General features: G+C 35.5%; 1 protein-coding gene across 2 annotated transcripts; it reads left to right on the top strand.

Annotated features, from left to right (window-relative positions):
• Positions 1 to 766: 766 nt before the first annotated feature.
• Positions 767 to 99,504, top strand: LOC132941146 (zinc finger protein 235-like). Of its 2 annotated transcripts, none has more exons than XM_061009073.1 (8): positions 767 to 1,572; positions 35,206 to 35,347; positions 35,642 to 35,797; positions 45,183 to 45,494; positions 46,920 to 47,089; positions 62,235 to 62,400; positions 93,073 to 93,156; positions 97,884 to 99,504. In XM_061009073.1, exons 1-8 carry the CDS (start codon positions 1,360 to 1,362, stop codon positions 98,132 to 98,134), a joined length of 1,494 nt encoding a protein of 497 aa, XP_060865056.1. In that variant the 5' UTR covers positions 767 to 1,359; the 3' UTR covers positions 98,135 to 99,504. The 2 variants fall into 2 exon arrangements, with proteins under 2 accessions (XP_060865056.1, XP_060865057.1); XM_061009074.1 differs by having other exon boundaries at positions 62,235 to 62,404; positions 97,884 to 98,025.
• The last annotated feature ends 22,392 nt before the right edge of the window (positions 99,505 to 121,896 follow it).

Genomic DNA, 121,896 nt, shown 5'->3' with positions numbered 1-121,896 from the left:
GGTTCTGCTAAACATACATTTGCCATGTCAATAAATCAATTTGTTGTTCAGCATAAAAATAAAAATATATACACAGGACTGACCAGCTTGGGCCAAAGCCCGAGTGTTACCTGGTCCGTAGTTACGTACCTATACCTATATGATGTGGAGTGCGGACATGCGAACATGTTAACTATATGTATATTATATTATATATAACTATGATAAAGACTAAAATACGTGTATCGCCCGCAGTTGAAGATTTTTTTGTCGGTAATGTTATATATATATATTGCCCACTGCTTATTGTACCTACGCTTACAATATAAACGGCCGCGAAAGACCGGAAGCGATCGCATCCGCCCAAAATCGTTTCGAGATAATGCTCACATGCACGCATATAAGGTACCTTATAATAACTTTTTATCACACTGCAGGCTGCAGTTAATTCATATATTATAATATTATTAATATACCTAAAACCTCCTACCTCCTGGCTCCTATAATATAATATAATAATATTATTATTATAATAATTTCGTTTTTGTATAATATTATATTATTGTATGAGTATCATTATACCTTCTTCGGGCGGCGGGAGACAACTCGACCGCGGCGCGCGATTGGCCGAGACGCCGGCAACCGGTCGGGGGCCGTCGATTGGCCCGCCGGTGTCCGCGCCCACAACTCCGGCGTCTTGCCCTCCGGGGGAGGGGGAGAGGGTAATGCCCACGTGCTCGCTGCTCGCCGGACGCCGCCGCGGCCTTGCACTTCTTCAGTAGTCCGATAGCCGGTCGACTGACGTCTCGCGCGCGCGTTACCTCTTCCTGCAACCGCCGCCGTTCTCGTGCAGTATTATAGTAGCCGCCGCTGTTGTTGTTGTTGTTGTTGTTGTAGTAGTTGTAGCGGTGCTGTGCGTGTGTGTGTGTGCGTGCGTGTGTATATGTGCGTGCGTTCGCCAGTAGTCGTTGCCGCCGCCGCTTCAGTATAGTACCACCGCAGACGGTCGTGTCGTATACTATAGTTTTCGTGTTCGTTCGTTCGGTTTTTCGGTTAATTCGTTTTTTTTATTTCATTTGCTCGCATTATAATATTACATACAATCATAACACTTTACGCTGTGGCCGACCGCAAAGTATATTATTAATATTATATGGACAAATATTAAACAAATATTGTTTCGCAGCGACGTATTCGCTATAACGAGACGCTAAACATGGGACAAATGTTCGATTGATCCCGCCGTGCACAACGCGCGTTAACCGGTTAATTAACCACGCCCGCCGTATATAGTGCGATTTTTGCGACTCACGCCAACCGTGCAGGGACACGCGTACCGGTAAACGTTTCGGTTTTCGGATCACGCAACGACAAAATATAATGGAAACGTGCGTGCTCATACCGAAAGAACTGTCCTTGCAGGCGGCGCCCGTGGCCAACGTGCAGCGGTCCAACAACAACAGGCACCACGCGGAGCCCGAGATCACTGTCATGACCAACGTCAACGTGCCCAGAGGCACGCTCATCTACCCGTTCCAGGGCACGGTGCGCATGGACAAGTTGGACGTTTTCTCGTTCTTGGACGACACAGACGTGAGTGCCTAACTACAACGAGATCCTATATACCAATGATATACCAATGATATACCAATAATATACCAATAATATGAATATATGTGATTATAATATTATTATCATCGCGTGTACACTGTTGCTGCGATTTAAAATATATGTACCGAGATAACGCGCGTGATAGGTACGAGCGGACGCTATATAGGAAGACATTTTGGGAGGCAAACTTATATCCGACTATACAGCTGCAGGTTGCACACTTATTGCACCACATAGGTACCCCAACACATATAGGTAGATACAGGTTACCTATACCTATATAAGTTAAACAAAATAATATTTTTAACAATTCCAAAATATTTGTATAGGTAACCTGCAGGCTGCAGTATTATTACATTAATTTATTTTCAATTATAAAAACATTTTGTCAAATAAATAAAAATGACTAAGTCGTATACCCGCAGCTAATACCTAGGTAAATAGGTATATTTATATATTTTTTAGGAAATAATAATCAATAATTTAATTTAATTCAGAAAATTTTCTTTCACAAATAATCTAACATTTTATTTTTTTTATTCAAACACCAATCAGTGTTTAATGGAGTTTTCAAAATAAAAACTAAATAATGAAAACCAGGTTATTGGTATAATTATTTTTTTATAAATATTATAATATTGTATTCATGATAGGATGGAAAAGTGATACTTCTCTTATATTATACATTCCTATAGATGCCTAATATTATGATACATCAAAAAAAATGTTCGCTTAATTTAATTTAATTATCGAGTCGTGTCAATATATAGATTAATATTGGTATATTAATTATAAATATTCATTACATCGCATATAATATATTAGTCGATACTTGTAACTAAACCAGTATAGGTATGCGTGGTATGAAATTTTATGATAGCATAAAAAAAAGTATATCTACAGTTATTGATGTTTTTTAGATTTCGAACTGTTGGTACATTATTTTAATATCGAGAAAATATTATAATATTTCTTAGATACGGATTTATCTGTTGGGCCAACCGTCAATTGAATCGGTCGAGCACGCGCATTTGCGGTGTCATCGCCGCGCGGTCCAGTGCGTTTCGCTGCAGTTTATCCTAATGTAAAAATTATCACCCCACACTTAATACAATAGGTACTACAGCTATTAAGTGTAATACGTATATATCGTGTTTATCGTTCCCCTATTTGGGTACGCGGTCATGGCGCCGTACACACGCGGATACCCCGTGATTAATTGGCCGTGGGATGTGCGATGTTGATTCTGACGATGGGTGGAACAATGAAATTAATTTTTCGAATTTAACATGCAACAGGTACATATGATAATAATATTATGTACACATTCATATACTATGTTTGTAATGATTTTTAAATGAGTTTTCCTTGTGGGGCTGGCTGCATACTGTTGTTAAAAATATTTTTTGCGATACATAACATTATTATATATAGAGGTATTATATATTTTCATACATTTTATCTTACTACATATGTAGGTATTTCTGTATTATATCATACTCGTATTATATTTTATCATCGCATATGGGTGCAACTTTATACTGACGAGAGACGACCGAGGAAATTTCCTTGATGAATCTTTGTCGGAATTTATTGTCATTATGGACATGGCGTGACGCAATGTTATCTCATTGTGCTATCCGCTTACCTACGGTTTTCTCATCTATTAAAAGAAATATGAAAAAATAAACATGTGCTATTTAACCATATTATATTATATATATATATTTCTATCCATTGATTGATTCATGAGGAAACAACCGCGCAATGGTATTGTTGTGGTTAGAGGCGCTCCCATTTAAAGCGGAAAACACGTTATTACCCGTTCGCCGGAGACTTAAACGGTGGCGCACTATCATTACTAACGAGTCTTCAAATAATATCATAATATAATGATGTAAAATACAATTTATTACTATATTATTCCGATAGTGAATATCTCGTGTATCTGTAATAATTACACAAAATTTAATTAAAATAATCCAGTTTTTTTCTAGAATTGAGATACTCTCATTAAGATTGCTTCTTATAATTTAACATATAAATAAACAGTTTACGAAGTATTAGCGGGTTATTATAGTATAGTTTATACCTACATCACAAATTATTATAAATTTTAGAGTAGTTATTAGTTATTATTACTTATTTATAACTACTATATTTTTTTGTAAGGAATATTATATTATAACAAGTACCTATTATAGTGATGTATGAATAAAACTAGTTTTATATTTTAAATACTAATGAAATATAAACCATCATTTATTATTTTTAATATTTATACTCAATTAAATTTTATACTTGAGAGTAAAAATTGAAAACAGTTCACATTAATTTAAAATACCTAACTATTTGTAATATGGTTATTGTTATTTACGATCATTTTGATCACCTAATAAAAAAATAAGCTACATTCTTAATAATATAAGTTTGCAGATTTAACGAGCTGTACAAATATTTTTTCATATATTCTCATACTCATAGCTGGTATAATAGGTTGTGTTGTCCCATTATAAGGTATAATTCTATATTATTGTTTAAACAGATTTCATAAATTTACATAGAAATTAGTGACTGAATATTAGTAGTGTACTGACTTGATTAATGCGTATATAGTTTTGCGTAAGTTTACTGATTTTAATTAGGGTTTAATTGAGCCATTGTTCTTTTAGTAAAAAGAGAAATTTATAAGTCTATATATGACTTATCGCATGTATATTTTTATGTCATCTCATAGGTGTTGATAATATATAGAATTATCTAACTTGGCCCACCGCGGTGAAAAAAAAAACAAAATCGTTTATAAAAAAGTTTTCTCACTAAAACATTCTTCTGTCTTATAAATATTATTATTATATTAAAACAATAGTCGCGGTTTTGTGCGCGTATCAGACGTCATATTTATCCGTTAAAAAGTGCACGATGTGCAATTTGAATAAAGCACACACGCCCATCATATATACCTAAATATTATAATTGACGTCAAATTAAAAACTGGCGAGGAATGAAAGCCAAAATTATAATTTTTCCGAAAACAATATATAGCAATCAGCTAGATGCTCGTGTTATGTGTGTGTGTGCGTTGTTATATATTGTATATTATAATATAGTTAACCAGCGAAATCTTACTAGTTTCTCATAATTCTCACACGTGATTACTGTTTTCACGTGTGTACACACACCGGTGAAACCGCGGCCGGTCATTGTAAACCTGGTCAGTACCGCGCCAGCTGTGTATTTTTTCCACCAGAAATACACGTAATTATTATACTCGGCTTACACGTTTTGTGTCTTATGTGTCCATGTGTGTGTGTGTATTGTGTTGTGTTGTGTTTCGCTCGAGTTCACGCTGTACATAATAATATATATACATAACAAGAGTAGGTATATACCCACAGTGTGTATAGGTATGCGCACATTAGGGGAAGATCATTACTGAAAGTGTTTAATTCTTTTATCTGGTTTTCACACACACACACACACAAGTTGCATAGATATTATTATTAATTGCTCCCCGCGAGGTTTATATTATATGAGACTGCACTGTGAATTATTATTATCTATATAGATATAATATTATGTGTGCGGCTTTCGAGACTCATGTGTGGCCCCGTCGCTGTTGCAGCCGCGTCGTTATTATACTTCCCGTACATTACGTTCCCACGGCGGAATGTTGTATTTTTGTCTTCTTCATTGTAATCGCAATGTGTGTGTGTGTGTGTGTATGTGGGTGGGTGTGTGCGTGTGTGTGTATCATATTATGAATCATAAAATAATTACAATTACACGGCCGCGTGTGTTGTTAATTTGCCCGGGTTGTCGGACATTGTTTTGCGTATACAACATAATAATAATATAATATCATAAAGGCAGTATATATGTATAGGCTCCTGAAACTACACTGTTACTGCTGCGCGTAGTGTAGGTTTATGCTAGAAATTTTTTTTTGGCAGATCGTTAACCTTATATTATAAATTTATAACCATATACCTATTATAATTTTGATCTTACACGCGCACCGTATTTTCGTACATACGAGCGAGTGGCGCCGGTTGTCAGGGCGGAATTTACATAAAGACTTAACGGCTATTCAGCACCTTTTTCAATTGTCAACATATATATTATAGATAAAGACTACATCGAGATTTTACATATGTCTTGCGTTATGAGATCTCCAATGTTTGATACACTTGTACATACAACCATAACGTGCTAAAGTTATATGAATTACGTTGATTCTTGGAATTTTTTCGGGATACGTGCTGGATCAAAAAATCACAAGGAGTGTTTCAGTTTTGTTTCCTCTGCAGCCATGTTACCTCCAAATAACACCCATAATATTATAATATTGAGCTCGATATTTATTGTCGGATCAAAAAGCGCGTTTCTTATCGCGACCATCGCACAAATCGTATAAATATTATATTATTATACGTTATGCGGAGCAGTGCGGTGGAGGTGCAGTCCGTGGCGATTGTCGTCGGTTCCGGCAGCCATTAAAATACATCTCATAGATCGAAAATGGTCCAATTACCTCGGTATGGCACATTATATTATATGTCCATGGCTATAAAACATATCGGATTTTTTTTCATCATTATTATTATTCTTTTTTTGTCGATGATCCTCGTGTTCTAAATACAGTGTGTCTTCTCTGCGCGCGCGGACAATGATAAAATACAAAACACAAAAAAAAAAAAGCCGCATTGACTCGTGTGTGCGTGTGTGTGTATGAGATAGGTTCGATTTTTCACGGTCGGTTCGTGTACACTGTTGGCACGTACCGACACGCCACGTTTACTCGCGCGACGATCTCCCAATATACCTACCTACGATATTGATAAGGACGCGACTGACCAGAGAATGGAACATAACAACAACAACAACAACTATACACTAATAAAAAAAAATAAAATAAAATAACACAGTACGAGAAAAAATGCTTTACCGTTTCCATAATGGTTTTGATTTTCTTCGTTGAAAATAATAATATACGAGATGAAAAAAAAAAAATGAGTAAAAATGTCTGTATTTTCCGAAACGTTTAACTTTTTTTGCCCGATATCGATGCGTTTTAAATATTTCTATGTATTATATAATAATATCGTGCACACGTAGGTACCACACTCGGACAGAAAACTATACGAGTGAGATTTCGTCAGTGATAGCCGAAGAGATGATAAAATAATATATTCTTCTTACTGCCATTACATTATAATATGTATATAGTAACGTATTGTGTTTAATACATACAACATTTGAGAGAAAAATTAATCGACGAGCTGTATATAAATGAATAATATGTAAATTAAGATTCTGATGAACAAGTTGTGACTTGACATTTTTTTTTAGGTACCTACTGCTGTTAATCTCGTAGTATAATCGTTTAATATACATACGCCTATCTATATGACTTAATGACTTATAAGGTACCTACATTGGAAAATTAGCAATTAAGTAATTTTGTATTCACGTTTGTAAAATGTACAAGTCGTATGTATTATTTGGACACGAACAATTTTTACAAACATATATAATATGTATTTAATATAAATATGACCGTTTTCATTTATAATAACTACCTATGATTTCAAATAATTTAGGTATTCAGCTTGTGCTAAATAAGTTGCTATACAATAATATACATAGCAAAGATACGTAGTGTAGTGAAAACATTTGATGTATTATCTTTTTCCTTTATTTTAATCTACAAGACGGAAAAAGGATTTAATAATATATCTCAAACATAGCCTCTAGACACGCAGAGTACAAAATTAAATAAAAAAGTACTTTTAGATATCTATACGTATTACATTTATAGTAGATATATGGTAGAGGGACACCCAGTATATCATTTGTCAGTGTTGCTTATTCTGTGGACGCGTAACAAGGAGAAAACCTGATGATCTCGATTCGGATCTCTAGGAACACACATGTGATTCGTTCTCATTAAAAAAAACCAGTCCGACGATTTGTTTATTGGATTAAATGACTGATTGTCATTAATCATTGGATTTCTCTTTGAATAGGTAAAAATAAAAAAAAACTGATTATTCCGATGATTTACTTGAAAATGAACTATTCTGAAGGAGGAACCCTTTGATAAAAAAAAATTAAATCGAATTAGTTGTGAATTAGTATAACTAGTTATTGTATTCATCCATTTATGAGGATTTATTTTGAAAACTGTTGATACCTAACAACAACGCATTTAAAGTCAATATAAAAAGTATTAAAAAAAAGTCTGATGAGTGATCTTGTATAATATAAGTAATGTTTGTATTTATATATTTATTTAAAAGTATTGTACAGAGATATATATGATTTTTTTTTTTTTTGTTTAACTATTAAGGTATTTTAAATACAATAAATTAAATAGGTATATTAAAATAGGAATATAATTAATAAATTTAAACACTAGCTAATAATCATATCAATGTAATTTTTTAAGTAACCACTATCAATAATTTATTACCTGAACAAAATATCTCCAAATTAGTAATACAGCGCGCTATTATGGCGTACAATCATTATAATATCAATAATACTTTAAAAAAAAAATTGAAATAGTCTCATATATATATTTTATGAGCATTATACAAGTTAACGTTTTCGTAATAAGAGGCCCCGAGCAAGCACAATTTAAAAAAAAAAAACATTTCAATAATAATTCTTTGAGGTTTGCCCAAATTAGTCTGCCAATAGTCATACTGTCTGCAGTTTATTATACAAAATATAATATCGGTTCAGACGACGAGACTACTGCAGAAGTGGTTTCCATATCGGGTGCACAGGTTGTTTCAGGTGATTGATGAGTGATATGTGTGTTTGCGAAGACCGAAAGTAAAAAAAAAATACAATTGTTTTTTCATAAATCTATGCACCCGCGGTTCGTATAGGTTTTTCATGTCTACGTATAGGTTATATACGTACATCATTCTATAAGGGACGCCAAACAACGAATATAAGAACAAGTAACAACTTCAGATGCAACTCGCACAAACACGATTATTAGTAAGCACGGATGAAACGAAAATAAATAAATACACCGCGTTACTCTCATACCGTACTGTTTTCATTGCACACACACACAAACAGACATACATAATATAAAGATATTTGTACGTATTTTTATATCATATAAACCGTTTCAATTTTTTACTCGGGTTTCATATGGTATTTTATATATTTTATTTTTTATACCGTCTAATTAAAACGGGCCAAATTGTTTGCTTTGTGATCGCGCGCCGGTGTGAGTTTTAAACGCTGAGCGGACACAAGTGAAAACAAAAAAAATCGCCGCCGCCGCCGCCGCGGAATGCGTTTTTTCGCCGCTTCCAAAAACACGCACCGATATTGTATATATATATATAAAGGTATATAAGGCGCATCTTATATATAACTATATGAGTATATAACTATCTACCCATGTACATACATATATGTATATATATATATATACATGCACCTACGTCCTACACCCTTCCGCGCCGCGCGCGGCGAACATGTTTTTGTCACACGGACATTCTTTGGCGGACGCGTCCGTGTGCGGAATTCAAAAAACGCTTCACCAGAGACCGAGCCGCGCTCAAGACGTATATCTCACGCGGGGTATGATATTATTATATATTTTATACATATAGGCATAATATTATGTTATGTGCGTTCTGCAGAGGGCGGCGGCGGCGGAGCATTTCGATAATTTTCGTATTTTTTTTTCTGTCGTCTTCATCTCCTCTTTTCGGCTCGCCGTATGGTGTTAATGGGTTCTTCAATATAACCACCACCACCACCACCGCCACCACCACCACAACCACCACCACCACCGCCACCGCCACCGCCCGAAATTCCACCGCGTTTGCGCCTTTTCCGCGGACGACGCGATTACGACCAGGCGAAGCTTGTGGAGTCTGTCTCGGACCGTTTATCATCTCCTCCGTCACATCCGTGTCGCAGTCTACGTGCAGCAGTACACAGTATGCATTCACCTCTGTGCGTAATGTGTACAATGTATTACCATTATAATATAATATTACGTGTAGGTACAACCAACAGCAGTGCAAAGCTTCGGTCGTCACGATGACGGTCGCCCGCGCCTATAGCCGCCGCACCGACTCGTGTGCGCGCACATTACAAACGTATATTATTATTATTATTATTATTGTATAGTCGCTGCGAAAACCCTCGGTGGACACTGCGGCAGCGGCGCCGGCAGAAGATAAATCATATGTATTATATATAGGAACAGTCGAGGAGACGATGACAACTCGCGTGCGTGTGTGTGTGCGATCGAGGGAGAACGGGCCAAGTGATGCATGGAGACACGGTGCGTTCATACACACAATGGCATGTGATAATATTATATTATACAAAGCGAGGCTCCGGCGTGTTATGAAGTACACGCACACACACGCAGATAATATATTATATTATATGGATCGAGAAACTGAGTCGGAGAAAGAGTGAGAGAGAGAGAGAGAGAGAGAGAGAGAGAGGAGACGTTATATAGAGTGGTGTGGTCCATTCGTGTATGCGATGCTATATGTATATACACGACGCGTGCGATGCTGCAGAAAACGGCCTGTGCACAGAACAAATCATAAATAGCCGCCTTACGTCGAGGACCACACCGAGAAGAGAGACATTCCTATGCGATCTTAGCGCGTGCGTGTGTGTCACATCGTACACGTCGCAGCCTCACTGCAACAGTTGTCTGCAGCTCACCTCCGTATTATAGTATCGTCCATTATATATATACAGGTGTACACCTAGTTATAGGTAGCTGGTATAGGCTGCAATGGACACGAGCGCGTATGATGTTGGCTCCGTTTCGGACCGCTAGAAAACACCGTTATAACATTTTTATATATTATATTTTATGATGATGAATATACATATACGCTCGCGTTTGCGGACGACGGCTGACTGGACCGAGCTGGACAGAACTGGGCGGAAGAGAGAGAGAGAGAGAGAGAGAGAGAGAGAATATTAATTATAATATACCTATGCTGCGTCCGGCGTAGGGCTGCTGTACAGCTAAACATTATAATATTATAATATTATGACGTACGATGCGACGACTTTGGCACGACGTACGTTTTTGTGAAACTATACCGCCGAGAAGAGTTGTAACTTGTGTGTATAATAAGTGTAGGCACGTAGACTTGTCAAAAACAATATATATTATATTATTATATACGTCGTGTTCGCAGTGTGCAAAAGACCGCCGTAGCGTCAAAATCGCAACATCGTATATAAATGTGTCTCGTTTGAAATGTCGCTCGCAAGACCAAAAATACCGATCTGTACATTTTTTTTTATCGGTCCTCGGTGGTATAATATACTATTAATTCGTACGCGCATGCGTATAATATTGTAAAAATGATATGACGTGGAAACACCGCCTATCCGCTTTTGATCTCAGTCTGCTGTGTAGCCGTTGCGCCGTTATTGCGGTAATATTAAATATATTATACTGCACTTGTCGTGCTGCTACCGCTGCATGTGAATTAAATGCATAATAAATGCAGGTGTATTAAACGTATACGATATGATATTCAATCGCGCCATGCAAAACATTTCGTTCATAATATTATTATAATATATTATACGATATACCACAAGGCACTATATTATAGGAATTGCAATCCATTTGCATTGCAATATCATCATACACCCGGTATCCTTTAAGTGTGCGACAAGTGTTGCAGCGACGACAGCATGGGCTTAGAAAAAAAAAATTGATGTAACTTATAAATTATTACGATTAGAATAGCGGTAGCTTATGAAATAGCATCGGGTGACCATTTTTAATTTATATTTCAGCACATTCTCGCGCGCGGTTACTACGTCATGGTAACGATTGAAATCGTGTAAACAGGTGTCATCCGAATGGTATAAATTTGAACTCTACAATAATTTCACCACCCTTAGAATGAAAACTCGACCGCAACTAGACGCTACTTATATTATCCCGTTTGGACGGTTAAAAGAAATTCACAAAAAGAAAAGAAAATCGAAAAACAATAAAATGATCTATACTCGACGTCAAAAGCAGCAGCAGTGGCGGCTAAGATACGCCCGACGAACAAGAACAAATAGAGCGTAGTGTATGATAATATATTATTACAATATTATAATAATATAATACCTACGCCGCCGTGTGCACCTATGGCGTTCGATTCATGAGAAGATTCGATTCAATGGCCGAGGGGAGTGGCGGGATTTTTTTTCCAAATGACCACGCGCGATCGCGTATTATACAGGCATATATAGGTATTAATGTATATATGTATGTATTATTGTAATGGGTAGTCCGAGATGAGCTGCCGCGCGTTATGTAAATTATCGGCAAAGAGAATGAAAACAAAATAAAATAACGGCTACCGGACAAAAGCCGACGCCGCCGCCGCCGCGCGTAGTACCCCCCGCGCACTCGCTCGCACATACGCATATTATTATATATGTTATAAAATATATAAATAAATAAAAGAACGTATTATTTTATACATATAAATACCGTTTAATGTACATGGTAAAAAATAAATGGAAAGCCGCAGACTGTCAACAGTGCACACGGCACATTATAATATATATAGTACCTACCCCCCCCCCCCCATTATAATCGATTCGTATCCGTGATCTTTTTTTTTTGTTTTTTGTTTTTTTTTTTATCTTATTTATAATATAAACTGCGCCATAATAAAATAACATAATATACCTATATAAACACAGACCGACCGTTGTTTTTGGTCGATTGGACCTCATTAAACGCCACCGCCACCGCTACCTGCAGTATGTATAGTATAGGTAGTCGATTTATTTTGTTCTGGTATAATTAAAACGCCGTGTCGTTTCCGCGAGACGGGCGCCCGCCCCCACCCCCGCACACGTCGTCGGCACCGCTCGACGAGAACGGTTTTTCCCTTCTTCCACTCCTTTTTTCGTTTTAATTAAATCGGATTTATTCGTATTCGGTCCGGTGGACATGAGCGCGGTTACCCTTGCCATATAATACATTGATATGGTTATAGCCGGTAACCCGACGGCCTGGGATATGCCTACCCATGCGCTGTGGTATATACCTATAGTATAATATCCTATATAGGATACCCATTATAATACATACCAGCTACCAGAGACATCTCGCACACCGGTCGATCGTGCTTATAGCGGAAAAACAGACTTCGAAATGTGTAACAATATAATTATAACGTTATGACTCCCTCGGTGGTGTTTTTTTTCCGTTGTCGCGCTCTCCGCCCGTCTGTATGACCTGCAGCAGCAGCAGCAGCAGCAGCAGCAGTATGTGACATAATTTGTATACCTTGGTAATGTCATAATATTACTTTTGTCATATTATTATTATAACGATTACGGAGAACTGCCACTGAATTCCGGTGCGGACGACGGGGATTATCTACGGCGTGCGATGCGCACCGTGCTTCATACCACGCGATCGATCGACGACACGTTTTTTATTCATCGCACTCTATCTTATTTAATATTATACAGTTGTACTCAGTTTCGTGGAAAAATAACACAACACAGTATACGATGTATACCTATAGTAATATTATTTTATACAGACACGTTTCCGACGAAAAAGGAATTCAATCGACGCACCGACACGTCGACGACGTGTAGGTATATACCAGCCACAGCCGAAAAAAGTAAGTTCTCACCGAGGTGTCAAATATTCATTGCGTAATGCCGTACAATATTATAATATCTAATCGGAAACACTGACAAGTTGTCCAATAATAATAATAATATACATAATGGGTACCGACCGAGGTGTATCATCGTGTGTTTCCTAACCAATACGCGTTTTCGGTATAATAAATTATGTCGCTTCTGAGACCACTTAAAAACAAACACGGACTCGAATATTATCGACAGGGGCTTAACGGCATACCTACAACAGCATATAGGTACAGCAATCGTATATAACATTATATTACATTAATAATAATAATATATTATATTATAAGCGTTGTGCGGCATTATTAAAGTATATAGATAGGTGCCAGCAATAATATAGGTCCTATCATAGCATATATTATAAGGTACGGATCACATCTCCGTCGGAGCGCACAAAACACTGAGACGAACTATTTATTATACGAAGAAAACATAAAAATATACAACATTTCCAGAGGGAAGGGACCAAAGCCTTTTAAATCCCCCCTCCCCGGGGTCCGAGTCTTTAGGCGTATATTAATATATAATATTATATTATATACATTTTAATAATAATAAAAAATATTATTGTAAGCCTTCGTGACCTGTAAGCCAAAAAAAATAAATAAATATTATAAAACCTTACGACGAGCCGATTTGCTCATTATCGGGATCGATCAATGCCATGTCATACGGCCTCGACGAGGAGAACCACCTGCAGCATCAGCCGATTCACGCGCGCGCGCACGTCCATAGTCAAAGGGGCTCCGTCGTCGGCCGCTGCCGCCGCCGCCAATGCCAATGCCAATGCCGCTCATCGATCATCGTCGAGTTCTCCTTTCGCACGCGTCTTATATACACTTTATTATATTGCAGCTACGTAGTGGTACGTCGTGGTCGAATATGCAAATATTTCTATAAACTGTACACACACACACACACACACACACACATATATATAATGGCTTGTAACGGCCAAGTTAATTGGTAGATATACGTCGCATATGCCTATGATAATAGTAAGTATACATACACGGTATAATATACACACGGCGGCGATCGCGTTCTTAATTATTTAACTGCGCAGACCCCATTAGTATCATAAATATATATATACACGAGTTATACATATTATTATTACTACTACCTAGGTACCTGTACTATATATAATAATATTATGCTCGTATGTCCGTGGTGCCGTTTGTATTTTATACTGTGTAGTACAACACAGCTTGTAACAGCGGACGGCGACCTCTGTATAAGTCGCAACAGCGGTCGCCAGCTACCTAATAATAATAATAATAATGAAAACGGCGGCGGTCGATTTTCTTTTCTCTTAGCCTCATCAATTACCGACGCCGCTGCCGCCACCAGATCGTTGCAATATAATATCCAATCGATATAATATTTAATAGTCTGATTCGTATCCGGTTTACCGCGCCCGTATATATTATGTCGCCGTGTCCACACTATCATGAGCTGATAGACCCTGCGGGAAATTCAATCGACGGCATTCGTAAATATTATATTATTTCAATGTCTGTTTTAACGCGTGTCGTCAAATCTTCCGGACGAGTTTCGAAATATTCGCGATCATCGCCTGCAAATTCGTGCAGATTTACAATAATTTTAGGAGTACCGCGGGATATATATTTTTAGTATTATTTTTATATTTTTATTTTTTAGTATTGTGTAAAGGCATACCGACGAATCAATATAATCGACATTAGCCGCAAAATATGCGCAGTAATATAATAGTCTATAATATTCAATAGAACTGCAGTTAAAGCCTGCAATCGAAACGTTTTTTTAAACGCGACGACTATTAGCCGAGATAAATAAAGAAAAGTAAAAACCTAATTGACCATTCCAGTAGAAATCGTAATCACGTCGTCGTATACGATATTATACACACGAGTTGTACCTACATAAATATGTGTATACATACCAGCTATAGTTGAAAAACTGGAGTATGGCACATTGTCCCGTTGACCTATTATTGCGGGGCGGGTGGAAGATGATGCTTACGGAAAGAAGATTGTAAGAAAAAAAAATCGTATAAAAACCAAGAGTATATAATAATATAATATAACACACATTATATATTATATATATATAAATACCTATAACTAGTTCTGCAGCAGCGACGTGAGTGGACTATATGTGTCCGAGCCGTAAAACACCGTGTTCCATCGCAGACATCGCAGCAGCATCATCGGTAGAGGTACATTATCGTCGTCGCCGTCGCTTATATTATATTATATACATCGCGGCTTTCTCTTGTCCGCCGTCGCCATCAGTGTGTGCGTATGCGTATATAGATGATTAGAACGTTTAACCGTGTATATAAATACTTACGTAGGTTATGGAAACTGGATCGAGTTGGCGGCCGGATATCGACTATCTGCAGCAGCAGCAGACTATACCGCGGGAGGAAGTTGTAGTCCATTGCTGTCTGCTCGTCTGGTGTATAATATGATGACCGAGGTATATAACGCACGGTAGTAGTGGTTATATATACATATAGGTATTAGGTTATACCTTCTTATACCCATTCCCGCGGTGGCGACCCGCGAGACATATCATAGCCGAGAAGAAGACGGCGCGAAGAATGTCGGAAGCGAAATCACTGCCTCGGCGCGTGCCCGAACCGAACCGTTTCTATATATAATATTAATAATATAATATAATATCGTGTCTGCACGCGTAGTACATATTATGCCCATCGATATAATATATAAAACGCATATGAGGTTTGTCCTATACTAGTTTTTTTTTTATAAATATATAAACATTTCCTTATACGGCCAACACGTCGTTTTCGGGTTGTAAGTACACGCATGCATATATACTCGTATAATATTCTGCAACCACCTGTCACCGCACTGATGAAACGGCTCCGATATTTACTTTTCAACAAACTACCCATGCAATATTTTTTTAAATACCATAATCCGGTGCATCCGTTTACCATTGCGTGACTTCCTATTTTCATGTATCAAATTTGATTAGGTTTCTTTGTAGATTAGGCATCTAAACTCTCGAAATGACAAACGATATACGTGTATAGGTAATATAGGTATGATCATAATATTTTAATCATCCGAACGGTGGCTATAATTATATTATATATTATAGTGTAAACCTTTTATACAACTTTTTATACATATTGCAGTTTTATTTTATTTTTTAGCATTATCGTCTGTTGTTATTATTATTATTATTATTATGCTAAAGTCCATTCAACATTACAGCGTCGTTCATTACGCAATATTTTTATACTTACGAGTAGGTACCTATGTGGTGAATATGTTAATGTTTTGTATCTTCCATTGTTCTGTTAGAAGAAAGGTCATCGAGAATGAAGTAACACAGATTTTTTATACCTCTGCACTTATTGATGATTTACGGCTTAATTGGTTTAACTTAAGAAATACGGGTAAATTGAACGACTTGTTTTGTAAACGATAATATGATAATTTTAAATGACGTTAAAAACAGCAGTTGATTGCTTACATTTTTTTATTTACAAAAATATCGCATCCGATCGTAATATTATCATTAAATCATAACTCGTTCACCGAGCGTTGCGCACCGATACAAAATACAATATAATAGTCAACGATATCTTCTATATATAGGTATTTTAATTCTTTATATTGAATAATAATTGAATAGTAGATTCTACACTTGTATATATTCAAGAGTAACTAATAAAGATGTACACATATTTTGTGTCATCTCGCCACGATGAAATCCATAAATTATTTGCGGTGATATCTTATTCATCACATGATTTCTCAACATTTCGTGGAATTTGCGACGTGTTACAGCGATAAACGCACATTACGCACTAACGGATACCTGTAGATCGTATGTATAATTTCATATAAGAAATCATATACATATCATTAACTCTACACAAATAACCTTGGCAATTTTTTTTTTGTGTTTCACTTGGCGTGAGGCATATTACGGATCGATTAAATCGAGAGCTATTAGTGGACGTACGCTTAAGTCTGAAATACTTATTATAATTATTAGATACTATTTTTTTTTCCATCTACCGTTCGTGGGTTAATAATAGTATGTATAATAATGTATATGGTATAATGGACTCGGCCGTTTTTAGCCACCAGAAAAGCGTGCCTGGTCGCATTACACATGATAGTATTATGTATAACCGGTGTGCATAGTTGGTCACGTGAAAAATGACCCCCGAGACGTACGACTAATTATACCGGGGGACCGAGGAATAGATTTCAACCGCTTACCCGGTAATTACCTACACTGCTGCCGCCACCGCCGTCGTCGTCGTCGTCGTCGTTGTCGAGAGAGCAGAGGAAAAAAAAAACTCGGAAAAGCGAAATTATACACTGGCCGCTGGTGGCTGTCGTGTACTCATCGTGTATATTTCTGTGTGTAATCCACTTTGCTGCCAGGTGCCTTATGCACATCAGGAATACATTAAAAATGGGAATAGGAGCGTATAATATTATTATATAGAAGACGCGCGTATGCAGGGAGAAGAGAAGAGAAAAAAAGGTATACGTTATTATTATTATTCAAGTAAAGTGGTCCGGCCAGGTCATTCATGACATGAAGATAGGTCCGTCGGTGTAGGTATATTATATGTATAACACGCCCCAGGCACGTCATACTGCATCGCTTGGCGTAGTACTGGTGTGGTAGCACTCCTATACTTCGTCTCCGTCCTCTCACCCGTAAGTCAACCGCCGCCGCCGCCGTCGTGTTATTAAGTGTTATTATTATTATTATTATTCTGCTAGGAGACCCCTTCGGCGGCGGGGCTGCGTGGCCACTGAACGTTATGGTTGGTAAAAAAAAATAAATAATAATGATAAAAATGTAAAACTACCTGCGAGCCCCTCGCCTGTCGCGGCGCAATAGTTAGTTGAAACTCCTCTCAGCGAATCTAGTTTTTATTTTTTTTATTATTATACATCCGTACCTATATATTATGCGCGTATACGATACGGTCTCGTAGATGTAAAATATGTATATATAATAAATCCGACGCGTCAAGTATAATAATATTATATAGGTATATCTGATAAGACACCCGCGGTGAATCGGTAGCGAAACTTATCAGTCGACGCTCTGTATACGGCGGCCGCTGCCACCGGTAATAACCGTAATTATTGTACCATACACCGCTGATTCAGCTACAGTGTCCGACCGCGGTCTTGTCTGTCTCGATCGTCAGCAACTACATATTATTTTATGTATATGTATATTATACGAAAACGGAACAGAAGTAGTAACAGCGGCAGCAGCAGCAGCAGCAGCAACATCGTCTAAACATATTATATTATATACCTGCGCCGGGAAGACGAAATCTGGAAAGTGGTCTACTAATTATCGGGTTAGAGAAGGAATAATATATATATGTATAAAGATAGAGAGAAAAAGAAAAAAAAAACATCAGGATTTATACACGTCTCAAACCGGTAGTACTCAGCTCAGGCTCGTATTAACATTTCGCCCGGAGGCTGTTGCTTTTAATAGCACGACAGACGCGCCCGTCCGAGTAAAAAAAAAAATATATTCCGTTCATTTTATATTCATTACTTTTTTTTTTTTTTTTTGTCTCATATACAAATTTCCTCCGACGGCTTCTGTGCGTGTGTGTGTGTGTGAACTTTGATTATCGATTTTTTCTCATTCCATTCAATATAATATTATATAAAAAAATATATAACTACCGCCGCCGCCGCACCATCATTGACGTTTCTGTGCATGAGTTTTGATTATACATACCGCGGCCGGCCACCTCTGGCGCTCCTCCTCACCGAACGTATAATCAGATAACAATAATAATCATTTTGCTATATTATATGTACGCGGGTATATTTAAAACCTTTATACATGGGTAATATTATAATAATATTACGCGGCGGAAACCAAATTGTCGGATGCGGCGGCCAGTCGTATAACGCGCCGAGCTTAATAATAAACGAATCGGCAGCGCAGGTAATATACGCGCTGCGTATGTATTATTGTCATTAATAAAAATATAAATTGTGTTTCCGATGTGAACACACAGACTTAAATACTACACGGAGAAACGTGCGCGTAGTTGGTAAAACACGTTTCACCTGTTCATTAATAATAATATCGTTGGTACCTATATAGAGACGCGATCGGTTTTTATAGTAGCCCGATATATTCCATCATCATATTATTATATGACTTCCAGCTATTATTTTCCACTTACCGCGTTCGGTTTATCTATGCATGAGGTACCTACGGCGTGTTGTATACCGCGCTCGTGCAAGTGGTTTAAACGCACAACACCGAAATAATGTTCTAATAAACATAAATCAAAACGCAGCCCCGTTGTGGTTGTTTTTCCAATCAAAATCATATTCGAACCGATGTGCGGTACGTCCTACTAATTATTATTAGTACCTATATGTCTGGTGTCGGGGATACAAATAATAAAATCATATTTTCCAATAGAATATTGATGCGCGTAATGCGGGAAAAGGGTTTCGGAATGGCCACGGCCCGGCGACGATCACCGTATATAAATCATTCCGTGTATAGGGCAGGGAAACAATATTATACTGCACCGACTACAATGTAGGAGGAGTGATGCTTATTTAACGAATATACCATAGAAAATAATTAATAATATAAATTCATAGGTGCTATTGTTTTATTTCGGTAAAGTATCGGAGTAAAAAAAATAAAAAATTACAAAGTACCTACCTAATAATATAATAATATTAAACTCGACAAGACAGAGTAACATAATTCGTTGTTTTTTTTTATTCTGCGATAAACCCCGTCGCCACTGCTGCAACAGTTTTTGGCGGTATTTGACACGTTTCGAGCTTCAGCAGCTGCCGTTTTTTTTTTGGAGTCCGAATATATGCGATATATTATATAGGTATACACTGCAGCGATCGAGACGATAAAGATCGTCGTGAAATGTTAATAATAATAATAATAATAATAATAACAATAAAAAACAAGCGATAATAAAATATATTATTATTATTATTATTATATTCTTCGCAGTGTTCTTATCCTGCGCGATCGTCGAACGCCGCCTGTATAATATAATATCTGCCGGGTCCATCTGCGCAAACACACACACACCGATGGTCAGATGCGTTATCCGACCGTTTACAAGACGCGCGGCCAAAGTTATTGCTTCGGCCGACGGATTATCAGTAGAGGACCCTCATCGGTTTATATTATATAAGTATACAATATATAGGTATTGGCGTTTGTGCATATGCGGTATGACTGTATGAGTATGAGTTTGAATGTGTGTGTGTGTGTAATAAACACCGATAGTCGTACTATATAGCTGCCGCCGCCGTGGGAGTCAACTCGGCGGCGGCGGCGGCCGGTACATTATAATATAGAGGGCGCACAAATAAAACGTGTAAATATTGTATATTATTGCGTTTATAAATTGTTTTAATAAAATACCGATTGGCTACCGCAGATAATGTTGGCTTTTTATATTATTATACTCATGACCGACCGGCCGACGAGGGCGGCGGTGTGGCGGCGGTGCAGGCTGACAAATAACGACCGCATAGGCCCCGGTGCAACTGCAGTTATTGCAGCTCACGCAAATGCACATTATAATAATATTATGCACCAACTGCAGTTCGGAAGGTCTCGTGCGTATCATGGTTTCGCGTTATTTTTCTCATCACTTTTCAAACCTTTTTTTACTAATTTTTTTATTTTTCGATCTAATCTGCTATATTCATTTTAAGTCTTAGTCGATCGATTGCGCGTTATTATTATATCATGTACTTATTACGATAATAATATATAGACCCCAACGCGCTATGCTAAAAGTATGGAAATCAAAAAAATAATAGACTTAACCGCGCCATCTATACCTATGTGTGGCTCGCGACCCATGCTCAGTGCGTTATATATTTACAATGGATAAAAATTTCTATCGTGAGTCGCACATACCTATATTAGTAGGTAATACCAAACATTCCGACACCGAGTTTTACGTACTTAACCGATGTAGTCTTATATGTTGCAACTGCTGATTTTTTTTTTTGCAATAGCTTTTGTACGAACGCGAGTTTTCAAACCGATTTCGCCGACAAAAATTTTTTGAGTCTACAACAGCTGTGCTGGTGTACCTACTTACATATTGTTTGTCGTGTATATATATTACATAACGCAAGAGTAAATGGCTCAGAGAGAAGTTATTCTAACACTTTATTTGCAATTAAGTTTTTTTCTTTCATATACGATTTTAGTATTTATTTTGGGCGGATGTAATAATAATATAATATAATTAATATGTTTCAAATTTCATATTTCAAATCATGACGTAAAGAGTAATAACTAATAATTGACCATATAATTTCATCGTTACAGTAAAACATATTTTCGAAAATACATGATTATAATATAATATCGGTATAGGCAATGAGGATAAACTATTAAATCAAACGAGGTACATATTAGATTTGGTGTTTGGTAATACTGCAGCTATCGCTATGCATACTAGAACAAGTTCAACTGTATAATAGCGACCTTGAAATTAATTTTACATAATAAAATGTTATTATGTTATTTTATTTATTCATAATTTCTTCGTTTAGTATATTGAAACGAAGTATAGACGAATTGTAGAAAAACAAAACCGTCTAGTTTTTTATTATTCATTTTAAATCTTTGCGGTAGTTTCATGTGAGAAAACTGTAACTCCAGTACCTAGTATTTTTTAAATAATAATAATGAATTATATTGCCAAGTATAAGAACTGAGAAGTGACACGTATGAAACCCACCAGTTTTCCGCATAGTATACTTATCCCACCGCATACGCGTCTATATAACTATACCGTATCATTATTATAATTATTACGAAATTAAAAAAAAAAAAAACAAATACAGACGTAATAATTTTTTTTTCACTATTGTAATTTTTATTTTTACAACAATATAATTTCGTTCGTACCTATATAATATAACGACGTATTTATCATGTCTCCCCGCGCTCGTATCTATAATAATAATAATAATTGCATGCACCAGCAGCAGCAGAAGACGTGCGAAAACTCGTTTTATATATATTATAATATGTATACCTAAATTCGCGTTCCGAAGTTTTTAATACAAACGGTTGCATTTGGGTTTATATATATTTTATATACATATTATATTATTATATATTTTGAACGAGATATATGCACGCGAGTTTGTATAATATTATAATATATGTTGTTGTTTTTTTTAACGCTAAGCTCTTGTCAGGTGCCGATTGTGCCGGCGGCCGCTGCTGCGTATAATAGTAATAATAATAATAATAATAATAATAATATAAAATGCAGTATAGGTACGACGTGTATGCGTGTTGTATGTATGTACATATGCTCCTTATATATACTGATAAGTCCCGATAAACGTGTTTGTCGAATCAGCAACAGCAGCAGCTAGCATCGGGTAGAGAACCGGACCGTCGTCGGATGTATCGCTCCCGGGTTACATTTTCAAACCCACGCCGCCGCTGATCGCGCGTACATAATAATATTATATTATATACACGACGACGAGTACGTTATGATAAATTGAATGTAGAAAAAAAAAAAATAATAATAAATATGAACGAAAAAATGTACCTATATACCTGTATAATATAGATACGCACGCCGAACAGTTTTTAACTGCCTGTTAAAATTCCGTTGCGTGGCCTATGCACACGACGCTTAATTAAATAGCCCGCGAGATCATTGGGCGTGACCTCAACTATATAATATATTATAAATTACTATCGCGTGTAATCCGCGCGTACGACGAATAGGTAGGTATAGGTACGATATAATATTATAAAAATGTATAATATAACCGCCGCCGTGAATAATATAATATAAAATATAATAATATATCGTGTGCCCGCGGCGTTGTATCGGTACTGAACTCTGCGGTCTTTGTAGTAGTGGAATACAATAATAATAATTAATAATAATAATAATAATAATATGTTATATCCGGTCGTTTGCGGCCGCGTGGTTAAAATACCATTATTATAAAGTAGGATCTGCATTAAAGATTAATTGTTGTTTATGTTTTCGAGAGATTTAGCGAGATCGTAACACTGATTAACTGAATATCAGTGCTGCTGTTTAATGGGCGTCTAACCTTTTGGCTGGACTTACCACAATCGTATACCCTCGGACTGTGAGACGCGTATTACCCGTCATTTATTTTGTCAAAACGTATAACGGGATATATTTTTAAGATAGATTCGCGACATCATCGCCACGCCTAACCCGGACCGAGCGATGATTGCACGTCCAACCTACGCATTATAATATTTTGTAAATTGTCGAATTTGCCACAGCTCTGTCCACGCGATCCATCGAACACATCGTTGGCGGCGGTGTGTATTAACGAATAACGCGAGTGGAATACGTATAATATAATATTATAATAATACACGAATATGTATAATAATGAAGATGACTTGTTATATGTTTCTGACCACCGAAATGAAGCGATTACGAAACACGGTATGCACATCGCGATATTATCGTCATAACGTGCTTTTAGAACATATTATATTGTGTTACGTGCGAGTCACATCTCGTCGGCGATCATTCCGATAAAAACTACGGATAACGATTGCGCGGGGAAAATTTTTAAATGATTGACGCGATCGCTCGCGATGGGTTTGCTTCTAATAGCTTTCGGCGGACGTTTTCGTAAACGCGGCGCGCGTGCATCTAACCACCGTGGTCCATCAATCATGGTATATAATATACCATATAATATAATATATATAGGTAGGTAGGCACGATCGCCAGCAGTCGTCGGATCGAATCCGAATGCTACAGAGCCACTGCGGGGGCTATCGATCCTCTAGATCGTGGCGGCGGCATGCACTCACAACAAAAAATTACCGTCGATACCCATGGCACATGCGTTATAGTAGAAGTTAACAATAATAAATAATAATTCAAAATTTTTTCGGTCTCATTAAAAATATCGAATTTGTCGTGTGACGTTCTAAAACAAACTTCGTATATTTCCTGCACATCCAGCACGAGCATAATTGAAGGTCCATCGCTCGTCTGGTTCATACGATATAATTTAGCCATATAGTAATATTCCGTAATACTAAATAATAATATAATGTATAAATAATAAATACGACGACGACAACTACGCCTCAACGGGTATAATATAAGTATATTGAAAAATATACATATACATATTATATAATGGTAATAATAATAAAATTGTCGTCGTATTATGTTCGCACGATGTGTAAAATGAGTAATGATGTATATATATTATTATTATTATATGCTGCGAAGGTTCATCCGTCGGTATAGGCAGGCTATAGTGGCTGCTGCACTACTAGGCGGCGGACGACGACTGACGTCGTCTGTTAATTATCAACTGCCGCCGCCGATAAATTGAAATCGCCTCCATCGTCTGGTCGCCGCTATTATTACCATTATAATACCCAGCAGCTACTATTGCGCGCCTGTATTTATATGTATATTATACATTTATACGCGAGCGAGCACACACACACACACACACACACACACACACACACACACACAAACAAATGCGCGTGAGAGAGCCGTTCATCCGCTGAACCCGTTTAAATTGCTCACAAATTGCCCTCCGGACAGAGAGCTGTGCGCAATTTCGAGCACCTCAATCGTCTCTCCGCCGCGTGCCCACTGTGTGCGCGGTGTATGTTATACTTAATATATATATATATATATTATATTATACATATATGTATAGAGGTGTATCGTGTGTATACATATATTATAATGCGTATATTTCAAGTATATTTTTCTTCTTCTTCCCCTCCCCTCCTCCTCCTCCTACCCATCCACCGTAATCCCGCCGCTCTTCATAATATAGTTCGACGCGTGTGATACATACACATTATAATAATATAATGGCACATCATAGCAGGTAATAATATCGTAATGTATATATACACGCGCGAGTATATAATTCCGTTCTCGTTCACCGCAACGCGCTCTCGTTGTGTCATGTCCCGACGATAACGAAAAGGTGGTTTTATGAAATTGGTTTTTTATATTTTTATTTCAAACCGAAGTCGGGAAATCGTCGGGAAAAAAATAAAACTCACTTAATTCCGTGCGTACGTGTGCAACGCGAGAGCCGGGAAACGAGCGTCACGTACGGAGCGTTGCACACACATCATCTCATCCGACCGCGGGTGAGTGTTCGCGGCCACGGCCAGCCCAATCTAACAGGTGGCGATGAGAGGGGTATTTCGATCGATAGCTACTGCTTATAATATTTACATACGATCATTACATAATATTTTCGACTTTAATTATTGCTTAAAAATATTATGTATTATACAAATACGTCATATTATTTTACAATAATGTGTTTATATGTATTATGCATATAGACGCCGACGCCGCCGATATCCACCTCTTTGTATATTATATTTTAATATAATCTTGCCATTACTCGTTATTCCATCGGACACCGTCAAAGAGCTGTTTTTTTTTTTTGCTAATTTTGCGTACCATGTGTATACCTAACCTAATATATACGTCCTACAACTGTCGTAGACATTTTTCACGGAGACTGTCTAATGCGGGATTTTACTCTAAGATTATAATGGACAATTCAATAATAAATTCAAGGTGGTGAATTCGTTAAAAAAATAGTATATATGACCGACTCTAAAAGTTTTGTTGGCTGTTTACAAGACTGTAACTAAATTAAAACGAAACATACAAATACAGTTCTAAATGCATATATATATATATATTTCGCTCCAAGCGCGTAAAACAAAAATAAAATAAAACACAAAATCGATTTATAATAAATATCAAATATTCGTGATATTGCGATTTGCGATTTGCACAGTCTGTTATACGTCAGTTGGTTTTGTTTTGTTTATTGCAAGTATCGAGAGAAATTGTAAAATGTAAAAACAATGTATGTGTTATAATAATGTCTATAATAATATACAATATTTTATAGTTATTCGTCGAGGTTGATGTTTATGTTAAAAATATAGGTACCTATAGATATAAGAGTATAATATTGTATTGATACATTGAAAAACAGATTTACGACGAACTTATGTGTCTGACCCGAAGGCGTTTGAAACGTTTTCGATATGCTAGTTAGGAGCATACTTAAAATAAAAATAATACGTATACGATGCATAATGTGTATATTATCGTATTCATTATATAGACTATTAAGATCGCAACTCAGTAATAATATTACACATGGACATTTATATACTCACTGATTAAATCGTCAACAGTTGTGCTTATTGTCGATGAACATATATAAATTAACTCTCTCTAAGGATTATAATATTGTGCCCGTAGCTGTGGAGTAGGTGAGTGAAATTTTTAAACGTATTTAAGTATACGTGGAGCGTGTTATTGAAATATAAAATACACACCGAACTAAATTTGATAACTAATTATCATGGCCTGTGGGCCTAGAGCAAAGGTAGACGCGTATATAACGATTTCTGAATAGGAAGTTTTCTATAATAGAGAGACTCAAAACCAAAATTAAGACCTAAAATTAATCCTGTGTAAATAATAATGCAGTGTAGAGATGGAATATAATGCAATAAATTCTTGGTTAAATAAATAATGTTAGACTGTTTTGAATAATTTTCGAATATAAATAAATTATTAGGCAAAGTTGTGTGTACAATATTTTATCGATTTGAATTGATTTGTTTATTTTAATTTGTTCTATGTTATTATACAAACCGAAGTCGCATGATTGTTTTCGATGAATAATAATCACATCATAACTATTTTTTCTTGTAAAACATGATTTTACAAAATTAATAAAAAAAAAACGTGAAATAATTTAAATTGTATAATATAAACCTTTATTAGCTGGCGTGTTTTCTATTTAAATTACACAGTGTTGTATTATTTAGATTCGATTAATATTTACGTACTGATTTAATCAAACCTCACATAAATTGAATTATTTTTACATTACGTCAAAGAATTGGCATTTATAAATAGGTATACTCATGTAAAATTTAAAAGCTCGTTTTGCGACACAATCAATATTTTTTAGTATTTTTGTTTTGGCATTTAATTATGTAATTTATAAATTCAATGCAAGTAATAAGAACCTAACATTAACAATTCACGTTTTTTTAATCGGATTTACATTTTACCGTGGCAATGTACATTTTTCTCCACGCAATTGCCAAATAAAATTATGACATCCGTAACATCGTCAACATAATAATATTAACAGTCAAAAACCATTTGCACTCATCAACAATAGTTCTAGTATTCAGGTTTTTTTACATTACGCACACCGCACACGACAATAATTCGTTTATTTCGAAATTCTATACAACTTCTAAATAATAGTCAATAGACGCCATTAAAATGTATTTAGCGAAACTCGATAGACGAACATAAATTACACGAGTACGTCACACTGCTATAGTGATGCACATTATATTACAAATTACGTGTTAATTATCATTCCTCGGATATTCAATAACATTTCCAGCTCTATATATTATTATAATCGTTTTCAAACTCAATGCCGACACGAATGAAAATATGAGCTTTTTTTAAACACAATGTCGTAAGACTATTGCAGTATACTATATTAAGTCGGTAAAAATAATCTAACTTTTTAAACGTACCTCTTATACCATTGATATCATTTTAGCAGGAGTACCTACTTATAATAATTTACTTACCCCTTATACACGTCAAGATAAAGATATCTCATATTATATTATTATCTCATATAGTAAAATGCTTAGTATATTATATACGGCGGCACACGCGACGGGCGCGGTAAATGTAAATAATCGTAAACGATTGTTGTTTGAATTGAGTTCTCCCGCGGAGTGCTCTTATTAGATATAATAATATTGTACAGTTACACAGCAGTTGATGTACGCGCGTGATGTTATTTTCACGGTGCGGAAATCACTAATGTGTCCGATTGATGCTGCCCGTGATGGCGTTGTTGTTGTATATAATATAATAATACAGTTGTAATGCATTTACGGTTGGCCGTCCCGAATGAATGCAGCAGGGTCTGAGAGGCGATCGCGATCAGATGAGATGGTTTTGTTGTATACTCAGTCATCCGGTGGGTCACGCGCGCCCATCAAATAGCGCGTAACCGTCCTACAGCGCGAGCGTCGTTCTTCTAACGAGAGCCGGTCCACGACGAGACAGTAGGTAGGTACGTGTGCGTTCAGAAAAAAAAGGAAATAATATATGCAAATTTTACCCGTGTGTACAAACAACGGAAATTGAGAAAAACCGCATAAAAAACAGAAAATAATAACAATATATATATATATAAACCGCGAATAAATAATAAAAGCGTTATGCTTGGAATCGCGAGCGATTTAATATTATAATAACGTATAGCCACGTATAATTCTGTGCAGGTATATATATATATATATATATATATATATATATATATATATATTGTATATACGTTTGGTACGAAAGGCGGGGTGCGAAATGAATGCCACGAAGGCGTATTATACATAATAATGATGGAAGAAGAATAAAAAAAAAACCGTCGTCAAATCGGAAATTGCGGGATGCACATTATAATTTATAATGCGTACCTATAATATACTTCGCAGAAGCGTTTAACCATTATTGTAGAGCAAACATCGGGGCGTGCGTGAAATCGCCAGAAATCTCCGGTGAAAAAAACGACGACGAATCGTGCTCGCGTATATTTAGGTAGTCAGATTATTTTTTGGGCGGTATTTATGTATATTTATTTAAACGATGGTTGTGCGCGACACCGCGACGGGTATAAAAAGTGCTTCATCTCACGCAGCAACGGTGGAGACTTCAACGACCGGAACTGCGCGGATATCGAAGCGTATTAGGTTTTTCTCAGTTTTCAAAATGGACGTGAACATTTATAAACGTTATTATATTATATATATATTATGTATTGTGTATATACGGGTGGAATGTGATTATTTCCACGGTTAAATATTATTTCAAGCTTGATTTGTTTTCTTTAAATTAGTACTTATAGGTAAAAAATTACTATTCGCTTAATTTGTGTCATTCAATACTGATTGACATCATTATATTAGTATATACATTTATTTACGCCCGTATTGTTGTTTCCGTCCGTGAAGAGTGTTAGTTTCAGAATTAATTAATTTCTTTTTTTCTCGCAAATCGAGTTAAAAAAAAACCAACACGCCCGAGTAGTTATGCAAGCTACTGCAACGATGAGTGTTATTGTTTATACATATATACATTATACTTGTTATTTATTTGTTGACTATAAGACAAACCATGTACCTTAGACTCGTGTTAGGTATAGAATCTATACTATATAGATGAGTCGTGTCGGAATTAAATGCCAATATATCATTCCAATATAGGCTACTCTGGAATCTAAATACCTAAATTAAAAGTAATAAAACCGTTCTCCATAAGTTTACATAATATTATCAATGGTATATAAGTACATATTTTAGCAAATTATTTTATTGATATATTCGTTATACCATTCTTAAATCTATATATTTTATATGTAGACGTCTGTATGCATTAAATAAGTATCAAACTGTTACTAAATTGAACCAAACGTTTATAACGTATAATGTTACAGCAGTATAAATCTATACGACGATAAACAATTATTTGTATTAAGCAAATATAAATTTGATTAGTATATTCACTTGAACCTGCAAATTTACGAGATTTTTTTCAGATTGTATATAATATATTATATGTTATAAAATAATCTCGCATCTTTTTTAATTTAAATGGTACTTCTGATATGGTGCCTATTTGTATAAGTATTTGAAATATTTTTATAATTTCAACAAACGCATAAGCTGAGATACCGGTTTATAAGATATAAATTATTATTGACCGTATCGTGAGTAGGTACCGACGTACAAAAAAAAAAGTCGAATTTACAGTAATTTGTCATATCGCCTGGTGTTTGAAATTGTAGAGACAGCCATATTCGAGTAAGTAATATTTACTGAAAAATATTATAATATTCTCTCGGTGTTATTCGTCTGAAATTCATTTGAATACCAGTTTTTATATTTCAACGCTTTGAACTACGCTTAAATACTATAATAATATTTATATACAATAAGAATACTACCTATAAAAATGTATGTTCGATAATTATTTTTATCATCAAACCAATTTTTCAGCAAATAGGATTTCCGATATCGCCGAACCGAACGATATTATTGATAAGATACATCAACTTGACAAAAATATTATCATGACATTGTTTATTAGTGCTGTGGTGAAATTATAATATTAAGCCGCAGTATTCGGTATCCCGAATTTTACGTTCAAGATGCAGTCCCCTGCGTCACTATAGCTTCTATCATGCAATCGGCAGGTAATATTAGGTATCATTGAGCCCAAAACTGGTAACACATATATGTACCATAAAATATGTTCTGAACCGCAATATATATAACAATCATATGGGTACACACTTAATATAATATAATAATGGTATATTTTAACAAGCCGACCGCGCAGTTGTTGGTAACGACGTTACAGCATCGACTCCGAAGTTTGGAACAATGTGGGTTTCTCACGACGATTAATGTGTATAGGTATAGGTACCTACGTCGTGTGAGCGTTTGCGTATGTGTTTTAATTTTTTTTTTTCTTATATATATTATTTTCTTTCTTTCGTCGCTGCATTGTTCTCAATAATTGGGACATCGTGTCTCCGTCGCCGCGCAGTATATTACACCGCAGCAGCAGCAGCAGCAGCAACAACAGCCTACTACAACAGTTGTAGACTGCTGCAGCTGTTATTATAATTTTTTTTATTATTATTATTTCGCAAATGCGCCGTTCTCGTTGCGTTCGATCAAAAAACAATATATTTTTATGTTCCGGCCAACACAAACGCGAACGATACGCGGAATAGCTAGCTATATATATATAGGAGGATTACGCCTAAACATAATAATATATAGCATATATATAATATATAAATACCAATAAGTAGGTACGAAGACGCGTTTTTCGCAATAGACGTGTGAAACAGGTGCTATATAGTGAATTATATCCGTGAAAATCTGTACTGAAGCGGTGAATGGCGGTGTCTTATTCGCGGGGTGATGATGACTTGTGCGATTTGCTCAGGTGGGTGCCCGATTACATGGTGCGTACGGGAAGTTTGTAATTAATTCGTCCGTATCGAGATAATCGACCGTACGAGAAATACAAATTTAACGTCATGCAAACGAGTATTACACAGTGTAATTTAAAAATGTATTATCATAACACAAAGGTACCTAGGTATGTAATAGTTGTATTCGCGCATGCATTTCGGCGTATCGGGGCGGGAAAAAAATTTAAATAAATACGTAAATATCAATTATGACAAACTTCTGCGAACACATACATATACGTACGAACACATGCATTATGCATGTATAAAAATATGTTACACTGGTCCAATTAACACAGAACACGCGAACGGTCCGGACACACAACAGGTTTAATGGGCAACAATCCGCATAGAATATATACTGCGTATAATAATATTAAATATACTTACGACAGAAATCTGAGAATTTTTTCTCGCAATTTTTGATTCGCCACTATCATTGTGACGCACACTGTAGCCGCGTCGATTCTGCGTCATTCGAGTCTCTGCAATAGCTATGAAAGTTTTTCGTTAGAATAAGTCGCTTAGCGCCTACCCACTATAACATAGTTGAGACGATCGCGACGTGGTCTGCAGAGCAACACCAACAGACGCCATATAATATAATAGTATAATATCAGGACGGCTCTATAGCCGTACTACACTGCACAATATATAATAATATTATTAACGGTGAAATGGTCAGCCGGCCGTGTAGGGTGGCCGGTGATAGGTCATAAGGCGAGCAAACATCAATATAACCGCCTGGAGCAGGTTCGTGAATATTTATCTCTCTATTGACCCGTCAAACTATTATTATATTATAGAGGTACCGGAGAAAGAGATTTGTGTGCACGCGTAAAGTCACCACCACCGCCGCCGACACTTGTTATATATTTTTATTTATATATATATTATATTTTGCGCTCACCTATAATATATACCTATATGGAAATCGAGCCCCCAGTCGCTGTGAATCGTGACGCGAAAAAACATCCCACTATACTAGTGATAAGGTTTTTCTGACGTAAATAATAACGATAATATCCCGAAGTGAATATACGCCTAATGTTTGGCATTCGTTTAAATCTTAACTCGTTGCGTCTTAACAATATGGATAACGAAGAAACGGAAATTGGACATATTATAATCATTATATCACTAAATCCAAATGAGACTCTGCAGTGATCGTAATTAAGGCTGGAATTAGTACATTTTCGCTCTGGGGCATGTATATTTTTTCCACCTTTAAAATATAAATGATAATTAATACCTATACGATAAACATACACATAAGTTCCTATATACATATACTGTAAAATTAGTGCACCTACGTGCTTGAAAAACTTGAACTCTCTGCCCCCTTTATCTTGCACTGGTAGGAATGACTGCCATCCGAGTTATCTAACCACTTTACGGTTACCATATTATATTGATAACTCGCCACAGATTCTTAAAATTAAATCATGAAAATGTATCTATAATGGGCTAAACGACTGAGATATTACTATATTATTATAATCTCATAATCTCTGATCAGATAACTGAACAATTTTTTAGGTACCAATTAATCGAAAAAGAATTTCATAGAAAAATATATGCTTTATACTATAGATATAGACACCGATGCAAAACACGATCCTTGAAAATAAAAACGTTTGAGAGAACCACCATTTTCATAAAAAAAACAGCTCTAGTAGGTACACCAGCCATTTTATGCTTCTTATACATCGATATTATATGAAACCGTTGGTCCACGAATTTTCCGAAAGGCGATTGTGAAACTAGGAAATGTATGAAATATATTCAATAATATTTGATTTCTGACTGTATCCCGGTTTCAACGTGGCAAAATTATCCGCAGCAGTGGTATGAAAAAAAACCACTTAGAATAATTTACTTGGATTTTTGCAATAATATTAATAACACTCATTATGGCAATAATATTATTCTGTTTCAAAATATATATAACAATCATCGTGTCTATTTCCCGAACATGGCTTGTCAGCTGCTGCTGATTGTTAGGCGTGTCGCGCCTTAATATTATTATCGGTTGCACGAGCCGAGTACATATTATTAATATTACATTATACATATGGTAATCTGATCGAATATTGTTCGGTTATTATGATATTTATATGCATTATCCAAAAGCCATGTGCTGCTACGTTACATAGAACGATGTCGTCGTCGTCGTTGTCGTGGCGTGTTTATGTGGTTTATTAAGTTTTTATTAGTTTTTATTTTTTGTTTTAATTACGATTTAACCGCGTGTTATATTTTTTTATGGTTTCTCCGTGTGCGTTCTCATAGTATTATTATAAGACTTCTTCGGCCACCATATTATATAGATATAGCTACTCGGTGGCACTCTCAGATATAATATTATTATGCTCAACGTGTACTTATCATATACTTGTACGCATGTACATATAACTTCGTGATTGGGTGTTATTCGCGTGCACCTAACTGCTGCCGAACCCGTCCTATATGCACACTCGCCGAGGAGCTATACAGCCGGATAATGGCGCAAGTTTAACTGCGTATCAGCCGCGTTCTGGGTCGTAATAAATTATCGGTTTATTATCAGCTCGCCCCGCTGAAGATAATGATCATCGCAAGCGGCATAATATATAATATACGTGTTAATTAATTGGCTATTAATTGTTAGCGCGCGCGCGCACACACACTTTGTCTGCCGCCGCAGAGTTGCTGCGCAAGCTTAAAATCGTTTTGTAATTACCGTTTGGACGGGGGAAAAAAACCAAACGTACACAACAACACTGACAAACAAGAAAAATATATTCAAGAAATCCTATAGTATAGGTTTTTTTATCTTCCCGTATACACATGCAACGCCCCGTCGCTTCGATAGTACACCGCACTGCATATTTGTCGCTAGTCCGTTATAATTGCACGCTCGCCACACACACGCACTGCACACGGGGTGAACTACACCGTCGGCAAACGTACCTCGATACATAGTTTCATCGAGTTTCATCGGTCGTTGTAAATTATTAGTCAGCCAATTATAAAAAAAAAAACACTAGGTTACCGCCGCCAATTCGAGCTGCGTCGAACGCGAATATTTCCTAAAAGAAATTAAATTCACGGTCGTCATCGTCGTACCGCGTTTTTACCTCGTACGTATATTATAATATTTTAATGGAAGATTTATCGAGAAATACAATTACGGCGGGACAAATGCAATATTAATTTCCACGCTCATAAGTGTAAATACAAATAATACCTTATGTACACTTATTGCAGGCGTACATAAACGGGGTCGACAAAGTTTTCGATAAGAGACAGTGTCTTATAAATAAACTATTGAAAATGCATTTGAAACTCGTTAACAAATCTCGCTTATTATGCGCATTTCCATTATACAAATGGCAACCTGTAGCAGAAACGATTGTGTATTATTATCATAATACTTTTTTGTCGTTTGCTACTGCAGCAACAGTATCGGTTTTTTGCTCTTTTATAATGTTTATTCATTTATAAATTAATGAATCCTTTAAAAGGTTTTCGTTTCCAACCGGCAACTCGATATAATATAATGTAAACGTGTATAATAGCTGCGGGTAGGTCTCGTCGAGTACGGCGCACATACTTAGTGTAGAAAATATATTATATACATGTATACGTAATCGTTATCCCAACGAATAAATTCGTTCGGACCAGCTTCTTATAATATGTATTTCGTTCACGAACCTAACCATATACGTGTGCGTTTCGATTGTTTCAGATAAGGCACAGATTCGGTTGCTACGACCAGGTGACCGAGGTGAACAGACTCCGAGTGCGTTATTGTAATTGGGTCCGGTTTTTGAAAATCACGCAGCACCATTCCGAACAACATGTCAACGTATTGGGAACCAAAATAAAAGGTACGCACACATCAACAACCGGTTCGATATATATATATATATATATATGTTTTTATTTCACCGAAATACGTTTTTATTATTATTATTTATTTTTATTCACGACGATTACGCGATTATATTCGGGTATCTTGCCGAACCTGTTCGGGATTTAACACCGTGTGTGGATTTATGGTCGGATCGCGAGCGGGCGTGCGTGTGTGTGAAACGAGACTGAAAACCGTAGTCGTACGCGTTTCATATTATTGCAGATGTTTTTTTTACGATCATTATTATTATTTTGTTTTTCCTGAACAGGCGAACCCATGTACGAAGTGATCAAAAACATACCCGCCAACACGGAGTTGATCGTGCACTACCTGCCCGAGCGGCCGGAAGAGATATTCTTCATGCCCGCCGTACACTACTTGAGAAACACGCTGTACAGACGCACGATGGACACAATTCTGGAAGGTAAGTCTCTCTATAGATTATAATTATCATACAGTCATTATCATTATACCATCGTCGTCGTCGAAGTCCCTGTCGAAGATTGAATTCTCGGCCATAGGCACCTATGTATATATAGATAGCACGATACGTCGTCGCGCGTGTCTCCTGGGTCAAGCGCATGCCGATGACCGTCGATAACGCCCTTGTATATATAATTGTTGGTTTCGCCGCGATCGCCGACTACAAGTCGATACCGATACGAGATAGACGTGGCGAAAACCGCGACGCGAATTCCTACCCCTCCGATAAGGCCTTCGACGGCGGTATTTGCGCGACGTTTAATCGATCGTGTAGTTTCCCGCGAGTTTTTTTCATACATTTTTGCATATGGACATTTTTCTTACTTACTTAGATAATAGGTACAAAGCGTTCAATTCTCCAATCAAACGTCTATATGGTATAGTAAATGAACAGGCTTGTTCACCTTATCAGTGGCGTATTTAGGAATTTGGTGCAGCATGAGGTGGGAGGGGCTGTCCACATGATTTTCCCAACACGAAGTTGTGCAGGATTACAATGTGTATAATCATTATTTATAATGTCGTAAAAACAATGAGAGGGTTCCGTAAATACGCCACTGTAGCACCTGATCGGTGAGCGTTTTGATGTCAGAAGACATCGTCATATCGCCATAATTCGCAATTTCCGTTCGTCGTCGTTATTCCACAAAAACAACGATCGTTCGCGGCTATTACCGTCTCCCCCTTCGTTTTTGCGTAGGACGTACCAGCTTCTATATATTATATTATACATACATTAAATCGATATGCTATAAAATAATATATGAAATTATCGATATTTCAATGACATCGATTACGCGCAGTAATACGACTGGTACAGCGATGTTATCACGTTTCTAGAATTTTTACGACCAGCAACGAGCAGCAGCTGCCGTGTCGGGGCGTCACGCGATCGAGTGCGCGACGGGTCGCTGTTCGATAATATAACGCGATATATATTATTTATATATTATTATATTATACATATACCTGAAATAATTATTATAACGTGCAGATAGGTCGGTATACGTAAAAATAAATAAAAACAGTGGTCCTCTGCACAGTGGGCAGGCGATCCCGAGCGCGCACGCGTGTGGAGATCCGATCGCACGATATCATCGCAACGGGTATATTCGATTTTCGGATTTGACGTCTTCCACGCACACGCATGCGCACTGGAAACGATCTCGGTCCGGCGTCAGACCGATCTAGATAAAAAAAAAAAAAAAATTAAAAAATTACGTCGGCTGAGTGCGAGAGTGGTGGTGCTCTTATGGCGGCGGCGGGAACTGGCGACTTGCGATTACCGCGGTAATTGAAGTCGGTATATAATATGCGTACCTACAATATACGTATAATAATAGTCATGTAATATATATGCAAATGGCCGACTAATTGAACCGCGGCGGTCCTTTGCCCGGTGGATCGCGCCCGTCGGTGGTTTTACGCGCGCGCGGACAAACAGAAGCCGGTCGGAAGTATTATTATGATAATATATTATATTATATTATATTATATGTATATGCGTGAACGGCGGCGGTGGCGGCGACCACTACGACTACGACAATAATTACATCGGGATCGCGATACACATATATAAATGCGTATTATAGTTGGGTACCTACCTATCTACTTATATAACAGAGATACGCATAGTTTTATATATATCATGTGCGCGCACATATAGACGAATAAACGAACACCGGCGGCGGCGGCGGAAAACAATGGGATCGTCGGCGCCTTTGAGACCCGAGGGGGCCCCCGCCGGAATGCCATATTTATCTCTGGCGGCCGCCACAATATATATAATATCGCCAAGGTGACGCGGCGGCGACGGGGCCGACAATTCGGTGCATTCCGTCCGGTGACACGACTCCGCCATTATAACCGGCCGGCAGCAGCCCCAGCGGAGCGGTCCGATTGATGCACGCGATGCATTTTTGCATTTTATTCGTACATTAAATGCAATTGTCTCGTCGTTGCTGCTCGTCGCTGCAGTCGTCCGCCACAATGGTCGTCGTCGTCGTCGTCGTCGTCCGCGCCATTACACCCCCACGTCCTGCACCTCCTCAGTCACCACCGTACCCACCACCCACCACCCGCAAACCGAGACCGGACGCCGTCGGGTACCTATATACCTATATGTACATTATACACGCCAGCGGGACGATCGTCGATCTATAGCGTGATTTATCGATACCTGAACCGATGTATGTATATAATAATATTATAATAGCCGGTCGGAGGCTTTGCGCTTACCGTGTTACGCGCGACCTGGTTACGATTTAATTTTTCCATCGAAAACTGCTGCGCTCGTCGTGTGACAGTGTGTATTCGTTCTTTCAGCGTATGTATAGACTCATCTCCGCACCGCACCACGTCCTATTATAGCAGTCGTTGCACGTAGACCGTGGCACGCTTCGTCATATTCGTATAATATTATTATTAATAATAATAATAATAATAATAGTATAATGACATACAAATCGTCGGCGGTGTAATTTATACGATTCCGATATAATATTATTTCGAGCTGTCGATAGTACACACAACACCACCTGCTGCGCGATTATCCGTCCGAGGTAGAAAGTCATGTAGACACCAATACATACATAAAATAATATTATATATGGTTAATAATATTATTTATTGTATATATATATACAACGCGCGTATTCTGTGGCTCCAGGATTCATGTATAATATGTAATATATATATACACCCATATATTATAACATATATATATAGCTATATATGTGTACGCGGTTGCGCGCGTCAAACGTGTCGGTCCAATTAAAATCTCAGAGCTCTTAAGAAATGACAGTTCTTCAAATAATCATTATAATATAGATTATTTTTTTTTCACCCGTTTCCAATATAGTAATTATCTTATAGAAACGTTTCACCTCGTATTATACCAGTGCTGCAGAATACTATATCCGGACGCCAACGATCTCCCAACAGTCGCATTTAGCAAAAATATTTTATCGTCGCCACCGAATAACCTAATAATAATGCAAAATATGTCTTGATGGAAAACAGCAGCGTAATCGTACAACATCCTTAAGAAAGTAATGAAATCGAAAACGAGTGCGTTGCTAATTATCAACATTATAATTTATAATATTATACAATAATGATAATTATTAAGTGTAATATTATTATTCGATATCACGGGACAAGCCACATAACGACCTCTTAGTTTCCGTTTTCGGGAAGTTGCGAGTCGAGTCAGTCCGATAATATAATATGATGTTAGGTCACTACATATTGTTATTCGAACGTGACAATTTAGTGATATGAGCGCGAAAGGAAAAATTAAGACTTTACATTCTGCAGCAGCAGCTTCCTGTGTCCCGATAGAGACCGGCCGACTGCCATTGTGACGGTCGTCGTGAATCGAGTACACACGTGAATACTGTACGCAACAATAATAATATTATTATTATTATTATTATACGCTCAGCATAATAATAATAATAATAATATAATATCGGCGGCGTGGTGGAGTGAAAAAAAACCGGAGAAACGCACGCGCGAGATCTATATGCTCGGACGTCCGCGACGTGTCGGTCCGACAGAGTGTTTTTTTTGTCCCGCTGAAAGGAATCGGGTTGGCCGTACAAAAGAAGAACAGTCCCGTCCGAAAAGTCACTGCTGCTGCAATGGGCAGGAGCCGAGGAGCTCTCCTCCTTTCAATAATTTCAAAACGTGACGTCTGCAATAATGACCCACAAACGCGCGGGGCACACTTCGTCGGCCCGGGCCATTGTCTCGGGATAACACCTCGTTTCGTCAATCTCTTTAAATCTCGACACGAAATCGGTGGCACCGCTCTCCTCGTGCCAGTCCCCGCCACCGCCGCAGCTAGATCCGCTCTCGCGATCGTTGGCCACCACTCGCGGGTTAATCTCCTGCTGCAGCCCATTCATTCTCCTCTATTCCTTCTCAGTCATTTCATCGGTCTCCGCTCGGTGCACTCTGTATAATGTAATATATTATAATAATATTATACTCATATATTACACACGTACACATATTATACAGTGCGACCGCCGTAGTATATCGACTATTGTAAACAACTACAGTGGTGTGTGCGCCTCGGACCGTGTGCGCTATACGTGTGCACCTATTTTTTTTTTCCCCATTTATCTCTCCTCTCGCGGGGCCGAATCTAACAAGCGTACTATGTACATTAGGCACGCACGAGCCGCGTCATCCGCATCAACAAAGCATTACGATTTCCCTCCCAACACCCACCCCCCACTCACCACGTCGACGTTGGCTCCCGAACAGTTCGACCGGCTAATTACGTTTGGAGATCGGTAGTGTGGAGGGGGGGAGGGGTTCATGCTCGTGTCCGCGAGACTGGCGGAAAAACGGCCGACATACTATATAATATTATAAAATTATAATAGCGGACTCGAGATGTGAGATGTTGTAAAATACTATATATAGGTAGGTATTATTATATAGATACGTCGACAAACACACGAAATAATGGTAATGTAATGTATTTTACAGCCGAGGCGAATCGCGTTTGGCAATCGCCGATATTATATTATATTATACGAAACCGTTTTTAGATCGCCTATACTATAATAATAATAATAATAATATATTATAATGTACCTGCTATAATATATATCACATTATTCGACGCGATGGACTATAATATTATAATAGATACGCGTTATAATAAACGTATATGCATACGCCTCCATATCTTATACCTAGATAGTACCTACGTGGCGATGATACGCGCTCACGACATTACGAAACGATTTCGTTAATTACGTGTACCCATATACTGCAGCTGATGATAATAATTAACAAACGTGCAGCATTTATTATTTTACTCGTTTCATTATACCCACGGTATTTTAAGCGATTTTTTTCTATCGAACGAAAATCGTATATGATGATGATTTAAAAGTTAAAACGAGCCTCAATAATAATTAACGTTTCGATCGACAAAATCATAATATTATATATTCCCCTGTTACTATATATTATTTACTATTATTGATTTCTTTACACACACGTCTTTCCAGAGCAGACATAACTGGAAATCGAATCAAGTCTATAATTATTTGGTTCTGTCCACTATAATAATAATATATATGTTATCTGTAATTGATTATTCTTTTTATTGTTTTTTTAATGGTTTTTCCTACTTAGGTTGCCTATCTATATATAGGTACTATTCTAACCTCTTTATTAATTTGATGTGCGCATTATATTATTGCTACTATTCCTCCGCTTTCTATTTTCCTATTTATATCGTCAACGTCTCAATGACATTAACATAATATATTATTATGATTGTAATCCACGTTCGAAAAAGGTTACATTGTTTCATTTTTTATAGAATATTTTAATTCGGTCGACGTACTCATTTTTGTAGTAGCCACATATCCCCGTTGTCATAACGTAAACTGCTGTTTTTTTTTAAATTATTTTATTTACATATTTGTTTGCTTAAATCCTTTGGAGGGATCATCATCATCCTATCGCCGCGAATACGTGCGCTCTGCATAATATTAAAAACGAACGCGGATGGCCCCGCCGAAGGTTTCACCCTCTATTTTCCATTTTCTATTTTGGTCGATCACTTCATATAATATTTTATTGAATAATCCCGGCGATTCCGCGTAATGAGATGAGACATTCATATTATTATATAACTATTGTTTCCAACGACCGAGGTCGCTGCTGGGGGACGTCTTCGAGGCGGCGCGGCGTGGGCCCAGCTGAGTAGATTGACGCGAAGTGACCTTGTCCCTAGCCTTATACGACGGTATACCATACAATATGTTATATTATAATATTACAATGATAGTCGTACGTCGTCCTGTTTACGGCTACTTGAATTAATACCGCGTAAAACGGCCTCGAGCGGCGTGTGAATAAAAAAAATGCGACACTGCTACGTTATTGCTGCAGCGTATATATAATAATGCGTTTACCGGCTCGATACATAATATTATATTATATTACCATTATTATAATATACCAATACTAATAATTATATATATTATATACTACACCGGATGGTGCTAACCGTAGGAATATACGCATAATATACCTACAAACGCGTCGGTTTTTCCGAATCATAATGTGTCGTACTTGTATACTTGTACAATGTATAGGCATACATACTAGCGGGTATTTAAAATCCGATAAGTATATATACATAAAACCATATAGACGGTATAAAAAATATGGTATACGCGACAATAACGACGAGCCGCAGCGTCGAATTTCAACTCGCCGCGCGAGTCCCATCTCGCAGCCACCGACGCCGCCGCCAATATTTAATTATTATATAATATTATTATTGTGACTCCGGCGCACGTAAGACCCTACGAGGGTGGGACGGAATGAAAAAATCAAAACGAAAAATGGAAATGAAAACGACGCGCGACGCCGGGAATCCCGCATGATGTACGCGTGTGCATCGTGAGAGCATATAATATAATAATATAATATATAAACCTAGTAGGAAAAAACGGAGACGGAATACGCTTTCGATACGAGCACACTGCATATACGCTCACACTCGAACACATAGGTACGCGTACACGTCCAAAGACCAATATCGTTGTATAATAATGCGTACGGTTTGTCCATTGTTCTGGTGGCTATTGGTGATTGTGCGGCGGCGACAATATATACGCGCGAGTATTATATTATTATTATTATTATATATACGTGCAGTAGACACTATTATACATACATACACACACACATATATATACCTATATATATATATATATATATATACACATTATACCTATATACGCGTACTTGCGTACCTACGTACCTATACCCCGTGGCCGAGGCGGTACTCACTTCCAAACGGTAGCGGCACGTCCTTCTATTGTTTGGCCGCCGCCGCCGCCGCCGCCACTGCCGCCTGTTCGTCGTCGGGCGCGGGTATTGTCCTCGGCTCTTCTCATCCCCCGGCCCGCGCGTTTCTGCGAGACGGTGACACGGACTTGATTTGCGTCCGTCTCTCCGATATGTACTTGTATACTTGTAATATGCACGTATATAATATATATTGGTACCTATATGTTTATAATATATAATATAATATATATGTATATGTGCGTATGTGTGTGCATGTAGGTATATGAACGCATATAGGTATATTATCGGTCGTCACGCGAGACCGAGACGGAGGAAAACCGCGTGTATCTACATATATATTAGATATACGTATATAGTAATAGTATATATTATATACGGGATGCATAGGCGTGCAACATTCTATCTCGGAAAATCGACGAATCACATATATAGGTATTACTATAATTGCCGCTACCGTTTAAAATCCTGAAAAATAAATTGATGATTTACGAAAATCGTTTTTTTCTAATCATATGCTTTGAGAAAACGAGATAATATTGTTATTTTTTTTTTCGTTAAAAGAAAAAAAAATGAAAAAATTGTGTTGGTAGTTGGGAGGTTTTGGTATAAGAGATTGCGTGGAAGGAATGCACCACCAGTCACCACCAACACTACTACCAACGAACCATGCAGTCTACGCACGCCTATGATGGGATCATAATATTAATATTATAGTATAGGTAGGTATATTATGTACCATAGAGGTATAATATAATCTACGTACTAGCCACTAGGTTGGTACGTAGATTATACCTAGCTGTATTTAGGAGCGTGAACGGGTTTTTTTCTTCGTTTTTTTACGGGTGCTCCGCTGGTATATTACGTGCGTTTTCCACGTGATTCGGAAAACGATATAATAACGCGAAAAAAGAAACATTATACAATAGTTAATAATAATATAACATTGTCGCTATTCGCTATATATTATAACAAATACTCACGGAAAGTACGATGCGTGTATAAATGGCTATGAGTGAGGGTCGTACGAAAATTATGACATTGCGTCGTTATTGTAATATAATAATATAATATACGTTTTATCGTCACGACGTCATATAGGTACCCATTTACTATTAAACATTGATAGGCTTCTATAATAACCCACGGCCGTCTGCGCCTTATATAACAATTTAATATGTAGAACCGAAATTAGTTGACACGTCTCTCGCCACCGCAAATGCATTGTTCGACGATGGGTCGTGAGTCTGTCTCATCTTGGACCACTGCTGCAGATCTATGGTGACTGACGGCCCCGGTGCGTACTGTGGGAAGTGGACTGGAAATGTCATTAATTCGACGGACACGTATCGCGACTAGTGATGGACACCGGACAGTTCCGTTATCGTAGCAGTATAAATACAGTTTTCGGAAGCAACAGACGATTTGATATAGACCGTGGATACCTCTTCTTTAAAATAATATATGTATTTGCACTACGATCGTCGACGAGAAGACGGTTGTCTCGCATCGTTCAATTTCCTATTCAAAACGGAAATAATCGGACAAATTGTCTTCCGAATCGCAGCTGGCCTGGTTTTGTCGCGGAGAACTTACATATACCCATCCGCCTAGATATCGGAAAAATATACTCCACCGGCCGACATATTATCGACGACGTGAAAGCGCGTATATCGAATAGCGTATCTATGCGTACGGGACGCGACACGAACCGTTTCCATCCAAATCCGAATATAAATTGACTCCCGTACTACGTACCTATACCTATATAATATAATATATGTATAGAGTATATAGACTGTAGAGTAATAATAATAAGCAGCAGCAGCAGCATAGACGATCGACTTGGCGAGATTATCGTTTTAATTGGAACTATAACGGCGGACGAGACCACGGTGGCTTTTTCTCGGGTCCGCACGGTATAATAATAGTAATAATAATAATATAATCGACCGCGGTATATAATAATATTCACGTCGACGTAATCACAGACAATGTAGGTATACCTTTACCTATAATGCTAGCTGATACCTCTATAAAAACAATATATATTTTAATAACGACGCGTGTCGAATCTAATCTAAACGTATTCAAGCACAAAGTCTCTTTTTACGGATAATCTTACAAAGGGAGAGAGAGCAAAACCCACATTTAAATGTGCGCGCTTTCTTATATTATGTACGTGGAAGTGTATTGCTCGGTCCTACGATTTAGCATTAAGCCTTGTGTTAAGCTACACAAAATATTCTATAGTTATGCGAAGACTACAATATATTATTATGCAGTTTTACGACTATAGGTAGTTTAAACAACCAAAAACTGAATTTTGAAAGTTAAAAAACCACATTATCATAGTACGTGGTGCCTCACGAATTACAATATTATAGTTTACCATGTCATATTTTAATATGTCAACGGATGATTAATAATTATCAATGTAAATAATAATATTATACCGTTTGATTTTTTTCCAGATTCACCGTTGGACCTGTCCATGTCGCTACTGTCCCGAGCGTTCGGCACGTCTTCCGCGTCGTCGGCGTCTTCCCCGCCCAGCGGACTGGACACGGACGAACGCAAGTCGTTGTCCGGCGAATCGTCTTCGGCCAACTCTTTGTCCGGCGACACAGCTTCGCTGGACCACAACGTCAACATGATCGTGTGCAACACGACTCCGGTGAAACCGAGACCGTTCCGCGGCGAGCGCACCCTGCTGCCGTGCGAGGTGTGCCGCAAAGCTTTCGACCGACCGTCGTTGCTCAAGAGACACATGCGCACCCACACAGGTACGTTTATGGTAGAAACCATATTAAAATAATATGTACCGCAGTGCGATAACCTAAACACGGCAACACTAATTTACTCGAAAAAATTTTTGCGATTTCGTAATATCTACTTTGTATACCTATAGGTATATCTGCACGGTTTTCGTTTTCGCGCGGCGCGGCGTTCCGGAATGACTGACGGTTGCGACTCAAAAATATAATATAATAATAAATAATAATATAAGGGGTCCTTGCAAGAACCAGACAGCTCCATTTTGATCAAAAATCAGTTTTTCATGGAATATTAATCATGGAAGAAATGTCTTTATTTTGGTATCTAAATCAGAAAAATCGATTTATTATTCCCAGAGAAATTACGAAACGAATTATTTCCCGCCAATGGTGGTAAACGAGACAAAGAAATTTCTCTTGCTCGTCCTGGACGATTGATAAAAATGGAGCTTTCGGGTTCTTTTTCACGGACTCCTTCTATTATCGTAATTACTAAACGTTCGTATAACATTAAACACGCACATAAACGTCATAATATTATGTTATAAATCGTGCTGGACACAGTTTTTTTCGTTCAGACTGACCTTTTTCCGTATAATATTCTTTAATAATAAAATCTTTTTGAACTGGCCGCAAAATTATTGTCTTCGTGACGTTTTAGAGGCGATTGACAAACACGCATCAGACAGTAGGTACATTTTACATACCTATATTATATATTATTATATAAGACTCACATAATACTGTACCGTTTGATTATATATTGTATATTTTACCGGTGCAGCGGGGAACCATGGCGTTCGTACTTTGCCGACGACAGTATAAACTTGTATAATATTATAACATTAACGTGTATACTGCACATAATAATATTATATTTCCATAAAATGCGGCGGTTTTATATGCATATATTACATTATTGATGTGCATTTAGTATAATAAAACTTACACAACGCGTACATATATAATAAAATGTAGATAACGTAGATAATTTCACGTTAGATTGAAATAATAATAATAATAATAATAATAAAAAAAGCTGCTGCAGAAAGCTCACCACAACAGCGACTTTGCGTCATACATAGGTTAGGTATATGTAGGAGACTGGTTCATAAACATAAGCGATTACGATAATATACGCTCGCACAGACTCTCCGCTAGGTCATCGTTTCCCGAGACCGGATGACGGTGATGTTTTTCTTCTCCATATTTTAATTTTTTTTTATTATTATTATTATATATCCATCATTATCGTCTCTCGTATTCGATTCCCACGGTCCGGATCAAAATCTACGGATCCTGTTGACCGACATCCGCGCGCCGATATAACACCCCGTATATATATTATAATAATATCATACCCACGTGAAAAATCGTTTCCTATAGCTATATAATATAATATTATAACACCATCGCATACGTTTTCTCTCGCAGGTGAAAAGCCGCACGTGTGCGCAGTGTGCAACAAGGGTTTCTCGACGTCGAGCTCGTTGAACACTCACCGGCGAATCCACAGCGGCGAAAAACCGCACCAGTGTGGCGTTTGCGGAAAACGGTTCACGGCCAGTTCTAATCTCTACTACCACCGAATGACTCACATCAAGGTAAGCCTATATTATAATAGTTATAGCGAATTAAGAAATATTTATTTTTTATATTCCATCCACATCATTATATTATATTATGTGGAATCCGCGGGAAAATATTATAGTAAAACAAATTGTCCGTCGAAATGCGACTTTTTTTTTTTCGACGTTCGCTTAATGATCTATAGGTACGCATGATATGCAATAGTATAGGTACCTAATATTATATGCATATTATAAGTATATATAGTCTGCAGTAGAGCATAAATTACCCAGTTCGGTCACTATTATAGAAGGCCAATAAAACCAGACCGTTGACCTCTTATTATAATGACGTCTTATATACGATCCAACACACGAAATTGTTCACGACAGATTTTTTTCTCCAAATATTACACACCTATTAAAATCGGTTATTATAGCATATTTTAGTCATTATATTTCCAGTGAATGTTTTATTTAAACTTGGCTTTTAACTGTGAACGATAACAATTTTCTCTCCCCCCACCACCAAATATGCATTTTCGATTAACAAATTGAACATTACACATTGAATAGGTACATATTATAATTATAAAAATCCAATGATAAACAAAAATCTCAATTTTGAAACACTCGATTTCGATATAATATCTTTAATACTCGTTTTAATCAAAAAATTGTATAATCAATATATATATTATTATATTTAGTCTTTATTTTACATTTTTAACACTATACCTATAATATTATAAAATATGCTTCCGAATAAAAATGAATGTATACGAAACGCGACGTGTAACTATATATATATATATTGTATATACGTACACATTTTAAACACGTATATTACAGTGTAGGTAATTATTATATTATCATTATTTTTTTTTTTACATAATATTATATATTTTAATAAATTATTAAATATACCTGTTACTATAACGCGAATGAAAATATTGATAAAAATGCGATAATCAATCATTATATTCGAACGGTGGCTCACGGTATATAGAGTCGAGTTACACTATTACGTTTTTAAGAGTCTCGTCGTGTACATGTATAATAATAATCATATTATTAATAATAATATTAACATACCCATAAACCGTCGGCCAGTTAACAACTAAACCGTCGTGACTGTAATACAAGAGAGGGCTAAAGACAGGATCCACACCGCTTCGGTGTGTGTGTGTACTGTATATTATATATATATACGACGTTTTTAATGTTCCAAGACTCACGCAAGATTATGGGTCTTTAATAATACGTCTGAACCAGTCTGTGGGGCATACAGATTATTATTATCTCTGCGCGCGGCGGATTGGTTATAGTGTGTATAGATTTTTTTTTCAAACTCAAATAATTATTATACACGGAATTAAAATTAAAATCGTGTGGAACACGTAACACCGAGCTACTTATTTGTGGCTGGGTCTCCGCGCGTGGAGATGGTGTCCGGATACTGGTGGTTTAATTTCGTGTTTTTTCTTTTTTTATTATTATTATTATTATTATTATTATGTGCTCGCAATTTAAAAAAAACATAGTATACATATTAGTATAATAAACCAGAATAGTTTTTAATATTTCGATCAATTTTGTCGTAAACACGAAGGAAAAAGTGGTTTCCGACGTGACCCGAACCTTTATATTATTAAATATTAGATATATATTATTATTATTATAGCAGTATGTGCATTTGGTTATATAGTTTAAATTTGGAACCAAAAATACATCTCGTCTAACCGGTTGACGGCGATAGGACGTATATTATAATATAGTTGCTGCAACACTCATCGCGGGATCGGTTGCGATTCTCTTCATGTGTGTGTATAATAGCATATACATTGTAGGTACCTATATGTATCATTAGACATAACCACGCGTGAGATCGCCTGATGTGTGATTATTTTCCTGAAATCGTAGTCGATATATAGTTTGTATAGGTATGATATATCGATGGAATATTATATAGGTTAGGTTACAACAGCGTTACGTTTATGGTGCATCACCTAGCTAGTGGCGTTAGTTTATTTTATTTTTATACAACGCTTGGATTTGATGAAGATCTCTAAACTAACTACGATGAAGAAAATCAGGTACCCCTATATACCCTCTACCATATATATTTCTACCCCTACACTTCTACTACCCTAATGGAAATTCGTTCTACTTTTGCTGATGAAAATAATCAACTAGCTTTATTCCATAAGCTCTATAAATAATATATTCAGGTATTATTCATCCCGTAATAAATTCTTCCCGTGTAGTAGTTACCCAACCGTGGACTAAATACCTATAAGTGCTGTAGGTTGGCTTACAACTGGGGCCCAGTCGTTACAGTTATAATATAAAGTGTTGTATACTATGTAGGTACATTCGCCGATACAAATATCTGCACGTACCTACCAACTTGTTTAATCATCGTAATATTATATTGCGTTAAAAATAGTACAAGAATAGGAACGTTAAAAAGATAATTTGTGGTCGGAGCTATCGCCTATCATCACTTCTATTAAACAGGAAAATTATCTCGTTCAAAGGAATAGCGAAAGTACGATTTTCAGAAACATACTTTTCCAGGCAATACAAATATATACTCCTAACTGGCCGCTCAGTATGCACCTGCCTAAAAAGAAAATGCAAAATAAAACGAATACCAGTCAAATGAAATAATATTAAATCATAAAAATTCCATCAAACAAATTTCCACTACCGTTCACCTTTAACATACTCACGCCTGACAGGAGGGCATAGGCTATAAAAATCGTTCATAAAAGTAATATCAATAAGAAAACTAATAACTAGGTATTATAGAATTAATTAAAAAAACATATATTATGATTAATACACTTAAATATAAAATCAAAATATTAAAAAAAAAATGGTTTAACAAAGCAGAAAATATTTTTCTTAAAATGCTGTAGTGCGCAGTGCTTATAATCTTAACCCAGCTGTCTCCGGGACATCTCATCAGCAGGTCGATCGAGAACCGTTGAGAATCAAACAGTACCTACGCTCGTATATGATATCGCACGCGTCAAACAAAGTACCTGCAGCGTGACAATCGAAAACTCAAAGTTTTATCGATAAGTATGTGTATGATTATCATACCGCGGTAATGGTTACCATAGGACTCCACAAATTCCGGCCGCGCGGTCCATAAATTATTATTGTTATAATCGCGTTACAATAATAATAATATAGTATGAACGGGGAAAAAAACACATCGGACTCGGAGGCGACGGCGGCAGATGTGTCGACGGAGCCGGTGCATTATATTATTATTATTGTACGCAATATATTATATAATATATAAATGCTCCTTGGACACGCAACGCACGGTGATAAAATATAATGCGAACGGCACTACGCCACACGACTCCGCGTCAACAATAATAACGACGACACGACGATGTATTATTGCAATCGACGACGCTGTGCAAAAGACGGTGATAATTTTATTATTATGATATTATTATTGAAATCGCAGTATCGATTGCGCGACGGGTACGCGCGGGGAAAATAAGAACTGTCGAAGGACATCGCGATCGTTTGAATGCCACAACGATGATATAGGGTATTAATGCGCCGCGATAGTGGATTATTGCAGCCCCCCCTCGATTCGTGGTTGTATGTATATACAACAGGTTAGGTCAATAACTGTATGTGGAGTAGAATAATTCTGTAGAAGTCCCGAAACGTTCGTCCGTACAAATTTCGACTTCAGCAAGTCACCTCAATACTTAAGACAAAAAAAAAACCTCCTATAATGATTCACATGGAAAAGGAATTTTAATAGATATTTTGTATTTTTGTGCCGTCTGCACTCAGTCACACAGAACAGTAAGCAAGTTTTCGAATCGCACAACAACTAATCTATAAGGTAACAAGTAGAGGTACTTGGAAATACGTAGTTTTCCGAAAATCAGGGATATCGATGAAGCATGAAAATGACGTGGGGTGAGCATTCTAAAAAAAACCATTTTAACAAATAAAAAATATATTATCCACACCGCGGGCAGTCAGGATCGCGATCCATAAATTATTATTATTACGTTGAAATGCGCTTTCCGCGAAAATCGATTGTCGCGGTGTGTTACAGTGCAAGTCTTAGGCGATGCCGCGCGCGGTCAGAGCGTCGGACGGTCGTGCGGCGTGCGCGCACCTTAATCGCAGCTATAAAAATATGATCGTCCCGCGTGTGCACCGCACCGCACCGGTGCATCAGCGGTGGCGTTTCTTCTCCCGCCGCAACAGGTATATACCGCACCGCAACCACCCGCCGGCGACCATGGTAGTTATCCGCCGTGGGAACTATGCACACACACACACGTATATACTCGTACGATGTTATCCGGACCGTATCGCGACTTATCGTCGTCACGTATCTCCGTCGTATATTATATTCGGGTGCAAACCAAGGTTGTGTTTCGCTCGTGGCCGGGAGGGCAGCTGATGACCAGCACACGACCGTTTCTTCGGTATTTATGAGGTATATTATATCGGTCATATATATACCGTATGTACACGTACCTATATGTTATGCAGTGTGCAACCATAATATCATGTCCTTCGGTCCCATACGCTGCAATACCGCCGATATCAATAACAATAATAATAATAAATAATATTTTATTATGTACCTACCTATACGATGTATATTATACAACGCGCATCTACTATACAACCGTTATTACTGCTGTTGCACGTTGCACATAACCGCGACGTACCTACTCACACCACTACTATAGTCCGCGATACGGATAAGCGGCGATCAAAGGAGAAAAAAATTCGAACCACGAGTAATCCGATCACGGCAAATATGTCATATAGATGGTGCGTTATGGAAAGTATACTATATAGGTATATATGTACCTACCCATATAATACGCGTCTGGTGATCGTATATTATATAATAACACGCAGAGATCGACGGTGTGGAAATTCAGTCCGACCTGAGTGGCCAGGCGATTTGCGATATAGCCGCGGTACGGCGTGTATATCATTTTCTGACATCATTGGTTTGAAACAGAGCAAACGGCAACAAAAAAAATTTACCTAATACGATATCGACACAGTGCAGGGGTCGTCGACGGGGTTTTCGGGCTTATTAAATTCGACCGCGAACACAGAGCTGCGCTTACCGTGACCGCGAATACGGTCGTTTATACTATTATTCGTGTGTATAGTGTACACCTGTAGTGTTGATAATCGATTACATTTCCGAAAACTAATCTAACCGGACGTCTTGCTGCCGCTAATATCGCGGGCGGAAGTGAAGGATGTACTGCTGCGACTCAGGGTTCCGAGTCGGCGTCCGTGACGGCCGAAGGGTCGTATGTATTGTATAATATTAAAGTACGTCCTATCCGAATTATATTTTACTGGAGAACGACATTCCGCGCGCCACCGACGATCAGATAATATAACAAGTTTACTACTATATTTCCCGCGGTCGCCTACCCATAGTGTACATATAACATATAGGTATAAATTATAATTAATATCTATGTTGTACAATGTACATGTGTACGATTGTAAGTACCAGCTACAGTGTCGAGGTCGTTATCGAAAACCAGCGAACCGAAATACACACATACGTACATAATAACGCGTATAATAATAATATACAATATTTCAACTCGTACCTTTTACGTAAGACGAACCGCGGGAAAAGAAAAACGAGACCATATGACTTCCTGTTTAGGTACTAATAGGAGAGTACTACGCGGCACACGGTAGCCGCCAGTGCGCGGCCGCGTAAGAGCGCATTGTATTCTTGAACCTACCCTCGTCCGGCTCGGCTGACGCCTGAGCGGGGGCAGCGGGGAGGCCTAAACAAGAGGCGTTTTTCGAGAGACGAAAAGTTGCAAAATCATCGTCGTCTATCGTGCAGTGTCGTCGTCGTCGTGTCGAGTGCAGCAGCAGCAGACGGGTCCATTAAGAAATAGGAAGAAGTGTATAACCAAAGTATTCGTGTACATATACATAGATATACAATACATATACGTGCGGAGGCCGTCAGAAAAAAAATACTAATGACCGGCTTGCGGTCCGGAGGAAATCGTAATTTGACGGCGGCGGCGGCGGCGGGCGGAGCGCGTGCCACTTAAACGCGGGCGCGCGCGCTCGACAGACGAAACCGATTGAATTAAAAACGATTATATTATTATTATTATTATATTATTTATTCTATTCGAACAACAATCGTCGGCTGCTGCGTCGGACTGCGGTCGTGTGCGTATATAAAACTATAATATGTACTATACTATGGTAGGGAATGAGACGTATGGTAACAAAACGTTTCCGGCGTAGATGCAGAAGCATCAGCTCTACGAGAGTCTATAATCTCTAATAATATATACTTTGATAATAATATAATAATACAGCTCTACCTGTATTATATTCATACCACATTTTTGCGGTCTTCATAATACGCGTCCGTCGACAGCACGGGAGGGAACGCAATGCGGCGGCGGCGTCGTCGAAAATTACACATAATAAATCGTCAATTTCTCGCCATTCATTTCTATACACGACTTACTAGGTTCGTCATACTGGTATACTAAAATAGTAAAATAAAATCCATGTACAGTTTACCGATAACACGCATTACTTTTACAATAAAACGCATAGTTCAGACCCAATACACGATAGGGTAGTAACCTGCACTCGGCTGCCGTTCAAAGCCTTTCAAGTCACAGATTAGCGCCTCTCCGCTGCAATTCATCCGAGTGTAGGTTAGGTTAGGTCAAGTACCACATACCGTTTAAGTAAATATAAAAACGAGGCTATTATAATATATTATAGCAGCTATCTATATATTTTATATTTACCTAGTTGAACAAATATTATGATCGTATAGACTAAGCGTACAAGCGCGACAACGAAGGTCGCGTCTGCCTCCGTGTATAAATATTATATTATACCTACGTAATTATAAATATATTATGTATAGTAATATATATCATTATTATAAATTATACCTTATTACCTCAATTTATTAAACTCTTCGCCGCAGCGATCAAATGTGAAATTTGATCACGATAAAATTCAGATTAAAACGAGTGGGAACCCGATTTCTGTGCAATGTTAGTAGGTAGGTATATAATATATACGCACGGTATGAATGATTACCATGCATATACCGGAAACCAGATCGATATATTATTATATTTATAAACAGTATTATTAATACCACGGGCATTTGTTATTTCTTCCGGATAGTTCATATTACGTTTTTTTTTTTTTGGCATTATTAACAAACCGTTTAAGTATAAAATATCGATTTTGCGAATACTTGGAAATTATTATACACGGCTACAGATGTCTCGAACCCGAGGCAATACAATTCGATTATTATATTACATAATATTATTATTATCCTTCTGGACCGCTCCAAGAGTGGTTTATCCGGAATCGAACCGAATTTCAACCGACAATACCTCCTGCATATAATAATAATGTAGCTGCCGGTATCGTATATATTTATATACATAATAATATCATATATACCTATACCTACCTAGCTGACACGCATATTTTTGTCAGGTGCACCTCGGAGCAATATTGTTGTAAGTTCGTATTATTATTATTTCTTTATTTTTTTGTCGGCCAACTGTCGCGCAACAATACCAGAGAAAAAAAGCAATTACATCACGTGCGTGTTATTTTTTTAAGGAAATGACTGTGTATCGTGTGCACTCCTATATGTATAATATGCACTGGGCGTTTGAAGAGCAATTTCCTATTTCACAAAACCATATGGCGTTCCCTTGTGTGCGTGTGTGCGTGTGTGTATGTGTGTGTGTGTGTACGTCTTGGCCGGGGCGCTGGCGGCGGCGGATCGTAACAATCGCTATTATCTTATTCTTCTACTTCCCTCCGACAAATAAAAAAGGGTTTCTGACAGACCGGAACCCCGTGAAAAAAAAACACACATCTCGGACACGGTCCGAGAAACAATTCTCACAACACCCCCACCCTCTGCAGCAGGCGAGGCGATCGACGGCGGCGACGACGAGACTCGCGCGCAAATGGATTGCTGATTTATACGAATATAATACAATATATAGATAGGTAGCACATTGCACATATAGCGTGGTATTTCGCGTATTTATAATATAATATAGTACCTATTGGAAACCTATGGACATTGGGCACATTTCGACGTACCTAATATATTGTTGTATATATATATATATGCGTATTGTGTAATATATATTATATTCTTCTAAATAATAATGTATGCGAGAAAAAAACACCGGCTGCGGTGTTTCGATCTCGTTAAAAAGCTAAAAAACCCGTTTGCAGCCGATGAATAAAATTCAATGTGCAGCGCATTTTCATGCCACCAAATCCTTCGGTGTTCGTCTGCTGTGCGCGATAGTGTACTAATATTATATTGCCAATAATATCACATATGAGAACATTATCGTTCCGTCCTAATATATATTATAATATATATGCGAGCCAATATATTTTATATGTATATTGTATACAGTAGACACCCACCTACCATATTTATCAAATTAAATAATAATATATTCCCTGGTAATCTTGTTCGCACGACACGAATGACCGATCGCGGTATAAAATAATTTACATTTTTTTCTCAGCCACTTCGAATCGTTTACGCGGCGTTTGATATTTTTAATCAAACGCGTGGCTGACGGCGATGATGACGACGACAACGATTAGAGACTGTACATATTATAATATACGCGTGAGTAATATATTATTTTACTGCGAAAACAGCAAGCGACCAGTTTTTTTCTCCTCTCTTTTCTTCGCCCATCCTCGGCGATCCCGCAACACGAGAGATTTACCATAAATTCGAATTTAAAATAACCTCCACCAGGCACATTAATAGGTACGCAATAGGTATTTAACTATATACCGAATAAAATATTACTACAAGACCTAAAGTTGTGACTTATATATTAATATGCGTCTGCGTCCCGCGAAGACTCCAGAAACGGCGCTGGGGTGTTCTGACGCTGTACAGTCCGTGGTATATTATGAGTGCCATCATGATGTTGTTATAGGTATATACAAATAGTATATATATTTATAGTGTATTGTGTGTCAATATTGATAACAGGTAAAATTATTATTTCGACAAGCTTGCGATTTGTCTACAGGTACAGAATTTGAACATAAATCGTGTTAATATAGGTATACATAAAATATGCGCTATATAATAAAATATATGATACTGTGGCATCGACGACAGTCTGTGGTGTATATATTATAATATAATAATAATAATATAATATATAATACATTATACGTACGCCATATATAGGTACGCCACGAAGGCTCGCGCGGCCGATCAGAATTGATTATTATTATGATCATTATTGTACAGCGGCCTAATAGTGAAAACATGTCGGATCAGCTCCCATTTGGTGTTGCAGTGCTCGTCGTCGTATTGATCGTTTTACAATGGGAACAATGGTCTTGCGAAGGGTTCTCGCAGAAGTCGTTTTCAATATGATTATCATTATTATTATTTGAGAAAGACGAGCGGTCTGTACGGTTTCTTTGTGGCTCCCTCCTACTCCCCCGACCATATATGAAAGGAAAACATTATTATTATTATTATTATTACTATATAATATGTATACATTGTTCGCCTTTTGTGCGCAGCTCACACCCTTATATATACACCATCACACGCACAAATATATACATATGGGTAGGGACCTACTGCAGCAGTACTACCTATATATATATGGTATAGTAATATTATATTGATCGAATAATTACCAGGCAAGTCACAATTATTAAATTATTATTACAGTATACATATGTGTGCATACAATATACTATATAGTACTGCAGGTATTCGCCTTGTGTTGTGTGGACGGGAAGAGTCATCGGTGACGGCGGCGGACAGGTGGCGTACCCTTACGATTCGTTCCGACAGTCGTCGTCGGTATAGTACTATATTCATGTTACGAACGTCGTGTTTACCTCTTATATAATAATAATATATACATATGCCTGTGTATATATTGTTGTAAGAACGTATTATGTTCAGCTATATCGTCTCGTCCCCGCGCGTTTTCTTCATTAACCGTCGGGCGGCGGCAACCCGTTATGCTTGAAGGCGACCGGGATTGCTATATAATATACATATATAGGTGCGTATACAATAATAATAATCTTAAGCACGCGGGGTCCCGTCAAACAGTATATTTGGGTCAGACATCCATTAGGACCAAATGCACCCCGGCATCACTCCACACCCAATTCCCTCAAGTTACGTCTGTTTCAATCAAATTACATGCGTCCCATATGGATGATGATGATGATGATGATTATATGAAGATAATTATGACGAAGATGATGATGCGCACCTATCCGAATGTATATTAAAAACGATTTTAAATAACTATACGCGCATTACCATATACACACGCACAAATGCAAACACACGGAAGCTTCATAATACATATAAACCTATAGGTACCTGTATAGCTATTATATAATAGTAAATTATTTCCCTTCGTCGTCACTGTGGCATGATGGTTCACTGTTATTAAAGCGTTTACAATATAGGTATATACTCGTAATTTAAATATGCAATATAATTTATATAAACGTATTTATGTATAATAATAAAATATGTACACTGATAAAATATATTCGGTTGTCATTGTATATATAGTTTCGTGTCAAAAATAATGGACGTCGTATACCATAATATAATAACCCGACAACGAAAATACGTGATTGTTAACATTATATTTTATTATCTACTGAAGCAGGACGTTTAGCCCCGCATGACGAGCACCGATATATATCATCCGTCGCCAATATAATGCAACGTGAACGATCGACGATAATAATATTATATATTATATAATATGGAGAATAACGTGCTTCGTTATTTTATATATTAATTAAACAAGCTATGTCGTTATCGTGTACACATATCTATACGTACAACGGGTACCGAAATATATAGCTGTAGTTAAACATTTATATATATTTTATACAATAATATAGAAGACTTTATTACCTACGTTATTTTTATCGGCAATGACAAAATCCTGCAGCAGCAGACTATATTGGACCATCGACTCAACGACTCGTATATCGTTGCAAAACAATCGATATTAGTGGTACCTATATACCTGCTATTGAGTACTCCTCATTAGTAAAAAAAAAAGAAGAAAAAAACGCGTCATTGTATTGTTGGGCGAAAAAAAATATCAAAAAACCAGACCCGGAGACTTTAACGATGGCTGTGGGCCGCTGCTGCAGCAGTGTCTTCGCATGTACGGTTCCGTGTCTCCGCGTATAATGTTCGTAATATATATACATTATACATGGGTAATTTATATAATTTATTGCACGGTATACCTCGTCGTGTACCATTCAGACCCCGAATCAATCGAGAGGTCGGTTTTTTTCCCTCGTTCGTATATAATATTATATACGTAATATAACATCAAGCCGTGTATATACCTCCTATAATACATATACATGTGTATATATATATATGTGATGTATAATTTACTTAAACCTCCGGTAGCCCGGCGATACCCATCGTCGTCGTTGTCAATGGACAGCAGCCGGTTTGGTCGGGTGGTTCACGCGAACTGTGTATATGGATACCCACACTAACACAGTCGTGTTCTATTCGTCGTATATATTCGTAATATACACTCGTGGATCGCGTGCAGCACGAAATAGTGGGGAAACGTGCGTACATATAATAATATAATATACCTATTACCTATATTGTATATTGGTAAATATAGTCGATCGAAACGTCTGATTATTTAAGATTGGTCTTGGCCGACGTGAGCGTGAGTGCGCGCTCAGCAGCCGCGATATATATAAATATAAGAGATGGATAAAAGTTAATGAAAAACTATACCATCCGACGTATAATAATACAGTGCACAACCTCCCTTAACGAACACCTCTAAATAGTGGACATCTTCAAATAGCGGACGTTTTTTTAGGAACAAACTATACAACATAATATATTTCTACAAACTAAACTCGCTGTGAATAGCGGATAAAATTTTGGTAACGCTAAATTTAGCGGTTATATTCACTATATTAAATTTCATATAATATAACACTGGTTACATTATAAACCCTTGTGTAAATCACATCTGGAGCAATTTATCGATTTGCCTAGGTGACATCCCACTGTGCAGGTGCAGTATATCATAGGTATACATATATATATATATGTACATATACCTAGTACTTATACCAGTCGCGCGGTGATATCGAAATAATACAATAATATATATTTTAATATACTTTACCCCGCGTGAGATAATTTAAAAACAATGATACATAATAAATTATACTATTTATTGTTTTATGATTCTCTCGTGATTATTATTATTTTAATAAGTGTGTACAATGCGCACATATTATCAGCTATAGTGATATACATATATACATTATTATAATATTAGTATAAACATATAATATAATATATAGGTTGTAACAGATAAAACTAACTTTTAGAATAGGCAACTTCTGTTCTAATCTGCAATATTAAAATGTTTTTATATATATAATTTATAGTCATATGCGCTACGAATATATTAAACAAGAAATATTTTTTATTTTTTTAACACTGAAAATAAAAAATTTAGAATTTTTTTAAATATCAATATTTTTTTGATTCAATGAATTTGGAACGTACCTAATTACTTTTTTCAAAATATTTTTAGTATCATTTTTTTTTTTTCGTCAAGTCTTTATGTTGCACCTTGTTTAATAATATATGTATAATACGCGCGCGTCGGAATAATATAAATATTATAATATACGGTCCACATGACGCGCACGGAAACCGGTACGCGGCGATGGAAACACGCAAGTGCCCGCGACGTTTCGCGCTGCAGACTCCCCTAGGCCGGATGACCGGTGCAGCGACGGCTGCTGCTGATGCTGCTTCTACGGCCATCGGGTCCGTGTGTCGTGCAGACCTCTCGCGCGACCTTGGCGTGCGCCGAACAGGTGCCGACTTCTCAGCTATCCTCTCCTCTCCGCCCGGCTCCTCCCGAAATGACTTTTTCCCCGTCTTCCGCGGGCGAGCGCGCGCTTCCCGTCAGCCAGCGGAATTATATACCTACCAGTTGTAATAGTCGGAATACGCCGCGGACGATATAATAATAATATTATATACCTCTGCCGCGTAAATACCTTCCTAGCTGCAGCCGAGTGTGCTGTATAAAATAATATACAAAATTGTGTAAATAATAACGCGGCGTTTAAATTATTTTCGGGTTTTCGTCTGCTTGCTGCAGTATGGGCGGACGTTCGTTTCGCGTTCAAAAACTGCGTCTGCGCGCGGTGGTATAATTTAATATATTGGAATAATCGCAGGAACCGCGCGTGTTCGTATATATTACTAGCTATAATTAGTTACCTATATATATGTATGTGCAGGCTGTGACCGAAATTTCGTTTTTTCCTCCCGCCGTGTATAGGTACATAATATTACTATCTACACGACGACGACCGGTGAACAGGTGCCCGGTGGAAGAAAAAATTAAATTTTTCGACCAATTATTATATGCGTGCGATGTATGGGTTGAGAGAACAAATAAATAATTATATGGCAATAATTTTTCACTTCGTGGTGTGCGCATGTGCGCGTGTCTTACGTGTACGAGGCGACCCGTGAACGGCTATAAAAATATAATCTTTAGTGGCGTTCTAGCTCAGAACTTAAGAACTTCGGAAGAGTATAATACGTGGACGAAAACACGTTGATTTCGTACATCGAGGGTAGATCGTGAGGTCGTTTGTTAAAGTAGTTTGTGATTAAGTTTAGCCCCCCCTCTCTATTCAATCGAATCTCACTAGTATACCGCGATTGCAAGGTTCGAAGAGTAACTGTCTTTGGCATTATATTTTATAATCCAGTATGTAGGTTTCAACTTAATCTATATGTCTATAACTGCATTATCGAGTCTGTTATATCACTAAACACTAATAACATTATTCATTGACACTCAAAATGTATTTGTTATCAACGTATTACAATTAATATACAATAATATATAAATTGTTTCAATAAGACGTATTAAAATAATAACATAAGAACGTGACTGTTCCAAAGGGTTTACTCCGGCGTATTTATATTATGTCCATAATAATATAGACGCTTCAAAACACGTAATATTGTTTTTACTATTATATTATAGTAGTAGTGTAATAACGTATATAGTACCTATACGCGTTTTACGTGCGATCGACAGTAATGTGAGACACGCAAAAGTGCAGAACGATGTATACCCAGCTGTATTATACATATATATATATAGTACCCATCATATATATTTTAATAGATTATTTTACCCGCGAGACCGTAAAATAAATCATTTCGGAACAAACCTATATACCTACAGTATTATACCTATATAAACAGTGAACACTGTATATTACAACGAACGCGTTATGACGCCCGGAGATAAACCGCGACCGCCGTTATGGTTTTTATACCATAGGTGTGTGCGTAATGTGTATAAAAGTAATATTTTTATTATTTATTATTATTGTCCGGAATGACCACAGCGGCGCCCGCGGACGCTTGTATAGAGTAATACGTCGTCGTCTCTCCTCGCGAATCGCATACCTCTACCTACCTATATTATATTATTATTATTCGTATTAAATAGGTGCTACGTCGTTGATGGTTTTTTCATTTTTTATCGTCGGTTTTTTTGCCACGGATCAATTACAATTACACCCGTGACATTATATTATAATATGATAATAATGTGCCCAACCCAAAGTCCGGTGGCCGGTGTTTACGATTCGAAATCGACTTATATGTTAAAATAATAAATCGCGCACTATATAGGTATACCGGTATAATAATAATGCGCGTATAGTGGTCGTCGGCGGCGATCGGTTTTACGACCCAGACGGTATAGAAAACGGTTATTTCGTATTTAACGTCCTCGTTGAAAACTCAATTAAAACCGTCCGCAAACGACCGCAACACCGCCCGGCAGACTATATACCTATATAATAATAATAATAATATAATATAATACGAAAAAAAATAGGATATAATATAGTTGACGTGTATACGTGTGGCTGGTTAAATCGATACGTTATCACTTATCATATATTATCAATAATATTATAAGTATACGTTTTAATGTTATGACGTATTTGTTTGCAGGAGAAACCGCACAAGTGCACACTGTGCGCCAAGTCTTTCCCGACGCCCGGAGATCTGAAATCTCACATGTACGTGCACAACGGATCTTGGCCTTTCAAGTGTCACATTTGTAACAGAGGATTCAGCAAGCACACGAATCTGAAAAACCACTTGTTCCTGCACACCGGTAAGTGAGTTGTAGTTTGTTTTTATTACACGTTTCGGTACTTATATTATACTATTATCACCCATACCTGCTTATATCGGTAGTATTATAGTAGTTGTATATTAAATATTATGCGTAAATTGAGGTAATGTGTATAATATTATAATATATATTATGAGATATACTACTACATAGTGTCAACTACCTCCAGTATAGTGGTATTAAGATGGTGTATGATATCTGCGTTTAATAGCACACTGCAGATGTATTCACCGAGTTTAAATCGACGATGATGATAATAATAACCGACCTATACCTAATATAGGATTAAAAATGTATGAAACCCATAAATATAGTACAACTGTCTGTGCATAAATAAACCGTTTTGGCGCACCCAGGTTTTAAGTACCGAGTGATTATATTTTTAACGATATTCAGTCAATGTCTCCGTAATAAGCATTTTATTAATGTTTGAAAGCTATATATTCATTTTTACAGACTACTTTAATTCGTTTAGACCGTTTAACCTAACCTCAAATATGAGTTATTATTTTTTGAGCTTTCAACAGAATGATAACAGCATGACTCTTTTCTGAGTATATTACATACAACAGACTTACGCAATATTATGTTGCCTATGTATTTTAATACATACCACTTTTGCGAGTTAGTCGTCATCGTCGTCAGGTACAATTTAATATTATTAATAATATGCACCTACTATACTAACATCAGGACGAATATTGCCGCCGTACATACTGGTCGTATATATAAATATTTTCATTATGTCAGAGCAACGTATATGCCGAGGGCAATCGGTATTTTTATTACGATCATTATTATCATTTTTTTTTTACTTCCAGTCTACTCCGACGGTTGTTACACGCATATATAGTATATACTTATAACGTTCCTAAATATACCGTGCCACGTTGTCCAGGTAGGCGATCGTCTCTGTCGTCGTCGCCGGATGGACGGGATTTCGGGGATCCGATGTTTTTTATTTTTATATCTCTTTAATCCCGCGCGTTAATGGAATTCGTGTTTTTGCCTCCCATCGCACATGCACACACGTGCGGCTTCGACAGAAGTAGATACTCCTCCATGCACACACACACACACACACACACACACACACACACACACACGCACACGCACACACACAAATACAACGTAGGTGGGAAGGTATTAGGTAGACAGGTATATAGACGATAGGTAGGTAGGTACTTGGTACATGTACATAAATATAATATATATATGTGTGAGTGTCTGTGCTTCGGGGCTGCCCCGAAGTGATACGATACCTGGTCCACGCCGCCACCGCCGTCGTTTTTATATTATTATTACGGCGTCGGCGGCAACAGTAGCTCGAGCTGCAGTGCCCGTTGATATACTATACATGTACATACACTATATATAGGTACACACGATATAAACCATTGACGAGGAGGCGCTCGGGATACCGACCGAAGTAGAGGTATAAAGGTAGATACTTTATAGAGAGAGAGAGAGAGAGAGAGAGAGAGATAGATAGAAACAGTGAGTGAGAGATGCACTTTCAAACGTGCGTGGTATCGGCTACCGGACTTTGATGGTATTATAACGCGCGTGTTGGTCGTATTAATATTCATTTTTTTTTATTTTTTTATCGACTGCTGGTTTGCGGGTTATAAGTCACTTACAGACGATTACAACAACAACATAATATGCATAATATGATGTTATAATATTCTTAGAATATAATTTACGTCACATATAATGGAAATGAGTGCATCGTACTGTGCATCGTGTAGGTATCTAAACTATCCATCATATGTGACGTGTGACCGCTGTACTGCTGCTGCTGCAGTTTTACATTATTGGTGTGGTCAATTCGCTACGTACTTTATTCTTGCGTTGTCACATAATATAGGGGTAGTAAAGTAAGGGTAAGTTTAATATATGGTATAGACCACGGCGATATATTATACTCAGATACATCTGCAGTTACTAACGTTATCATCATACTATATCGCCAGGTAACAATAAAGCTATCAATACAATATGTATTGAATATTTAGAAATATCGAGACGAACGATGCTATTTTATTTGTGAACAATAGACAAATATAAATTAATTGTGTAATGATGTGTTTACAACTGTGCAATATTGGCAAATTGTATATTAAACTATCCATGCAGTAGGTATCAATATGGGTACAGCATATTATTTGTATTTTATATACATATTTAAAAACATGTTATATAATATGTGCCTGCCTAAATAATCAACTATTTATGTTTCCACCGCACGTTATTAAAAATGATTTTGACGCCCTTGAGGCTTTTATAATATAATATTTAGATTTTTTTTAAATATTTATTATTCATACGCACGCATAAATAAAAACGACGTTTTCAAATCGTATTTAATCGTAACACATATTTACGTGTTACGCTGGAAACTATATTATAAACTGTAATAAATGTTGTAGGTAGCAAGAAAAATTTTTTCATCTCAATAATATGATCTTTAAAAATACTCAATCTAATTTATTTTTATTCGTTATAAATTATAATATTATGTTACGTATAGAATGGATATTTTATAATATACATAATATAACCTATAGGTATAACTGCCTCGATTAATATTATATATTTTACACGACGTTACCACCGAGTACCGTCGTGATGGTACATTTTATTTTTTTGTTCAACAACCGTCATGATTTAGCATAAACTCGTGGTATTAATTAAATTAATATTATAATATGCTCATTACGACGTTTTAATAGAGTCATACACGCGTCTCACATCGGTTTCGTTGTACTCATAATATATATTGTAAGAAGCATACATACCAGTTGTACCTACTACCTACCATTATACTGCATCCACGACAGCTGCTACTGCCTTAAGTGCTATTAGGTTATTTCTTCATAGTATTATTATTATTTCTTAATCGCGCGCTGTATTGACATAAAAAATGTGTCCATGTATCAAGTAATAATAATTGATTGGATAAATTAAAAAAATCCATATACGTAGGCCTTAGAATAATAGGCGCGTTTCCCGAGCGTAATAATAATATGTATATATTAGTTACTTATACAATAAATATAATTATGTACATTATACGTAGGTACAATAATATATTATTAATACATATTATAATACGCGTTCGAAATATTATTGCGACCATTTTTTACGCCAGGTGTTATTGTTTTTTATTTCTTATTATTATTTATTGGGTAACGTTATGTTATTATTATCATATTATGGGCGCGTGCCTGCAACGTGGTTGACAAGTCGGAATGCAACGCGGCCGGCCAACATTTATATTATATTATTGTATATTGTTATATTAGTATTCCACATAATTCATAAGTATAACATATTATAACTTGTAAGTAATACGTAGGTATAATACGCGCGTGTTATACTATTACATAAATCTACATATGCAGTGTGTGTATATTGGTACACACGACATAGCGGCATATCTATATATATATAATATATCTATTAATATAATATTATTCGTATTATTGCAGTGGGTATACCTAGGTATAGGTTGGTATCTATTAACACTAGCTTGATGCATTGCGCGTTTACAATTATAATAATATTATGTGTATTGATAATTTTTCCGATCGACGCAATTTTTTTTCGCCATAACATAATCGCCCTCCGGCCACCGACGGCGACGACGACGACGACGACGACGTTGTGTACACATTGTAGGTACCTATATAATATATTATATATATATAGTTGCTGTGGGTACAAGCGTTGCGCACCATATTATATATCTATCTATAATATATTATATGCGGAAATTTAGACCTTGACACTGGTGTAGTGCAAACAGGCGCGTGTCAGCTTTCGAGGGCACGACGGTAACGTTTATATACCTGTACGTAAACATATTATACCTATATGTTGCCCGACTGCTGCACGCTATATAAAGTGCACGTAATAGCTTTGGCGTTTTGCGTTCAAACCCGTTCTTGAACTTGGACGCGAAGAATATTTATTCGTACTTCACTCGCTCACATTTTGAAATCGGATTTAAATACGCCACCGTACTCAACCTTATATTATAATATTGTTTTGTTATATGACGTCATATTACGGAGACTGTATTAGATTGGAGCTATAGTATCGATTACTATTGGTATTGCTTGAATAAGTCTAATAAAGTGAAATAGTCTAATAATTTATGCATTGTTTTCAGGCGTGCGCCTTCTATTTGAGGTGGATGTTTATTTTTTCAATGATTTTTCGATAGGTATTCAGATTCTTATTTTAATTGTATTTTTACCAATTTAGTAAGTTATTGCTACATAAATAAACTCGAAATCCTATTTATATTTTGTATATCATATTTCTAATATTCTTAACGCAGTAATTGACCGGCGTACCTACTACACGAATTATATAATATAGGCTTTGGGCTTGTCGTTGAAATTCCAAAATGGTTTCTATATGCGAATAACCGACTGATTTTAATGCCGTGTTCGCTTATACTGCCCATTTGTCCAGCGGGAATACACGTCGTAGTATATAATATACAGCCATTATTACCGTATTTGTCTCATAAAATGAAGACTTCCACGACCGTTCGCGAGACACGCGCATTTATATCCGTACTAAATAAATTAAGCCGTTAACGGTTGTCTTTTACTCGTTTTTCCTGAATAAAATATAGTTTATTCGCTTACGAGCATTACTGCGGCAGGACTATAAAACCTAACCAGTTTCGTAATTAATAAAACAAAAATGAATATAATACTCACTAAAAACACCATAATAATATATATTGTTTTAATAGTTAAAACGACAATTCAATTTAATTTATCGTCCTCTTAATTCCTCGGAGACCTACTTGAAAAGTAGAACGTTGTCACCAAAACAATAACATTATAATGCCTGAAAACATAATATTAATGTTGAATATAGATATTTTAATCGAGTATTTCGAGTCGATTGACTATACTTTTATTGCTGATTAATTATTTTATTGATACTTAACAATTGCCGTGACATAGAAATACGTATGTATATCTCTATCTTGTCTATGACTAATGTAATTTATATACGTAAGTATAGTGTGACGAAACTCACCTGCACGCGCAGTCGTGTAATTATAAATGCGAAATTAAATTAATCAAATACAGTATATTACATTATTACACAATGTTAATATTTGATTTCGTTAGTCAACAATGTGCAGTTTGTCAACATAATAAAATTCAAACAGTACTGTTTTCACAATTTTACAGGTATTATTGATTCAATTTTCTAATACAAAATATGCGTAATATACAATTTTATTAAAATATAGTATACCTAAGACATGTCATACCACGTTGCAGTAATCTGTTGTAGTCATTATAAAACGCAGTTCAATATAAAAATAATATGCGCGACTGGCAACTGTTATAATCGTATAATATAATATTATATATAGGTAGTACATAACTGCGGCGATCATTAGATATTACATTTATAATATAAATATTTTTCTTATATATAACCGATTACTGAAAATGATGCGCGTTTCAGTAAATTTAAGTTAGACTTAAATTTTGTTTTAATTTCAAACGTTATTCCCCGCCACCCGTGGATAATCCCGTCAATGATATTATACAATTCTCGCGACTCGGGACAAATAACCGTATCATATACATTTCATATTATTATTAATTATTATATATATATGGATATATTATATATACATTTTATATTTCGTCCGTGACTTTCGATTCGATTGCGCCACCCTATAAATACAGCGGTATACACTTAATATCATCATATTATTATGCCGAGTTTTCTGTTTCAATTTACTTAATGATGTTCTTTGATTAAAAGAAGAAGAAAAACACGGCACATAATGCCTGCACTCGGCGGCGGCGCGTACACCTGACGGGAGCGCGACCGTATCCCGCCGCCGTCAACAATGTACTCGATCCCCCCCGCAGAGGTGGCACTCCTACCGTAAATCGTGTAATTCCTTCTAAACGTTCCCCCGCGAGAAAAAAAAGAATAATAATATAATAAAAACGCCGAGCGAAAAGGTGTCTACAAGATCATTAATCTCGCAAACACCTCCACGCGACTCAAAACACACCGCACCGCAACTCGGAGCCGGTGCAGTATCACAATATTATGTATTATGTTATATTATATACCTATATAGTTAATTCATCGCGGTACGAGAGCCATAATACGAACATTATTACTGTTGGTAGGTACGCTCACGGTAAACGACGATATTAGACTTTTGTCTTGGCCCCGATTTTTAAAATACAAAATGAATTGTTATTACATATTATCATTTGCAAGCGCGTCGACGTCGGCGGCATTCGATTGTAAAGATTAAAGATGACGCACACGTAAAAGTATAAAAATATATCATAAATATATTTTATGATACAGTATATAATATGAGATCTCTAGCTGATACAGTCTCGCACGTGGTATAATATTATGGCGTCGCTCATTTGTAATTATTAATTATTATACTCAACCTGTGCAGGGATATAGTAATTAATTTTGAATAGCAAAAATGCGTCACGACGATGTTCGCCCCGAACTCTGAGAAATATTTAGAAATAAGTAAGCGAAAGGTTTGACTATATAATATTATGCTGATGAGAGTTCCCGCGGTTTCCATATATTTAACGTAATTTAAAATAATAATTAAGCGTATGCGTATGTATGTATGTAGGTATGTATGTATGTATGTATGTATGTATGTATGTATGTATGTATGTATGTATGTATATATGTAGGTATTCATGTATGTATATATGTAATGTACCTATGTACCTATTGTACCGTACCTATGTATATATGCAGCAAACAGTACTGGTTACTTGGAATTTGGCCACGTGGTATTTTTTTATGATGCTTTTTTAATGTTTGGCTATTTAAGTTTTTTTAATCTTTATATTTTTTATTATTACATTGTTGATAAATAATAATAATATTTTATGTATATTCAGTATGCAGAACGTAGGGTGGTATCTACCTAAAACGATAAGGATCCAATCAAAAATAATAAAAAGTTGTCGTAAAACATTATGTTATTTTTTCGAGTAAAATCGATGATGTTTGTGTATATAATATAGAATTTGATGACACAACACCATGTACCTAAAATAATAGACCCAAACAAAACCCATAAACGCAAAAAATTACCCGTATTTGAACAATCCATATAAATATATAATAATATCATATGATGCGCAAATAAATTATATTACTTACAACATATATGTTTGATAAATAATTGATTTGAACAATAATTCGGTATTGTAATAATAATAATAATAATAATAATAATAATAATAATATTATATTGTCGTTTAATTAATATAATATGTACATTAGTACATTATAATATACGGAACATTATAAATAATAATAATATTATAATCAGCCCAAGAGTGACCAGCATATGATTAAATTATGCATCCGAGCGCGCGCTATATGTGTAGTTCATTTAAACCGATTTGTATGCTTTCGAGATGAACAGATTTAGGTTTCGATCGGTTTTTTTCCTCTTTAGGACGACCAATTCTCGTTATACGCATACATATATATTACACTCACACACAGACATAATATATATTATAATATATTATTGTATAAGCGTCTCAATTAAAAACGAAACGGCGTGTGTGACGTGTGAGAGAATGTATGTGTAGTGTCTCACGGATTTCTCGTAATCTGGAATCAGAATATCAACGTCGTATACGAATAAGATGATTAAAAACGAGCGTATCATTAAAAAATTATCGTTTCGAAGTATATGAGAAGAAAAAACAGTGGGTAACAGACCGAACGTTTGACACGCATATTTTCTATAATATATAATAATAATAATATTATGTATTTTTAGGCGTTCTATATTTAATACAGAGCGCCAGTGGAGAACGCCCAAATGGGTTTTACTCGCCGAACTTATTAACGTTTCAGGATTTCTTTCCTACACTCTACGATGACGGAAACACGTTGGGAATTTTTTCACCCAAAATTCCACCCACGCCTCTATTAATAGTTTAAAACGTGTAAATGTATAACCATATAATATGATGTGCATATTATAACTACTGTATTACATAATACACAGAACGATAGCTGTAAAAAGTTGTACGCGACAAAATTCGTTAAAAATATTTAAAAAATACGATTAAAATATGTACCTAATAATACCTAATATAATATTATGTACAAATGACATATCTTACAGTACCATTATGATATTGGCATATCTTTTGTGTATTATTTGTGGCTAATAATTATTTAGGCTATAACATAATTTGTAACGTTGTATTTACTTGGCATTTGAGCTGCGGTCTCCCGAGACTGGTCCACCGGTCCGATCTAAACCCTTTCCTCCCACCCCACACAACATTCTTATTTTTTACAGTTTGTTCTTGCGCATATTCTGTATATAATTATATATTGCATGATACAATAACAATAATAATAATAATAATAATAATAATAGCTACGATTCACCCACGGACTAGTAGGCATATCTAGTATAATATCTTGTCCGTGGATTCACAGCAATTTTATTATAGATATAATACCTAATAATATTAATAATATTATAAACAAGAGCTTATAGGCGACACGTTATAATAATAATAATACATAATAATATAATATAATATATGTACTATGCGATATTAGACGGTCGGTGGCTACGATGATTTACAACCGGTTTGCAGGTTATAATATTATTATTATTTCCCATTAGCCCGAACCGTGCCGCTACCTTACGTACGCTCGCAAGTCCGCCGCCGTCACCTCCCGTGATATCGCTGAACTTGAAACTCGTTCGTTCGCCACCGTATGCGCCGTATGTGAATTTACTATATTATTATACCCATATGATATATTATTTATATGATATTATATAAATAATATTATCAGGCCGTGTACGAATAGGCTGTATAATAATGATATATATATATATATATATATATATATATATATATGCGAATCAAACATGTATATTATAGATATTATACACAGGGTATATAGCTGGTAGAACTGACTTTTGGAATAACTTTTGTTCTAATCAATATTAAAATTTTTTTTTTATATATAATTTATATAGTCACTTGCGCTACACATATATATTATACAAAAAATTATTTTTATTTTTTTACACTAACAACATTTAAAATTTGATTTAAATTTTTTTCGATATATCATATATTCAAAATAACCAATTTGTGAATCTGATTATAAGAACAATTTTGATAGTAAAAACATTTACCTAAGTCAAGTAGCTTATTTTTTAGAATTTTTAAAATATCAATGTGTTTTTGATTAAACAAATTTGGAACGTAATAACTTTTACCAAAACATTATTTTTGGGAAATATGCTGACATAAATATATTTTTTAAAATATAATTTTAAAAATTAAAATAAACTAATTATAATAACTTAAACTATAATTTTAACAATATTTTTATCATACGTTTAAGTAGCGTTTTTGTTTTTTTTTTGTCAGGTCTTTTTGTTACACCTTGTATATATATATAACTACTCAACTATATTGTAGATACTGTACCTATATATATATATATAATATAATATATAACGCACGTATTAGTAAATATATTGTAACATACAATAAACACGACCGTAAATCCTACCGGGCACATTTCCATAATATTATACACACGCAGTTCCGTATCTGTATAATATATATTCGTGTTTATGTGTGTATAGTCATATATACGACAGTGGATATAATATTATTATAATATACGTTTTCGTGGGAAAATCTACGTGTAGGCGCCATCACATTTATGATATTTTTACACCAAATTAATTAAATAAATACAAATCGACATTTTTTTTTATCGGTCGTGTCACCGCCGCGCAAGTTTTTTTTTATTATTCGTTTTAGTATTTTTATTTTATTTTTTTTTACTACTGATCGCGTATACAGGTACATAAAACCATATATACCGTTCCCGTGAGACGCGCATATATAATTACGGAGGGGAATATATACGAAGACGAGGAAAAAACTCGTTTTATATAACTTCTTTTTTTCTTACACGGGCGCATGTGTGTGTTTGCGTTATAAAATTCACAAAGTTTATTTTCGTAATCGTCGTCGTCGCCCGTTCTACGATATAATAATGTTATAATAATGTCATCGCCACGCCGTTTTCGTCAAATTCGTCATAATAGCGCGGCTGCTCTACATAATAATAAATTATAATATTATACGATATCGCGCCCGTGTAAAAATCAATATTGTAAATATAGTTAAACTTCAAGTCTTGCTCTGCTCTACCTCCACGCGTTCATATCGATTTACGCATATTTAATTTTATTTTATTAACACTCATTGGTAGATGATAGGTAATAGGTACAATAAGGTACTGCTACACACGCGCGACCTACTTGCGTGTTGTTTTATTATTATTATTTGTCGAAAAATCGGATGATTTTACCACTTTTGACACTGATCGACGACGACGACGCAAGCGGTCGGTTCGTCACGCCAATCAGTCGTCACGGCGCGACGGCGGCGGCCGCATTGCATTGTTGTTTTATTCGTCCGGGTAAAACAAATTATAACGTCTATAAAGAAAAGAAGAAGGAATCATCATTGTTATTTCGGGGTGTTCGTGGATCACGGTGGCGGCAACGGTACCGGCCGGTCCGCTGCGTTTCATTCAAAAAAAATATAAAAAATAAAACGTCGGATGTTATTTTTCACCACACTCACACTCGCATATATATTATTTTATATAATACTTAAAGGTTAGAACCCCACATTTCGACAATACCGTAATTTCTGGAACAAACAGATCACCGCGGTGGCGGCAGATGTTGCCGACACGAAACGCCATTATATCATATAATATAATATATGATACACTATTTTATAATAACCCACCGAGACTAAAAAATTTTTCACGAAATTTGTACGGGTATACCCGGGCTACCAAGACGTAGCAACAGGTAATTTTTTTCTCGTTATATTGTTACACCTACCTTTACAACACCCGTGTGACTCTTGGGAGGGTGCAGAAATCGCGTGTACGTAATAGTAATCATAATATTATTATTATATGATATGCGGTATATATGAATAGCCACTGCTAATAGGTTATCAGCTGTGCATGCTGCACCGGTAGAGCGTGGGTGTTATAACATTATAATATGATGCGGTAAAAAAAATCTAACCTATATTATATCGGTCAGGGGATTATACCTATGAGGTGCACCGCTGCAATGCGCATTCCTGGGTCAAAAAACGCATATCCACAATAATGTGCACTCGTGTTATTTTATTATTACATGGACTAGAACAATATTACGTTTAACATTATGTATTTATATGTTATACATGCGTCGTCGCACAAACGACGGGTGTGTGGGAGACTCATCACATAATCGGCAGTCGTGTCTTTAGGGTAGATGTGAGTATAGGTATATATATATATATACGTATTATGTACGCGCATATATATCATAATATATAGGTATAGGTAACCGGAATTTTTCGCTTCAGGTAGTATTGTAGTTCTTTTTGTCGTTGTTATATTATCATCATCGTCATAATCATCATCATCGTCATCATGTACCTTCGATATATGTTACCGCGTATACCTATATATCGTGTGCACGGTTTTATAATACGCGGGCGCACTATGACGTGATGATGTGTATTAGCCACGGCCATAAGACTATACGGACCGCGCGTCTTGTAATAATATAATAATAATTGAACGCGCCGCCACCTTTTTATAATAAAATAATAAACCACGGTGCAGTGTGTATTGTACCTTAAGGTGTATGTGTGTGTGTACCTATATATAGTATATACATACTATACCTACGTCCTACCCACACACATACACACACATATACATACCAACCAGTGCCCCCCGAGCATTATTTTATATATACTACTACGACGACGGAGGCATTGATACGACGACGGTGTTGCCTCCGTGTGAGCGTTGTGCGCGCTTATATATAATAATAATATATATACCTATGTATACATTTCGTTATTTCGCCGCCACCGCCGCCGGCGCACGTTGCTTACCGTTTTAGCCGGCGCCAAGACCGGAACGATTGTATAACAATAATAATAATATATATGAAAAACACTGCGCCTGCACTTGCAGCACGTCGTCGCCTCGGCGGATCATCCGAATATTATCGTCATTATATCGTTATTATATTATACTGTATACCTACTATATCGTCTGCAGACAAACGTGTTTGACGACGACAATATATAATATAATATAATAATAATAATTATAAAACAACAATATATTATTATTGTGCGATCGTCTTCAGACGCCCTTAGGACCGCGCGTATCGTACTTCGTCTCACTCGCCCGTCACGTTGTACGTATACAAACACACTGCTATAACGCTGTATAACATTATAATATTATTATTATTTGTTGTAATTATTATTGACATTAGGTGCTATCGTCGCGTCGGTTTGTCGAGCGAGTGTAAAAAATTTAAAAACCAATATCATAGATTAATCGTTTTTTACAGCCAGCGGTACTACATTATGTGCGAGTGTGTATGTGATTTCTCGTGAGAACGTCGCGGTCGTTGTCATATTTTGTCACCGATGACCCGCAGGACACACACGAATTCGATACAATATTATAATATTCGAGCGCTCGTCTGCAACGCGTGATAATATCGTGGTCGTCGATAACCGCGGTAACGCGTTACATCTATACAAAGACTCGGGGTAGTTCAGGCAAGATTAACCAGGCAGCCACGGTTTCTATCGAAAAACAAAACGACCGTTATTTACCTTCGACGAATTTACATAAAAAATATATGCCTACTGTATAATAATAATGATATAATATACCTATACTACCTAGGATCGAATTCATTGATTATTATACACTTGCACGACGCACTGCATATCACACGCTGCAAAAAGCCACATATCGTGTAAATGAACGTAACTTATGGACTCGCGTAAATGGATCTAGCGAACAGGATCTCTATTTTTTCATGTCGATAAAATATGGTTCACCTGCAGTGGTCTTTATTCCGGTCCAAAACTAACGCGATGATAGTTCCGGTCACTATAATATATATATACTTACCAGTAATATATTATACACACATTTATATTATATTAGGTACACATTAAACACAGATAAATTAACGTTTATGGTGTATACCTTTAGCTATATTGTACGTATACATATTATTATATATATAAGGTTTTCCATGGCGGTCATAATATACCGGCTATTATAATTCGTTATCCTCTCGGACACGGATATACACTGCGCCGACGTAACGATACGATGTTTATATATCTATAGATTTCGGAAAACGTTTCGCCGATGAAGAGGTCACGTCGCGTCGAAACGAGGATCTGGTCGCGAACCATAAAACGACTTGATGTTTTCATCGGGTTACCGGTAGTATAAATTCGATATTTTACGGCCGCCATTACGCCGGTCATAACCATCATAATAATATATAGGTATGCGCGTCCATGCAGGACCGGTCGAACGTTAGTTTTCTCTATATATTGTAATATACGCCGCGTCTTTTCGACCGACCCTTTAGATGGTCAGCACTCTCTCTTTCTCTCTCTCTCTCTCTCTCTCTCTCTCTGCCCGTGTCATCTCCGGTATTTGGACGTTATAATATTATAATATTATTGTAGCGTGAGCGCGTGTGATCTATACCTGCAGCACGAGCGACTCATGGGAACCGCGTCGTAAACGTCAAAGACTCGGCCGGTTAGGATCACTATAATACAATAATATGCATTCGAATAAAACGAATACGACTAATAATAATAAAATTATTAAACTATACGTGTCTAATGTATCTATATATATAATATATACCGATCATTATAATATTATGGCGAAATACATAGCTGGTATTACACAGCGAGTCCACAGGTGCCCGCGTCGCCCGGCGAGGAATTTCAAAACGACTGTAACACGTGCGCCGACAATATTGACCGCGTGGCCTCCGGGTCCGGTAATAACCAGTTGACATGTCGATACCATTTTATATAACTGCGGTATACGGTCGCTCCTCTTCTACAACACTCTTTCGTCGTGAGGTTCGCGATTGCCGACCACGGCACAAGTAATCGAATCGGGCTGGCGTGCATTACTGTCTGCATAGTTATGCATGCTATCGTCGTATACGATTATCGTTCGGCGATGTCAACGAATCGCATTCTCGGTCGGATATCGTGTTTCGGCATAATATTAGACTCTGTCTGCGGTTCAGAACGATACCGTTAGGATAGCAAGGGATTGGAGTACGGGACCGGGGACCGGCTACTGTATGTATATGTACTGTATACAAGGAGTTAGGTACTCTACGATATATTATGAATGTATTATGGCTCGGATTTCAACACATATGTATTTTTTTATTGAAAGGCCTGACACGATTATATGCTTTCTAAGTTACAAATGTATTTCATGTGCAATTACAATATTCTAACAAATGTTTTTTAGGGAATTGCTTAACGATTTAAACTTTTAAAGTATTTCAATAAATGTTTTCCCTCATTTCTAGGAATAGGAAAAAACCATTTTTTTTAGATTTAATCACACGATTACATGAGTCAAACAAATTATCTTCATAAATTCTATTTACTAATAAATGAATACACTTATATTATTGTATTTTATTATATATATTTGTATATTATCAAAAATAATAATGAAAGATTAATCGAAGTGAATTTTTTAGAGTTTTTAAGTCATAAGACATTTATTTTACATTATCAGAGCATTAAAATAAGAGGCCTAATTAATATAAAAATAATAGTACTTGTGTTATTTTTTGTTATAATGTTGATGCATAAATTAAAATAATCCCAATACAACGATAACATTTTGTTTATATATTTGAAATAACTAACCCGTATTCTATGTATAATTTTCTATATTATACACTATTTAGGTACGTATAACACTCGTATTATCTTGCAAGAGTGTTATAGTTTTAAGTTGCATTCGAACATTGTAGGAATTTATTTGAAGTTGTTATTGCTATCGTTTACCCTTGCGGAGACCACGGGCCGGGGGTATATACATATAAATAGTAAACAAATTTAATTTTGAAATCTTTTGACATTATGACAGGTTTTTGGAGGTTTTACCGATACGGCGTGGTATAATATATTGTATGAACAATGGATATTGGCGTTCGGATCCAAAATAAACAATACACAACCCTGAATAGTACACAATAGTATCCCGTGTGTACCTATATATACCCTATACATTGGGGTGGCTTTTACGACTCGTAGGTATAATATAATTTATAATGCGCAGACGGGTTATCTGGGTTTTTTCAGTGTACCATCAGTATTCGGTAGTATATATAATATTATGTAGCTACGCTATAATGACGACAGTCGAGATGAGATTAGAAAAAAGGTTGTTGCTTTGATAATATTTCGATAGCAGTGGATTGTCGCATAAATAACCAAACGAATATACCTGGAGACGTTTGCGTTCCCTTGCAGATTTAACGTACAACAGTTTTAATCTATAGCGTATATACGATAAAATTGCTCGTATACTTATAATATTACAACATATAATACACGCGCGAACTGGCCTCGTTAAAATTCGGAGAGTTATGGCCCCTGTCCTCGCCGTAGGATCAGCTGCAGACTGCGAAGCGGTCGCGTGCCCTAAACTCCGCCGCTGCCGCCGTCTTAATAGCGTTTTTATATTTTAAATCGACGGGGGGACAGGTGAATAATAATAATAATATTCCGTATAACATATAAGTGAAGACAATTGCGCCGGGGCAGGTGCCTCTGCAGGTCGGCGATGGCGAGTGCAACTAGATTAGTATCTCTCTGTCTCCCCGCTGCACATATTATACCGCTCCGCTATCATGTGAGGCCCCGAACCGCTAGTTAAAAACGCGTCCGTCCACAATTATATACGGTCCTTCTATTCATTTTTTTTGCCCCGTCTCCTGGATATTATTAGTTTTTTCTCCACCACCACCGCCACGGCCGCCATTATTTATCTCTCGTTTTTCTCGGTACTTATACAGGTGTATATATTATATATATATATAATTACATTACGTCATGTACACCGCTGGCTATTAGGCACATACTCGACGTGTATATAGGCGGCCGCCACCGGTGTCGTCTCTCTATCCGATGCAGTTTCACATATTATTATTATTATGTGTAATATTATTATATATATATTTATTTATGGGTAGTATATGTGTATAGACGCACGCTCGGTCGAATGGATTAACATTTTTTTTCCCCATTTTAACGATCTATACTCGTAGATACTGCAGCGGGTCGCACATCTTATAATACGTATATTTAATAACAATATCACCTGCTCGGGTTGTAAAAACAAAACTGTATAATACGCTTGTAGCGAATCGTAATGATATCGCATCGGGTGAATAGGTCGCCATTGTGTACGAGCGCGCGTACTCGTGTTCGAACAAATATAGGTAGGCATTACACTTATTATTTATAAGATATTATACACATCCGGTTCCACTAAAAAAAATTGTGTACGCATTTATATTTTCATTAATAAAAAGTACGACGCCCCTAATTGCTCGGTGCAGCGCTTCACTGAAGTTATATCGTTATATTATGTATTATACGCTGTGCACCGCACATATTATCGTAAATGAACTAAAACAAGTGTCTGCTGCAGTGGTACAATACATTACAATAGATTCGGATTTTTGTGTTTTTGTATTTTCAAGTACTCTCCCATATTCGATATAAGTACATTCTTAAAACACTAAAGTTTGAGGCGTTTAAGCCTGATTGCTTAATATCATAATACTACAACGAAATTGAAAATTATAGCTTATATACAGGTATACAATAGTTTGATTGAATAGGGAGCGTATTTAGAATTGTCTTTAAAGCGGGCAGATGATAAAAATTAAAAAATTGTGTTTGCTTTAAACTTTAATTTTTAAGCATTACCTAAATTTGATTACTCGGAATTGTCGACAATCAAACAGACAAATAAATAAATATTGTGTAAGATATCATAATACAATCGAAATAAAATGTAATTGTTTATTATCTACAATATCATAATAATTTCATGGTTTATAAAATGTATAATAGATTTTGTCAATTTTGGCAATAATTTTGGATTTCCAGCCCTCAATTATCGTAATATAAATTATCAAAATATGTAAAAATAAAAAGAGTCTGAGTGGTTGACAAAGTACCACCCCAGATTCTCCCCCCACCACGTCATACACCATTAGATTTAGGTATACCATTATTTTCAAGTATATATAGATAGGCAGTGTAGCAGTGTACCACGTATATTAGGTATATGTATAGGTAATACACACATTGCACACCTCTGTGCCAGTAATATGTCGTGACTCGTGTGTGTTACGCAAGACGAGCAGCATGTAAATGCAATTTTATTATGTAGGTGCATATACGAAATTTGGTGCTCACGAAATCGATACTGACCAATATTGTTACGAATTACAAAAATATTATATAGGTAATTTATCGTTGTATTGTTTTATCGCTGCGGCGGCGGAGACTTTGCTTCGAGGTCAGATGCGTTTTTTATTCAAAATACATTGAACCTGACTAATTATAAGTCATTATAGTTATGTATATTATAATAATATGACGTTACATACGTATATAGGAGAGCCGCGTGCTTCAGACCGGCCACGGATCACAATGGAACGATACCGAGTGGCCCTATTTATAATTAATATAATATAAATATATCGAATTGGTGATATATAATAAACTATTCGCCAAGTTGTTATTATTGTCGTGTACAATATTTATATCGGCGTGTTATAATAATACTGTGGTCGTAATAATTGAATTGCGGTTTTTAGCGGTGTCCCTGTTGACGAAATAGTCGAGTTTCGCGGTACCTAGTTCGGTGGGCGGGTGCAGTCATCGAATATAATACTATATGGGTACGCGCAAACGATACGACACTGTAATAAATAATAATAGTTAAGTTCAACGCACAGCATAATATGTTATGCGCATAAACCACTGCGTAGTATATAACACTCTGACACTGACATTGTTCCGATATAATTCGTTTTTGAAGTAAATCTATACCAAACTATAAAGGTATATTATAATAGATAAATATTCCTCCGAAAGATTCCTCCTGCTATCGTATAGTATGTCGAACCGGGGCTTCCGCGGCAGCGTTCTTCATCCGCGAAGGGCGTCGCATTATAAAAAATAAGAACGAACCTATACAGTGTATACGTAATATAATATGTATGCCCAAGATTATACGGGGTACGCGCGGTCGGTAGTAGACAACCAACAGAACCGACGTACAAAATACCGACTTCTATACCTACTACTGCTCTATTACAATATAATAATACGAGTTCGTGACCGGTAGTAATATACCATGTTAACGTACGGCGTGGTATATACCTGCGTTAAAACGCGTGTGCGTAATGATGATATTGTATAATATTATTATTATGTACGGTCGTGATTGTGCAGTGTTCGGGTGTAGTACCGAACGAGGCTGCGTACTCGGGGAGGCGCCATGCACGCGTGATGAGGGGCAGCGGCGGAGGCGGCGGAGTGTCGTGGGGGCGCCTGATAAAACGAAACAGAAAATATAAATTCAACCGGCGCGCCGCCGTTCGGATTCGGCGGGCGGCGGGTCCGGCGGTGCAATCCAGTCTCGATCTCGATCCGAGATAAACGCGGCTGCTGCTGCTGCACGTGGCTTATTAGCTCGTCAGTGTGGTGCGTTTTTCTTTTTCGATTATTACTTACGCGTATAGACAGTATACCGTCAACGATATCTTTATAATAAATTATTGAGAAAATTGCCGCCGCATGTACACCCCCCACGCATACGCAATTATGAGTATATAGAGGTATACCTACGTATTATGGAATTGCTATACGTGATATGTAATTTGGTAGGTAGGTGATTTCCTCCCTCCCGATAATACGATATACGGAGTGATCAATTACGGAGTGGCCACACCAAAGTTCTATCAGACACGAGTCGAGTCCACTGTTGCAGCTTTGTCGAGGTACTTACACGACGTCGTATAGTTTTTAACTAAACTTTAAAATATCAAATTATAGTCCAAAAAAGGTATTTCTGATGATATAGGACATAGGTGATGATACGATTATGAAATCCTTGTTCCGTAATAATATAATATATATGTCGTCATTAAAATGTGTTTCAACTTTAAATAAAGATATTTTCGTCTAAAAAATATAGTGGTAATGAAATCACCGCACGAATATGTAATAAATATAATAACTCTGTAAAAACATTTTTTTTTTTTTTACTGCAATAATATTATGCTTTGCTAGTTAAATGAATCACTCCGTATAATGCGTTGTCCCTGCGTAGATATCGGTAATATACGCGTATATTATTATAATATTATGTACAGTTCTAGATGCAATCGACGACGGCGAGTGAAATATTATTCGAATTTTGGGTTCACGATAGTCGTGTCGGGTATATTTGTGCAGCGTAATATATTATATTATAGCCGTGTGTTTTACCGCCCTCGCACACCCCACTTCCACCCGCCACCCAGTCGACCATCACCTGCGGAATGCCCGGGAACAATATCCGACGATCGAATCGTATACACTTAATATAATATTATAATGTATGAGGCAATGATTTATATAGATCGTTATTCGGTTCGTTTTTTTTGTTTCGATATCGAAATTAATTCAGAAATATAAACAACGCAGCAATTACAGGTATTATTATTTCGCCGCACATCGATTGTTATCGCGGCGAGCAGATATGTATATTGTATACCTTACTGTGTTGTTATAGACCTACCTGTTGTACACACATCATTGTTACAACTGTTGCAGCAGTACACATGTATTGTAATATATATTTTATAACAGTTGTGAATCGACAGTGGTGCAAAAGTCGGTCAACCGCGTGCGTTATTTTCTTCACATCGCGTCGAGGCGCGTGCGCATGTATTTCATATATTGTAATAGTTGAAATTATTATTTTTTCGAATGGGGAGCGTAGAGAACTAAAGAGACACCCGAAAACCGTTTTTTTAAGAGCAAAGAATACCACTTAGGTACGTTTCAATATGACCGGCCACGGTTAAAATAGTTTAAATCTGGCCTACATATTAATATAATAATAATATGTTATATTATGTATTTAAATATTATATTATGTACAATAAACGCCAGCAGTTTCCCTGCAGTCTCGAGCTCGGGTGAAAGACGTACATTTTCACACACTCATATCACAATAACGCATACCAAAAACGAAATGATATTTTCTTGTCGAGTCGATACCGGATTATAATATACGTTCCGATATGAACGCGCGAAGAACTCTGAGGGAATGACACTATACCCATAATAATATTGTAGCGCACGCGGGTGTGTTTCGTACATTATATCATTTATAAAAACGAATTAACTACAAACGCGACTTCGTATTGGGTATATGTTAATTATTTCGACGAGGTGATCGTTTTCGTAAAGGTCATGAGCTTTACTCTCCGGAGCGGTGTTTTTTGTTAATCCGTACACGTACGCGGGCGCGGACGTCCGCAGAGAGTGTGAGCTGTTGTCTCGTTGCCGCGAGTATTATAATTGGCTCCGTGTCGAAAACGTCCGCGTACGGTGTACCGATATAATATTATTATTATTATTCAAAGATATTTCACGTCGATGTGGCCCAATTACCACGACGTTCCAATGATAAACGGCCCGACCGATTACCCGCGGGATCCCGTGGTGGTGATACATACCGATTACCTGGTATCATAATAAGTCGTCGGCGGGTGGCCGATCGCGGCCGACACGTTGCGTCGTCACCGACGAATCTTAAGACAATACAACTGCACGCAGGGGGTTTGTAATTTTAATTTTTTGTTTTGCTCTGTCTACGCGGCCGAAAATAATTATTATTATTATTGACGAGCATTACAATCACTATGTTTATTATATAGTTACCACGCGAAACGGAAATAGTAAAAAGCTGCAGGTCCATAAATAACGTTCGTCAGGCGTGATTTATGTTTGTATTTTAAAATTCGTTCGTAGCGCGTCGATAACCGTCGAAGACACGTCTTTTTCTAGTCGGATTTCGGTGGTTAAAAGGAAAAATGCTGGCGGTGTACATACCTAATACCATTTAATTTTGTGCATCGTAATAATGCGTACGTTTATATATTATCATATGTTCAGTAAAATAAAACTGTATGAAATTCTATAGTCATATTTTGTTTTACCAACTACTTCTCTCACAACCGTTCATAAATAACATTATTCATGGTCCAGTATTATAAAAATTATAAACCCACTAGTACAATAATTTCGCATGGATCATTTACCAGTCATTGCCAGCAATTATACGCGTCTGGCGTCTCATACTCTACTCTGCCAATACGAAAGTCGATTAGTTTTAATCATTACTCATGTGCGGCTGCAGACATCGCATAATAATCGTCCTCGTCAATAATGTCGATGATAATTAGTAAATAATAATTCACTAGGTATACCTAGGTATCGTTCGTTTCGGGATATCATGTACAAATGTCGTACGCTGTATTATAATATTATATTATACGTGATCAAAAAAACAAAAAACCACTATATACAGTCGAAACCTGCTGCTGCAGCAGCCCGCAGGTGCAGAGTTACAATAATATAATACATATAATAAAATTAGAATATATACCTATACCGCGTGCTACTTATTTTTATAATAATATAAGTAATATGATTTGAGTTCGGATATATATAATTTACATATATAGATCGTATAGGGGAATCAATTTTCGAGTGGTTTGTTGGTGGTGTGGCGGTGAGGTGGGTGATGGAGTGGAACACGGGCGATAGTAACCGATACGACCTGACGATGTCAGTTGTAACTACACGCGACACCGTAGTATATAGAGTGAGATTTTCTATTAAAACGCACGTTTGGAGGTAATAATATTATTATGTATGGACCAAACGAACGCGGTCGAAACCAGTTTTTCCGGGAGCTTATTATAAACATAATATTATTATTATATCGCATGATACGGTCTCGTCGCGTGCCTGGCGATCCGACGGCGACCATATTATACATTCGGTATATGATATTATATTATAACACGATATTATTTGTATTATATATTATATTATAGTAGGTATATACCTAAATACAGTCTATGCGTTTCCAGGTACATTAACTAAGTCTGATTCGCGTACTTACCTGCGCATGAGTGTGTGATTATATACGTTCGGTGCGGAAAAACTCGCCGGACACTCGCGGACTGCATCCTCGGTGAAGTCGGTGCCGACTGCCGATGTACCTTTTCGTCTGTCGCGATTTCATCTCGGTCGTATACGATAATAATATGGCGTATCTTGCGGTTGATTGATAGGGCGGCGGCATTCGAAGATCGACGCATCGATGACTGTCAATTATTTTCCTAGGAGATTTCCGTGAGGACTCCGATCGAAATCTGGCGATGGCGCGCAGAGCAGAGAGAAAAACTGAACTATCTACTCGAATAATAATATACCGTTTTCGCGCGCAATTAGTGGAGACAAACGAAAAGCCCATTTCTGTATTATATACCTGTGATGCGTCCTGTGGGTGCGCCGGCGCGTACCCCACGCAATAATTGACGTCGATCTCGTCGATTTATCAGATGGACGTATTATTATTGTTATATTGTCGTCTCACTGCAGCAGCTGGCCGACCCCTAACGCGGCGATATAAATTATGCGTATATAACTACTGCAACAGGTACCCATATAATAATAATAATGATAAAGTTCTAGAACGCTCGACGTACGCAAAAACGGATCGAAATGTGTTCGGAAACGCGCGCACACAATAACAATAATAATAATAATATAATAACGATAGTGATAATAATAAAAATAATTACTACCCGCCAAACACGAACGAAACGAGAAGCTGCATGATTTATGACGGGTGTGACGTACCACTACGGTGGCGTTTATCCGGGAAAGCTTATTACGATGAATATAATGTGCGCGTATACTATATGTATATTATGTGTAGGTACCTATATCATTTATATATTATATTTATAAAATCTGTAAGTTACAAACTGACGGAGGACGGCCATATAATTTATAATAATAATTTGTGAAATTATATATTATATATTATGCAATATACAGTCGCTGCTGTGCATAATGGCGGCGGTGTATTGGTATATTACAGGTATATAGTAATAGCTATAGTTTATAGTGTATTATTATCATCATCGTCATCATCGTCCGAGTCACTGGACGGGGTGACAAATTAGATCTGATAATATTGTACGCGCGCATTCGGTTGCGACTGAACAGCCAGCGATTATAATATTATAGCTGGGGATACCGCGTTTACCTATACAATATTATACGATATATACCTATACTACTATAATAATATATTATTATTACTTTTTTTCTTCTAGATTGTGATTAATTCGCGGCGACGCGGTTAGGTCCGAGACATTATTTAGACCTCTCGTACATGTCCGCAATTAAATACATATTATATACATAACTATTATAATATATATACATATAGATACCTGCAGGAGTGGCCCGTGTATGTATAAAGGTCGCGGGCTTTATCTGATGCAATTGTCACCTCGCATAATAATATGCATAATAATATATATATATAAATATATTATATTATTTCGCGCGATAATTGACGTATTTGCGGTGATCACGTGAACGTTAATACACATATTATAATAAATGCGCGTGTGTGCTAGAAATATAATGAAGTATATAAAAACTTTATCTCCAGTAAAATAATACCAACGAATATAATAATATGGCGTTGTACCACGGCGAAACGGGTCAAAAATATATTTCCAATATATTTTTACGTATTAATAATATTATATCTATGCCAAGCGCAGCGCTCTTATAAAATGATTATATTGGTAAGTACATATCAGAATTTTGTGAGATTTTCGCGCAAAACCGACGGAAAAAACCGATTTTCACCCGTGATGCACTTACGTAGTCGAACGTCGTCGTCGTCATATACCAATTGGTAGGTACCAGGTATACGTGCTCATTATATGGACGGGTGGAGGTGCAAGCGCGTCGTATACAGCCCCAAAAAGAACGTCTCAAGGGCACTACAGAATTCCATAAGCCGCGCGTGTGACCTCTCCCGGTGTGTCCAAATTAATTTTGAGACTGTATATTATATAGTGTATAAAAAAAAAAACACAAACACACACGCGCTCGCGCGATAATAATATAACGTTACAACGTCTAGACCGGTTCATTCTTCTCGTTTCTGTGTCTCGAAATGCGTATAATATTATACGTATAGGTACGGGCGGCTGGCATTATTTTTTTTTATTCAATTTATACTCTCCTCCGTCCGAATTGACCGCAGTCATTTGTCATGTGTCCTGGGTACGCGGTCGACGTGTTCCGTCTTTGTCACAACGATTTCGGTATTCGTCATCGCCGACGCGTAGGTATACACGTAAAAATTGCGTCGTCGTCGTCGTCGTCGATACCGATCGCCGTCGTCTGCGCGCCGGCCATATTTTAATATACCTATACCAGTTTGTTACAAAACAGTATGATGTAGGTACCTATAAGTATAATCGTTCTCGGATTATCCGAAAACCTAAAATGTCGTCTCACGGTCGCGCGCAGGTGGTTTAGGGGATGCTGCGGAGCCGTGCACGACGTCCGCGAACGCTGCGTGCGTATTCTGACGACGATGATGATGGTATCAATATTAACACAATTATTATGATAGTGCAAGTGTCGCCTTCAGTACACATTTTATATTGTATATCATTTTGCCTTAAAATGTCATCATCGATGACACCCCCCCGACAGTGGACACACACACACACCTATATACCTATACATTATGTAATGATGGATGTATTATTCAAACACTTTATTACTCCCGAAGAGAACGTATACAGAGACTATTTATTATTATTATTATTATTATTAAATAGGAAAACGCGCTGCAGAGAAAAATTCGCACATGAATAATGTCATTAGGTTACTAATAATAACTATATGCGGGGGAAAATGCTATTTTAATGCTTTTCGAGTTTGAATTAAAAAAAAGTAAAATGTTCTAGAAGACAATATTGTACATGTTTGCGGTCCAGAGGGAGGCTGGGATTCTAGGAAAACCACCTGGGCCTAGATATCGTACACCCGAAGCTTGACCGGTTTACTCGTCCCTCGCGTTTAAAATCTTCGTATCAGCGTAAACTTATAAAAAAAAAAAGGCGAACTATATACATACGCCATACCAATACGAAATAATAACTACGTACCTATAATAATATGAAGAACATGAAGTGTGTGTGTGCGTATATTCTAATGTATAACGAGCGTGTATCGGTCGCGAGTATCTTTTGCGAGGCACGGGGACATAACAATAATAATAATTATATTTTATTACTAACTAGATAATATTATATATTTTTAAACAGAAAATGGGGGTGAACAAGCACGTCGATCAGGTAAATAATAGTGTAATAATAATAATAATAATAATAATAATAATAGAAAAGGAGTATAATATAGGTACAATGTTTTCGAGCTCTGCAGTATGTCTCTCTCCTCATCGTCCTCGTGGCCTGGTCTGGGGGTGAACACTGCGCAGTTGTAGTCTCTCGTCGCGCGTAACCGTAGCAGCGGTGCTTGAACAAAACGGATAGAAAATAATATAATAGATGTATGTGTATGCGACGCAACGTATATACAGAGCTATTATTATACGTATATATTTATCAATCGAGCAGGAGCCCTGCGAGTAAATTAACTTGTAATTGCCGTCGGTTCATTAACATAAACACGGTCGTGCACCGTTCACTTATCTGCCGCTTACATCTGCCCTGCGTCCCATATAATATATTATTATATACAGAGGGAGTTAGAGAGAGAGAGAAAGAGAAATGATATAGGTACGTGTGTATATTATAACGTCGCCGTCGTACACGCCAGTCGGTAGATTATTATTGGCCGTGGCTGATTTACGCGTGACACACGACCCGGTCTCGTCGCCGGGGTAATTATTGTATATTTAAATATCGTTCGTCCTGCACCGCCGATGCCGCCGCCCGATGGAATGTTTCCATCGTCGTCGTCCGATGTAGTTTAAACCCAACTTATAATAATATCCAATAATATATAAGTACACGACGTACACTCCGTCGGAGAGTACCACGCACCAGCGATTCCTATATAAGTTTTGGAAAAGATTTTTGTAATAACTAATAATTTCTCAAAATTCCGTCTGTTGTTTCCCTTGCGACGTTTATAATAATAATTTAATATTCGTCAGATAAACCGTTAACAATAATGACTATTGTAAACGGCGGGAGACTTTGACGAATGCTTCCGAAAAGTCGCGTTTCTCTCTATATATAGGGCAACTGCTGCTGCAGCAGGTGTCTCCTCGCTTTTCGTGACACCTGCTGCTCGCACGCGTCCCGACAAAGATCTAGAGTCCGATGACTTATTATTATTGCTATATTATATTATAGTATCGTAAAATAAATTTCGGCAGTGGCATTACTGAGGGTGAACGGTTACTGCAGTGGTACAACACCCCGTCATTAATATTTGTTTTCTTCCCCACCATTTCGCTTATTATTATTATAACGTATCTACCTATTAAATGTTAATTATGAATCCACGTGTATATGCGTACCTACATCTTGCGTGTGTGTGGGTGGGGGGGGGGGGGGCAAACAGAATTTCGAAAAACCGAAAACATTCACGCGATAAAATACTAACTTAGTGCGTGGAGCATGTGTCTGCAGAGTGGGTATGTCACTTCCAGGAGCTCAACCCGACCGAAACCGATTCGATTCCCATCAGGGGTGGTCATGCTTGTCACCGTTCCTGTACTCGATCTAAACCAATGATTTCCTTACACTAGGATCAGTCACAGTAGTCCTTTTTGCTGATGACACCCTTTTGTAAACAAATACTTAACCAAAATAGCAAATGCGCAGTAGTGGCATTATAAAGAAAATTAAATACCACAGTAGACTGATTAACTAAATGGAGAATCCAACTAAACGTCTCAATGACAGTAGCAGTAAATGTTGGGCCTCTCTCATAAAAACACAATATGAAGCCTAGTTAAATTCTTTCAATATACACTATCCCTCTTCCCACTTTTCACGGCCAAATTAAAACAGACCAAATACTATCCATAGAAACACCTCGCATAGAGCGAAAAGCCATAGCCTGGTGCTCTTGATAGGCCACCGGCCGGCCAACCCGAGCAAAATGCAAAACAAAATTGATTCCCATCGCGCAAATCGACATTATACCAATCGAAACCAATATTCGTCGTTGATCGTATTGCACCCGTCTACTACGGCAACATTATTTTACTTTATTTTATTACATAATATTATACATTAATATGTTAAGCGTGAAAAACCTTTAAGACGCGGTGAAACGCTCTTTGGTTGGATTTATCGTTCTGTTTACGCAGCGGCGCCTTGCCACACACACACACACACTCACATAAACTACACACACCCTTCAACGGAAGACGTCCCACGCGCGGCTACCGCGGTATACCTCGGTCGATATCTGCAGCCAGGTATATATGGTAGCGGGCTGACTGCTACCGCTGATACAAATTATGCGCGCGCGTGATTCGAAGGCGTCCGCGGCACACGAGGGGCTGGACAAAGTCGTCGGACCCACGGACGTGAGGGAGGGGTAGGGGTGGGAGGGTGGTCAAACCCGTTCTCCCCTCGGAATAATAATTACCGTCGTAATTTAGCTATATACGTATACGCTGCACCGGCCCGAGCGATCCGACCTGTTCTTGTTTTTATATACCTTATATATTTTTTTTATATACATATAGGCACCAGCTATTACACTCACACACACACACACCTATGCATAATATTTATTATAATAATATAATATAATATAGTCTATCTTCTTTCCTTTTTTTTTTTTTTTAGCGTGTGTTTATTACGCGCGTGTACCTATATACTGTATACTATATATAGTAGCCGTGTACACGTAATGAAACGTTATATTATTATCGTATTATTATTATACTATCGGCCGGTACACGACGACGGCAACGTGTATTATACATATATTACACGCATATATTATTATATTATTATTATTGTATAATAGCGTATTGCGCGCGTATATACGTGTGGAAATAATATTTATATTAAAAAAAAAAAAAAAACCCCGCCGATACGAACGTTCCGGCGGTTACCGCGCCCGCGGTCGACACTCGACCATGGCCGAGAGATGTACTGGTTCTCATACGACGGCGGCGTTGATGATGTGCGTGGCGGCAGATCGACGGGCGAACATAAATTATAATAATAAAGCATAACATAAAGTAGGTAGGTATGGGTTATAAAGAGACGAAGCGAATAAGAAAAACACGATCGATCTGCTACTATATACAGCCAGACACGATGGTAATGCGGTTATGAGTCTTATAACGTTGACGCGCCCGATTAACGCGTATATTATAATACCTATATATAATGAGGACCAATAGGTATATATGATCATCATCTATTATATCCACATCTCAGTTTCCACCACTTCCCACACACGTGATATTCAACATATAACGGATATGGATAAAACTGCGATAATCTGCGTCCGTGTGACCGAGTGATTTCTGTATTAATAATTTCGTTTCGTATTTATATAAGTTTCGCGCACGAGGGCAAACTTCCATGTCATCCCCGCCGCTTGTAAATACGCCACTGCAACAGGTATCATATTATATTGCACTATGCTATTATTATGTCCTGTAATATTGTCGATATTTCGCCTGACAATATAATATTATGTGATCGACCCGAGTGGATGACGATCGGTTTATTATATTATTATAGTCGCCGGTCGGTACTATAGCAACGTTATGATGCGCTTGCAGTCCTTCACGTTATAAAATAATAATATAATATTATACGCGTCTACGACGGACATATTTTATTGAAAATCGAATCGAACGCGCGCAAATAAGAGAGGAGACGACCGGCCAGACGGTCTCGTGCATATCGTAGGATATGATGGCGATTGTGCCCATTCTATACCCATACGTAAATATATAACGACAATATGTATATGCGAATTGTATTATGTGTATTGGTACTTTGTGGTGATACGGTGGTGGAGGCTGCGACTAGTGCCATTCAAAACGACGACGACGATATTACTGCTGGGGGCAGGGCGTGGAAATTTCTTCGCCTTATTATATACCGCGGCAACGTGACGTTTGAATTGAACAATGCGATGTCTAATTAAAATCGTCTCTCGAAACGACCGGCCCCGGCGGTGGCGGTGAGCGAATCGACCCGATCGCAAATAACAATAATATTATTATTATTAATTGTTGTTATTATTATTGTAATGTATAATATCCTTTCGCCGAGACGACACCAAGCCATCACTGCACGTCACACGTAGTCACATGTCTTACGATCACGTGATCGGGACAAATTATTTGTAAGATGGATTTCTCTCTCTCTCTCTCTCTCTCTCTCTCTCTCTTCCCCTTCTGTGTACATCGTATACTTGCGCGACACTCACAAACGAAATATTATAATATTATAGCTGCTGTAAACGTGACTTTTCCAGGGAAAAAATGAACAAACCTAAAATATATGGCGCTACATCTTTTGGTTGTAGTGTACCTCAATTCACTGGAAAATCGGTCTTGGCCTACCATGTTATTATGCTTTATGAATTAATTCTACTGAAATGGGCAATTCTCATGTGTAGAATTGTATTTATTATTTACTATTTGGTATATTTTCGAACTTGATTCTATACATACTCTAGGCTCTCTTGAGATCTCTAAGAAAAGTTTCTGAATTGGTCGGGTCCCTAAAGTTCTTGCAAGACTCGAGAGTGTATAAGCTACAAACTTAAATATAGCAACTCCATATTATATTAACAAAAAAATATTCGATTTTCGTGATGAAAAAAACAAAATTCACGTGTAAGCTACTCTCTAGCAACCTTAAGGGATGAAAACCGAAGCCATAAACATACTGCCAGAGTCACAAGGAATATGGTTATAAAATATGTTGGTTCAATAGTTTCCATTTCTATATACGCATATCCAAACGTATAATTTATATTATATTTACGACGTATCCTACGTGTATACGAAGAAAGAGAGAGAGAAAGAGAAAGAGAGAGAGAGAGAGAGAAAAACCCATTTCATGTGTTTATTATTATGGTTCACTGCTGCAGGTTTTCTCTCGACGCGGAATCGTGATATTTATTCCGTTCCGGATAAGACGAATCGACGACGGTATAATATTATAATATAATATATTTTAATCCGGATTAAGGTTTCGTCTAGCTATAATATACAATATATACGTGTATACATATAAATATCGTAAAATACTCATCGCGTAATATATTGTCAATTATTTTTATTGACACGACGATAACTTCAGTCTGCAGGTTATTCGTAAAGTAGATAACTATATAGGCACGCACGTAGTATAGGTTTTAAATATAATATATAGGTATAATACAAACGCGTAAATATATGATATTATATATCGAAAATAATAGGTATGTAAGAGACGTATATTTAACGGTCGTATTTTTTTGTTTGTTTCAGGGGACAAACCGCACGCTTGCGAACTGTGCCAAAAGAAATTCGCCCTCGCCTGCAACCTGAGAGCACACATGAAGACCCACGAGAGTAAGTATACCATCCGTAATACCTATTATATACCTATAATAACCACATCATGAGCTCGTCGATTACGACTGCCGCATGCGATTCTGCGTTACCTACCTATAATATGTAATCTTTAAGTTATTTGTTATTACATTCGGGTTGTATAGGTACACGGAATGATAGCAATTATTCGAGTTTAGACATGGTCCGCGGTGTCCGTCGAGCGAAGGGGATTGTCCTTATATACTCCATTTATTTTTCTGTTTATTACCTACCTACTATACTTTTTCTCGCCGTGTATCTCGGCACAATCGTTATTAGCTATATTATATACTGCACGTACGCGCGTATACCCACCCTTCGGTAACGTGGTACCCATAATATACTTGGCCATATATACGCGTGTGTACCCACATCTCCTCAGCCCCGAGATTACCGACCGATTCATTAGAGGAGCCGGTAACGATATATATATATATATAATATAAATTGGGATCACGTTGACGCCGTCTTCTGCAGCGTGCGCAGGATAACGTGTAATTTCCGCAACCCAATAACCACTGCACACGCGTATAACATATTATATAAATACGGTATACCTACCTATATATCACTATCAGCTATATATACGATATTATATCTAGTCGAGTGCGGGAGTATGGCCTATAATATTATTATATTATAATTATTATATACGTCGCCTGGCAACAACGCGCGTATATAATACCTGTGTAGGTAATATAATGAATAGTCTTGCGACATGTTATTATAATGTAATTTTATTATATTTTTTTTTTGTACGCTGTCTGTGTTTACGCGATATACTTATATGTACTACAGAAAACGACGCGCGACGATGTAGCTGCATCGGTGTACTGTGATAGTCTCGAGTAATAAATCCTGCGCGACGATAATATAATATTATGATTTATATCACACGTGTTTGTCGGGGTCGGTTCTAGACGAATATTATAAAACCTTAACGCGTCCTTATATTATATGATATACGCTAATTTTCTGAACAGAGTCAATAAATATGTGACAGAATCGTATATGGAGAGGAAATTCGCGTGATGATCGCCATAATATATAATATTATACTGCTGCACCAATCCTTTAGATATTTTAAAAACATTTATATTATATATCTACTTAATTATATTGGCGTATTGGTTCTGCTACTTTTCGGTGTTTATAATATTAATTTTAAATAGTGATGTCAATGCTCACCTCCTTCTCCGCTCAATCCACCCAGTCCTTGTATCTTATTTTATATACATACATTGCTTTTTGTATTAACTGTAAATATTCGCTTAATTTAGACTTAATAAACATATTGAAAATTTACAGAGAAAATTAAAAATCTAACTCTTAAAATTAAAAAATTTGCCTTGTAAATATGTTATACATTATAATATTGTATCGTCCTCACGCAGCATAAACCCGATACTATGTCGACCGCGTGCAGTTTTTACGCCAGCTCGACCTGCCTATAATTATACGTCGCAAGTATATTATAATATACACACTCTTATCCTTTCGGTTGGCACCATAAGAGTTATAGTGTATATTATATTATATACGTATTATTATTATTGTATATACGATATATTTATGTATAGAAACGTCGACGTCGCCGAGTGTAATAAGTAATAACAACTAATAAACAAGCGCGTTATATAGGAAAGTTCAAAAACTTGTGTGTAATAGTTTTACGATTTTTTTTCTCGTGTCCATATAATATGTATATAAAATATAAATATAGGTACTTTTATCGGTTGCAGACTATATAATTATATTATCATACACCTGTTGAAGTACCTATATGACGTAGGTACCGGGGAGATCGAGTTTCGACCGAGACCGCGAAGATTGGTTGGCGCGGTGAATTGAGAGAGCGTCGTGTATGTATTATTTCGTCTTATAATTTTTTTGATTTTCGATCGATGGCGATCGTCGTGGATAAAACGATGGAAGAGACAGGCAGGGGGCAAGTTGGATGTATACGATGACGGTGATAATATGATAATATTATCATTGAGCACCGGTAAAGGAGGGGCGGGACGTTTCGAACGAGCGGGCGAGAAATCCGAGCGCGTGAATATATATTTATTAAAACGGAATATTATTATAGAGGAGCCGACGACGGACGTGAAAATACATATTATACATATCTAACACAAGTCCGGGTCGTTTATACGCACAGCAAATCAGTTTATTATATGATATATAATATTATGTACAGATATTATAACAGACAACTCGCGAACGAATAATTTTCTATACGTATTATGTACGCCGTATTAGGGAAATTATTATTGTGTAGTGCGCGTATCATCCAACACCGCTAACACTTCAAACGATGAATTATTTTTTTTTTAAAACAGCATATTAAATCAATATCATAACAGATATCCCCGCATTCCTATTATATCTACTTTTAATCCGTAGACTACAGGAGTTGCGCAGTCGTATATTATTATGCAGTGTTTAAATGAAGCACAGCTGGTTCTACATAAATTATCATTCGATTTCCACATAATTCGTGGTTTTAGACTTATTTATAATTATTATCTATTATCCGTAGTAGGTGCCTACGTGCGATTTTTGTGGCAATAATGACTTTTTTCTTATCGGATCAATAATATGGACGGGATGGATATTTTTGGAGTGAGGATTATATGCGTAAAAGGCAAGCTAACCGCACGACTTGTTTTTAAGGACTACGGACGGATATAGGAAAACCGAGAAGAATGGCCGAACAGAAAATTCGTATATAATAATATAATATATATTTTAATTTAACTCTTACTACAGAAGATGCTCTTCGTAATCGATATTGTTAGTACCATTAGCTTTTGCTCGTCTTTTGATATTTTTTTTAAAATTTATTTTTGTTTTTTGACAGCCTCCGCGCACTTTCCGCGTCACCAACACGAAACTCAAATCCATTATGACGTTTAATATATTTTTCTCAAATCGAATTTTTCACCATTTTTTTCCCACCGCCACGCTGCCGCCGCTGTTCATATACCTACACACTTTCACGCAAACGATATGTTGTTATTATTATCATTATTATTATCATTATATTATATACGGCGTGTGGGCGTCGTTTTCCCTCGCGTAAACACACGTTACGCGTGTTTACGTGCGGCGGCGGCTAATTCTAAGACCTATCGTGAAACACCGATATTATAGGTATTCTATGTTTTCATTCTCTCAGCCCATCTCTCCGCCGAAACAATATGTACCTAGGTACCTCTCACGTTTATATTGCCCACAAACGGGGTGTTTTAAGCCTTATATTTATACACCGTTATTGGCGAAATCCGTGTGCCGGTATATACCTTTTATCCGTGAACCGGTCTCGTGTGCTCGCCGCGAAAATTGTCCTCGCATTTATCCGTGGCGCCTGTATTTTATTACGTCTAAAATAATAGTAATAATACTACCCAAATTAATAGACGCATCGGAGTACATTTGGTCGTCCTATATTATATTATACACGCACTTACGCCCACCGAATTACCCCCTTTAGGACTTAGGCATATAGGCGAACGGCGGACGGCGAGGGATAATAATTGGCGACCTATAAAAAACACTTAAACCCTTATAATAATATAATATATATAATGCTCTACGCGTAATTATACTTATATATTATATAATAGCCGAGGACCACGGCAACGACGGCACTATAATATTATATCCATTAGACGCTCTGTGGGACTGTATAAATATATAAAAATGTTTTCAAAAATCCCTGATATATACTTCACAAATCGACCGAGTGATATCAGTCAAAAACCTTACAGATCAATATCGCATTAACGTGATCAGAGCTCGAGGTTTCGAGTACTTATGTATCCTTATAAAATATGAAGAATAAAATCACTGGTTTTACGATTTATTTGCAATTTTATTATACATTTGACAATAACCTACACAAAACACACGCCGTATGTTTGTATGAAAATGCATAGCACAGTGGTCACCAAATGTGTTTGATTAAATAATAATATTATGTACATTTTATTTTAATTGCTCCTAAATTCCTTATGTGGCCATTTATAAATATTAACTGTTGACGTAGTATACATAGTGTGGACAGTTTATTCATATGTAAAAGTCATCTACTTTGTATATAAACGTATGATCGACGACATATTATTTTATATTTCAGTATATATCAGCGGTATTTTATCGTTGGGACGCGTTACTTACGACTAGTGGAACGCTCGTACGTGACTTTGAAGAAAAAAATTACAATTAAATATTTACTATTAAACACAATTTTATATAATTTCAAGTGGCGCCTACGTGAAAATGTTCAAACATTGTGGTAGGTAGTACCAGGATATAAAAAGGTTAAGAACCGTTGACACGTATAGCATCGGTTATCGAAATCACCCTGCGTATATCCCATGTCACATATAATTATAATTTATATTATAATCACTCATGACGTTTGTATATAGAAATGTTGAAACGTTATAGGTTAATTTTGTGTTATTAGGTATCTAATTTTTTTTAAGTGTTTCCGTGCCACCGAACCTTAAGTCCCCGTATAGTATAAACCACTACCTAGTATATAATATAGTATATGATAATTTACGCTTGTACACCGCACTCCGCAGTGACTATCAATAACGACATTGTACCTATATAATGACGTTATCCCGACGTGATCTCGTCCGTATAATATATTAATATGTTTTTAATTTTTTTCGTCTCGTTTTCCGCAGGTGAAACCCAAGAGGAGTGCAACAAGTGCGGTAAGGTGTACATGGCCCCGGAAACGGACAAGGGTCGCGGCGGCGCGTGTCCCGAGTGCAGTCCGTCGTCGCGTCTGCCGCCCACCGACGCCGCCGCTGACGCCGTATCGGCCGCCGCGGGGAGTTCGCCGCCGGACGAGGAGCGGTCTTACGGAGGAGATTCGGAGGACTGTTCGTCGATGGGTTCCGCGGACGACTGCAGCAGCAGGGGTGGCGTGTGAACGGCTGCCGCTGCTGATGGGTGGTGGCGTGACGTGGGTGGCGGCCCGTCTCCGAGGGCTACCGTCTAACCCTTAAGACACGTTATGTATTTTTAATGTTCATTAATTAAAGGAAAGATACGGAAAAACTACACGAAACCATCATGCGACTCGTGTGCATCATTCGTCGCACATATATACGTCTTGCCGTATATACTCGTTTCCGCACTCAGCTCGCGTGTAACACACCTATCGTTAGCGGCGGCGGCGATAATCATATTATTAGGTACCTATAATAATAATAATATTATCATCGTAAATTACTACGCGTGCGCCGCCCGACGACGGGGAAACAAACAAAACGTACAATACGCAAGAGAGCACTTAGGCTTTTATCGATTTTCGTGATTTTACGACCCGGTCGAACATATAATATTATAATATTATTATAATAGGAAGGAAAATAATTTTACGAGTTTTCGGAGTAACAATGTCGTAAAAAACGGACGTAATTAATGTGTCGTCGCGTATTTTTATTTTTTTCGTATCGTCGTTAATTAATGCGCGCACGTGAGTGTGTACTGTGTATAATAATATATATATATATAAATATTTTATAATTATATCATATTGCGAATGTGTTTTAACACGCCGAGCTACCTGAGCGAGCGTCTTATATTATATTATTAAAATAAGAATAATAAGATTATTACTATTTACTATTATATTACCTATCAATATTATATTATTATAATTATCTCATCATCGGTTCGTATAACATAATAATGTGTAAGTATAATTCACGTGTAATATTTCTTTGTTATATATATTTTTTGTTCTTGTCGCGACCGCGGTACAATACTATACCCCGGTAAAGGTATGGTTGTGATCTTTTGACCGCGATGTTGTAGTATTAAGATGAATATTATTTTTTTTATAAGTGTCGCAGCGATGACGATTTAAATGAGTGTATTTCCGTGGAATTTCGCTCGTGTGTATAATATTAATTAATATAATATTATTATTATTTTGTATATTTTAGTATATTTTTTAATTCTAGTCACTTTATTATATTATCATCATTTATATAATTTTTTTTCATGATTATTTTTTTTACTATATTTATATACAGTGTATATTTTATTTGTTGTACATATCATTATATATATATATATTATATATTATAATAATGCATCGCTGTAGCATAATATATATATATATTATTATTGAGTTAAGTTTTTAGTATTACTCGTATGAAGAATCTGTGTTTTGATGGACAAAAAAATTGAAAATAATATTTATTATTCACGTGTAAAATCTATATACTTAATGTATGTCTTACATAATACGCATTTATAATATAATATATTATATACATTTTTATTTTTTAACATTGTGATTTTTAATCGCTAGGTGTTCCTAACCTACTTATCACTATCCACCTACACCGACAACTTCCTATAGTATAGGACCTCTACACTAGTAAATATCATAAATAATAAATACTAAATAAACATACTAATACATACCTAATAATATGGTAACGTATATTATTATATTATATTTTCTTTTGGCCTGGCCAGTATCGAGCTGTGTCTACAGCCTATTCAGGCGCAAATGATATTATATATTATAATATTCAAATAAAATAATATAATATGAAATCAAGTCGATGCCGGAATTCCGCGGGCAAACCGATATTCGACCGAATGAAGTACCTACCTAGTGGTATATAATATACCAAATAATACTCGTCTACATAGCAAAGGTCATATTTCAAAATTGTATCCAAACACCGATGATGCGAGCGACGGTCCGTATACAACATTATTGTGTGTATATATATATATTTATATTATACCAGCCGTACCCACGACATATATTATAGCCACCATATATATATACTTATATATATATATTATATAGATGCACAGCCGACGAGACTATACGACAGTAAGTACCTATATACTGCACACAAATGTAATATACTCGTCGCTTTTACATATAATAATATGTACCTAATATTATATTATATTATAACGCGACGAATAATATTACCAGTTCTCGTGTTTTCTTCCCTCGTATCGGTTTCCAAATTCGAATCCGATCCGTCACCGATTACATTTTTTACGCGTCGTCGGGTCGTGCGCGTGCACGTCAACGGCGGCGGCGGCGGCGGTTCCGGCATGCTCGGGAGAGCATTATTATAACATTAATATTGAGAGCTTGTTATTATTATCCATCGGTAGTATATTATAAAACACAACATATTATGTACATTTATTACATTTTACATTATGAATTTTCCCTCGAGACGAATATAGACGTCGCTTTTGGCAGAGACGTATTTAGAGTTTTGACGCCCCAGGTGAAATTTTATTGCCACCCCTATATACACCCCAACATCAAAAAAAAAATTTTAGTACTTATTTAAAAAAAATGTATTGACAATCTGACCATGCATTTTATACAAATACTTTGATAATTTTAAAACATAACATTATAATTAACGCCTAGATTTTTTTTCCACTGAAATCTTGTATAATTTCATCATATTGTGTTTGAGTTGTTATATCTGACTCTATATAATATGAAGAATCGCCAAGTTTTTGAGCCGATCATCTGTCATCCTAGACCTTAGATATTGTGTTTTAACTCTCTTAGAGCACTAAAAGATCTTTCCGATGAACAATATTACATGCTTGACCACATAAAAACATTCTGAGTGCTATATGTTGACGTAAGGGTATATATTTTGAATGTCGTCAACATATTATGTATCATTTTACACATTCCTAAAGCGGACAGCAGTTTTAGGTATATTTTCTTTATTTGAGTTTGTAAGTAAATATAGCTTCTAAAATGAACACATTCATTTGCAAACGTTACAGGTAAATCATATTAGAATAACACTTCTTCAAGTAATCTGCTTGTTTTCAAACTTCTGTTATAGTTAACGTTTGAGCCGAAAAAAATCTTTAGCACCCGCTCGCAGAGAGACGGATATTTGAAAAGCACACGTGTGTGGTTACGGTTGTCCGACGAATTATTACGATACATGGTATACTGTATAATTTAATATATTATGGCATTAAGCATAATAAAAACTATAATAAAATTATCGACCAATTATGTATCGATGGTTAAGCGCACTGCACACGTGTTAAGTGCAATTTTATTTATTTATTTTAAGGTTTTATTTTTTATTGTATTTTGTTTTTAGTTGGACTATTTTTTTAAATACATAATACATATAATTAGGTATAAAATATTATATTGAAATTAAATTTATGTTAGTATAATATTACTCGGTCGTAAAATCTAAAATGTGGTTCCTACAAATTTAATGTATCAGTGTGTATAGATGAATATTATGTGCATTTTTGCGGCAATGTCCAGCACCCAATATAATAGTATTATGTATTTAATATGTTCATATAAATATTAAATACACCGTTTACTGCAGTAGACATGTCCGTGAACTTGGCAAAGAAAATTTAACAGTAATAATCGTCAATAAAATTGTTGGAATATATCCAAAGTGAACTATGTTGACATTACAATGCCAAGTTCATGGACATCACAGAGCAGTGTGTATACGCGTGATCGACTCCGTCGACGACTTTTCTCCCAACTGATATGATAAGCTTTTGAAATGCGATTTTGAAAAATCATGTTTACCACCTAGGTACCTATGTAATATAACATAATATTTATTATAAAAAATAATAACGTGACATTATTATTATGCGAATCCTTAAAACGTAGTAGTATCATTTTATTACTAATGTCATAGTTGTTACCGTGAACACCTACGACGGTAATGCTAAAATAATTATACTCTTTTAGACTTTATAGTGACCGAAGACGGTCGATAACTTATCTTTCAATAATCACTATATAATACGGTGCGATACGTAGGTAACAATAGTTCAAATACTCACTTATAACGACACTATTATTGTTATTGTTATCTATTTTTCAACTGTCAAAAATAGATAATTATTTTAGCAATAATTTTAGATGACAATATCAGGAAAACTTTAAGGAATTTAAAAAAAAAAAACTATAAAATCTTAATAACATAGGTACGCGGAGTTGGCTTCTTGATTTATCCTATAACGGTTATACATATTATTATATACAGTGTCATATTATATTTCAAATAATTTATAACGTCGATAAAAAATATCAGTAATACCTACATTTTTAAGGTGGCAAAAAAAATTCAACTTACTGCACGTGTACTCAATCAACATCAAAGTGCGTACTTAAAATATATTGTCAACAGGACTACAGGAGTTATATTATATTATTATGCTGCCATTAAAGATAAACAAAACGAAACCGCTCAAGCACAATCGAACAATGCTCGTAATTCATAATAATGTTATATGGATCCAAAGAAAAATTTAGAATAATAATACACATAATCAAAACAAAAAACTCATTAAAACAATGGATTTAGATATTGGGTACGAAAATTCCAAATACCATTCAAGTTAACAACTATAATATTTTGAAATATACATGATATTTTATTTCCCATAATTTGAACAGTATATTTCTGTATTTAATTCATATATTATTCATATACCTAACCATATTAATTCTGACATTTATTACATTTTACCGTAATCATTTATATCGTCGAATTTATTATGTTATGGAATTTTCAAAAATTTGTCTGAATAACACGTCATTAATTCATTCGAACGGATAGTATTTATATGACCTTCTTCTGTTAGGACTGACTACAGTTTTTTAACACATTAATTCTAATAATGTTAGGTACTACGTATACTGTTCAAACATAAGTGTCCGAACACTATATTATAATGATCAGTTGTATCTGATTTTGGACTTTCTCCCCACTTTCCACCACTAAAAAATGATACTAACATTGAAAAGTTTTTTTTATTTTTTTATGGTGACGACCAATATTAATATTTCAAAATCATAGTCGGTCATTGGATCAATACTCAATACCTAGTCTTAAATTTTCAAGACAATTATCGTATTTTATGTACCTATTCTATTTAAGTAGCTTAGCTCTTTGACAACGTCTTTAAGAGGACACCACACCCACACGTGTTGTCTCCGTCTTACAAACGCGTAACATACCAAATTTACGGTCAGAAATTTGAGTGAATCGACCTATAATGAAAGTTGATGGTAAGAACATTGTCTGTGTTTTGTTGGAAGTTTTTTTACGATAATTTAGTTTTTAAGTGAGTTATGCGAGTATAATAAAGATAAATTAAAAATGCTCATAACTCACTTAAAAACTGAATTATTATAAAAAACTTCCAACAAACACAGATAATGTTCTTACCATCATGTTTCATAATAGGTCGATTCACTCTAATTTTCAAGCAAACAGCATAAAACATGAATTTCTAATCGTAAATTTTGCTTGTTACGCGTTTGTAAGATGGAGACAACACAATATGCGGGTGTGGCGTCCTCTTAAGTAGGTAGATGCGTCATCTTAGCACCCCTTAAACCATCAAAACACCGCCTTACATATCTCATTGTTTTGTACCCGATTTGTACCCATTTGAACCCTCCCTCAAAATGTTTGTACCCCTCTCCCTTTTACGCAAAACCAAATCCCCCGTTCGGGTGCTGTAACGACGTTGTAACTGGCACACAGCGTCTTTATTGGATACGCAATACTTGGTTAGTAAAGTTAAGTTCCATATACATTTTATTAAAGTTAAGTTCCATATACGTTACATTAAAGTTAAGTTCCATATAAGTTAAATTAAAGTTAAGTTCCATGTACATTTTATTAAAGTGAAGTTCCAGTTAAATTAAAAATAAGTTCGAGTCCCATTAAAGTTAAGTTCCAAATAAGTTTATTAAAGGTTAAGTTCCAATAAAGACGCTGTGTACCAGTACGACGTCGTTACAGCACCCGGACGGGGGATTTAGTTTCGCGTAAAAGGGAGAGGGGTACAAACATTTTTATGGAGGATACAAATGGGTGCAAACCGGGTACAAAACAATGAGTTATGTTAGCGGGGTTTTAACAATTCATGGGTGCCAAGACGACGCACCTTAGGTAGGTTAAGTAAAAATATACCTATAAATCGTTATTATTTAGTTTAATAAATTGTAAAATATTTATCGTAAGCTATTCTTACAAAAACTTTGTTTTTATAAATAGAATACATAACATCATATTATTATGAGTTTGTACGCATTATTAGCTAAAATCATATAGAACACTCACGTTTTGGCGGTCTAAAGTATATTTTGTTACGTAACGTATTTTTATGAAAATATCATATGAACTTCATTCGGTAAGAGCCGCGTAGGTACACCAGTTTTGCAGCCCGTAATAATATGAACGTATTGATATTATTATTACCCATTGGTATATACTTACCGATATTATTATTATAGCTGGTAGTCGTCGTCTCCAGCTCGATAAGTTTTAGACGGATAATTATTTCGCGTGAGTTTAAATTGAAATATTCTAATTTTTTATTACACCGGCCGCTTATGTATTATATTATATTGTTGCCAACCTATATATATATATATAACATGCGATGTATATTATGTACAGAAATATATACACATATATAGGTATTCTATATATACAGTGTGTGTACTGTGTGTGTGTGTGTGTGTGTGTGTGTGTGTGTGTGTGTGTGTGTGTGTGTGTGTGTGTGTGTGTGTTTAGAGGAGCGGCGTGTTGAGGTACCGGTCTGGACGCCGACAGCGAATCATATTTCATCGGGAAACGATGTAACGGTGAACGCTGATAAATAACAATAATATTATATACATATTATAATAAAATAAAACGCGATCTATAACGCCTTAATCATCCGCAAATCCGATCGTAACGATATTTTAACAGTGCTGCGCATTAAAAAATATAACATATTTACGATGAGGTGCAGCAGTAGGTAGTTCGGCGGATATCGGACGAGAAACGTTTATTTTTTATTTTCACAAACCATAATACCATAACTATAACCGGTACACAAAATATTATGCTCGCTTTGCTTTGTCTGTGTACTCTGATCCAAGCTTTACGCTTCCTGCAGTGAGACGGAGCTTGTAAATCTCGAGGGTGATGAATTTAGTTTTTGGCCAGTTAGTTATCAGGTGAGTGGTTTTTTTAAAAAAGTGCTCTCTTGGAGATGTTTTGCTCGCTTTGTACCATATATTATAAAAAAAATTCAAATATATAAAATATCATAAAATTATATACATATGCACTGCGGTATATGCACGTTGCAACTTGTCGTAATTATTATTGTTGTTGTAATTCATAATATATTATTATTTTATGAGACGGTTTGAATTTATAAAAGCAATCGGACCGGGATGGCAGCGATGTTCGGAATGCAGTACATAATATATTATATTAATATCTATAAACGATAACTGTTATGATAGTAATTATTGCGATCAATTATTATTTATCGCAACGATATTATAATGATTATTATTGTAATGGTAATGGATTGACGACGGCGTTCCAGGAGCGTAATTTGGTGTCATGTTTGTGTTGGGGGGGGGGGGGGATTGAAACATTTACCCCTCCACCCACCAAAAAAAAAATTTGGTTTATATCATAAAAACCTCTCTCAGTCCAACCATTGCGATTTATAATCTGTATAGATATTTTCCCCAACTCTACAGTCTGACTGCAATTTTCGTAAAATCAGTTGTTTATCTGTTTTCTGTATTGGTAAGTACCTAGCACGTCATTATGGAAAGTGTCACTGAAAACAGATTTTATTTAAACTTTTGATTGATTTACATAACATAATAATATAAGGAATTAAGCGTTAATTTTTTTAAATTAATAATAACTATGATAAGATTCTTATCACAATCGAAACGTTCAAAAATGCCTCTTTGAAAACACGGATGCAATTATTGTTATCAATATTTTTGATTATATTGTTTAAGCAGAATAATTATGATAGGTACCCACCTTTTAATTTCCGTCGCTTATTCGCCAACTTGTCTCTGTACCTATATTAGCAATACAATTTATTATTTTAAATTATATACAAAACAGTTTTTATTTGTAAATAAAAAATAATAATCACTTATGATTTATAATTGTTGCTAAACACACATTATTTTCTACAAACTTTTATGGAGGGCTCAAGTGGTATTACGACTCGCTGTGTTATCGACGGGTATTGAACACTCGTCTATTCCTACCTATACCTATATAATATTAGGATGAAATCTGCAGCTTAGTATTCTGATTTTTTTTCACTGTCATAAAATATCATAATATCACGGTATATAGGTAGGACTAATTGCAGTGCACTCTGTATGTGAATAAAACACGCGAGGAATTCGTATAATTCCAATTTTAATGGACGCTTTGTACCGCATATGTATCCGAGCGGAGACCGTTAATTTTTATTAAATGCAGTTTATAAAGGTATAATATTATAATATAAGATAATATTTTTATTAAACATAATATTATATAATATATATTATATTGTTTTGTTTTAAATTAAATACAAAACAGTTTTTATTTGTATACAAAAAAATAAAAAAGGTGAATAAGTGGGTACCGCTCTGCTGTACAGTAGTTGTAATGGATGTGTTATATTTGAATACAATGATGAACCATTGTGTACGAAAAATGATTCTGAGCGGTTAGCGTAGCCCTTAAAATATTTATTTTTTTTATTCGTTGCTATGGTGATAAACAAAGCGTTAGAAATTAAAATCCCATTTTTAGCGGTTTTTCGTGATTTGTCGGTAGTTTTGCTCGTCGCCTTCTAAAACTACTTGGAATTTTAAATTTTGACCATCTAAAAGTACCAACTTGGTTCACTTTTCTATCAGAAAAGATGCTGATCTCCATAATCGAAGCATGCTTATACTATCCAAAATGTTGCTGACAGACAGAAAAAAAAACACACGTCATTGTAAAACAAATGCATTTTTTCACTCCGCCCAGAATCTAAAATAATAATCACTTATGATTTGTAATAAATTGTTGCTAAACACACATTATTTTCTAAAAAAAATGTGTGGAGGGCTCAAGTGGTATTACGACTCGCTGTGTTATCTAAGGGTATCGAACACTCGTTTATTCCTACCTAAATACCTGTGTAGGTATTAGGATGAAATCTGCTGCTCAGTTCTGATTTTTTTCCACTGCCATAAAATATCATCATTACAAACGAGTTGTAGTTTACGTTTGAACGAAAAGTTTAATCGATGAAAAAAGTATCCGAATTAATAATAAATAACAATATTAGGTACGGTCGGTTCACTTCGGTATATAGGTAGGACTAATTGCAGTGCACTCTGTATGGAATAAAACACGCGAGGAATTCGTATAATTCCAATTTTAATAGACGCTTTGTACCGCATATGTATCCGAGCGGAGACCGTTAATTTTTATTAAATGCAGTTTATAAAGGTATAATATTATAATATAAGATAATATTATAATATATATATTGTTTTTTTTTTTAAAGCTTACGCTTACCGATTCCCGTCCAACCGGTTTACGAACTTTTAAATGGCCCTAATTTAAAACGTATATATATATTATATATTATATTATTATTATCTTTAGTAGTCGGTCGATGACGTCGAATTGGTGTTATATATTTTACAGAACTATATTACAATTTACGATATGATATATGATATTATGTAGGTAGGTATTATCATATAAACGCGTACGGCTTATATATAATTCATCGGAACCATTATCTGCAGTTGCACACTAAAGCCTCGCCAAACATCATAATTATTAATAATTAGTATTATTTACTGCAGCCGTATAGATAGATGCTGCAAATACCTACGTCTCGGGCTATAAATATATTTTTATAAGGTGTATCATCGTATTATATTCGTCTCCCATCACTCCTCGCACGTCATAATTTCACTCGTCTGGGAAATGCCCACGGAAAAAAAAAATGAATACCCCTTTCGATATTTTTAATAATTTTCCAGTCGTTTGAGTGAGAAAAGGTGTAATATATTATTGGTTCTTAAAAGACTTTCATATAATACGTCAATAAGACGTATCGAAAATATGATAAATCGTTTTCAATACTTCTCTTCGAGTCAAACTCTCTATAAAATAATATATTATTATGCGTACGAGATGTGATCCGTCTAAGACCCACGACAGACGTATATTTTACATTATTAAAATAAATTTAATCGATGAAAAATGTTTATTTTATAACGTTTTCAAACTGCGTTATTGTAAACTACAACTACATCGCGCAGCAGTATGTGAATGGAAAACCCAAACCGATTTTTTACTTTCGCCTTAAAATATTTGACTCGAATAAATATATAGTATTTAGAAATAAAGTTCATACTTTGAAAACCATGCTAAATTTTCGAGTTCTCTATTTAGATAACGCGTAGGTATACTTATACAAAAAAAAGTATGTGTTTTATGACAAAACTTTGAGTATACAAATATACAATAAATATTCCGAAATCGCTAGTGTCAGCTATATTATGTAATATTTTATTTTTTTTTTTATTGAACTTAAGTCCGGTTAGGTTAGGTTAAGCCCGGCGACTATGGACATTAGCTGTTATAGGGGATTATGAACTGTGGTTGGTATAAGGTGTTGTTACGGTTGTTACGGTAGGTAAGCAAACACGTGTATGTGTGACAAGGCTTTTACTACTACGAACACGAGTGGTCACCCATCCGGGAACTCTAGCAGCGGGCGTTACTTACCCTGAGTCACATTGCGCGACAGGTAGCAACCAACGCACCAAGCCACTGAATGTATAATATTATGAAATGATTATAATACAATAGTATTACTGTTTAGGATGTAATTAATTCTCTACGCATAATAATATGATCATTATTTTACTGATGAGGTGACAGTCAAGTTTTTATGGCCATACAATCCGCGAAATTTAGACAATAAGCATCTCACAAGTCCTGTAGGTGCATAGCCTATATAATATTATACTATACACTAGGTGATTCTTTTAAAGGTAAACACTCGTTTTTTTTCTGCATGATTTGAAGTCAGATAAAATTAACATATTTTGTGGGAAAAAACATAGATAACCTATTTGTATATTTTGTATATTTATACAGAATTCTTTAAAGAACAATATTTAGCATTGAAAAACTAAATTAAAAATTAATGCTGCTATTCAAAAAGGTAAAAAATAATAAACAATGTTGGCGATATAAAAATATAGTAAAAATGTTTACTGTTTTAAAAAATTATAATTATTGTATGAAAAAAAATGTCCATAAACACTAATAATTATAGAGAAAATGAGTGCCCACTGTTCGCCTATTTAAAAGAATTATCAAAATATTATAATAATTATGTCATATTATTATTATGGGTATAATATGTTATACGCGCATACGATAGGAATTTTAAACGAACAACGCATACAGTTTAGGACAAAATAAGCGTTTAAAAACCTATCGGCGAGCGAGTAAAATACAAACGACAATAATAATAATATAATATTCACAAAGAAGCGCACCATTAATAGGATTATAAATCGAACACAGAGTCGTAAACACATTATTTTAAAAAGCATGCACGACGTACCTATATAATACGTATATATATGGGAAATCTTCTTTTGGAATCTTCGTCCGAAAATTGAATAACATAATGGATATATATTTTATACCGTTGTTGGTAATTCATTTAATTTTCAAACTTGTTTGTTTAATGTGTGTCTCGTTGATTTTTTATTGGAATGTTTTTTTTTTAAATTTTAACACAACAAATTATAGTAATAAAAATGATAAATGAAATCCCGGTTTTACGTATTCGAGTGGTTTTATTGGTACCGCGGTTGAGTATTATAAATGATTATTCAGATTTTGCGTTAAAAATCTTCTAACAAAGCAATAACAAAGTTTTTAAAATATGTATTATGCGACTGGGCGGTCGGAAAAATGGCTCGTTAATGATATGGTTACGTTAATAAATCGTGTAAAAAGTAAATTTTAAGTACCTAGTAAATCGCTTCCAAATTAACCTTAACCAAAAAATGTTCGCTCGTCTGTTTAAAGGCATTCCCTTTTTTGGGGAGGGGGCTATAAGATCCCAAGTCGCCTACTCCCCTCCTCTATAGTTATGCCGATATGTATTTCTATCTATATTGTCCAGTTCGTAGTTTTACTAATCACACAGGTACATTATATTTTATAATATATGTCCCTATATTATTTACGAATACAAAAATTAATAAATTCAAAATAATATGACCGAATATACCGTGATAATAACATTACTATAACATTTTATAACTTTGTTATTTCGTCAGTTGCAGACACTCGGTCGAATTCAATCCGAAGTGATGAAGTCGGCATTGTTAAAACAACGGTAAACGTCCGCCTAAACGGTAATACGTGATAATAATAACTACGTCATACTTAGGTCTCAGGATCCAATTTTTATTTATATATTATATGAAATAATGCTTGATTTATATAGGTATGTTCGAAATAAAAATCAGAAGACGCTATATTAAGTAGGTATGACCGATATATTATTATATTATTAATTATTAGATATTATATATCATATACAGGTACAATTAATAGGGTTAGTGAAATAATGTTACCGTTGATTTTCCGTGTACCTACTTATAACTGTTTATCACGTTTAATTTTTGCAACGAATAAATCAAACTTGTAATATATTTTTGGCGTTTCATATAACTGGTATAAATTATTATTATGACATAAATACGCGGTGATAGTATTAATAATTAATAAATAAAAACACAGTGGCGCCAAATTCTGCGGAATATGATCAGACAACATTCTTTTTTATTTTTTGGTGGAGGTAGTGGTGTTGGGGGGGGGGATGTGTAACGGTGATTAGATTTATTACTGATAATAAACTAATATTAATATTGTAAGCTATATAAACGGCCGACTTGACTTTATGTAGTTAACATTATAATTTATTGAAGTCTTATGCACTCGTGTGTTGTTAAACCTTTAATCGTATTTCAATGTTGACTTATATTTTATATTTATATTTTTTCATATTATCGTAGAATAATGTTATAAAATGCTAAAGTATACATATAGGACTATCGGCCAAGTAAAACAATATTATAAAGAAGATATCAGCGCATTATTAATTGTATTCTCTCTATGACCCACGCAAATTTTCGTTCAGAAGATCCAATTTTGGGGTTTTTAGCATTGATATTATGGTGAATTGACAGTGACCGATACAAGCCACCCTCATGCTTGTCTTTTTTACGTTATTTTTTTTTTTTATTACAATATTCGGCTAAAAAAAGCTAATTTAATTTTTTTAATTTACCCCCCCCCCCCCCCCCCCCCCCCCCTCTTGGATGACTTTTGGATCCGTTACTGGAATTGACCTATATTATCAAACTTAAAGATAAGAATATTGTATATCCATGAAATGTCGTATAACAATGCTTTTATTTAATTTTAATTTTAAAGCTAGTTATGAGCATTTTTAAACTGTAGGTAATATTTTAGTTAGAACCTCCCTTTGAACTTAATATATTAGTAAAGCGTATAAGGTTCCATAGATAATATTCTTACCTTCAAATATTCGACTTCTGCATTAAAGTATGAAAATATGGCTCTATATTTCACTTGATTAAAATTTATTTTTTAAATTCTTAAAGAAGAGGTACGTTTATGGGTTTTACAATAATTTGTTTGTATTTATTTGTACACGTTTTAAATTAGAAAAAATTCAGATTTGATTTTCAATATTTTTTCTAGTTTTCTGGTAGGAAAAAGTGAATTCAAAAGCTTTTGGGAGGTCAAAATTAAAAATTCCAGGCACTTTTCAAAATAATCGGGATTTTTACAGAAAACCAATTTTCTTATGTTGTTTTAAATCAAAAAAGAATGATCCTAGGTAACTAGATACTTGAAATTTTCAGGAAATGTTATATTATCATTATAATACGTGGAATAATTTACAACATATTTTCACTCTAATATATTACTATAGCTAACAACACAAACTTAGAACAGCATTTTGCAAATTTGGTATGTTGATTCTGGGCCAAATCGAGAAACTAAATATAGTTGTCTCATCCTATTAACATTAAATATCTATGGTATAAATTTTAGCTTTTACATACTCAACGTAAAATGACTCGGTAATCGATATAACAATATATACTACCACTACGATTAATTTAAAAACCCTTTCGTACTTAAGCGAGTATCTTGACCCCCCCCCCCCCCCCCCCCCAACAACAACAACAAATCGTTCGATATAAATTTGTCACTAATAAACGATATAAAATTCTGAGAACAATTTTTATAGTTGCACTCACGTAAGTGCGCCATAGAAACATCTGTACTTTTAATTGGATCAAAATGTTGTCCATATATTTTTATAATTTTTTTAATTAATAAAGTCCTGACTTTTAGGCTTTAGTAGAAATATTGATGTTCAAAAAATTATAATGAGTTATTTAAAATTTAATATTTATAGTTTTATAACTCGATATGATGGAAATATAATAATTTCAATAATCATTGTTATAGTTCATACACTATACTTTAACGGTTTGAATCATTCGAATGAGTGATTGTCAGCATGCACCATGATAGGTACTATAATATTTTATAATATAATAATAGGACAATGTTTTGCCCCTTAAGCGGAACCACCTGTGATGAGATAGAGTGTTGCGCGATCACGTTTGGCTGCATCAACGAACATGATAAATAATAATTATAAACCTCGTCATAATAACGTCAGTACTACCGGCAATATTAATTTATTCATACAAACAGCATTCAAAAAATATATATATTGTAATGTAAATATATAATAATAGGTGAATATTGCATATTACACAAATACGAACACAACACGCATACTATTAGGGATTTTAACGCCATTCAGTAAAATCATATAATATTTACTTTTGTTAGGGTATAAAAATGTATAGTCAAACGAAACTACAGCTTGTCTCGTTCGAGACTTGAATGAAAAATCTGTTGGTATATAGAATAAGCGCATTGAAAAAAACAGAAGAAATTAATAATAATTAATTATAAGTATAAATAATATATTATAATATGTTATGGTATACCTACTGTAATTATAATGTAATTAATACTTAGTGACTAAATATATTCCGCAGAAGAGTCATATTTTAGTTAACACAACTTAATCAAAAATATTATTTATTTATTAGGTGAAATTATAATAATATTATAATACGTGCCGAATACATTTTTTTCGGAATCATGCGATCATCAAAAAATGATCGAGATCTATTATTAACAATAAAATGTATGATAATCTATTATGTTGGAAAACTTGTTTTGTGGTGATTATTTTATGATTATAATTATTATTCATTGAATTTCAACGTTAAACCATAATGTTATGTTACTAAATCCAAAAATAATGATTTTTAAGGGGTTTAGTATAGGCAAATTTTACGAACGATTGCACACAATCAAGACGTGTTGTAACTTCAAAATATAATACTAATATATTTTATTATATTTTAGGTTAACGATATTATTCTATTTTAATATCACTTATGGAGCTTAGTGTGTATCGCGTAATTTATTGGCAAATTTTGTTCTAAAATATTATTTTTTACAATAATTACCGTACCTACCTACTAACGTCCTACGAAAATTTTTAGTATGATGACCACAATATTAATTATTAATAACTAATAAATAAATCACATTTACCTGTACGAAACGTATAAAAACAATTTCAATATACAGGACGCTGGTCTTAAGCAGAGGTACTTTTTATTTTTGAAATTGTATATCGAGTGTACGAATTTTTCACATTCTATATGTCCGTTGTTTTTTTTTACGACCTCGTGTCTTCTGACGAAACAACAAAATATATTGACTTTTGATTTTTCAAAAACTTTTATTTCATAGGTAATCTGAAGCACATTTTTTCGTATGAAAACGTGTATTTTTTAACGAAAATTATTTTTATTATTAATAAGTAACGTGGAGATAATATTATCATGATCGGAGTAGTGCATCACGTAAGCGTAAGGCGTAAGATGCAGGGCTGGGTGGGAATAGTTTTTTTTTAAATAGGTACTATGGGGATGTGGAGGGTTAGGCCTTTATGGGTCACTACAACCATAAAAAATTTAGCTTATCCACAAATCAAGTCCTAGTCGCACCTATACGGTTTACTGCGTATATTGCCAGTGTACCACACATTCCACGGAATATTCCTATTTATTACACGCTCCACAGTTCATCTAAACTTTAAAATATGTTTATTAATGAAATAAAATATTCGCTCAACGTCTGATATTTACAATAATTATAGCGCGTCGACTGAGTAAAAAATTCACTTCAGAACCATCAAAGGTTATATGAATAAATGGGCGTCAAAACTTGATAAACAGTGGTGCCGGTTCGTCGACAAACGCGCACAATTATATAACGAGGCTGAAAAAAAAAAATGGAGGTAAAATGTTAGAATCGCATCGAGAAATGCATCGCGGCCAAATCGAAAATATTATGTGCTCGCGGCCAAAATAGGATCGTTCTGCATATGATTACACGATATTATATGCATGTGTGGTACATATATTATTATGTATAGGTAGGTACAAATGCAGCGTACGAATATGTGGCAGTACGTGCACTGCTTAAGTAAATTCAGCTGTAAATTATTAGGTATACTATGTGTTTTCCCCGTGAACTTTTCAACGTATTTTTTCTAGTAATTGTACCACACGGCTGCTGGTAATTTTATACTATGATGCACGTATTGCATCTGCTGCAGAATATTATAATATTATAGGCACGTGTTTTTCTCCGCGATTTTCTATTATAATATAGATTACAGGTGGTTGCAAGTAACTATATTATATACCTACCTCGCGAAGGTCTACAAAACGAATATAATTATTATACCCATATCATTATACTAATATATACAATATTATATACGCGGCGTGTTAAAACTGGTTTACTATAATATATATTATGTTTCGTGTATATAACTTGTAAAAACTTTATTACAATTATATATTATACATAATAATATTATAATATTATTATTATGTCCATCGGGCGTACACGCTGCATACTATATACCTTCATGTATATAATGTGTATTGCAATGTTATATACAGAGTGATTCAACGAGCATGCTCACCCCCTTTTAGATTCTGATAGCGGAGCGAGGAAGCTAGTGGTTTTACAAAGATGTTTAGAGGTCGTTTTAATAATCAAAAATAATAATATTATAATATAAATTCAACTTTCAGGCTATAATAAATAATAACAATAAAAAATATCCAGACTGACAAACCGTCTCCGCTCAAAATCGTTTTTCTTATACAATTACATTATATCATTGAATTCGTGTTTAATACAATCCATTATAAATTGACCCACTTGTAACCTACTGTACAGCAGAGTGACATTCAATTACCAGATTTTTTTCCCCTTCAAAAATGCAATTATTCAAAATTTGATTCTTGGAATTTTTAAACATAATAATATATCTACTTAAATACCATATATTTTGAAATTTTTGAAATGAATTGTATTACTTATTAATATAGTGTATCCTGTTGGGATACAAACTTCTGAAAACCTTTCTTTTCTTCAGTAAATTATTTACTGGATTATTTTTCTGAAAATGTCGACCGATATTAATTTATCGATGTTTTCAAGTAAGTATATTCAAAAGTTAAAAAATCGGAAATTGAATAATTAATTCATTGATAAATGAAAAAATTGAGTTGAGCATGCTTGGTGAATCATCTTGTATACAAGGTGTATCACGATGATTTTACGATGATTTACATATTATCGCCCTTCAATATTATACGTATAAAGTTCAGAGTACCTATATAAATGTATCGATCATTATAATAATAGCTATTTTCCGACACGAGAAACACAATAAATTATTAAAAAAAACTTTTCCGTTTGATTACCTACCGGGTCTTTACGTTGAATTTTCCACGGTTCCATTAAACAACAACGATGCAAACTATTATACTTTTAACTGTTGCAGTAATACGTGCGATGAAGGCGACACGGAAAGACGTCGCACCGATTGGATAGTCACGAAAACGATAGGAATTAGAAAAAAAAAATAATAATAATAATATGCTCTCGCCTATACGTAATTATTATATACATATATTATAATTTAAATTTACAGTATACGAATCACGTCGGTCTTTCCGCTATACTTAAAATATTATATTTTATTAACTGCAGCGGTTGTCTGTCATTTTTATTGATATCGATTTGATTGATACCTACTCGTATTTTATACATATAATTACCGTTACGATAATAGTTTTTTTTTATACCTATCATTTTTTTTTCATTGAATTTTCAGAATATCAGTGCACATTTTTCAATTATTTAAATGTAATAACCATCTCTATAAATCTTAGGCATATGGTAGGCCGTACATGTTTTCGCCCAAAATCGACCTTTTGGTTTTGCCCAAATGACCTTTTTTTACCCAAACACAAAAAAGAGTGATTTGGTTTTCGCCCAAAGAAATATTATTTATAGTAAACGAAAAAACATTTTGGTTACCACTGTATTTTTTTTTTATTAAATGTGTCTAAATGACTATACGTATACCCACATAATATTTAATAAACATAAGTTTATAGGTGTAAAACATCTTAAAAAAATAGCATAATAATAAAAATAAAATTTTAAAGATTTTAAATGATATATATATAAGTGTAAGACATTTAAAAAAAAAATAGTATAATAATAAAAATCTAATTATTCGTCGAAGTTATGGCAGATATAGATTAGTATAAAACATACTATAAAAAAAACCAAAAAAATAGTCAATGTAAATAATATATGTATAAACACAGAAAACAGATTTTAAATGATATATATAAGTGTAAGACATTTAAAAAAAAAATAGTATAATAATAAAAATCTAATTATTTGTCAAAGTTATGGCACATAGATTTTATAAACTCGTATCGCGTGAGTCGACCAGATTTGTATTTCATAATTTTTGATTGGTTAATTTCTTGCCGCTTGTATTCTTTCGAAATTTTCAAAAAATGTGCACTATTAATTTTAACATAAATGTCAACTTGAACTTGTAGAATAATATTCAACCATGGCATGATAGACGGTAATTTTGTATTAAAGTTCTTATGAACAAACGGGATGATAATAACTCTTTTTTGTCTACTAAAGATTATAGTAAATAATAAATAATAATAATGCATTTTTTTGTACCTATAGGTACATCATTTTTCAAATTGTAGTATTTGAGAACATTAATTACCTGTGTATTTGGTATTTTCCATTTAACACCATTTACCTAACATATATTTAATTTAAAATATGGAGCTTTTAACTGGAATGCATTTTGTTGTTTTTTTTTATATTAATAGACAGTGGTAACCAAAATGTTTTTTCGTTTACTATAAATAATATTTCTTTGGGCGAAAACCAAATCACTCTTTTTTGTGTTTGGGTAAAAAAGGTCATTTGGGCAAAAACCAAAAGGTCGATTTTGGGCGAAAACCGATTCGCCCATATGGTAAATACCGCGGTGCAGTGTCATAAATTGTCCATCAGTCATCAAAGAAAAACAAATATTGTACCTAATGTCACGATAACTATCGAGTAATTCGCAACTCTTAATAAGTCAGCTACGTTATTGCCTTGTCAAAAGAATTTTGTTACAGAATCTGAATACATGTGAATATAGGTGCGCAGTGATGAATGAGCCCGGTCTGTAAATACAGGTGGCTATAAATTATATTATATGGCTATACCTATAGAAACGATTGAATAAGTTCACTTACGTGTGACTCTACATTTAATAACACATCATAATTTATTTTAGGTACAGTTAAGATTCTATATTAAAATAACTTTACAATTTATGATTATTTGTCAATTTATATACACAAATGAAAAATAAGTATCATAATATTTTATATAATATGCAGTAACCTTATTGCCCTTATTTACTATCAATTATTATTACTCCAACCCAACCGTGTTAGTATTGATTTGGTTTAGAACAAGAATAATTTTAATCATAACTGTTTATACTTATCTACCTTTAAAATAATATTTATTAGAAATAATTGTTATTCGTCAGACGGAATGTCAACTTTACAAATGTATTTTACTTATACTATTGTTAAGCTACTCAAAAAAAATAAAAAAAATCATACGTTTATGCATATTAAAAATGATGATATATTGTAACAAATTGACATAATATGACAAATGTGTTGAATTTGTCGTGCAATGCATGTAGGCCACAAGTTGTGAATGGAAACGTATATCGTTGTAATCAAGCTTGGTATTTAAACTTAAAGTTTAAAAATTTGAATTAAATTATTCAAAAATTAGTATTGACAGAATTTACGGGGTTTTTAGGCGAAAAATCGTGTCGGTAGAATTTGTACGCAAAAAAGGTATAACCGATCGTGGAATTTACAACCACTCAATTTGATGGACAATTTTAAATAATGTACTGTTTCGTTTCGACATCGACAGCATCGCAATGTTTCGCAAGTAGATTGTATCAACTTGATATTGGGTATTAAGTTAAGCTACTGTGAGTGTGATGCGAGATGTGATTGCATTATTATCATATTATTATTATTATTATTATTGTTACGATGTTATGGTTTTAGAAGTTTTGGTGTAGTACAAGAGTCTATTATTTTCCTAAGTAAAAATTTGAAATAAATATCCATACGCACGGTCGCCACCTCAAATAATGGTGTAAAATATTCGTGTATAACCACGGATAAAATTGTGTGGCAGGTTAGGACACTTTACGTATATATTTTGGATTACGTATAGAAAATAGGAATGTATCGGAAACAAATATCGCTACGATTAATACTATTTCGATACTTAACGTTTTTCAGAACATTTTATTATCAGTTGTGTGTAATCCTTTATTTTGTATATTTTAAAAATAAAAAATTGTACTCACTTAATATTGCATTTCAAAATATACAAAATGAATTTTAAGATTCGTAATGCAGATACATATTTAAATTAAATTACAGACATATAGCACATTGCTATAACTCGTTTAATTATTTATTTATTAATGTAGTACATTTACATTCCAGTTTCCAGGCAAATGGTGTGTTAACGAGAATATAGAATGGGAGGCCATATTTTTATTAAAGAGTTATAGTGTTGTAAATTTATTGGGAATAAAAATGCTTGTAATGAAGTTTGACAAGGTGATAGTGGTCATAAACTGAAGATCTTTGTAGTAATTACGTGTTAATTGAATCCTTGAATATTCCATGGGTACCAATCAGTTATAAAACTGAGCGATAATTTTGGAAAGCTTCGATTGGGGGGCAGATGTATTAAAATTATATGATTTGCTTGGATACCAAATTTGTAACCCATATAATATCATGTCTAAACAGCAATGCTGCAGGTTACGTATACATCTTATGACAATTTAGTAGAGACTTCAATAGATTTTATTTTCGATGAATCCTGCAAATCATAATGATATACTGCTGAACAGTTTTTGTTTTAGTTCCCAAATGATACATCTTACATCTACTGCTATTGGATTCGAGGGTCAGATTGTATTTTTACCACTTTATTTAAGCCAAATCAAAATTCTACAAGGTTTTTTTTTAATATCCATCCCATCATATTCGACGTTTTAGTATCGTGACCGGCAGCGTTTTTACTTGTTTTGGTCGATATTTTACTACATGTATTATAATTCATGATGTTAAAAGAGTACCTATTGCATACCTAATAATACTACATATAGATACGAACGATATCACTGCAGATATCGGTACGACGGTACCCAAAAATGTTATTGGGGCGCAAATCTATGTAAAAAATATTTGTCCTTGATCTATAATAGTGCGACCGAATCGGAGTATATATTATACAGAGAAGGAACCTGCAGCCGGTAAGTGGTTTTTAATTAAATTTTTTATGAATCAAGATTTGCTCGCAATGTACGTTATCGTACACAGTTTATACGACGGACCGACCATTATAAAATATATTGTATAATATCATATCGAAGCTATATACACATAATATTATTATTATTGCATTATAATATTGTCGCACCCGTTTTATGATAAACATTTTTACTGTACCTACTCTACCCACAATCACGTGCTTGGAGCATACTTGTTGATTTTTACGAGTGAATCGCGATTTTAACTAGGTATTTAATTCGCGTACTAAAATATGCGTACAAACATTTATTTTTCGAACTGCTAAACGCGTTAACGGCATAATATATAAAAGTCAATATTACTATATTTATAATATCGTATGATATTATGGAATAATATTATTTATATCTATACGCACGCGGTATACAGTAAAAAACCAAATGTAATATGTTTGACACCAGTCGACGACATTATTGAATGCTAAATAAAATGATATTGGTTACGCGTGGTATAATATTATAATATTATTTTATACATAAAGTTGCCCACGGGTTGATATGGCTGGTACCTATACCTACTAATGCACTATGCGTCTATACAGTATATTATTATAATAATATATAATATTTATATATAATTATTTTATTTGGTTACGAATATTTCTGAATTTTATAAATTAGACGTATTTATTTTACAGCCGGTGTACGCATATATTACGTGAATTATACACGCACGCGCGGTCATAGCAAAACACCTAATATTATATTATTTTTTTACTACACCTCGAGATACAAGAAGTATGAAAATGAATATTGCTCAAACAAAATAATGATATAGAAACCAAGTCAACTGCTAAGAAATATTTTTGAATTTATAATCAAATTTTTCGTTCAACAACGGGTACCTATATATACATATTTATTAATAATTTTTCTCGCATTGAAAATAATAATATTATGTAAAGTGTATGATTCCAGCTGTTTGTCTGAAAAATACAAATAATTTGTTGGTCTATTTTTATTTATTTTTTTTTTTTTTTGGTTAGTGTATTGTTGGTCTTAAAATGTTAAAATAACGCAGTAGAATAGCTACGACCTGACTTGGTTTTCTTAAAAAATATGGTTTTAAATACTTATAAGATTGTGTTGAAATAAAAGAAACACGGTGCATGAACTAAATATTAAATATAATGAACAATATGTTATAATTATTTATAAATATGATTTTATTATGCACGTTATTAAATAAATGTTATTTCTTGGTTTCTTTATAGCTTGGCATCTTAAATTAAATATTTTTTTACAAATTATAAACCTGTTATATTTTAAAACAACAGACTCATTAAATATGTGAGATGAGACACTATATTATTCTTTGAGCGTATATTTTAAATGTTTACAATGTTTTGAAATTTGAATAATATAATAATGAATAATATAAAATATGCATGTCGTCATATTTTTATTTAGTTGTGTCTATAGAGGGTACACATGTCGTAAATTTCTTAGAACTCTGGACAGTGGTGTATTGTCGGGAAATCGGAATTTTCCTACCCATATTTGACCTTGGGCCCCTTTGATAGAATAACGTCTACGTTACATAATAATATAAGTCATGCGTTTTCAAAATGTATTTATATTTACGGTTCTCGACTTCAATAAAATTAATAATTTTTATTATAAACAGGCTATACCAATGTCATAATATACTATATAGGTATACTAGGTAAGTACTATATTTTAGTATTTAATTACCTAGTGATAATATTATGGTCAAAATATGTAAAAGTAGCTTTATAAAAAAAATTTCAACGATTTCACCCTAAAAAATAAATTAATATTATGTGTTGAAAAACA

Source organism: Metopolophium dirhodum, chromosome 3 (genome assembly GCF_019925205.1).
Source record: "Metopolophium dirhodum isolate CAU chromosome 3, ASM1992520v1, whole genome shotgun sequence".
Taxonomy (NCBI): Eukaryota; Metazoa; Arthropoda; class Insecta; order Hemiptera; family Aphididae; genus Metopolophium; species Metopolophium dirhodum.
The sequence above is the reverse complement of the archived record's forward strand: the minus strand, read 5'-3'. Positions and strand labels throughout refer to the sequence as shown.

Coding starts and splice junctions, on each gene's coding strand:
- LOC132941146 (XM_061009073.1), top strand. CDS start 1,360: ATGGAAACGTGCGTGCTCATACCGAAAGAACTGTCCTTGCAGGCGGCG. Junction 35,798..45,182: donor GATGGACACAATTCTGGAAG/GTAAGTCTCTCT, acceptor ATTTTTTTCCAG/ATTCACCGTTGGACCTGTCC. Junction 93,157..97,883: donor ACACATGAAGACCCACGAGA/GTAAGTATACCA, acceptor CGTTTTCCGCAG/GTGAAACCCAAGAGGAGTGC.